Below are 135,500 nucleotides of genomic sequence, written 5' to 3'. Positions count from 1 at the left end.
ACAATAAAATTGGTACAGTAAATTTCCTTAGGTAAATTTGAAACGGTAACTTTCTAATGATAAATTTCAAATATACTAATTTATGAAAAATTATAACTGTTACAATCTAATGGTAAAACTGTTACAGTAAAATTGGTAAAATTATTTTCCAACTGTAAATTTTTAATAGAACTTTATAATAGTAAATTTGTAACAGTAACTTTCTAATGGTAAAAAAATGTCATATCCACAACATAATAATATAAACTATCTTATCCTCAAAAAATCTCATGATTTGTGAAAATCTCATCCTCAAAAAATTTGGACCTCAATTTTAGATTTCATTGGTCTATATAAACAAACCTAAGCATATACCATTCCAATGTACCTTCTTACTTCATTCATTATTTTCTCTTTCTTGTATAACCTTAAGAAAAATGGCCTCTAGAGCTGGTCCTTCTCATCATCATTCTTCTAGCTCTTCTGATAATGAAGACAATGATGCTATTAATCGAAGAAATCGTTTTCTTCAATTCTACCAACAAGATCAAGATTTTTTGGCTATCGCGGTTAATGGCATCCAAGAAAATCTTGCTGCAACGGTTGTTATCTATAATAATGTCATTTAACCAGAAAGGCCCCATCTAGGGTCTATTGCAGGACGCAAGTATCGTAACCGTAATATAGCCGTGGACAATATAATGCTCGTCTAAAGGCTGATTACTTTGATCCGAATCCCACACATGATGAAGGCATTTTCAACAGTCGCAACTAACCAAATGAGTAGTTAGCTATTCTTGAGGATTAGGAGTCGCCTAAAGCAACATAGTGACGTTTGGAAGAAAAAATATGACGCAGATGGTAAAGTTGGATTGTCGTCTCAGGGAAAAATGTTGTGTGCGTTGCAAACGGTAGCTTATGGAACCCCAGCTGATTTTCTGGATTAGTATTTCCGTATTGCTAAATCAATCATACTCTCATATGTAAAATTGTTCTGCCAACATATAGTGGAAGCATTTGGTACCTGATCTCTATACTTTGTGGCAATAAGATTGATTCTCGTTTCCGTTTGGTGTAGATTCAAGTCCTTACTCACGTCTTCGTGTGTCTAATTCGAGAAAGGATTTGAACCAACCTAAATACTAGGACAGCGTATAACTTTATTGTGCTCTAAGTAGGGAACTAGTAAGTAAGATTCAATTTTAGATTACTAACTAGGTTTAGTTATGTCATGTAAATCCTAACGAACGTTTAAACAAGCGGAATACAAAAGACAGTAAAATCTAAGATGTTTCCTAAGATATTCAAAGAGAAAGAAGGGTGGAGAATCATGCTGCTCATGCAAGGTCATATTATCTTATCTTAGTATCGGATTACCACCATCTCTAATAAGCTGTTTTTGGTTCATTATCAAACCCGAACTGGCTTGAGCGTCGATCCCTAGCGAAATGGACTCATCTCTAAGTCCATTTCCCTAGCTTAAGAAGTGGAACTGGGGTTTCATCTCTGAAATCCCATCTCAACTTCTGGACTCATAAAACTAAATCCTGTCAAATCTAGAAACAAGAAGCTAAATAAGACCAAAGACCCGGTAGCCAGCATAGAAAGGAGGGAGACGCCGAAGTCTTCCTCCACTTCCAGGCCTCAAGTTTGGCCGGACACTACCATTTTGGGATAGTGTGTTAGATAGATGTGTCCTTAAGTCTAGGCAATGAATCCTACTACTAAGCAATCTATACGAATCCTCACATGAGCATCATTAACCCTCCACCATGTAGGGTTTTAACTCATGATCCTAGGATTTTATTAAAACTACAAGAAGGATAAGTAAAAATGAGAGAAAAGAGAGAAACAAGAAGCTAACAACCTGTTTTTAACTAAGGGGGAAGAGTTTATTCAAAAACTAGCAAGTGTTTCCACCATTAACATATTACAAGTTTTTTTTCTTAAACCAAAAACTAAAAAACTAAAAATTAAAGACTAAGTATTAAAATGGAACAAGAGTCAAGGGAGTTAATGTAGTGCATCCCCCCTTGTTTTTTTTTTCTTCTCCATTTTAGAGAAATCTCATTTCCTCCCACGTGAAACAAAATATCACATTTACTTCCTTCTTACCCACACAATCCAAAAACTTGACACCTTGCTTCCTTTTGATTATTAGCACCTAATCTCATTAATTACATGCAAGGTGTCACTTTGGCACCAATTATTTGCACTTTTGTCTTGACTTGCATGATGACTCATCAAATCTTGCGGGCCCACAAAGTGGGTCCATGTGCTGTATCTAGTGGCGGTCCGGTCTTTTGGTAATTTTGCAACTTCCTGCCAATGCGTAGAGTTCACCGCACTGATCGTCTGAGCAGCTCACTTGTCGCATTCGGAGTCCTGGTTCAAGAGATATGACCTTCAACAGTTGGATGCTTCTGTGCACGTAATCCCGTTTCTGACTAGATTCTGTATTGTTTGAGTCTTTGGGCTTTAGTCCGGATTTGTTGGGCTTCACATGGGCTTTATCGGAAGGCTTATGTATACTCCCTATTATGTGCTTAAATGCTGGCTTTACCATAATTTTTTCATTAGTTGCTCCAACCTGCAAAACACACGAAGATGCGATTATTTCATGATTATTAAGCACACAATTGACCGAAATGTTACGTCTCTATGGGGTTTTATAATATAGTTTTGGGTGCTTATCACACCACTCCCAAACAGGATTTTGTTTGTCCTCAAACAAAGAAGAGACATTAAAACAGATAAGTGGCCAAAACTGTACATTCTAAACTAAGTCTCGTTTCGCAGAGTGCGGTTGCATTGACCGTATGCAACAAGGTCTTAAACCACTAGGAATTCCCTAGTGGACGAGTTATAGCTTCGTGAGAGTTTTCCAGAGAAGATACTCACAAACTTCATTTATACTATAACGACTCAATAACAAAAGCTTGTTTCCTAAATTAATCTCAGATATCTATACATCTCCTTAGCGGGGAACGAGGATTAATTCTTTTGAAACTCAAGTTAATATGCATACAATAATTAAAACATCTACATATGAACATGCATACAGTAATCTTTACATTGAAATGCACTAGCAGGGCCGTTTCTAGATCCTTTGGAGAGTGTACCTAAATGGGTTCTCACAGGTATGTGTCGAAACACAAATTCACTCAAAATTTTATCCACTCAGGTTTTGTTAACTCCAGTGTGCAGTGGGCACATATTTCCTCACATACTCGATAACCGTTAAAGGAGCCGAGGTTGATCAATCACATCTATTACTTATTATCACATCATCCTACTCCTAATTGAGCTAGAGGTCTTTATTAGGTATTATGGGGCTTAGGTGGTAGTGTAGAAGAAAATGAAAATAGATAATAAAAAATGATAAATATGAGAGAATAGGGTCTTCAAGATATTTACACTCGAGAAATCCTTGTTTTCTTTTTCTGCTTCTACCTGAGTTTTCCTACCTTGCTCTTAAGCCCTTGTACTTATTTCCATTTTTATTTTTATTTTATTTTTATTATTTTTTTTTCAAGGCTTAAGAAACATTATTTTATTTATTTATTTATTTTTCTGAAGCAAGTAACTAACTTTTTTTTGGAACAAGTCTTTCTCTTATTTTTCTACATTTTATCCTATTTCTCATACTCATCACTTAGGTAAGTTCTTTTATTTGGGGTTAATAGATGGGTAAGGAACTTTTGGTGAAAGTGAAAGGGTTGATGAAACGTTCAGTGGAGTGACTAGCGGTAAAATTTGTAACAGGTAAGAATTTTTAGCTATGTAGATCCAAAGAAGGCCTAAATTCTCGCCTAGGGTTCGAATCATGATCAAGTAAGTAGACGTGTGATTTTCTCTATTCATAAAAACTACTCCTCTGTGCCATTTCTCACAAATCACTCATATCAAGGCTTTTGGTTAGATTCTCATAGGATTGATAGTTTAAGTAGATTAACCGTGGGTTCCAGAAACTTACTGCTATGTATAATCAATGATACTCAGTGCATGAATACTCATGAAAAGATGTAAAAACTATTACGTACGTATTATCTTAAGTTTCTTAAAAACGAATCCTAATTCGAATGCTAACATGAGACTTCTAGACAATTTTCATCATTGAAAAGGAAACAAGACTTTGTCACTAACTACCTTTACTAACAAGAAAATAGAAACTATATACAACTTACATGTTGCCTAATTTTTGCCACAGGATTACATCACTCCCAAACAGAGTGATACTTAGTCTTCGAAATAAAAATAGATAAAGAAAGGAATTACCTGAGTCTATGAGCAAAATTAGGGCTGTATTGCTTGAACAGAAAGTTGTGGTAACATAATATATTACACAGAAATAAACAACGAAAAACAATAGCACACTATATACAACTATATACAGTTAGATACATGTACAATTCCCTACTCAAGTTTACCATCCGGGATATGGTGATGGTCTGGCGTTTTCTTTAGTGAAATGCATTTCCTTAGCATCATGCCAAAATATAATGTATTCCCAAATGGTGGCCCATTCTTGTTCACCGGATTCGTTCAAATGTTTCAACATTTTATCATTGTTTGGATAACAATGAACATGCCTCAAGTATCGTGCAGGACGTTTCCATTGCCTAAATCTTAATGAACGAATTATCTTGTTTGCTGGGAACATAGAATCTACCTTGACCCAGTCATGAAAAGTAGCTGAAAACTGTAAAGTAGCCACGTTGCGAATAGCAACGTGAGAGTCCAATCGGAAAGAAATCAAGTATGTCGCCCACGCTTAATGGATAAAGATGGTTCTGAAGAAAAAAAATCCAATAAAGTTTGATTAGATGGATGACAGAGTATGGAAGAAGATAGACTCTTCCTATAATCAAATTTAAAATACATGTTACAATTTGATTATTAGATACAACAACGTGAATTCTGATAATTCTAGTAGGTCTAGTTTATAAAAGAGGATAGAAAGATAACAACAATATTAATTAAAGGAGCACACGACGAAACACTTAATAATAATAATTTTATTTTATTTATTTTGGGGAAAACTTAACGCCCTTTTTTTTTTTTTTGAACCTCATGGATCAGGATGATGATGAGGATGGTGATAGGAATGTAGATCGTGGACAACACTGTTCAGTTCATCAAGTTATTGGCTAAGCTAGAGTTGAAGGACCCCCTAGTTGCCAGATAGCGTAGTTTGATTCTCTATTAGAAGAGTGTGATTTTCCAATGACTGAGAGTGAGTTTCCAAGATTGCCTCCTGGTCAACATCATGCATGCATTGTTTGACGTTCTTGGAATTCTATAAAGCTTTTGATGATGATTTCCTGACGTGAGTGTAGTTCCCTCATGCCTTCATGAAGAAATTGAATGCCTTCCATGGGATTAAAAATGTTTTGCAAGGCATTTGCATTAAAGAAATGTTCAGAGTTTGAGCTTTGGTCGTCCTGTTCATCTGTCGGAGTATCTGGAGTCCAAAACCCAATGGAGTAGTCTGTGTGAAGTATAGTAATGGCTACTCTTTGAAGAGGTATCTCCGGAGCAATTATTGGATAACCCCAACGTGTTATGATTTTCGTAACCAAAGTAGGCAGAGGTGCTAACCTTTTTGTTTTCCTGGTGATCGCGTTCCATAGGTGTTGGATTATTCAAAAATCATCTCTTTGATTCTGCAGAATCTAGAGTAGGTGAAGTTGAGGTTTTGTCACTTCAGATTGGTATGATGTACCTACCATATTGTGTCCCAACCAGTGGAGCACAACTCGTTGATTCTGTTTCAAAGAGCTTTGCAGAACAATGTGATGTCTATTTTCGACTTCGCCATGAGATACTGTGGCACGTAGTAAAGTTTTGACGGAATCAAATGTTGACTCTGGAAGATGGAACTTCTGTGTATTCATTGGAATTTGAAATATGTTGGAGATAATTTCCCTAGTTAATTCAAATCGTTGTCCATAGGCATTGAAATAGAATTTTCCATTTTCAGGTTTGCTAAATTGGTAGAACATTAAAACCAATTCTCTGGAATAATCAGCGGCTGAATGATATAGAAGAGGCATCCATCCTCGACGTACAATTTTTGTGTCAAAATAAGGAGAAAATCTGCCATCATCAAAAAGTTTCAGGTAGTCTTTTTCGGGCACTATCTTTCTTGGCTGATCCCTTTGAAAACGTAAGTGATGGAAGGATAGTGTAGAAACCATGAAATGAAAATGGCTGAAACGAAGTGATTTATAGCCAATATAGGATCTGGTACAAATCAAGATACCAAGTGCAGCTAGATCTAGACTTAATTTGTGAAAACATCAGTGAAACGTGTTGTGTTGGTACACCTTATTATGTACATCAACTATGGGTATCCATAGTATGTCTTTTCATGTCAGATATCCAAAAACAATTAATGAGGTATTAAAATAATAGAAAATACGGAGGAAAGTTTCACAGGGCAGTTAGACCTACACGTAGTTTTAAAATTAATGATCATACCTCAATAATGGAAACTGGATATGATTATCTAGCTGCGTGCGCAACAATTGTTTAGGTTGAATTATCTTCGTGATATGTTGATTTTTCTTCTTTGTTATGGATTTTATAATTTTTTTATGTTTATGATCAGGTGAAAATACAATTAATACACATATTTATTAAATATGTGACTTCTCCATTTAATATGTAACCCGTACAAATGGTTGAGAATTATTTAACACACCATAGTAATATATAAAATGACAAAGTGAAAGAGATATGTAGGTTACATAGATTTAAATATGCTGGAGGATGTCATGCATGATTAACAGTATCACCACGATAAATACTGTTATCAAGACCACTATAAATGCCCCATCATGTTGTTGCTCTTTTTCCAATCGTTCGATCGGATCCATTGTGTTGAATGAAAAGATAATATGTGAAGATTAAGCTTTGGAGAGTGAGAGAATGGGGTGAGTGAAGGGTGATGAGGAGTGTCAGAATTTATAGGCGAAAATCTGACCGTTTGTGGATTTCTGACCGTTGGGCCTAGTGAATCAAAGTGATGGGGTCAGTATTTAAATCAGTCTGTTGGGCCTATAGAGTGGGCCCAATGCATAAAGGAACAAACTAATGATTTATATTAGGAAGACAATAATCTAATAACATAAATAATTTCTCATTTAATTCATCTTGAGATACAAAATTATGAGAAATCATATGATATACCATTTTACATTACTAGAAAAATAAAAATGCACTGCATAAGGGAAATAAATGACAGAGGCATTTTAGACTAAGAGAAACAAGTTGCTACTGTGAGTCCTCAGGGTTAGCTGATGAAGAACCAAGTTCCGACGACGACGAGTACTGCGAACTCCTGAGGGAGCTGACTGGTCCTATCTATTGCCTAAGGACTGAATTATCCTGTCCTGAAATTGTTGCTGATTAGCTAGCATCATGCGCTGAAAACGGCCCTGGCGATTACGCATCTCCTGCTAAAATTCACTCATGGAAGTATACATCTCTTCCTGGCGAAGAAACATGATGCGCATACCAGTATTCATTACTCTTAAGGCTTCCATGGGGGTGCTGATTCGGTACATGGTATCTTCATTAAAACAGTTGGGCAGTGAAGGAGGAGGAGGAGGCACATTATCACGCTCAATATCATCTCACAATTAATACCCGTACTGAACACAATTAATTTAGATTAACTCACAAATTAAAATAACTAAGTACTTAATTTAATAAATAACATGTAATTAATTCTCATTACCTCAAGCACTTTCCATATCGCCGACATAGTTTTAGTCCCAGGTTCAATGCCATAGCGACATACTTTGTCCAAAGATCGAATTAGGTATGCATATGTAGTGATAAAATATAAAATTACACTTTTACTCTACTTACGCTAAAGAGGCTAGGAAGAAGTAAACTATAATTTATACCTTTTAATCAAAGTTCTACTATCAATTATCATGCAATAAAACTAGAGTAAGAATTCATTCCACTCCTAGTTGCTTAGAAAATAACTAATTCACTTAATGATTAACAATCAATAGCATGAGAGTAATGATTCTAATATGGTGAAAACTAATATTGAATATATTCTAAATTAAACTATGACAATTAAACAATAAGATGTGAATATGAAAAAGGAATTAGGGAGATTTGAAATCCACCTTGATTAATCCCTAACATGCTAATATGGAGTTTGTTGCACCCCTAATTATTATGTTTTCACACAAGGTTCAACATAAAAGTTAGGTTTTTTTATCCCTAATTATTCATGGCATCTCTAACCAACTAATAATTAACATGAGAGGAAGTTGAAACTCATTCTCTTGGTAAATGAACTACCCTCTAGACTTGAAGGTCTTAAACACAACTATTCTATACTAACACATCAAGCCTTCATCAAAGCTTCAATCAAACACCTCTAATGGAGGTTTAGATATGGATCATTAGACTATCATGGAATAAATAATAATAATAATAATAAGACATAATTAAAAGAATACTTGTATTTAAAATAACTTGAAGTATATTAATGGTGGCTATACTAATAAAACATAAACTAGGTTTAGACTGAAGAGAAGAGATAGGAGTGTTCTAAATTATTCTAACTAATGGGGGTGAGAGAGAGTTAGAATTTTGCCTTAGTCTTCTTTATATAGGAGAGGGCTAGGTTTACAATTTCATGCATGGGCTTTGGAGCTATGTTTTGGGCCACTAAATCAAGCCCAAAACCTAATTACTTAAATCTAAAAAGGGTTTATCTGCTGGAAATTACTTCAACAGACTTTAATCTACTTTTACTACTTTTATTAGAACAAGGCCTAGACCATTAGAAATTTCTTTCCGAGCCGGTCGTTTTGACATATAATAGGCCCAATTCCGAGGTCTGAACCCAAAGATATGGCTTACAGAAGTTCTGTTGACTTTTATGCTCTATTTCTGCCCACGTTGACTTTGACTTTTCAACTTTGACTGGGCTTTAAAAAAGTTTTTTCTCCTTGAAACTTGGGCTTTAACCATAGAACTTCTTAGCAACCAACATTTGCTCCTTTCTCTTACAAAAGTGACATATTTCTTCACATATTTGACTCCAAAACCTGAAATACACAAAAGTACGTAAACAATACTAACTCTTATTTATTATAAACATAATTGGTCTAAATGTAATATTATTAAGGGGTTAAAACTACAGTTTTGGGCTCTTATCACACCACCCCCAAACAACATTTTGCTTGTCCTCAAGTAAAGATGAGAAATTAAAATAAGTGACCAAAAATAGAGTTCTAACTAATCTCGTTTCGTCGAGTGGGATTGCATTGACCATATGCAATAAGGCCTTAAACCACTAGGAATTCCCTAGTAGACGAGTTATAGCCTCGTGAGAGTTTTACAGAGAAGATACTCACAAACTTCATTTATACTACAACGACTAAGAAATAAAATTAATGTTTTCTTATTTATTATCAAATATCTATACATCTCACTAGCAATGAATAAAGAATAATCAATTCAAAACCTAAGCTAATATGTGCATAATAATCAATCATCTACGGATAAACAAATATATAATGAACTATGCTATGAAATGCAATAACATATCCATTTATGAAATTTTGCAATAGCGTCTTTAAGTAGGTTCTCACAAATATGTCAAGACAAAAATACTCTGATTTTTCCACTCAAGTTTCACTCATTCCAGTGTGCAGTGGGCACACTTTTCCTCACAATCTCAATGACGTACATGGGAGCCAAGGTCGATCAAATACATCTGCCACTTACTATCACACTAACCTATTCCTAATTGAGCTAGATGTCTTTATTAGGTGTTGCGGGGATTAGGTGATGGTTTAAAAAGGAAGGAAATGGATATTTAAAAGGACAAGTCTGAGATAATAGGATCTTCAAAATATGTAACTAGAGAAAACCTTGTTCTTACTTTGTTTCTACACTTTGTTTCCATCCTTAGCCATTTTTTTTCTTTTTCTTTTGGCTTTTGACTCCTTTGATTCTGTTTTTTGGAGTTCTAACTTTTTATTTTATTTATTTATTTATTTTCTTTTCTTTGGACGGAAACTTTCTTTTCTTTTCTTATTTGAAGTAACTAACAAATTCTTGGTTTTCCACAGGTCTTTCTATTTTCTTTTTTCCATTTAATCCTACTTCTCAGACTCATTCAAAAATGGGTAGGCTGATTTTATTTTTATTTTGTTTTTATAAAAAGGTAAAGAATTTGTGGTTTATGAAAATGCTAAAGAAAGGCTCAGAGGGGTGACTAGCAGAAAATAATTTTATATAGGTTTGAATTTCTGGCTATATCGAACCAAAAAGGGCCTAAATTCTCGCTTAGGATATGGTATAGTGATCAAGCAAGTGGACGTGTGATTTCTCTATTCGGAATTTACTTCTTCCTTGTGTCATTACTCAGATATTTCACTCATATAAGGCTTTTAGGCTATATTCTCACAGGGTTTGTAGAATATGTATACTAGCCTAGATTTCAGAAACTTACTGCCAATATAAACATAGATGCTCATGCAATATATTTATGGAAAGATGCAATGACTATTACCTATTTATTAACCTAAGTTTCTAAAAACTATTCTAATTTAAGAGCTACTATCATCACAGAAAAAGAAACAATACCAATATTCCTAAGTGCATAGTATAAATATTTTTTATTATTTTTTTATTTTTTACTAGAATATATATATATAATAATAATAATAATAATAATAATAGGTGCCTTAAATTCTGCTTGTTTCTATGCCACCCTCAAACAAAAACATGCTTTGTCCTCAAAATATAGAAATAAGAATGATAGAAAATACCATGGAAACGCATGAAAATTTTAGAGCACCTGCAAAACAAATTTAGAACATACTAATATAGGTAAAGAAAAACAGGCGAAACTCCTATATATGAGTTCCACCCGTTATGGGAATAACAAAAAATTAAATTGCTTGGGACATAAGCAAACACTAACTAAAAATAAAACTTACCTTATATCTAGCACTAAGCGTTGTCCTCCCCTTCTATAAAGAAGTGAGGTCTTTTGCGTCCTGCCAAGCCATGATAATCTGGCAGGCCTCACGCCATTTATCATCTACATTTTCTAACATGTTAAGCGCCACTTGGTCGGATGGGGTGTAAGGTGCAACCCAATGAGGTTGTAGCTGCCACCCCCGCCAAATCATAGCACGGAAAGAGCGTATAATGCAATTGGTGGGTCACATAATGTCAACCCCAACCCAATATGTGAAATGGGTACAAAACTCAGGAAAGAAACATAGCATTATGCGGCAAACCAAGACAGGCATAAGAATGTACTTATGCTTCAAACTATGGGCTCGTGCTAAACAAGACACTAAGGTCTGGGGAAGGTCATAGAGCATACGTCCCTTATCTAGAGCAAGGAAGACGTCACAAGCAGCGTTATTCATAGAAGAGAAACTCCATTCCCCTAAGATATTCAGCATGATAAATAACATAATAGTGCCTATATTATGTTAAGGGACAAGCTACCAAGGGCTACGTTATATTGCCATTGGTCCTCTACACGAAAAATCCCCGCCCTATAGGTCTCATGGAAATACTCATAGTTGTAAATGTACATATTATCAGCCATATAGCCCCATGAGTTTTCGGTAGCAGGCATAGAAAGTCCAATAGCAAAGGCTAACAAAAACTTGCTTAAATCCATTGTTTCATCATCAATGGTGACAGAGAACACTTGTTCCCCATCTGGTCGATAAAAGAACCTACAATTATCATAGAAATAAGTAGTAAGTGCAGGAGAATAAAATTCATCAACACTTACCATTAGAGGTTGCCATCCTGACTGCACAATCAAGTTGCGGAACCAGTACCCATAGGTGTCACTCTCGAGCAATTCTTCAAAGGACTGCTCTGGTATGATTTGATGAGATTTCATAGCAAAGAAACACACTACTGAACTCCTGGAAGTGACTGTAGGAAACCCAAGAAAAAAGAACTGAATGTATGTTGAAAGTATGGGCGCGGGCGTGCTAAGAATGGCTTATGTAAAAGGGCGGGAGCGCTCTCTTCTAACAAAAGGAAAATCTACGATACTAGAATTACAGCGTGGGCACACTCTGTGTTAATGCAATATAAGGGCGTGGGCGCTCTCAGCAAGACTTGTGATATGAATTTGAGAGGTGCAGAGTGAAGTACATGGTGTGCCATGTATTTATAGAGCATTAGTTTCTTAAACAAAGGTCCTCAAGGTTCCCAACTTGATAAGGAAAGAGATGTAATAAGAAAAGGGTTTCTAAAACCAAAATAGAAACAGCCGATAGCAGACTCAGCACCAATTCGATATGGTTTTAAGCATGAAATCAAAATAGCAAACTTAATGCTTCTAACCCGTGAGGTTGCACCAAACAACAGTAGCTAATTCTAGCTACACCATATTAGCAGGATGCTCATATAAACTATATTCCTTAAACATTGCAATATTAATTTCAAAAACATGTGGATATGATAAAATACAATGCTAAGCAAATAATGTCACCCCCAAACAAGTCAGAAGGGTGGGATTCATGAAAAATAGATAGCATGCTCGGACAAAAATTAAAACAACTTAAAATTCAAATAACAACCAACTTACATAATCCAATATTAACTATTTAATTAACAATTGGGAATAATAATTCTACTAAAACAAGGAAATTTTCTTTAAAATAGTACAAAGGAACTAGCCACGAGATGAGGAAGGGCCAAAGCCATCCGTCCTACGTCGACGACGCTCACGCCTTTCGGAGTCAGCAGAGGAAGAACCATCATGAGGTGGCAGGCGTCATAGAACTTCTTCTTGAAATGTGCGCTATTGTTCCATTAAAATATCCATGGCTACCCAACGCTCATTATGAGTCTGAGCGAGAGTCTCCATGTTAGCCTGGAGATCCTGGTGACTATCACTGATCAACTGAATTTTTTTTTAAGCTTATCTTGGTTACATATAATGGTACCTTGCCTAGTCTGGATAGTCTCACAGAGGTCACTAAGAGAACATTGGCCTGTACGAATTGTCTCATACTGGTTGTGGAGAATTCGCAGGTCATGATGAAGTAATGAGAAACGAGCTATATCCGTAGTAGCCTTTTCCAAAGCTTCTGTATCAAAACAAACTGCATCTTCCTCCTCTTCCTCCTTCGATTCCATCTCAATCATGCAGCTCCTCCCCAATCATAACCACAAATATCGTCTATAATAATAAGACTTGCCAAATACCCCAAACGCACCGTGCTATTGCTTTTTAGACACAAAATATGACCAATAGCATACAACATAAAAGCTCGTAAAAACATATCCCTTTCCACCTTTTCATTGGAATAGGCATAACGCGTATATTGCTCCAAATGAACCAACTTGATTGGATGTCATTTTCATTCAACAATGTAAGATATTCTTCAGCCAACTCAAATGACTCAAAGCTCTTATCATAAGTCAGCGGTTTCTCAACTCCAATACGCAAACCAGTCAACATAGCGAAATCAAGTGGCGTGATTCCTAACTCCCCACACGGTAAGTGAAATGTATGGGTAGAATCCCATCATCTCTCCACAATGGCCTCTGTTAAAGCATGGTCGGCCTGCTCATCATCTATTCGTGAAAAAATGTCAAACCCAATGTCATTAATGAATTGCCTAAATTCAACCATGTCTATTAATTTGATCAACTTCAACACAGGAGTCCAAGTCCCTTTGAGACCATTTTTTGCAAACTGTCCCACCATTTCGAAGACGATAAGATATATGTGTCTCTTCATTTGGAACAACACGTTCATACGACGTGGGATCATCTGATGTAATATTAAGCTTTGTATCCTCTGAACTAGAAGATATTTGTTTCACGGCCTTTTTTCTATTCCTTGAACTCCAAAGTACACACCCAAATCCGGCCATTTTACTGGAGATTAACTCGAATTAAATAATGTACATGAAGATATAATTTAACAATAATTCCACTAAACTAACGTGTTTCATGAATCAAATACGAAACAAACTACACTAAGCTAACCTTATTAAACAAAGTTCTCATACACAATACCACTTGCAAAAATAATTCTCATACACAAACGATACACAATACCACTTGAAAAATAATTCTCATACACATACAAGACCACATGAAAAGACAAAGTGCACAACCATAAATGAAGCAACGCCAAATACAATTCCTAAAACCCATATTGCTACATCCTATCCAAAATTTCTCCCTATCATTTATTTCATTCATAAACACTAGTATCAAGTAACAAGGTACAAGGTACAAAGTTTCAAGGCAAATGCAACTAGTAGAAATAGAATTTGACACACGTGAAAATGTCTACAGGTACAAGTACTTTCGCTCAACATGAAAGTCAGATTGCTAAATATGAGTGCACTAAGCTTAATTGAGAGTGAAATATCACTTGAAAAGAAAAGGCGTGTGCATTCCACACAATTGCCAACAACCAACATTATCTACTCCCATAAAAAAAAAATATGTTGCTTTTTTCAACCACTTTTCATTTTGCAGACCTCAAGTCAATCCCACTCATGCATTATGGTTTCTAGTAAGGTCTAATGATACACAAATTATTATTGAAAGGGGAGGAAGACTTACCCAATGAGAAAATCTATCGAAATCCAAGCGGCATTGTTTTCACTTTTCAGTCTTCTTAATTTCTTTTACTTGTTATTGATTTTTTTCTTTTATAAGCTGTATCGAGTTTAGATGAGCGCAAGAGAGTTTTTGAATTGGAAGGTTTTTGGGGCGAAATTGGTTAAGGAAGAAAGTGGGTTCTGTTGAAGAGGGCACAGGGGCAGTTTCATCTTTTGCGAAATTTGGGTTTCTATTCTACACAATTTGAAGAGGCGCCGAATGGTTTAATTTTTTTTTTGTTTTCATTCCGTGCTGGTCAAAGTGGCATTGAAAAAATGTGGGTTTCAAACCGCGCCAGTTCAAGTGGTGTAGGTTTGTTTAGACCATTGATTTAACAAAACCTCTCTATCCGTATAACACTGTTTTTTGGAGGGATAGAGATGCAAAGTGAAGAGTCATTAGACTCGGCCTAATGGAATGTTTTTTTATGTTATGCAACTTGTTTTATTTTATGATTGTCAATTAATTTGGAAAACTTTGTTTTAATTACGCAAAAATACGGTAAAATTAAATTAAATTGAGTAAAATGATACATCCGTAATAAAATAGAAGTAGTGGGGGTAGTGTAGTAATTCGTTGATCTCATAATTAGCATGTGGTTTGGTGGGGACACTTCACAAACCACGCCACTTCAAATAGCGCCGTATGAAATTGTAGTTTACATTCCATGCCGCTTCAAGTGACGCCATTTGGGCTTTTACAAACCACTCCATTTTAACTCGCATGGAATGCACTCTTCATTCCTCAATAATACTCTATATATAGAGAGTTAGATATGGATAGGGGGAGAAAACCACTGCAACTCCCACCGATTTTGAGGGAATGCGGAGCCATTGCACCAAGCCTAAGAGCATTCCCAATGCAAGTCACTATAAGGGGAAATCGAGAGTTTTCACCTTTGTGGACCATAAAACACTTGCCCAATGCAAGGGTGACAATGATGGTGACTTATAACTAAGTCACAACGAGGGTAGCAGTTGCTACCAAGATTGTCACTGAGTTATGAGCTTTGGACGAAACCTTTTATTCCGTTTCGTGTGTTATATATATATATATTATTTTTTTTTTCGGGACATAATGATTTCATTCCATCCAGCGTGTTTTTTCGACTTTTTTTTTTTTTTTTTTTTTTTTTTTTTTTTTTCAGGTTGTTTCATTCCATCCGGTCGTTTTTTCGATTTTTACATTCAGGCATAATCAAACATTTCATCCGAGGTTTAAAGTCACTTCTGCATTGGACAACATTTTCATGTTTTTCACCACAAATGTAGTAAAGAAGGGAAATAGTCCTACGTGGAGGTGAAAAAAAGTGAGTTTCATTGGGCATTTCCAATGCAAAGTTACTTTGGATGTCACATTGCCAAAGTCACCCTCATTTGCCAAAAAGAGTTTCACAATGCAAGGGTGATTATTATGGATGTCACTCTTTACTATGTAACTTTTGTAACTTTGAGGGAAGCAAGTCCTGCCATGATAGTTTAGTAACATAGTTGTGAAGTCTAGACCGTCTTGCATGTTTTTAATGATTTAAAGTGGATATTTCGCATATAATCGATATTTTTAGGACGGAATGTTAGATTTCGGCTCAATTGTTTTTTTTTTGTACTTATCGTCGATCTTCGCGTGTTTTAGTCATTTATCGTGTTTTCAACATTTTTTCTTTTGGGAGGGGATCTTAGATTCCATATGGTTTTTATAGTCACTTATGCATTGGACAACCCATGATAGCTTTACCAGAAGAGTGTAACTTTGAGGGTAAATAGTCCTATGTAGAGATAACAAAAAGGTACTTGCATTGGGAATGCTCTAAGAGCAAATCCAATAAGGTGCTATATGGGGCTGCCAAAGGCACCCCAAACACCAAAATGTCATTCCAATGGGGATACTAGAAGGCTCATAAATTTGATTGGTGTGATAAACCCAGCCAAATTTGTAGTCTTGTCTAGCAGCTGCCAAAATAAGTTGTCGGGGATAGACGACATACTTTTTGCCGTCTGCTAGTTATTTCAATACATACTGTAGAAACTGTCCCCCGTTTTAATTTAATGGACAAACAATAGAGAAACTCTGCCGTCAGTACCTGCAAGACGCAAAAATTGAAGGCATTTGTTCTTCTTTTCATATACAAATCTATTCACAACTCCATACAAACTCCACAATCCATTCATCCAACTCCACAATACAATCCATTCAACCAAAGTCCAAAATACATTTATTAAACAAACATAATAGATTCATATATAATTCATACAAACATCAATCATAACATAGAAACATAGAAATGTTTTTAAACTAACTTCGGCTCGAGCTCTCTCCGTGATTCTTGCAAGATCATTTTTACAAATTCTGCTTCTAAGTCAGCGGCTCTGTACTGTGACTTTTTCTTCTCTTCTCACTCGGGCACCAAATAATGATAGTACTCATTGGTTATAGTCACAAACGAGTCACGCATCCCATGCACCATTAGTTGTGACTCGGCATATCACGCCTTAAGTGTAGCCTACAAAAAAATTCAATTACTTTAAGAAAAATCATCACTATAAACCAAATATAATTCAAGTTTCAAAATAAAACAAATACTAACCTCATCTAGAGTGTCAAAATCTAGGACAAGGTTCAGAAGATAGTTTTGATTAACGTGAGGTATAGGTATGATGATATGCATTCTCTGAGAATTAACCATGCCATAGATCCATGGGTTATCCGGATTAGAAGGAGGTGGAGCGAAAGCCTCGTAAGGACCTTGAGATAAAGAGTAGGGCTCAACAGGCCAAGTGCGGGATACACAAATCCCTTCTAATAGCCTTATATCCCACAAAATCCATATTAGTAGGCAATATAAGACCCCTTGAGACGCAATCCCAGTAACTTTCTTAGTCATTATTCAAATCTAAATAGAGTGAAGCATGTGGCCACAAGTCATTATTTCTAAGGTAGAACCTCCACTGACTAGATCTTCCCAATGGGCTCATATTCTTCAGAGGAGGGTATGGGATGAAAGGTGTCTAATCAGCTCCCAAATGTGCATTTCTTATGCTTAACAAAAAGACAACTTATAGCTTTTATTGTCTTTTTTAGGTTAAGGAGTATTTCATACCACTTATCATAAAAGCTGCGTCTTAGCACCAAAAGGAGCATTAATCACACTTATTATGAGGATCAAAAGCTGCTATGGAAAAATGCTGAAAAGGTCAAAGTCAACGGTTAAAGTCAAAAGTCAAAGCCCTCAATTCAGAAAACCAAAGATGGAGGCCCTTATCTCAAATTATGACATTCTCCTAAAACATACCTTGGTCAAGAAGAAACCAAAATGCAAAAGTGACGTGTGAGGTGTCTAATTTATAATGGAGAAGGGAAAATCTGTAAAAGGCAAAAGTAGGGATATATAACTGATAAGAGCCCAAAACTGTAGTTTTAACCCTTTAACAATATTGCTGTTAGACCAATTATGTGATTAATAATATAGGTTTATCACTAATTACATGTTTTTGAGTATTTCAGGCTTTGGAGTTGAATAAATGTAAATTCATTACTAATTAGGCGCTAAAAGGAGCTAAAGGGATTGCTATGAAAGTTCTATGAAGAAAGGCCAAGTTTCATAGAGAAAAGGCCCTTAAAAAGCCCAAGTCAAAGTTGTTAAGTGAAAGTCAAACCTGATTAGAAAGCTGAAGAAAAGTCAACAGAACTTCAAAAGGCCATATCTTTGGACTCAGACCTCAGATTTGGACCCATTTTATATCAAAATGACAGGCTCGGAAAGCTCTTTCCAATAGTTCAGACCTTGACTCAATCAGAGTAGTATAAGTTGGGGACAACTTGTGATATAGTAACACGACCAGAATGGGAAGTCTTGGATTCAACAAATTTGGTTTTGGGCTCGATTTTTTGGCCCAAAACATGACTTCTCAACCCATGCACGAATTTGGGGATCTACCTCTTCTATATCAAGAGACAAAAGCTTAGCTCTTAAGCTATCTAGATCTAAACCTAGTTCTAGTTCGTAAAATTTAGTTTTGTAATATATAAGTAGTTTTAATTGATTAAATTAGTTTATATAGATTAATCTAGTTAGTTGTCAATTTTATTAGTTGTGAGAACAAATTTTGAATTTTAGAATAAATTTACTTAGTTATATTTCAATTTTTAAATTCGAATTCAATCTTTCATTCATAGATTTAGTTGTTTTAAATTGATAATTAGTATTCATAATCTTAGTTCTAAATTAGTTTAAATTTCAATTGTAATTCATGTTTGAATCTTAGACTATTGTTAATTTAGATTAAGAAAGTTTAATTAGTTATTCAATAATGACTTCTCCTACAGTCATACCAGAGGGTTATTCCAGGATCGTTTGCAGCTATTCCAGAGGGTAGTTTTGAGATGACATCTCCTACAGTCATACCAGAACAGTCTTTCGAAGATTTGTTCCAAAGCACCACCTATGGTGCTAAGTTTCGCGAGGTGATCATATACACATAGGTTGGGAACCGCTAATGGTAAGACCTGATGAACATTATTCTCCAGCACTTACATCTTATTTTTATGATAATTGCATGTTCTTTGATAGACCGGAGTGTTCTCCATCAACATTGAGGATGAACCAATAGAAATTACCAGGTTCTTGCTAGCATTTGTTCTTGGACTTGCTATGCCCACTGAAATATAAGACCCATGGGGCTATTGGGTAGATAATATGTATGTCTACACCTATGAGTTTTTGCATGAGGCTTATAGGGCAGGAATTTTCCGTATCGAGGACCAAGGGGAATACAACGTCACCCTTGGTAGCCTGTCCATAAACATGGGCACTGTTATATTTTGGATCATGCTAAACATATTAGGGGAATGGCATTTTTCCTCTGTGAATGACGCCACTTGCAGCGTCTTCCTTGCTTTAGCCATGTGACGTATGTTTTATGACCTTCCCCGAACCTTAGTTTCTAGTTTAGCGTGAGCCCATAGCATGAGGCATAAGTACCTTCTTATGCCTGTTTTAGTTTACCGTATTATGCTATGTTTCTTCCCTATTTTTTGTACCCGTTTAACGGATTGGATTGGGGTCGACATTGTGAGACCCACCAATTGTATTAATCGATCTTTCCATGCAATGACTTGGCAAGGGTGGAGTATACAACCTCATCAGGTTGCACCTTACACCTCATCCGTCCAAGTGGCGCTTAACAGGTTAGCATTCGTAGATGATAAATGGCGTCAAGCCTGGCAAATTATCATGGCATGGCAGGACGCGAAGGAACCTCAATTCTTTATAGAAGGAAAGGATGAGGAGGACAATTAAGTGAGAGATAAGGTAAGTTTTAGATTCAGTTAGTGTCTACTTATGTCCAAAACAATTTATTTCTTATTAACCCCATAATGGGTGGAACTCTTATAGAGTTGCATCAGTTTTATTTGCTATATTAGTATGTTATAACCTTGTTTTGCAGATGTTCTAGAATTTCACGCGTTTCCATGGTATTTTTCTAACTTTTTTATTTAAATACTTTGAAGACAAATCATGCTTCTTGTTTGGGGGTGGGCATAGAAACACGTGTAATTAAGGCATTTGTTAGAATATAGATATGTATAACATGCACTTGTTTTCTAGTAAAAATTTGAAATTTTTTTAAAAATATATAAAAAGTTATGTTATACACTTAGGAATATTGGTATTGTTTTCTTTCTCTATGCTCTTAATAATCTAGAAGTCTCACGTAGCTTTTGCATTAGAATAGTTTTAAAAACTTAGGTTAATATATAGGTAATAATCTTTGCATCTATCTATAAATATATTACATGAGTATCTATGATTGTTTGGTAGTAAGTTTTTGAAATCTAGGCTAGAGTACTTATTCTACAAATCCTAAAAAGCGAGAATATAGCCTAAAAATTCAAACTTATATGAGTGAAACATTTGAGAAATGACACAAAACAAAATAGAAATAAAATCCGGACCCATTCTTTGAAATCACAATAGTCCACTTAGAAAAGAGATCAAATCTTTGTACCATATCCTAAAGCGATCCAATTTAGGCCCTAAAAGAAAATTTGGATCGATATAGGATGGAAATTCAAACCTTATGAAATTATTTTATGAAGACTCTATTATCTCAGACTTGTCCTTTTTGAATATCCATTTCCTTCCTTCTTAAACCATCTCCTAATCCCATGAGACCTTTTTAGCCTTTTTAAACCACAATTCCTTTAGCCTTTTGAGAAAGCGGACTAAACCATGATTGATTATTATGCATTATTAGCATAGGTTTCGACTTTTACCCATTTAAAAACAAAATAAAAATAAAAAAGGAAGAAATAGTTTTATTCTTTGAATGAGATGAAGAAATAGAGATGAAGAATAGAAAAGAGAAAGACCTTTGAAATCAAGAATTTGTTAGTTTCACATATTTGCTTGAAGACAAATAAGAAAATAAAACCCTTTAACTATATTGTTTTCATCCAAATTTTTAAAAAAAATAAAAGAAAATAAAGAGTTAGAACTCCAAAAATAGAATTGAAGGAGTCAAAAACTATAGAATTAGTTTTAATTGATTAAATTAGTTTATATAGATTAATCTAGTTAGTTGTCAATTTTATTAGTTGTGAGAACAAGTTTTGAATTTTAGAATAAATTACTTAGTTATATTTCAATATTTAAATTCGAATTCAATCTTTCATTCATAGATTTAGTTGTTTTAAATTGATAATTAGTATTCATAATCTTAGTTCTAAATTAGTTTAAATTTCAATTGTAATCCATATTTGAATCTTAGACTATTATTAATTTAGATTAAGAAAGTTTAATTAGTTATTCAATAATGACTTCTTTTTACTGTTCTTGTGTTAGAAATGATAGTCTAATAAATTCTAGCTAAACCTCCATTAGAGGGGTTTGATGAAGCATGGATGAAGACTTGATGTGTTAGTTAGAATTATTGTATTTAAGAGTTCACTCTAGTAGGTTAGTTGATTCGCCATGAGAATGGGTTGAACTTCCTCACATACTAATTATTAGTTGGCAGAGATTGCCATGAATAATTAGGGATCGCAATTAATCTTAATTGGTAATGATTGCAATAATCTATACTAGCATATTAGGAATTTATTTAAATCAAATCAAATCCCCCTAATCTCTTCTCCATATTCTTCTCTATATTTTATTCAATTCATATTTAATTGCTTAGTTAAATTAGTATAAGATAAATTCATATATTTAGTTTCATAGTATAAATTTACCTCTATAAATATTACTCTCACCATTGTTCCCTTGTGTTGATTAATTGATTTCTTTATGTCTTGGTAGTTTAGGAGTGGAACGATTCCGTACTCTATATATTGCATAAATCTATATGTGAGAGTAGAAAATAAATAATTGATACCGTAAGAATAAGGTTAGAGTAATCTAATTGAGTTTTTACGGGTTATCAATAATCCAAAAGTAAGGGAGAGAAAAACCATCCATTGTCTTAGGATCCAAACCATTTGGTTTGTTTAATTTCGTGTCTAGTTTTTCAATTCATGTTTTTACTTTATTGTTGTTTTATTTCCTTTCAATCAAAACTTGTTATTTACTTGTTCTTATTTCAATCTTCAATCTTGTCTTGTTGTTCTTATTTCAAGTTTTAATTAATCTTTCTTTCAATGTTTTCAAGTCATTTAAATACAAACAATTAAACTTTCAAGTTTTCATTAACTTAAAACCATTCTAATCCATACAAGAGTCTATATTTCTTCTTCACATCTCCCACACTCAAACTCTAAACAATTTAGGATGAATCTCACTTCTAAAACAAACTCTTTTGAAGTTACCACCACTATCTAAAGCTTCAAATGGTGCCGCTGTCATGGATTGAAGGAGTGAGAGTGATTGGTTGAGAATCTAAAAAAGGGGCATCATTCTCATCTCTCTATTTCTATTTTTTTCAATTTTTTGCCATTTTATTTATTGTTTTTCAGTACTGATCTACTTTCTTAAAAATCAGGTTGTGGGACAACAAAACTAGAAAGGAGTTGAAGACACAGCCAAAGAACGATCGAAGTTCACCGGCGCCATCGGGCGACCGCCCGATCACCTCCAGAGAAGTGTGTCCAGTTTTTTTGCAGCTCAGTTGGTTTTTGATGAATAGTTGTACTCTGAGCCCAGATTTTGTAATAGAGTAGGAGAAGTCAGTGGAACTTGTTTGTAATAGTTAGAGATAAAAAGAAAAATGAAAAAAAAAATAGGAAAAATTGGTTTTTGATTGATTCCTTATGATGAACATGGGTTAAACTTGGTTTAAGTTATATACTTACCAAGAGATTATAGTTTTAATTGCCTTGGGAAGTTCAAGTGTGTGAGGCAAGTTGTGGATCATAGCTTACACACTATGAATCAACTTGGTAATCAACACTCTAAGTCCATTTGACTCTAGTTAATCTAGGTTATTAATCTAAAACTAGTTAATCTATTAGATTAGTATAATATTAGTCTAGTTTTAAGTTTGGGCCCTTGAAGGTAAAGTTGTATAAATTATCAAAAACCCAACTTGTAAGCTTTTTAAGTGGGCTTTTATTGTAACTTAAAACAGGGTAAAGCTTGAAAGGTTGGGCCTGATTCTCATATCACGCGCCAACTGATGTCGCATTCTCCTCAAGCAACGTGTAAACACAACTTGAGAGGTAAATTCTAAACTTTCTCGAAACCCAAGTAAGAGGATACCTTATGTGTTCAAGCATGCTTACGTGATTGTTTGAAATTTACTATCCGTATTGCAATTTACATTCGCGCATAAGGATGAATCTGAGCCACATAACAACCATTGGGAAGTCATTACCTAATATAGGTAAATTAGATGTTGCTTGATTCTTGAAAGTCGTAGACAAAAAAAAATGAATTAAAATCAATAAACTAGAGCCCAAAGTAGTCACGCTCCTCCATAAAAAGACAAAAATATAGCCACGAGGATTTAGAGTAATCAGTTACTAGATTACGGTGGACCAACTACCTTCCTCACTCCCCTCCCCTAGATTTATCGTGAGTGAGATTCTTAGTAGCACACCACTTGGTGAAGTAACTGCCTACTCTTCTGAGACGTGTAGTAGAGCCATCCTAGTCACGCGCCCGATTGTTCCTCTGAACATGGCATAATAAAATATAGACCAAAAGCAAATATTTTCAAAAATCCAAAAAAATAAATTTCTACTATTTCTGCATCATCATTGATGGAGCATTCATGTCTTATCAATATGGATCACAACCATCATGGAATTACAATGCAAACCCAGAACCTTGTTCTTTTTACGGTAGTCATTATCACTGGTTATCCCATTGTCCATCATATACCGAATTCAAGTTTACTATGAGAAATCCTTACGATTATGAACCTCAATTTTCAAACTTTCCTAGTACCCCATACACTCAAGAGTTTTCTAATCATGTCGACAATTCATAGAGTTCCACCATAAATAGTCAACAACCATTCATATATCCACCTGGTCAGTCGGAGTACGGTTTCACCCAAAACCCATTACCATTTACATCACCATCCATATCAAATTCATATCTCACTCCACCATCCATCACAAACCAACTCTACCAGGAAATGGCAAAGCAAACAATTCTAATTCAGTAAATACCAACTACCTTATGTTTTCTCCAATCCGATTCAAATTATGCCACATCTGAGCCTAATATTCTTCCCACCAATCTAGGACCCAACCAAGAAGAGAAACAAGGTGTTACTATAACAAAACCAATTGCTAAAGCCCATCCTGATACTCATGACCAATTAAAAACCCATCATCCTCCACCTGACTATTGTGAGAATTCCAAATCTTATGATGATGACTATATGCCTAAAGTCATAGTTTCTCTCACATATCTTAATACATCATCACCCATAAATGAGAAAACTCCGATAGAAGAAACTCAAGAGCATGTATTGGACTCAACACATTTGGAAAATGGCATTAAGAAATTTTATGAAGATTTGAAAATTAAGTGCTTGGAAAAGAGGGAGTAAAATCTATGGTGGAAAGTGAATTTTAATTTAGTTTGGCCATTAAAGATTTATCGATGGAACAAATTTGTGCATCCTTACTATTGCAGATATGAACCACAATCTTATGGAAACACCAAAACTAGATGAAGAATTCTCTGAGTCCTCGAGATCATGTGAAGAACTACCACCCAACCATTACCATCCCATTTTAACACCTCTTGAAATCCAACCTCCATTCATAAAAAATCCACCAATTTCTGAGGACAGCACCACGAAACCATTTCAAAGGAACCTCAAATTCGCACTTAAGCCAATTGCCTTTGAGATGATTCATAATTTTATAAACCTTCCTAGTAAAGTGACTTTGCCCAATATACAAATACAAGAGTCCATCATTTCAGTAGTTGAGAAACCTGGTATGTCTTATTCCCCATCAATTGAGCCTCATGAAGGACATATACTACCAACCTCTCACTCTTTTGGACAATTCAAACATGACGGGTTATTGCATAAGTTCTATGATGGGTTACACAAACATTCTCTTATCATTTTGCATCTTACACTTGAAACACATCATTTCATTCTGTTTGGGGGTGTATGCTTTTATATGTTTTTCTATAAAGATCCCTAACTGTTTAGATTATTAGTATATAGTTAACAACATATCATTTATTTTATGCATAGTCTTGGGGAATCTGACTTAAAACGACCCCGCATGTATATCCTTGAATATCTGACTATAAAATATTCATAACATGTTTTTTTTATGCATTCCATAGGAGTGCATCCTTAAGGTGACCGGACCTCTCCACTTGGAGGGTGTGGTTGTAAGTGCCGGAGTCTTAAGTCCACAGTATATCTTGCGCATTTGATAGAAAATTAGTCGGCCTACATTAATAAACTAATCTAACCCTAGTTAAACTGCAAGCGCACAGCTATCGTTGAAAATAGTTGCGGCAAATGGATCGATCCCACAGGGAATGCCACTTAGAACAATCGAGTATTAAAATTGTACTTAACTAACTCTACTGGATTTTTTATGTATGATTTAATCTAACTATTAACTAAGCAATAAAAATATGGATTAACTATTAATGAAGAAAACACTAAGGCTAGCTTTCGAATCCACCCTAGACCATTGTAGATTATCTTAGTTTCATTAATTTTAAAGTTCTCCTTTTATTACGAGTAGCATCAGGGAAAGGCAATCCCTGCTTACTCGAAGATTTGAACGTGTAATTCTTAAACAATTCTAATAAATCGTATTAATTGAATTTTAGCAAATAGATATAAACCCCTAGCAAAAATTATCTTTTTACAGCATAACTTCTCATAGGTTTAAATAAACTTTAGAACCGATGCTTCGATATCAACAGAAACTTAATCCAACAATTGACTAGTCTAGACATGGATTAAACATGCAGGATATAATCAATGATAGAATTTCTATATAAATCAGAGAATTCAATTAATTATTTACTGTAAAACTTAAGTCAGAGAACAATAACCTAATTAAACATAGAAAAACCTACGCAAGTCTAGGGCTTCATCTAAGCCCTAGCTTGGAATTTAGATAGACAATATAATTTGCAACCCAAAAATACAAGAAAAATAAATCATCGACAAAACCATAATCCCGCTTTGATATTTTCTTCTCCACTTCGTCTGCTCTCGGCTCCCATTTGTGCTCTCCAAAAGATACTCCTCCCTTTGGTTTTTACTGGTATATATAGAGGTTTGGTTAGGGCAGTGTTTGATTTCGAATGGAATTAGAAGTTTCTAATTCGGTCGCGAGAGTTTCGAATTCGATCAATTTGATTGGTGAAGTTTGTTTTCTTCGGCTTCCTGTACGTGATAGATAAGAGAATAGGTGGTGATGATCAGGTGGTAGTATGTTTATGGACTAGATGGTAGATGGTGTATGAGAAACTTCGGTTTGATTTGATCACTGGAATTAAAGGGGAACTTGTTCGTGGGAAAGATGGAGACTAAAGGACTTATTTGGTGGTGCAGGTTCTAAACTTATTTAGGTGGATTAGATAGATTGAGGGCTTGGGTGTTAATTATTGGGCCGGTCTATCTTGGCGCACATGGGCTGGTCTCTTTATCATTTCAACAAAAGCTAAAAGCTTTAGTAACTTTAGTCAGGTGGCTACTTAAGCCCATGAGCCCAAAACCTTATTTCTTTTATTTCCTCTTTTGATTAGTTTGGCCCAACATCAACTAGCCCAATCAAAACATCCAGGAATCCAAATGAAAATAATAACCCAGTCCACAAATAATCTTTCGAGTACTTCCAGTGAACAACCAACCAATATACGAACTCAAGCACTAACATCCCAAATCATGATAATTTCGATGCATTTAACTTTTATTCAAGTTATTCCAATTCCTGCAAAAATCACCAAAAATACACTAACTAGATCAAATAAATTAAATAAATGGACTAACTAATATAAAAAATGGGCGTAAATATATAGCATTTACGTGCTTATCAGCATTCCACGTTTGCACTTTTACTCGTCCTTTGAGTAGTGTACCCCTATGGAGCAAGTATACAATTTTTATTTTCTTTATTTTACACTATTTTTTAGAATAGCTTTTCTATTCCTGTCATTTACAATTCCTGTCTTTATTTTCATTTCCCTGTTTTCTATTTTTATATAAGCATTTTTCTTTCAATCTTACTTGGACGCTGAGTAGTTGAAGAATATTTTTTGGTAGTGGTGAGAAGGGTGTTGAAGTTCATCTTAGACACTTTTTTTATAGGAAGGTTTGTGATGGATAAAACACTAATGTTGTGACCTACTTCTTCTCCTCCTCTACTATTCTATTTATAATGACCCTCCTCCTTCTTGGGCCCTCCAGCTGTCCCCTCATCTTACGGCCTCTGGACTGCCAAGTGTTGAGTTCTCGTGCGACGTTAGGGTTTCACCCTTCCCCTGCTAGGCACGTGCCCAGATGGTTCTATTCCATGTCAGCTAGCCTTTCGCGCCGCGGTTCTCCCCTATCTGTCCTCGGTACTCGGCCTCCATACTTGGCTTCTCTGCCCACTGCCTCAGGTAGCCTGCCCGTCATCCCACGCCCTGTCCTCTTCCCGGCTCCCTCATCCGCCAGACCCGCGGCCATCATAAACTGTGTCGCTACAATGCCCCCTCTCGAGTTCGCGGACCTCCCGAATGTTCGTGGACTCGAGAACCCAAATAATCTGCCCTTTTCCGTAAATTTGGCTGCACGCCTTTCTATTGTTGACGCACGTGTCCCCCGCGTGTTTGGTTTGCGTCGCCTCGGTTCTTGCCCCTCCACGTGTCACCTTCCCTCTTGTTCAACTGGCGGCCTCTTGATTTTCGCTCCTAGTTCTTTCCCCTTTTACCCCTCCACGCTTCCACTTCTACTTATTCCTTCTTTCCTTCTCATTCCTTTCTCACCCTTCACCTTCTTCATTATCAGTCGCCATTTTTACACCTTCCTATTTTCTTCTCAGCTACTGTCGCTCCTGTTTACAGTCACCCTCATCCCTCTTCTAGTTTTCCTCCCGCTCCTCCATTCTACACACCTCGCCCTCTCCAACGTTCGCCTTTGCTGCTGGATTGACGCACCAGGTTGGTAATCTTCTCTCCTTACTTTTCACATTTGACTTGTAAACTGTTCATATTCCTTAGCTCCCTCCCATGTCGGATTCTCACTCCGACGGTCCGACTTCCTCGCGGTCGTACGCGGAGGAGTCTTCTCCTCCGCCTGATCCCACCGGGGCCCCCTCCACCACTGGGCGGCCTTTCAAGCTTCCACCGCCTCCCCCACGCTCCCGTCGACCTAATTTGGAAGCGATTAGGGTTGGCTATGGCATCCCAAACGACATCCTCCTCGAGCACGTGCCCGACGTGACTCATTTCCCTCATCTGGTTCCCCCCAAACCGGGATGCCTTGTGGTCACAGTCGGCCAAATTGTATCTGGGCTGCGTCTGCCACTGTCCCGACTAGACGTAGACGTATGCAACCATTTCAACATTCCCCCTTGCCAGGGTATCGGCAATTTTTGGCGTATCATGTATGCCGCGAACTATTATAACCTCCACCACGAGCCCCGAATAGTCCTTCGCGACATAATTTCTCATTATTATATACGCAAAAGTACCAAAGATGTGAGTGTGGGGTACCATTCTTTCTGTGTCCGCCTCGGTAAACAGTCCTTCATTCTCAAACTCACCACCTCGGACAAAACTTGGCATCACTACCCCCTGTATGTTTCTGGTAATTTCGTGTCCGCGGAGGTTCCACCTGAAGTGACTCTCAACCATCTCACCTTCCTGCCTCGGGGTGAGTTCACTTTACTGCCTCTCTTTCTTATGTTGACTTATCTTTGCGGGACTCACTCCTTGTCTATATTTTTCTCACAATGCGGGTTGGAAGTCCGACTCCAAATCCGGTTTTACGTCGGCTAAGTCTGCAATCTTGAGCAACTCCATGATTTGGGCTCTTCTCAAGCTGAAGTCCTCGGCGCCGATCCCTCTCCACGGAACCCCCTTACTAACGACCGCTTCCTTGCACACCTTGGGTAAATATTCAGCTCCCTTTTATCGTCCTCCTCCTCCTCTAAAGAACGAAAGCCTCGTCCTTCTCCATCCTCACTATCCGCCTCCCATCCCCAATCGCAAAACCACCGCCCAGCGGCTTCACTCGTAAAACCTCAAGTCCGGGGCCGGGCTCGGGCTCTAGAAGCGATAGTCAAAAGTCCACCGCGACACCTTTCTTCCGGCCCGTCAATATACATCTCCTTCTTTTTTTCGTTCCCTTCTGCCGACGATCAATATATTCCCCCAATTCCCCTCCGGCCGACTCATCACCTTCCCCTATGGGCGTCTCCAAGATCAAAGCGTTTCGGAAAATTCGATGGCGTGACTGAAGTCCCTCCTTCCCACACTGTCCCGGCCTCTACTGTTCCCCGCGTGTCCGCGGATCCCTCCTCTGAAGAGCCCCCCCACAAGCGCCGCAAGTCCTCTCCCTCTGCAAGCCTTTCTGCGGCCCCTCCGTCTCCTCCTCATCTGCAGCGGCCCGGAAAAGAAACCGCTCGCTCTCTCCCTGGGTCCGCGGCACCACCAACTTTCCGCCCCCACTTCAGGTGCGTGGCCGCTTGGTCAATGTAGAGGATTCTGCTCTAGAAAACCCGGCCGTGGCCTCAGCAATGTTCTATGGCTCCCATCTTCCTCGTGACTGGCCTTTATCTGACTCACGGGACTTTTCGAGCGACATCGCACTTCCTTGTATCTTGCGGTGGGAGAAGGTCATCTCTTTCACCCCCTTTTCACTTTCTGTTTTGACCCTTATCCTGCTCTTCCCTTGCTAGGTGAGCTGGACATGGCCTATATGATCCAAACCTCTTCTCTTCCTTGGACTCTGTGGAATCCTTGGAAGGAGGTCGGCGACCTGATGGATTACGGGCCACCGTGGCCTCCTCAAAGCGGAGCTGTCGGCGGCGGACATGGCCAAACTCCGGTGAGGATGAACCGAGGACCGCCAAAAGCTTCTCCGGGCCTTCATGGGCCGGGGTGAGCGACCGCCCTAAACAAACAGCGAGACGCCGCGCCCTCCGCCAAAGAAGGAAGCTACAGCCGCTCTTCTTCTCCAACACACTCAGGACATGGAGCAGCTGCGGGTAAGCTTCAAGGCTCAAGCTGACAAGCGGGTGGCCAAGAAGATTGCCGAGGAGCATGTGCGTTTACTCAAAGAAGGCCGACTCCTTCCCGAAAAGCCCCCCTCTCCCATGCCGGAAGATCCATCCACCGCGGTATCCATTGCCGCAGAGCCGCTGGTTTCGGAGTCGGTTGATGTTGCTCTCCTCAATCCGCTGCTTGAAGGCTCTGTTTGCGAGGCCGCCTCCCCGGGCCCCAACTCGAGTGATCGTGACCAAGCTCCCCTTGCCGAAGATCTGGTGCAGGATTTAGACTAGCCCCCCGTCGGCTGTCTGCTATTGTTTAGCCATTTTGTAATTTACTTTTCCAACAAAGTGTGCCCCTAATATTATTGGTTCTTTCCCTTTCATTTGTATGTTGGCGTGGTAGACACTGTTTCACTTTTTCTGACTACATGTATAATCTCTCAGTTTTAATTGTTGCTTTGTCTGGCATGCTACTGTTCGTCATTTCTTGCCTCTATTTCTACTCATCTCGTCCTTATCTACGCTGGGGCCTTCTCTCTTCTTGCCCCCATGTGTGATTCCGCCTCTCGGCTTAGGAACTTCTCTTTTCCCTTTGGAGTCACTTTCGTTGACTTTAGGTTCCATCGGGGCAGCTCGACTGCCGTGAGTCCGATTGAACCGTTCGACCCATGGAAGGCTCATCCCAACCGCCTCTAGTTAGAGTGGCCTCGCTTTCCGTTGGGCCTCTCTCTTTTGCCCCCGGTGTAAGTCGTCGCCTTTCTTCATGGGCGGCTCCCCGACCAGCGGCTCTATCTTGGAGATGGACCTCTCGTCCTCGGCGTCTCTTGCCCTCACCTATGTTTCGTCCGGTATTTGCGGTTCGTGGAGAGCGGTGAAATTTGTTTCCCCAAAGTGCCATTATATTATATATTTTACAAATAGCTCCGGTGTATCATTCTGGATTTTCATTACATTCAAACATGAAACTTTTTTAGCATTCTCACATTCCATGGCTTTTCCAGCACCTTTCCTCCTCCATTGTTCTTAGCTTGTATGCGGCGGCTCCTCCCACATCGACCATTTGTATAGGGCCCCCCGGTTCCCTCCCCCACTTTCCATCATTCTCTCTCTTGGTACTTTCTGCGTCACTTTCGTCGCGCGAACCCCGAACTGCCTCGGCTTGACTCTCTTGTTATACCGTCTCTGCAGGCTGCGGTGGTATTCCTCTAGTCTGATCCGCGCCTCGTCTCTTCTCTCTTCTGCTAAGATCATATCCGTTGCCAGTATGCCCTCGTTCAGCCCCGTCTCCACCGCCCTTGTCCTCGTCGTGGCTGCGACCATTTCCGTGGGAATCACGGCCTCTACCCCCGTAAGCCAAAGCGAGGGAGTTTCCCTTGTTGATGTCCTAGGCGTGGTCCTGTAAGCCCACAGAACATGACTGAGTTCATCTGCCCATACTCCTTTCTTATCCTCTAGCTTCCTCTTGAGATTGTTCATAATGGCCTTGTTGGAAGATTCTGCCTGCCCATTGCCTTCAGGATTGTATGGGGCCGAGAACCCTCTAACCTTGTATGCTTGCTTGTAAGAACGCCTTCACCTTGGACCCGGTGAACTGGGTTCCATTGTCTGCTATGATAATATATGGCAACCCAAATCTACAGATGATGTTCTCCCACACAAACTTGATCACGTGAGTCTCCTTAACTTGTTGCAGGGCCACTGCCTCAATCCATTTGGTAAAATAATGCGTGGCCGCCAACATGAATCTCCTTTTGCCTGTAGCCATGGGCAGCGGACCCACTATATCCATTGCCCACATTGCGAAAGGCCACGGACTTGACACACTGTGTAATGGTTCCGCTGGTGCAAAGATCATCTGAGCGAACTTCTAGCACTTCTCGCATCGTTTAGCATAGTCCACGGCGTCCCTTTTCATATCGCGCCAAAAGTAGCCCCTGTAATATCGATCGTGTTGTTGTTGTCTCACCCGGAAAGTGACTCCCACATTCTCCTCATGCAACTCCGCTAACACTTTAAGGGCTAATCTCGGCCGACACTTTAACAAAGGCCCACTGAAATTCGCCCGATATAGCTCCCCTACATGAGCCGCGTATCTCCGAGATGTCTGTTCCGGTCTCCTTTTCTCCCCTTTATCTTCCACCACGTCCCCGACAAAAACTCTTGATGGAGTGCGATCCATCCCCGCCGTCCTCCTACATGACATACCTCCACCCTCTTTCCTCCTCCCCTCCTCCGTGCTAGGCTTCTCCAATCGCTTTACCTTTATCATTCTTTCTTCCGATTCGGGATTTGCGGCCGCCACGTAGGCTAGGAATGTCGGCATGTCTGTTTTCACGCGACCCAAATGTATGAATCTAACCTTCGCGAACTGGCAGCCCTCTTTTGCAGCACTTCCAGATATTTTGCCATGCGTGGGCACCGCGCCACGAACCCTCCGTTAGCCTGACACACCACTAGATTTGAGTCGGAATAAACTGTCAACTCTTTCACCCCTACCTCTTCTGCCATTCTCATGCCCGCTATTACTGCCTCGTATTCTGCTTCGTTATTTGATGCCGCGAACCCCAACTTCATAGTTAACTCAATTCTGTTGTTTTCCGGCGTGACCAGCACTGCCCCTATCCCGCTGCAATTGTCTGTGGCTGACCCGTCGGCAAAGACTCTCCATCCATTCCTTCGATCCCAGGGGTCCAACCAATCCTGTTCCGTGATCCTTTCCGGCCCCATGACCATCTCGTTTCCCCATGTGGGGTCCTCCGCTGGAAACTCTGCTAAGAATTCTGCCACCGCTGCGCTTTTTTTATTACGATCGATCATCGTATCTCGTAAGAACTTAACATCACCGCCCCGTTTCAGCATCCTTCCCGACTTCTCAGCTTTCAATGCTTGCTTTAGCGGCAAATTGGTCACCACCACTACAGAGTGCGCCTCAAAGTACGGTTTCAACTTCAGGGCCGAGAACACCAAAGCCAAAGCATATTTCTATTACGCTATATCGGTCTCGGCTTCCACAGGTGTTTTTACTTTGGAAGTATCTGGGCTTTCCAATTTACCCACAATTCGACTAGTACCGAAGCTAATGGCATATTCCGTGACCCCCAAATATAGGTACAACTTCTCTCCCTAATTTACGATAGCATAGGGGCCTTTGCCTAAGTAATCCTTCACTCTTGGGCGCCTTTTCGCTCCGGGGTCCATTCAAAATCCAAATTCCTCGGCAGCGGTATAATGGCCTACACTTATCGGCGACTTGAGATGAATCTATTCAAAGCCGCGACCCTTCACGCAAGTCTCTCGCACCTCCTTGACATCCCGAAACGGCGGCATCTCCACTAGGGCCCTTATTTGTCGCGGGTTGGCTTCTATTCCCCGGTGAGTAACTATGTATCGGGGAACTTTCCCGTAGTGGCGCCCGAGCGTTACATTTCTCTGGATTAAGTTTTAAATTGTACAACCGCGCGTATTCTAAATGTCTCTTTCAAACCCTCCGGATGTTCTTCCTCCGACATGCTCTTTTCTACCATGTCGTCTATGTAAATCTCAATCCCCTTCGGGATCTTGCTTTCAACATTTTCTCCCCCCTAATCCGCTGAAAGGTGGCCCCGGCGTTCTTCAATCAAAACGGCATTCTTGTGTAACGATGCGTCCCGCTTCCACCACGAAAAGTGTTTTTCCTGATCGGCCCGTTACATGGCCACCTGGTTATATCCCATTGACGCGTCCATGAAAGAAAACACTTTAAACCCTGCAGTTCTATCCACCAGCTCGTCTACTCTCGGCATGGGGTAGCTATCTTTGGGGCACTCTGAATTCACGTCCGTGAAGTCGACGCACATCCGCACCTTGCCATTCTTCTTAGGTACCGCTACCACATTTGACAACAATACCCGATTCGGTAAAGGACACCTCTCGTATTATCCCTGCCCCCTTCAACCTCGCGACCTCTTCGCGAATCCCTTCGGCGTACCTTGGTCTAATCCCTCGCATCTTCTGTCTTACTGGTTTAGCGTCCCCCCTCATATGTAACTTATGACATGCGAACTCCGGGTCCAATCCGGTGACTTCCTCGATCATCCAGGCAAATACATCTCGGTTAGCGGATAAAACGATTACTAATTTGCTCTTCCATTCCTCGGGACAGACCGGACCCCACTGATGTGAACTTCTCTTCACCGTTCTCCCCAAGTTTACTACCTCTATCTCATCAAGGTCTTCGGTCCTGCTTCTTAACTCTGCCGATCCACTCCCGGCGGAACCTTTAATGTAATTGCTATGCACGCCTCTTCTGGGACGGCGTCTCTTCCTCGACCCACGGATCAATCTCTTCACCGTACTCTCGGTGGCTATTTTTTGCCGACACGATCCCCGCGGACCTCGTATATCCGGTCGGGTAGGGAACCGAATCACTTGGTAGTAAGTGGAACCGCTTTCATCTCGTGAATCCATCTCCTCCCGGGATGGCGTTATCTTTAGCAGTCGGCATCCACCACCTTAAACACGGAAAACACCGTAACCGGTCCATGATCCATGGGGCGGAAGCTCCCCAAGGGTTCCGTCATGCTCCCGTTGAACCCATACAAATTTGTTGGCGAGGGTCTCCGGTTTGCTTCCTTTCTATGTTCATTTCTTCCATTGCCCTCTAAATAGTAAATCCACAAAGACTTGCCGCCAATCCACCAACACTCTCTTTTACTATGTAATTTCCCATAGTCACCGTGATCACCAACGCTGGCGTCCTCGTCGCGGGGAGTCGATGGCTTTCGGAGGTCAGCGTCGGGAGAACGTGATGCTCTTCCTTCCCTTTCGCGACCCCATAATCTGTCGCGACCCTGCCTGTCTCATGCACTTCTTTGTATGCTTGCCGCCTTATCCTGTCGCGGTGTGCATTATGGCTCAATATCTCTCCAATTTGAAGATCACATTGATCGTTCCTAGTATCCTCCCCAGGTAGCGCTGCTCCCCTTTGTCCCTTCCGCTACAAACTCCTTCAATAATCCCCTTTGTTATCATCCTCTGAATTAGGCACCTTAACGCATAACACCGTCTCCCTGATTGTGTATTTGATGATAAAGCCAATAAAGTCTGCCTTGTACCTCCACCGGCTTGGTTCGCGGACCCTCATACCCCGCGGGGGTTCTGGATCAACGGTAGTATTTAAACCAGGCGGCTTATTCAATGGCACTTGCTTTCTTCCTCGCGGTAAGGCTTTTTGTCTCGACCTTCCCTTCTAACCTCTTTTCGGTCCCCTCAGGGGGCGCTGCGATGAAACTTTCGATACCCGCCCCCTTTATCAGAGGGTTCATATTGCCGACGCCCCTCCGTTTTATCCAACGATAACACCGCCTTTCCCGGCCTTCTCACCTCCTTCTGCATGGTGTCCTCATACCTAATGTACTTTTCCACCCTCGGATACAAGTCCTGTAGAGTTGCTATCTCATTCTTTGCTACCGATTCATGTACTCTAGTTCCCGGGCGCAACCCTCTCTCGAAAGCTATCACCGCCGTCCTTTCATCTAGATTTTCCACTTTCAAAGTCTCCGCCTTGAATCTGCACAAGAAATCTCTCACTGATTCCGCCGACCTCTGCCTTACGTTGAACAAGGCCGCGATGTCCACCACCGCGCTTCTTTTGATGTATGAAGTGATCAATGAACGCTGCTCCAACTCCCCGAAAGTTATTAATACTCTTGAAGGTAACTTTGTAATACCAATCGGATGCTCCCCTTTCAAGCTTGCTAACATCATACATCTTAGTCCGTCATACCGCGACTCTTGCCACAACGGCATCTGCTTTGCGGAAATGGTGAATGTGGTCCGCTGGGTCTCCTGTTCCATCATACCTCTCAAACCTTGGCTGATTGAACCTCTTCGGCACTTCCGACTTCCATATCAAATCTGCCAGTGGGTTGCGATTCAACCCCGCCACCACCTGACTCGCCGCGCCTCCTGCTCCCTTGGTCTGTCCCAAGCTAGCCTTCAGATCGTTGGCTATCATTTCCCTGACTTGTTCCTTAGTAAGCCCCACCCCCGTTTGTTCTTCCGCATCCGTTCCCCCTTCCTCCTCTTTCTCTGCTCTAGACACCTCCCTTTCCGACTCCTCTATAGTTTCTCTCTCCCTTCTCAACCCCTCATTTTCCTCCCTCAACCTCGATATTTCCTCATGCAACAACCTTGTTTCCTCTGCTCCAGACATTATTGTCTCTTCCCTGTCCCGCTCCTCCCCTTCGCTTCTTGTTGACTCCACGTCCCTCTCGGTGACTGTCGTCTTCTTTGGTCGCCCCACTCTTCTTTTTGTTGCCATTTCACTATTTTTTCTTTACTCTCTCTTTCTTTTCTCTCCCCACAGACGGCACCAAATGTTGTGACCTACTTCTTCTCCTCCTCTACTATTCTATTTATAATGACCCTCCTCCTTCTTGGGCCTCCAAATTGTCCCCTCATCTTACGGCCTCTGGACTGCCAAGTGTTGAGTTCTCGTCGCGGCGTTAGGGTTTCACCCTTCCCTTCCTGCTAGGCAGTGTGCCGGATGGTTCTATTCCATGTCGTTGCCTTTCAAGTTCTCCCTATCTGTCCTCGGTACTTTCATACTTGGCTTCTCTGCGCCCACTGCCTCGGTAGCCTGCCCGTCATCCCATGCCACCTCTTCCCCCGGCTCCCTCATCCGCCCGGACCAAATCATAAAACCTTTCGCTACAACTAACTTTTGTAACTCTTTTCTCCTATTTGGCTTTTTAAAATTACTCTCAATCTTAACTTGTATTGAAATGATTTAGAACTTGTATTGAAATTATTAGAAAACTTGTATTGAATTTATTAAGAACTTTGGTTTATACTAATGCTTAAATAACATGAAAATGGAAAATAAGGAAATAACAATTTAATTGAAAAATATTTAACCTACTCCTAATAACCAAAGATTTGATCTAGGGTAATGGTTTCTCTCTACAACTTTGGTTTATATAGGACACCTTTTACAATTATACCATTCCTTCTAGAAACAAACTTATAGGCCTTTGACCTAAGCCCACATATTATAAGTCTTGAAATTGGTTTTTGGTCCCTGGGTCAGTAGCTTTTAGTCTTGAGTCTTTGACTTTGACTTTGGCTTTCTGGCAACCTTGCTCCGAAGCTGGAATATTCCCAAGCAGCGTAAATAGCCATCCCTTTTGTGCTAAACTGCACATATTAGGAACATTCGTCCTAAATGGCATGTATCCTGCAAACGGTAACAAAAGCTATAAGTTGAATGTTCATTAAACACATGAAGGGCATATATGAAGCATTGTAAAGGCAATAAAATGCACATTCAGGGACTGATCAACTACCCCCAAATAGCATTTTGCTTGTCCTCAAGCAAAAGATGAGAGAAAAAACTAAGCTCACAAATGTGTGATTTATTATACTAATCTCGTTTGCAGAATGCGATTGTATTGACCATATGCAACAAGGCCTTAAACCAGTAGGAATTCCCTAGTGAACTAGCTTAAGCCTTGTGAGAGTTTTCCAGAGAAGGTATTCACAAACTTCCTCTATTTAGTACAAAGAGTATTGTTTCCTTATTTATTCTCAAAGGTTTATACATCTCATAAGCGGGGGAATAAAGAAAAGCTCCTTTGAACTCAGAATAATATATATATACAGTAGTTTAATCATCTAAAGATAAACGTGCAAAACATGAGCGGTGAAATGTAAAAGCAGAGTCGTTTCCGAAACCTTTGGAGAGCCTCCTTAAGTTAGGTCCTCACAGGGGTGTGTTGCAACCACAACTCTCTGATAGATTCTCTTGAAGTTTCGTTTTCTCAAGTGCAGAGGGCACTTATATTTCTCACATACTCGAATGAGGTCCAAAGAAACCGGGGTCGATTGATCACAATATCCACTTACTATCACACCATTCTATTCCTAGTTGAGCTAGAGGTTTTTTATTAGGAATTATGTGGCTAAAATAGTGGTTTAGAAATAAAGGGAAGGGAAAACAAACTCTGATAAGTTGAGAAATTGGGTCTTCAGGATATTTGTAACTAGAGAAAAATCTCGTTTTGTTTTTTGCTTCCGAATTGTGATTCATTTTTTTAGCCCTTTGGCTTTGTGACTCCATATGATTTCAAATTTTAGGAGTTCTAACTTTGCTTTTGTTTCTTTTGAAATCGACTCCTTTTGATTTTGAACTTTTGGGAGATTTTGATCTTTGAATTTTTTCTTTCTTTTCTTTTTCTTTTCTCTTTTGAAGTTTCTAACTATTCTGTTTTTGTACAATACCTTCTCTTCTCTTTTTACATATCATCCAATTCTCAACTCGTCAGCTAGGTAAGCTTTTTATTGTGTGTGGTAACAGTTCAGGGATTGATGGCGAAGAAATAAAAAAAGCTTTTAGAATTTAGTGAAGGCTCAAAGGGGGTAACTAGAGAAAAAATTATCTTTTTGGGTTTTTAATGTTTATTTGGCTATATCGATCTAAAAAGGACCTAAATTCTCTCCTAGGATATGACATGGTGATCAAGCAAGTGGACGTATTATCTCTCTATCTGGACATCCTTGTGTCATCACTCAGTAATCATTCAGATGAGGCTTTTGGCTAGATTCTCACAGGATATGGAACTTAACTGTTAACCTGGTCTTGGAAACTCATTGCTATATACAATCAAATGCTGATGTATGCCATTCATGAAAAGGTGCAGAAACTATTGTATGTATAAAATAAAGAAACTATTAAACAGAAAAAATATTTTTGGTCTTTTCAAAATATTTTAAGAAATAAAGAAATATATAAAATCTATCTAATAAATAAATGCTTAGTTTTTGCAAAATGTTATTATACCACCCCCAAACATAAATATGCTTTGTCCTCAAAGTATGAAAAAAAAAAAGGAAAGAGATTACCATAGCAACATGAGTAGAAACGGTAGGAACCTGTACTCTGTTCTTCGTTATGAAAATATATCACCCCCAAACAATTTTGGAGCATGGGTTGATAGAAATAGAATGAGAAATACATGGTTTATCTAAAAGGTAAAAAACGTCATTATTCTAACATGAAATTTTTTCCTTTTTTGAATTTTATCTGTAAAACATGCATAGTGTAGAAAATAAGAAAAAATTGGGCATGATGTATTTGTATGTCCTTCTGCTCATATACCACAAATCCTCATACATTCCACAAAGCACAGATAAACATAACAAATAAAACTATGAAAAACTAAAAGTGCATAAAGTAACAACAAATACTACAATGATAATAAAATACAGATAACTATGCGGACACTAGGGGGTTGCCTAGTCAGATTCTGCGCGTGGGATAACTAACGACGTCAAGATGAACTCAAGCTACTCCTGTACGCGTGTTTCTCTCTCGTCGGGCTCTCACAGGTGGAGAAACCTGTGGAACTAACTCATCGCAGCTCCTGAAGCATCTGGAGAGTGCTGTCATGAAAGGTGCACTGCTCCTGTTGAATAATAGTCAACTACTAATGTAGTAAGCGCTGACCCTCATGCATGAATTGCAAAGCATCCAAGGGATGCGTGAACTGAGACAGAGCTCCTAGAGCAAAGTCGTCTACTGGAGCTGGAGGTGGAGTGTCGTCATCGTCGAGACCGTGCTCGATCTCTTGTATAGCCTCTGGGGACCAGTCGTGCTAAACGCAATGAAAGTAGACAGGAGTGAATGTGATAGACTTGACTACCACAAAGTCAGTCAGAACTACTGCTCCCTAACTAAACATGAGCCTAGTTACAAGGGTAGGAAGGGGAGCAGTACTCCGTTTACACTCAGAAAGTTGGTCCCACAAGAAAGAAGCAATATAGAACCTGTTGTTCCGGTTCTGTAAAATCCAAAGAATGTGAAGGATTGACTTACTAATATTTGAAGATTTCATCATCCCCACAAGATTGTGTGCAATCCACGTTGCCACTACCAACTGGTTCTTTCTCAAAGAAGTCTACCTCGCGCAGGTGGAACCATTGACGTACTCGCCCTCTAGCAACGTCGCATGCATCAAATCGAACATTGTGCCATGAAACTATTGACTCTCGGGTACCTCGTGTCGCACTTCAATACCCAAAATTGTTCCAACTGCCTGCTTATAGAGCACTTGAGAGCGACCCCCAAACGATACGGTAACCAAACCTTCATTATCGCGAGCTAAGCCGCGATAAAAAGCTTGAACAAGAGAAGGGAAGTAATGGGCGGTGGGTTCTAGCAAGAGTGGCCTCCAACCTCTTCTAAGGATTTGTGCTCTGAAGAAAACATTAAAAATCCCCAAATCAAAAAGATTAGAAAAATCCATCTCGGGAACAATCTTTCGATTGGCAGCCATTGGAGGATGTTTTGGTTAAATTGATGGTGGGTATGAGGTGGGGTGAAGGTGGGCGAATTGCAGCTGAAACTGTTTTGGATTTGGTGCAGGTGGAGCCGCGTCGAGGGTTTTGGCAGGCGCGGGCGCGAGTCGCCTATGAGGGTGCGAGCTAGGGTTTTTTGGTGGAGAAAATGTATATCGGGCGGTCGCGTGGTTAGGTTATAAACCCACGTACAACCATCCGTTGTTGGATTTTAAGGTTTTTGAATTTTTGGCCCAAGCCCATATGAAATGTGGAAATGATGAAAAGGTATTGTCCCGTCTCGTAATGCATAAAATGCAAATCCCTGCTTCGTTGTCGGTCCGATTCAGATAAACGAACTGCTGAAACGATCAGCGCGAATAATCCTATCCAACAATATATCACATGCTTCGATCCAATGTTGTATGACACACAAAATGATAGATGAATGCCTTGAAGCGTGAAGATGACATAAGCTGTATACATGAATGAGCTCTGAAAAGAATAGAGTATGCCAACTTCAAAACAAAGCACACGAATAGTGGAATGAATCAAAAAGAGTGTTACGAGAGCAAAGGGAATGGATGGTGGAAAGAATATACAAACTTGAAATTAAAGACTAATTAATTTTTTTGGATTTTTGAAAAATTGTAAAAAAAAATGCGGGTCATTTTAAGTCAGCTCCCCAAGACTTGAGTCAATCCCAACCAGAAGGTTTGATGACTCTATGAAGTTGAGCTCTGTGCTTTGGTGTAAGGCACATGCAGACTGTATATACTTAACCTTTGCTTATCGGCTGAAGCCCAAGGCAGTCTGGTGTTTGACATCTCAAGAACTTTGAAGTTTTTTTATTCAAAATGAGTCCTTTAACGTCAGATTCTCGAGACAATAATAGAGAGGTGCATGACAGAATTAACAAATAATGGTTTCACTATGGGTTACACCATTTGGTTAATTCTAGAAGTCGACTCCTCATCGAGTTTTTTTTTTTTAAGTTCTGGTTTTTCTTAAAAGATATCTCTAACAAGATAAAGGGTTTTTGCAAGAAGATAAAATCATACGTTAATCCAGTATCATTTTGGTTACTCTTGGACGTAAGTTTTTAATTTTCATATCCTCAAGTTTTTGAAAACTGTGTAGAGATATATATAAAGGATTCTTACAAAAGCAGTAATAAAAGCATACCATAACAGATTGTCTTAGGCAACTTTCATGTCGGTCCAAGGGAACCCAATCCAGGCGGACAGAGCTTCAGTTATACGAGTTGGGGGATTTACTGCACAAGACATGGAATGTCCTGACCCGTGCGAATAGTGTGGTGATATAGCCGACCCTTAATAAGCAAAATTGATCTCAACCCGCCCCTAGATTACGATTTTCTAGGGGTTGGTCCGTGTAGAATCCATTGTCCATTTTGAAACAAAAACACATGACTAGTGTTGTATCGAGAATCCTCTATTATAAAAACTGGAAAAACCATGAACTTTTATAAAAACAACAAGGAAAAACTATTCTAACAAAAAGAGTGTAAAATAAAGAAAAAGAAATTGTATACTTGCTCGCTCCATAGAGGTACACTACTCCAAACTACGAGTAAAAGTGCTAACAAGGAATATATAAGTATACATGGACTCAAGGTTCAAACACTTACAACCACACACTCCAAGTGGAGTGGTTCGGTTACCTTTTCTTATGTACTCCAAATAAACAAATGTAAAAGAATGAAAGGATTGGAAATACATCACAGAACAGAAAATTTAAGTGCTTGTAGCTTCCAAGACTGAGTTCGCTTGTTTAGAATTAGGAACTGCTTGTCCAGGGAACACACCTTTCTGGGCTTTCTCTTGAGTGAGGTGGCTCAGAGATTGTTGTATGGACACCAAGATTTGAGATTGTTGGTGCATCAAGGATAGCATCATCTAGGATGTTTTGTCTAATGGGACATTAGTAGGTTGGGCAACTGGTACTAAGTCTTTTTGGTTGTTAATTGGTGGATTTTGGTAGTTCTGGTTAAAGTTGGATGGAACCATTGCTCTATTCTGATTGTTGTAGGTACCATGTCCTTGTCTGAACTGGTTGAATGTATTTTGTGGTTTAACATGATTTGTGAACCCTGGAGGTGGTTGGTTTTGTGGATTAGTATTCCATTGAAAATTTGGGTGTTGCTTCCATGGTGCATTTGGTATATTGAAAGCCCATACTTCTTCTGGTTGAAGTGATGTTATGTTGTTGAGCAAGGGATAGTGGGTAGATACGTGATTTAGATCAAAATAGAAAGTGCATGGTGCTATATCTATGTTCATGACTGGTTGGGGAGTATGGTTTTTTTGTTTGGTTGCAAGGGCATCTATCGATTAAGGTTTTCTCTCTGGATCGGATTTTACCTCAAATATACCAATGGCTTTAGAAGTACTAGGCTGGGATATTCTGGAATTGTTTGTGTCACCCTAATGAGTACTCTTTTCACCTTGGTTTTCTAGAGAGGTTAGAGCTTCTGTAGCACCTTTATCTAAAAAGTTTTCATTACTCATGATATCCAGTGTGACTTTGTGTTCTTGGAAAAGACCTTTGAAGAAACATTGGACAAAAGTAGATTTTTCGAGTTTATGGTGAGGACATGAATGGATCAGATCAGAGAATACTCGGACTTTGTCTCACTCGGACTCTGTCTGAAGAACTGTATCTTGCTTACTATTTCCTTTGGTGGAAAGTACTTCTTCATGAAGGAGAACACTACCTTTTCCCATGTGTTGAACGAATCGGGCTTCTGCGATAGAAGCCATGCGTAGCTCTTGTCAGCTAGAGTGAAGGGAAACACTCTCAGTTTAACTTGAACATCAGAAATACCCGGATGATTGAACGTTAGGTGGGAGGTCCATCTTGTAATGGTGTGTAGAAACTAGAGAGAGGCTCTTCAGCTTGAACTACTTCATCCGCCATTCTAATAGTTGGGGGTTGAAAAATAGGAGAATGTCGAGACTGACGTGCTCTCCTACATGGGTAAGTTTTAAACACGCTAAGCTTTGTATAGCCTGAGCGTATTCTCATGCACGATTGTGAGACTACTTTAGAATCTATTTACATGCACACACAAATGTGTTGGATGCTCAAATAGCGAAATTCGTTTGTAGCTTTGATGTTTTTGAAAAGTTTGCATGCAATGTCTATAGTTTAGATACTATGCCCTATTTGAATGTAATAGCGGGCGCGAAACTGGGTTTTGGGAACTACACGCGTCGAAGGAGAAGATCACTACTTCACCAGATGGTGTGCCACCAAGAATCTCACCCATGGTATTTCTGAGGGAGGGGAGTGAGGAAGGTGGTTGGTCCACTGGAATCTGGTAGTTTACTACTCTCTTTGTTCGTGCTAGATGTTTGTCCTGATGGACATGACTAAATTGACTCTGGTTGGTTGATTTTATCTTTTTAATTTGGTCTATGTAACTAACATTTCACGCAACGTCCGTTCTAAAGTGGGTCTTAATCCCACTTTTTGTTCTTTTATGGCTCGAGTTTAGCCTTGCATTAAATGTAAAGACGAGACTGAAATGTAAATCACACAATCATCCAAGCATGCTTATTAACACACAAATATCCACTTACACTTTGTAGCGAGGAGGTTTAGAAATTACCTTCCAAGGTGTACACGACCCTTGGGGTGAAGGCAACGTGGTGGTGTTTGGTGTCTTGCATGTCAACCCACCATTCGAGCTTTTTCTTACGGTTACAAGTTTAATCTAACTAAGACCCACAAGTCGGGTCGAAATGCTGGCAAAGCCAATAAATTACAATTGATTGCCTTCGTGGGCCTAAAACAACTTTGCCTTCGTGGGCATAAACTATAAAAGCTGTAAACACGACAATTAACTACGTTTAACTTAATTAACTAATGACTTAATTAAACAAAATACATAAAAGTTTGGAAAGTATTCGTCAATAAAACTTCAACCCCCAAGTTGGGTTGTGATGTGCGCGTGTGGTACTACTTTTTCGTGCCACACACATCCAACCAGTCCAAGTTGGTTGAATCCCCAACTCTTGATAAGTAAACTTAAACCAAAAGACTAAACTTCCAAAGCTTAAACTATTTTGTGTTTAACCTAATTAATTTTTTTGTGTTTTGTTTTGAATTACTTATATGATATTATCTTAATCTAAACATGTATAGACAACAATTAATGAAAACTAAACCTAAACATGCTACTAAACTAAAATTTTAATTTTTAATCATGTTGATGTCTTACTAATTCATTTTAATTAATAAAAACTTTTAATTTTTAAAATGCATTTTTAATTGAATTTTTGGTTTTTGAAAACTCAAAAACTTGTAAATCTATCTACTTTTTATCTACTAACAGTAAAATTAAAAAAACTATGAAATATTAAAGTGGACTTACATATAAAGATTCTGAGACAACAGAATCTTCATCTGGAAAAATCGAGGCACGGCGCGGGTCCAAGGAGGCGTGGTCGCATGTCATTCGCGTCCAATGGGAAACAGTTTGCGCGCGTGTCTCACGCGGACGCGAGAAAACGGTTCGCGGGCGCAAGTGTGGTAGGCGCATGTCCTTTTTCTCCATTTTCACTCTGTTTTCTACAGCAAGTTCCAGTGGGTCTCCTCGTGCTATCGAGCTCCGTTTGCACAGAAAAGTACTGGAAACACACATAAAAGAAACATCAGTAACGAAAATTATATAAAAAAACTAAAAAGAATTGAAATGGAGATTGAGAAGAAAGGTTCAATGGTTGATGCTTTTCTCCATCTTCCTCTTCCTATAAGAATCCATGACGGCGGCGCCATTTTAAGAATATTTTTTGGTAGTAGTGAGAAGGGTGTTGAAGTTTATCTTAGACTCTTTGTTTAGAGGAAGGTTTGTGATAGATAAAACACTAACTTTTTTAACTCTTCTATCCTATTTGGCTTTTTGGAATTACTCTCAATCTTAACTTGTATTGAAATGATTTAGAACTTGTATTGAAATTATTAGAAAACTTGTATTGAATTGATTAAGAACTTTAGTTTACACTAAAGCTTAAAGAACATGAAAATGGAAAATAAGGAAATAACAATTTAATTTAAAAACATTTAACCTACTCCTAATGACCAAATATTAGATTTAGGGTAATGGTTTCTCTACAACTTTGGTTTATATAGGACACCTTTTACAATTATACCATTCCTTCTAGAAACAAACTTATAGGCCCTTGACCTAAGCCCACATATTAGAAGTCTTGAAATTGGCTTTTGGTCCCTGGGTCAATAGCTTTCAGTCTTGAGTCCTTGAGTCTTTGACTTTGATAGTTGACAGTTGATAGTTGACAGTTGACTTTTAACTTTGGCATTCCAACAACCTTGCTCCGAAGCTGGAATATTCCCAAGCAGCAAAAATAGCCATCCTTTTTGTGCTAAACTACACGTATTATGAATATGTGTTCTAAATGGCCTGTATCCTACAAACAGTAGCAAAAGCTATAAGTTGATTGTTCATTAAGCACAAGATCGAAGGGCATATATATGAAGCATTGTAAAGGTAATAAAACGCACATTTGGGGACTGATAAGTAGTCTTTCTTCTATAAAGAAGAGATGTGAAACAAAACAAAGGGCGATGGGGATTGAGTGAAGGTGTCTTACGATTGTCTCTCATGGTTGTTTAGCATGTCTCGTCTTCCATAGGCATGCCATACCGTGGGATGGTTAGCAGCTGGAGCCCTTGATTTCAAAAACTTTTTCCTTCTATGGGTGATTTCTAATTGTTTTGAGCTTCGTCTTTCTCGCTAGTTGGAATGGCTTTAACTAGGGCTAACTAGAGAGTAGGAGAGTAGAGACTAGATTATCTAGAAATAGAGCTAGTCCTCTTCACTAGATTTGCCTACTTGTAAAACAAGAGGTGGAAGATCTAGGGAGGCCAAACCATGGGATGGTTCACAATTAGAATCGCAATTAATTAATTTCAAGCATCTTCTATTAAGAGGATCATTTTCGTCATAGTGATTTTTCTTAGTAGTTTTATAGCTTATATTTTCCTGTCATAGTAACTTAAGAACATAAAAACCAAAAAGTCAAAAACAAATTTTTCTTTCTTTCTTTAATAAAATTGTTGTTTTCACCGTGCTTATAATAGATGACTCTCGATACATCAATAGTTAAGTGATTTTTCAAACGGACAATGTATTTTACACAGACCAACCCTAGAACAACGCAATTTAAGGGCGGTTTGAGATCAGCTTTGCTTACTAAGGGACACCTATATCACCGAGCTATTTGCCCGAGTTAGGACATTCTATGTCTTGCGCAGTAAATCCCACAACTCGTGTAGCTGAACCTCTGTCTGTCTAGATTGGGTTCACACAAAGTCAACACGAAAGTTGCCTATGATTATCTGTTATGATTTGTTTTCAAGTAGCACCATCTAGAATCACAACTTAAAAATGAAAGTTATACGCCCAATCTTTCCATAGTTTTCAAAACATCTTTCCATAGTTTTCTTAAAACATCTTTCCATAGTTTTCAAAACTAGAGGATATAAAAATGAAAGTTATACGCCCGTAGTAACAAAAATGATACCGGATTAATGTATAATTTTATCTTCTTGGCAAAATCTCTATATGGATAGAGATATATTTTGAATGAGAAAACCAACTACAAAATAAATAAATAAAAAAGAGACGAGGTGTCTCCAAACGAGAATTAAACAAATAGAGTAACCCAAAGTGATACTATTCTCTGTTTAATTCTATCTTTTGCCTCCATCTCTTTATTTTGTCTCAAGAATCTGACGTTAAAAGACTCATAAAATTTCAAATTTTCAAAATTTTCATTTCTTAAAAATCTTTCCCCTCTCATTTAAATATTTTCCCCTTCTAAATCTCTCTCGTTTCTGAAGAACTTTTCAAAAATGTCTTCTATAACAAACAAAAACCGTCCACCTAGAAAGACTAGATGGATCAATTTCAATGATCATGTGCAAGCACTTCCTAGATAACTGCAGTTTAAGATATGGACACATATACTGAAAATCATTCCTAGTTTAGGTAAGAGTTCATACGCACATAAGAGACGAGTTATGAGAGAAGGCTGGTGCTTAAATTGTCAAACACCAACTTGCCCCGGTCTTCAACCTCATAATAATTATGTTTATAAAGTCTATATGTGTTATCCCCCAGTACATTACGCTCGGTCTAAGAGAGTAATCCAGCCATCTGGTTGGGATTGACTCGAGTTTTGAAAAACTTCCAAGTCTTGGGGATCTTACTTAAAACAATCCGCCTTTTTAAAATTTCAGTCAAACTTATTCAAAACCCAAAAAAATTAATTAAAATTTTCCTTCTATTATATGTACATATTTCCTTACAGTTCCTGTACAGTTTTTTCCATCATCTGTTTTTCATCCACCATTAGATGTGAGTGTACCCTATACCGTTACATTGCATTTTCTATGATGGTCGTTTCGGTACCTCACGGGTCAAGATCGGACGAGTAACGAAGCACGGATCGGCTCTTGAAATTGGCAAGGCACTGAGGACAAGATTGGAATTTCCTGATTTCATTTGGGCTTGGGCCAAAATTTCAATTTCTTTAAAGAGGCACGTGCCAACAAACTATTTAGCCCACACAACCGCCCACTATTCCTTCTTCTTCCTCACGAAAATCCCCAACCCTAGCCACCCAATTCAACTCGCGCCCACCCCCCTTCTAACTCGCGACCGCCCCTCTACCAGTGCTGGTCACCAAGATCATGCAGCACTGGGGATTCGAAGCCACAGACGCTCTAGTGGAGGTCAAGGACACTACCGCAGGTCCTATCTATGCCTACTGCGTCTAGAAGTTATGGCTTCCACCTGCCGCCAAAGCCGCTGAGCAAGCACACCCAACCCAGAAGGTGGATTACTTCGCTGAAGATGCCACTCGACAGTTCAGTCAGCCCATGGACAGAATTCACTTCCTCCATGGAGGCCAGAGGATTCTGCATTCATATCTCCACCAGCTCAGGGAAACTCAGGGTAACATCATAGCAGAACTGCAGACCATCAGAGAGGAGCAGCAGTCCTTCCAGCAGGAGCAGCGATGTTTTCAACACAGTGTCACTAGAGCACTGTAGAGCATCAAAGACGCGCTCCCGCATAGTGACATGCCAAGTCCCGACGTCAGCAGGGTGAAGGATCTTTTAAATGTCGAGACGAGTCACACACGAATTCTGACTAGGATTCCTAGTGTCCGTATAGTTGGATTTAATTATTTTTCTGTTTCTTTCTTACGTGTATGATGTAGTATAAGTTTACTTATATGCTTAATATTATTTGCTTGTTTTGTTTTTCTTGTGGAATTTAGTATATAAGTAGAAGGTAAAACAGATACATCATGCCAAAAGTTTCCATTTTTCTTTCATGTATTTCATATATGTTTTCAAAAATACAAAAACCAAAAAAGATTTTATAGTAGAATAGAATATCCCTAGTATAATAAACCATATATTTCTCGTTCTATATCAAACAACCCACGCCCCAAACGTATTTGGGGGTAGCATATTTTCATCATGAATAACAGAATACAGGTGTATTACCGTTTTTGCTCATGTTTCTATGGTAATCTCTTTCCTTATCTCTTTATACTTTGAGGACAAAGCCTAGTTCTATTTGGGGGTGGTATAGTAACATTTTGCAAAAACTATGCATTTTCTATATAGTAGATATAATAGTATATTTCTTTCTTTCTAAAAAAAATTTCTAAAAAGACCAAAAATATTTTTTCGTTTAGTATGAAAAAGTCTTGTTTACTTTTTCTATGATGAATAAAAAGTTTAGAAGTCTCATTATAGCAATAGAGTAAGGACTTGTTCTTCGTACTTAGACTAATATACGTATAATAGTTTCTACATCTTTTCATGAATGATATGAATCAGCATTTGTCGTGAGTTTCTGAAGCCAAGGTTAGAACAATTAAGTTCCATATCTTGTGAGAATCTAGCCAAAAGCCTCATCTGAATTATTATTGAGTGATAACACAAAGGATCTCTGGATAGAAAGACCACACGTCCACTTGCTTGATCATCATGTCATATCCTAAGAGAGAATTTAGGCCCTTTTTGGATTGATACAGCCAAATAAACGTTAAAAACCCAAAAAGATAGTTTTCCTCTAGTTACCCCTCTTGAGCCTTCACCCTTTCTAAAAGCCTTTTTATTCTTCACCAAAAATTCATAACCAGTTACAACACACAATAAAAAGCTTACCCAACTGATAAGTTGAGAACTGGATGGATATCAGAAAAAAGAGAAGAGAAGACCTTATACAAAAACAGAACAGTTATTTTCTTCAAAAAAAAAAAAAAAAGAAAGACCCATCAAAAACCAAAACTCCAAAAAAATCAAAATAGTAAAAAAAATCGAATCTCCCAAAAGTTCAAAATCAAAAGGAGACAATATCAAAAACAAAAAGAAACAAAAGAAAAGTTAGAACTCCCAAAAATTCAAAATCATATGGAGTCACAAAGCCAAAGGGCTAAAAGAATGTATCACAATTCGGAAGCAAAAGAACAAAACGAGGTTCTTCTATGGCTACAAGTATTTTGAAGACCCAGTTTCTTAACTTATCAGATTTTGTTTTTCCCTTCCTTTTTCTTTCTAAACCGTCACCCTAGCCCCATAACTCCTAATAAAATACCCCTAGCTCGATTAGGAATAGGATGGTGTGATAGTAAGTGGCAAGCGTAATAAATTGACCTCGGTTTCTTTGGACGTCATTTGAGTATGTGAGGAATATAAGTGTCTGCTGCACTTGAGAGAACGAACCTTGAGTGAATCTATCAGAGAGTTGGGTTTCTTCTCTCATCCTTGTTTGAGGACAACCAAGATGCTATTTGGGGGTGGTGATCAGCTCCTAAATGTACATTTTATTACCCGTATATTGCTTTATTCCAACCTTTCTTACGCTTAACGAAAAGATAACTCATAGCTTTTATTGTCTTTTTCAGGTTAAGGAGTATTTCGAACCACTTATCATAAAAGCTGCGTCTTAGCACTAAAAGGAGCCTTAATCACGCTTATTATGAGGACCAGAAACTGCTATGAAAAAGTGCTAAAAAAGGTCAAAGTCAATGGTTAAAGTCAAAAGTCAAAGCCCTCAATTCAGAATACCAAAGATGGAAGCCCTTATCTCAAATTATGACATTCTCCTAAAACCTACCTTGGTCAAGAAGAAACTAAAAAACAAAAGTGAAGTGTGAGGTGTCTAATTTATAATGGAGAAGGGCTAATCTGTAAAAGGCAAAAGTAGGGCTATATAACCCAAAAGTAAAGGAGAGAGAAACCATCCATTGTCTTAGGATCCAAACCATTTGGTTTGTTTAATTTCTTGTCTAGTTTGTCAATTCATGTTTTTACTTTATTGTTGTTTTATTTCCTTTCAATCAAAACTTGTTATTTACTTGTTCTTATTTCAATCTTCAATCTTGTCTTGTTGTTCTTATTTTAAGTTTTAATCAATCTTTCTTTCAATGTTTTCGACTCATTTCAATACAAACAATTAAAGCTTTCAAGTTTTCATTAGCTTAAACCATTCTAATCCATACAAGAGTCTACCTTTCTTCTTCACATCTCCCACACTCAAACTCTAAACAATTTAGGATGAATTGAACCTCTCTTCTAAAACAAACTCTTTTGAAGTTACCACCATTATCTAAAGCTTCAGTGTGCCAATGATTTTGTGTCAACACCTATCGCCCAGGTACCATAGGATGATACCTCCAAACTCAAAGATGACTTGACGCATTGTAAGATCATATGAACGGCGTACACAGTAAATCACTTCACGTATCCACTTATCCTCTGCAGTATTGGCAGTTAATGACAAAATTCTAGCAAAATATGTATTTTAGCATGAAAACATTGTATGGAATAGTGCTTGAACTTGGAAGTCTTCTCTCTCAGCTCATTTGAAGTTCAAAAAGGCCAGAATAAAGCTCGTGGACTCAACACCAATCATTTTTGGGTCAAACCAGGACAACTATGCTGAAAAATCATAAAACTTCAAACGCTCGTATCTTGTGATTCTGGACTCCAAATTCGACAAGTGAACTATCTAAATGATTAGTGCAGTGAGTTCTAAGCAAAAACATGAAGATGTAAAAATCAACCTTGTCCCACATGGACCCACCACTAGTCGAAGTCCATGGTCCCATCACATTTTGGCTTCTCAATTATTAGCTCCATGTGGAGTCAAAGACAATTTGCACAAAACATGGAGCATTTTAAGAAAAGAAGGAATAAAAAATTGGAAGTGGAGAGAGCATTCACTTTTATTCTTTAGGGAATGGATAGAGCACTCATGTTTTGCACTCATTTTTCCATTTCATTGTATTTATAGTTAGTTTTCATATGTAAGATATTATTTTGACTTTTTAGAATTTCTTGTAAGTTGTTAATGGAGTCCTCTCCATAGAGAATAAAGAAATACTCATTCTTCTTCTTTTCTTTTAGTTTTTAGCCTTTAATTTATAGGATCATGAGCTAAAACCCTCCTTTGTGGAGGGTTGATGAAGCTTTTGTGAGGATCAGAGTTAGTTCTAGGATTTACAGTTTATTGCTCAGTACGTTTAAGTCCGTAATTGCATTCTACTGTAATATGGTAGCACCCATTCAAATTAAGAGTCTATATCTTCAGACAAAGTAGCGTGCATGGCTAAATTAGTAGCGTGCGCGACTCGATCTTAGCCAAATCAAAATTTCAGTGAACACCAAATGCATTAATGAAGTAGTAGTATTAGGTACGTAGGCTTCAAAGATTATTTGATTGAGGTTCACCATAAATTGTTTAGAACTTAGATTAGATGGGAGTTGTGAAGAAAAAATTAAGGTAGTACTCTTAGCTTTTAGGACTTGTTTTTGTTGACTAAACTTGTATTGAAAGAAAACTCAAAGGAAACAAATTGATTGATGAAAGAAAACTTGAAATGAACTTGTTTGATTAAATGATAGAAACATAAACTTGAAAGAAATAACTTGATTGAATGATTGAAACATAAACTTGAAATAAAAAGGTTTGAATTGAAGAACAAAAAGTAAAACAACTTGAATGTAAATGATTTGAAAAATAAATCATACACTACTCCTACATGACACTAGAATAAGTCTAGGTGTATTCTCTCCTCTTACTTTTTGGTTCTTATACCCCTACTTTTACAGATGTCTAATTTGCCCTCTCCCTCTACAATCAAGACACCTCACCATGGTTGCTTTATGTTTTTCCTTTTTGTTTTATGTTTTTGTTTTTTCATATCTTCTTGATCAAGCTAGGTTTTGAGCAAGTCTTCTTTTGTATCAAGGTCATCCATCTCTAGTCTTCTGAGTTAAGGACGTGACTTCCAGTTCTCTGGTTTTGAGTCATTGACCTTTGACCTTTGACTTTGACTTTGACTTTTCAGCACTTTTTCAGCGTAGCTTCGAGTCTTCATAATAAGCGTAAATAAAGCTCCTTTTGGTGCTAAGATGCAGCTTTTATGATAAGTGGTCTCAAATACTTTGTAACCTAAAAAGGGCAATAAAAGCTATGAGTTGTCTTTTAATTATGCGTAAGAAGAGCTGTAATGCAGTAATGTAAGGATAATTAATAAAACGCACATTTGGGAGCTGATCAATTAACATGTTAGGAGTTGAATGGATATGAAATATCACTTTGATTCCTCATGCTAACAGGGTGTTCTCATAGATGAGTTCATCGTGTTAGGGATCAAGCTAGAATCTGTCTTCGAGCTTGTCTATGAACTTGTCTAAACATGAACCCATGAAGGATTTAAAATAGTAGTTGATGAAGTCTCTCTCTCTAAATCTCTAGTTCTCTTTCTCTCTCTCTCTCTCTCTCTCTCTCTCTCTCTCTCTCTCTCTCTCTCTCTCTCTCTCTCTCTCTCTCTCTCTCTCTCTCTTCTTTAGTAATTAAACAAATTTAATCTTGTAGTAACTAGGAAACTAGTTAATAGTGATTCCAGTCGTATAAACTGCCAAAAATTGTTCTCACCAAAAGGATTCCCAAGATAATAATTCAGCACTATTATTCTAAGATGCTCAAGTGTTTAGGTATGGGTACGAATCTTTGCTTAAATTATACGTCAACATGATTTTGTGAGCAAGGTATTGATTTAAGTGTAAGTTTTGTGTTGTACTTGAATCACATCATTCTTAGCACAAAATAACATTTATCAAGCACTATGGGCCCTGGGTTTAATAGTGATGGACCTAGGCCCTAAAATGACATGTCAACAAAGGGCGTTGTCACTCATTGTGGGAGTGGTCTAGCTTCCTCTAAGCCTCAAGGCATTAGTGGATAGGAATTTAATTAGCACAAGAACAAAATTTATAGTGAACTAAACCAATGATATGGAACTGGATCCCAGTGAGTTCAAAAAATTATAAAGAATAAAATAGGTGGGGTGGGGTGGGGGAGTGTTGCTGATCTAAGGGGTGAGTTCTCCGTGAAGTCGGCTTTTGAGGAAATAAGGGCTAAGAGGGAGAAGAAAAACTGGCATTCCCATATTTGTAATTCTCATGTACCAGTAAAGATGGCAGCCACTGCATGGAAACTTATCACAAATGTCGTTGATGTTAATGTTAATGATGTCCAGAGGAAAGGGGTTCACGTAGCATCAAGGTGCTATGTTTGTCGTAAACGTGAAGAAAGCCTAAGTCACTTGTTGTGGCACTAAGTGCATGCTTAGGCAGTTTGGAAGTGGGTGACTAATACATTTGGGTTTAGACTTCAATGCGTTCTTCGTTCACTGAAAGCATTGGTGCTGCTAAGTCCAAGAGCCCGATGATTAAACAACTATGGGATATCGTTGTTACGACTACTATGGTCACACTTTAGCACCATCATAATTTGATATATATTATGAAGACAAGACAATGAACTTCAATCTGTGTTCAAGGAAGATAAAGAGAATGGTCAGGGCTGCTGCTATATTGCTCACTGGTCACTCCTTTCATAGAGTAGCAGATTTGAAGACCATGAGAGCTTAGAATCTGCTGGTACTCTTACCAAAAGCACCTCGAATCAAACCATGCTGGTGGACTCCACCTGGAGCAAGTACAATTAAGATAAATTGTGACGGATCGGCTATTGGGAATCCTGGTCTAGTTGGGGGTCTACATTCAGAGATGCTTCAGGAGACTTCCTTCTTGTAATGTGGAGGGAAATAGGTGTTAATACAAACTATATGGCAAAACTATAGGTTAAACTAAAGCAAGGATTGAAAATTGCAATGAGTATAGCTAATAAGGGAAATGCCTATCTACAAGTAAGCTTGTTGCCTTTAATTGGTATTATTATTTTTAAGGTTAGTTAGGGATACCCCCCATTATTAGTTGCAATTAGTGAATCCATACCCCCACCCACCCAATGAAGAAGCATGGGGTATTCGCGTGTGATGAAGTTCAACAAAGAGTAACTCTAGAGGACAAATCGGGGGAAAAAGTAACTCGAGAGGACACTTTTTTTTTAATCACTCACAAGGACTGGGTAGATAAAATGTCAAGTATACCCTTGACGCGAAATAAAAAAACGGTTCGTGTAGATGAAATGTCAAGTATACCCCTGATATGAAATAATAAATGGCCCGGCCCAACCAAAATGACCCGTTGAATATAGTATGAACAATCACTATTTATACCTCAACATAATATATGATTAGTAAAAACACCTATTGAAGTATGAACAATCATTGTTTATACCTCAACATGAGTTATGAACAATCATTGTTCATACCTATTTGAGGTATGAACAATCAATGTTCATACCGCAGCATAATGTATGATCAATAAGAACATTTATTGGAGTATGAACAATCATTGTGATTGTTCATACCTATTTGGGGTATGAACAATCAATGTTCATGTGGACAATTATTGTTCATACCTCAACATAATGTATGACCAATAAGAACACTTATTGGAGTATGAACAATTATTGTTCATACCTATTTGGAGTATGAACAATCACTGTTCATACATCAACATGAGCTATGAACAATCATTGTTCATACCAATAGGTATGTTCATACCTCAACATAATGTATGATCAATAAGAACACTTATTGGAGTATGAACAATCATTGTTCATACCTATTTGGGGTATGAACAATCATTGTCCATACATCAACATGAGTTATGAACAATCATTATTGTTCATACCTATTTGGGGTATGAACAACCATTGTTCATACATCAACATGAGCTATGAACAATCATTGTTCATACCTATTTAGGGTATGAACAATCAATGTTCATACCTAAACATAATGTATGATCAATAAGAACACTTATTGGAGTATGAACAATCATTGTTCATAGGTATGAACAATAATTGTTCATATATGAAAAATAATTATTGCTCATACTTATTTGGGGTATGAACAATCAATGTTCATACTTCAATATAATATATGATCAATAATAACACTTATTGGAGTATGAACAATTATTGTTGATATCTATTTGGGGTATGAATAATTAATGTTCATACCTTAACATAATGTATGATCAGTAAGAACACCTATTGGAGTATGAACAATCATTATTTATACATCAACATGAGTTATGAATAATCATTGTTCATACATCAATATATTGTATAAGGTACATTCACCTATTTGGATATGAAAAATCATTGTTCATATACCAGCAGAAGGTATAAACACTCATTGTTCATATATAGTAAAATGACAGAAAGGGTAAAATTGGAAAATATTTATTTTAAATCTGGGACATTTGTCCTTGAGGGTTATTTTCACGCAAAAATTTGTTTTCAGTGTTATTTTCACCCGAAATTTGTCCTTGTAAGTTATTATAAAAAAAACTCTGTCCTCTAGAATTGTTTTGAATCGAAATTGGGCCTTGGGACCAATTTCTTGGAAGTTTAATGCATTTAGATTGTTTGTTATGGAAAAGTTTTCTTTAATTGGGATCCCCTGGCAATTAAGATTCTTAGGTGGCGACTCCTTCACTGCTAATGCAGTTCAGATAAACAAAGTGAAGATAACTTTTAGAACAGCCTTAAAGGACAATGTTGTCGTGCATAGTTTCAGATTTGTGGTCTAGAAATTCATTGTAGATACCATCTTTACTTGTCTAATATTTTGTTTTAGTCTACCTTTTCATCAATAGCCATGTTGTGAAGCCCACCGTTATTGTGATCGCAGTGAGTCCTCCAACTAGAAGCCACAGACCTGTTCTCATGTATAAGTTTTTGCAAATTTCATAAAAATGATGTACTAAAAATTTAGGAACGTTGGAGTTTGACAATTGAGTGAATTGACATATAGATTTAGGAAAGGAAGATTGCCTTTGTTAATTTTCTTCGTTTTACTACGGCCTTTTACCTCTGCAATGATAAACTTCTGATTCTTCTTATTTTCAAGAATGAATTACATGTTGTATTTATATACAATGATCAAAACAAAATAACAAACTTCTAACTGAATTCTAACTGCCTAACAACCTTGACTCAGATAACTAACTCTGACTTTGTTTGTTATAGACAAACTTCTAGAACATGTTTGTTATAAAGAAACTTCTAGACCATACTTATATATCTAATATTCCCCCTCAAGCTAAAGTATCCTTTGGTAAGACTGAAAGCTTGCTTTGTAAATATAAATGACGATGTCTGGAAAGGCCTTTTGTCATGATGTCTGCTAATTGATCCTGTGTAGAGACATACTTGACTTCAAGAGATTTACTTGTGACCAAATCTTTGACAAAGTGATAATCTACTTTTATATGCTTGGTTCTGGCATGGAAGATAGGGTTTGAAGCAAGTGCTATGGCACTTATATTGTCACACCACAGTATTGGACATTGATATAATGGTATATGAAGATCTCTGAATAGATGTTTTAACCAACTTAATTTTGCAACTGTGTGTGCTAAAGACCTGTATTCAGATTCAGTTGAATATCTTGCCACTGTGTTATGTTTCTTAGCAGACCATAGAAAACAACAAATCCACTTGTTGATTTTCTGTCTAAAGGGGAGCCAGCCCAGTCTGCATCAGAGTATGCAGTAATACTTGAAGGACCTTTTGTGATGACTAAACCTGTACTTATAGTTCCCTTTAAATATCTCAGTATTCTTTTTGCTACATCAAGGTGAGGTGTTCTTGGAGCATGAAGATATTGACAAACTTGATTGACAGAGAAGGAAATATCTGGTCTTGTCCATACTAGATATTGCAATCCACCAACCAGTGATCTATAAGCTGTGTTATCAAGTAGTTCTTCTCCATAAGTAGAATCAAGTTTTTCTGATGATGACGCAGGTGTAGAGACTGGTTTGGCACCCTCCATATTGTGCTTCTTCAGTAGATCCATGATATATTTAGTCTGAGAAACAATCATTTTGTCCTTTGTTCTGAAGATTTCCAAGCCTAGAAAATAACTTAAATTTCCCAGATATTTCATTGTAAACTTTTCTGATAAAGCATTTATTACCTTCTGACAATGTGTTGAAGAAGTTCCTGTGATGATTATATCATCTACATACACTAAGATATATGTAATGATTCCTTGTAGTTGTTGTACAAAGAGTGAGTTATCTGCTCTTGAAAGTTCAAATCACATAGATAATAGGGCATCCATTAAAGAAGAGTACCAGATTCGTGGCGCCTACTTCAGTCCATAGAGTGACTTCTGAAGTTTACAAACAAAGTTTGGTCTATCCTTGTCTATGAAACCTGGTGGTTATGCCATATACACCTCCTCTTTAAGTGTTTTATGCAAGAATGCATTACTGACATCAAGTTGCTTGATGCTCCAATCATTATGCACTGCAATTGTTAAGATTAATCTTAGAGTAGCAGCTTTAGCAACTGGACTGAAAGGCTCTGTGTAGTTCACCCCTTCTTGTTGACTGTAACCTTTAGCCACAAGTCTTGCCTTGAATTTGTCAATGTCACCATTAGCCTTTTGTTTAAGTTGGAATAACCATTTGTTTCCTACAATTGCTTGATTAGTATAAGGTACTAAAATCCAAGTATTTGTCTTATGTAGAGCATTGAACTCCTCTTGCATTGCTTTCCTCCAGTTTTCATCTTTAACAGCTTGAGTGAAACATGTAGGAACCTCTGGTAATGGTGTTGCTGTTGTGTTGACTGAATAACATGCCGTATGGATGTTTGGTAGCACAACATGAGACAATAATCTTCTTTTTCACAACTCCACATTTTCCTCTTGTGTTCATGACATGAGAGTTAAGATTGTTATCTTGAAGATTTTGAATAACTGGTTGTTCAATGATAGATTGATGATGTGAGGGGTTTGAAGTTGTGATAGAAGGAGTATTTGAATTGGATGAGATATCAGTTGACACATCAGGAGTGATTGAGTTATGATGTGATGGAGTTTTAGATGATGAGATTGAGGTAGTAGTGTTATGAGGACTTGTATAAAGAGAAGTAGAAGTGTGTTGAGTGATATGTGTTGGTAAATGTTCTGAAGAAGTAGGATGTGAAAGAGTAGTGTTTGGATTTAAAGATGAGTGAAAGATGTCAAAAGGAAGATTAACAAAATTTGACTCTGAAGATGCAGGTTTTGATGAAATAATTTTTGAAATGGTTTTGAAAGGGAAGTTAGTTTCATTAAAAACAACATTTCTAGACACATACACTCTTCCAGTACAGGGGTCAAAACATCTATAACCTTTGTAGTTTAGACTATAATCAATGATGATACATTCCTTACTTCTAGCTTGAAACTTATTTGTGGTATATGGTTTTAACCGGGGGTAGCAAGCACAACCATAAGATTTGAGATAGGTGTAGTTTGGTGGTTTTTTAAATAGTTTTTCATAAGGAGACATGAAGTGGTGTTGTTTAGAGGGAAGTTTGTTGATAAGAAAGATGGCAGTTTGAAAGACATCAAGACAATATGCATAGGGTATAGAACTTTGACAAAATAAAGTTCTACCAAGGTCTGTTATATGTCTATGTTTTCTTTCTGCTACTCCATTTTGTTGTGGAGTGTAGGGACAAGAAAATTGGTGAATAATACCAGATTCAAGTAAAAAAGTTTCAAAGGAGTCACTGACAAATTCTCCTCCAGCATCACTTCTAAATATTTTGATTTTTCTATCCAACAAGTTTTCTATTTGAGATTTATAATGTTTGAACACAGTATAAAAGTCAGGCTTGAGATAAAGTGGAAAAATCCAACAATAACTTGTATAGTCATCAACAATACTTGCATAATACTTGAATCTAGAAATAGAAACAAAGGGTGAAGGTCCCCACAAATTTGCATGAAGAAGTTGTAGAGGACCACTCGTTTTTTAACTAGAAAGTTTAAAAGGCAACCTACTACTCTTGCCAAATTGGCAGTTATTGCAAAAAGTGTCATGTGACTCTTTATTCAAAGGAAGGTTGAACTGGTAAAGTACTTTGCTGAAGATAGAAGAAACTGGATGACCTAGCCTTTGGTGCCAAATCACAGGTACTGCTCTCTCACCAATGAAGGCTGATGGTGATGGATGAGTGCTAGTGAGAGTGATAGGATAGAGGCCATGTTTATGAGGTCCCTGAAAAAGGATCCTCTGTGTTTTGTTGTCCTTTACAATAAAATGAGATGATGTAAAAGTTAGAGAACAGTCATTGTCTTTTGTAAACTTATGAACTGACAACAAGTTTTGTGAAATTTTTGGGACATGTAAAACATCTTTAAGTAGGAAATTTAAATTTGACTGAGGAGGTTTAAGAAGCATATTACCAGTATTGGCAATATTCAGTGCTTGGCCATCTCCTACATTCACTTGATCAGATCCATGATATGCATGTGGGAAGCTCAGATTTTCATAGTCTGCAGTCATATGATTTGTTGCTCCACTGTCAACATACCAGTGTGTATTAGACCTTGATGTTGAAGCTTCACTTCTGTTTGCAACCATAGCTTTCAAAGTCCTTGGTGGAATCTTTCCCTGATAGGTAAAATTCATCCTATCATAACAGTCTATTACATAGCATCCAGTTTTCCCACAAATCTGACAAATTGACCTATTGCCATTATTAAACCCGTGACCACTTTGTGATCCATTAGCTAGTCCAGAATTTACACCTTTGCTATTGTCATTTCCATTTCTAGAGTTCTGTTGATGATAATTTCCTTGATATCCATTGCTTCTACCTCCATATCTTCCACGGGCATTTCCTCTTCCTCTGTATCCTTGAGTAGAACCACCTCTACTAGTACTTCCTTGATGACCAGAGTAATTATTTTGATTCCAAGTTCCATAGTTATTTCCTCTTCCAACTGCAAATGCATGTCTAACATTTTCAGTTTGAACCAAGGTAGTGTGTTGCTCATGAAGCATTATTTCTTCACTTAGAAGCAGTCCATGTAATTCATCGAGAGTGACATCCTCTTTTCTTGTTCGGATTGATGTACAAAAGGCTTTGTACTCAGCAGGTAATCTAGTAAATATGGTTATTAATAAATCTCTATCATCAACAATAACCCCAGTAGCAGAAAGTTGATCTATAACTTCTTTAACTTGATATAGAAAATCAGCCATGTTCTGATTTCCTTTCTTCAATGATTGTAGCCTGAGTTTCAGCTGATGAATGTGAGATCTTGAGACAAACGAGAACCTCTTTTCAAGTGTTTCCCACAAATCTTTAGAGGTTTTAGCACTAACCACATACGCAAGCAACTCTTCAGAAATGGTTGCATTCATCCAAATGAGTAAGTTTGGATCCTTCTTGATCCAATCACTATACTCAGGATTGATAGTTTCTGCTCCATTTTCATCAACAACAAACTTCACTGGATATGGTGTATTCCCATCAATGAACCCTAACAGCTCATAACTTCGAAGAATTGGTAAGAATAATGACTTCCAAAGCACATAATTGTCTTTGGTAAGTTTGATAGTGACAAGATTTCCAATGTTACTGAATGAATAGGTAGTTATCTTGTTTTCGATAATGAATTTGATATAAAATCGATACTAAATGAGTTTTGATTGAATTTGAAATCAAATGCTTGATTTCATCAAATATTTGCGACTATTAATATGAATTTGACGAAACTTATCTTTGAATCGAAGATTGAATCACTTGATAGAAACAGAATGAAGAATAACCGAAGATTCTTGAATACTCATTGAAGAAGAAGCTTGCTTCACCATTAATGGAGCTTTATGCAGAAGAAGAAGACTCGTTATTTTGAGTTTTAAGGATTAGGATCTTTTCTTGTCTTTAGACATAACGCTCCGATACCATGATAAACTTCTGATTCTTCTTATTTTCAAGAATGAATTACATGTCGTATTTATATACAATGATCAAAACAGAATAACAAACTTCTAACTGAATTCTAACTGCCTAATAACCTTGACTCAGATAACTAACTCTGACTTTGTTTGTTACAGACAAACTTCTAGAACATGTTTGTTACAGAGAAATTTCTAGACTATACTTATATATCTAATATGCAAAAGTAAATTTAAACCATTAATGTCAAAGTATAAGTATCTCAAGTCCAGTGATTGACAACATAAACCTATATACCCATTTTACTCTCTTCCAGAATGCAAGTGAAAACATATAGTATAAATGGACGATTCTCATACTACTTACGTATACCAGTGCTTTGATCTCCAAGACATCCGAAAAGTGTAGCAATCCAATTCTCGTCTTGAATCATATTACTTGTTAATGATACTAGTACTGCAAATCGACAAACATTTGTTTCACTCTTCAGTGATTTCTTGCTATTGACTAATGATGTTCCAAGTTCCAACTACTTCCACCTTTTAATACAATTGTTACACACTTCATCTGATTCTCCTTGTCCCAAAACTTTGCAGTCTTCTTTTAAACTTTTCAGCTCACCTCCCAATTTATCCAAAACATCAGTGACAGAAAAGTCAGAATAGCCACCTCCTCCAGTGGTAAGTCTCTCATATCAGTGATATTTTTCTCATACTTAATGAAAGCAAATAGTTCCTCTGCTCAGTGGCATCAAAGTATTTTAGTCCAGTATGATTTTCCCTCTGACTCAACACAGAAAGGTATCCATCAAATCTTTCTTCGTAGCACTTACTTGGTAGAAAATCACCCCAATCTCCGCTGTCAGATGAGTTTTTAGGAAAAGGAGAGATGCTATAATAGTCCTTACAATCAACCACGAAATGCTTACAAACTGAGACACCGGCCATAGTGACAAAGACTAAGATAAAGACTAAAGGTGTTGCTAGTCTTGGGTACTTGGTCCCATACAAATCGGGATAAAGGAAGAGTATGTTATCCATAGAAAACAAAGAAATAAGTCACTTGAAGAAGAGCAAGATTAGCCTGGCTGATAATTAAGTTGTGTTATTCTTCTACAACATTCATGTCCGAAGCCAAATACAGCTAGCTGGGTGATCATTTATTGCCTAGAACAGATTGTTTTTCAAGAGGAGGAACTGCAAATCTGCGAGACTGCGACAAAGGGGGGCTCGTTAAATTTCTTGTTTTTTATCATGTGTATAGGATTGTTGCGGGTTGGATGTGCTCCTACAAACTAAGTACATAACAAGTTCTAGTGTCAACTAAACTATTATGAAGCATTTTCCTTTTGAAGGGTAGTAGTTGGAAATGATATTCTGGTTTGCATTCAATCATTCATCGTCCAAAAAGCATAGAAAAAGAATAAAGATTTTATTCAGATTGCTGTGTTATGGGGGAGCCGCCAGAGTGTACAATGTCAGGAGATATTTGTTGGAAACTTGAATGAAATTGTGTCCTCATGGGTTCGAACCCATGACCTTATGTCTCTACTACTCTCAAATGTTGGGGGATTTAGTCCCACATTGGTTACTAAACTTATGTCTCTTAAGTTTATATTACATTGTGTCCTTATGGAGGGATGGTGTAGATAGATAAAAGAAGGTGCTCACACGCACACAAGGCAACCTTGGTTTGTGGGGGCTCTTAGGAGGTGAGAGCTTTAGAAAACCTTAGTGCCACCCACATTGTGTAGATGCGAGTATTAGGCTTGTTTTTGTACCCACGCTGTGTAGGTGCGAGTATTAGGTTTGTTTTTGTAGAAAAATCAAAATCTCTTTTGGACTTTCCAAAAACAAAAACTGTTTCCAAAAAATCTTTCCTTAATTGTTGGTTGATTGAGTCAAACCAAATCACGTTTTTTTTTTGCATTCAAACTAGCTAGTAGAGTTGTGCGTTACTGGAGTGATTCTGGTGTTCAGGCGTAGTAGCTTCTATAACTTAAGAGTTTCCTATTTTATCAAAAAAAATATATAGCTTCTCAAAATCTTTCTCTTCCAAAACATGTCTGGACTACTGAGAGTTTCTGCAAAGTTTGTCATTTGCTAGTGACGGACTCCTTCGTTGTTGTATCTTGGGAGGCATGCGCTTGAGGCTGGAAGCTATCATACCGGCAATGTTTTTTGTCTTAAGGAAATTGTGCTGAGCATAATCCTTAGTGATAAGTTTCTAATTACAATCTTATTTTTGTTTTGCTTACTGGATTACTAGAATCGTACAACGAAAAAACGCGGTATTTTATTTAAATATCATGTTAGTGGTGATGCTAAGAGAGTTTAAACATGATTGTAATAGGAAAACCAAGAAAGATATTGGAGTATAGTGGAGGCTAGAATAATAGGGTTAGAGCATTATTTCTCTACACCTTAGTTCATATATTTATACTTGACTTACTTGGATGTCAAGCTACTCAAAACAGCAACTACTAATTACGTATCCACACTTATAGAAACGTGGGATACTTTACATACTTCAACATCTAGTATTGCATTTGTGCTCTTTTGTTTTTTAGACTGCTGAAAATAGAGAAACCCAGTGGTAAGTCATCTGTCAAACCTGAGATTTTTTATGGCAGAAATTTCAAGCGATGGAAAATGAAAATGCGATTTTATCTAACTACTCTGAAAATGGTTGAATGGATTCCGACTGAGAAACCCATTTCCATATGAAAATGACGAAGAACCTGGTCGTTCTAGTGGTGTGGAAAGATGGGAAAAGAAGGATTATTTATGTAGAAATTACAGTCTTTCTCTTGAATTATATGATGTTTATGATGTGTGTACGACTGCTACAGAATTGTGGAATTTACTTTATAAAAAGTATGTTACTAAATATGCAGATTCGAAAAGGTTTCTTGTGGGAAAGTTTCTGGAATTCAAGATGGAAGATGGAAAATCTGTTGTTTCTCAAGTGGAGGAGCTGCAAATCATTATTCTTGAAATTTTGTAGGGAGGTTATAAAATCTGTAAAGGTTCCCAGGTTGCTTCCATCATTGAGAAACTCCCTTTTTCGTGGAAGGAGTACAAAAACAACCTTAAACATAATAAAAAAAAGATGGCCTTAAAATATCTGATTGTCAACCTTTGGATCGAGGAAGATAACAGGAAGGCTAGGCTGAAATCAATGTGGAGACTTCAAAAATGAAGGCTAAGGCTAACCTAGTTGAAGGTAACGTAGGTAGTTCTTCTAAGTTTAAATCATCTAAAAACCAAGCCAAAAAGAAACCATATGTGAACAAAAATAAATAGTCCCAACCTCATTTTAAATAGAAACCTTACAATCCTGAAGTTCATTGCTATGTGTGCGAATCACGAGGTCATATAGCCCCGAACTGTAAATTCAAAAAAGGTCCAAATGATGGGAAGAAAGATAAGGCACAAACAAATGTAGTTTAGGATGGTAACTTTTCTGCTGTGGTTACTAAGGTTAACTTTGTGAGTAACATGACTGACTGGTGGGTAGACACTGGGGCTACCAAACACATCTGTGGCACTAAAAGTGCATTTGCGTCATTCACTCCTCTAGAAAAAGGAGAAAGTATGTGCATGGGTAACTCATTTGCTTCAAGAGTTGAAGGTAAAGGGACTGTTAATTTGAAGTTCACTTTTTGGAAATGTTTTTAATTTGAAGGATGTTCTTTATGTTCCTGATATTAGGAAAAATCTGGTTTCTAGTTCCCTTTTAAGTAAGAAGGGTTTCAAACTTGTCTTTGAGTCAGACAAATTTGTTTTGACTAAGGAGGGAACCTTTGTGGGTAAAGGTTATTTAGATAAAGGCTTATTCAAGCTCAATGTAACTGATTTTGAATTTAATAAAACATCTTCTTCTTCTTATATGGTTGAGTCCTTTGATAAGTGGTATAGTCGACTTGGACATGTTAATAATGTTTCGATTAAAAAATGGATGCATCTAGGTAACATTACTAAGACTACTATTTCTGAAAACAAGAGATGTGAAGTATGTGTAGAATCTAAATATGCTAGGAAACCTTTTAAAAATGTAAAAAGAAACACTAATTTGTTGGCATTGATTCACACTGACTTATGTTTCAAGTTTCTGCCATGTTTATCTTCTTAAGAGTAAGGATGATAGCTTAGCTAGATTTATTTCCTTTAAAACTGAAGTTGAGAGCCAGTTAGATAAGAAAATAAAAACAGTTAGGTCTGATAGGGGAGGTGAATATTCTAGTCCTTTCAATAAATTTTGTGAAGATAATGGTATAGTACATGAGACCACCGCCCCTTAAGCTCCCCAATCCAATGGGATAGCAAAGAGGAAAAATAGGACTCTCAAAGATATGATCAATTCCATAATCAATAGCTTTGGGGCTTCTATGAACCTATGGGAGGAGACTTTGCTAAGAGCTTGTTATATTTTGAATAAGATACCTTTTAAAGACACAGATAAAACTTCATATGAGATGTGGAAAAATAGGACATCGTCTTATAAATACTTTAAAGTGTGGAGGTGTTTGGCTAAGGTGTCTATACCAACACCCAAGAGGACTAAACTTGGCTCTAAAAATGTAGATTGTGTCTTTATTGGGTATGCACAGAAAAACAACGCCTACAAGTTTTTAGTATTCACATCTAAAAATCAATTTATTGATGATAATACCATTATTGAGTCTAGGGCTGCTGTTTTTTTTTAGGATAAATTCCCATTTAATTTACTGAGAGGTGTGGAGGGACTCCAAGTTCTTCAAGACATGCTCCTAGAGTTCGAGAAGATTCTTCTGCTGAAGATGAAATTGAACTCAGGAGGAGCAAGAGACCTAGGACTAACACCTCTTTTGGACCTGATTTCTTTACTTTCTTGGTAGTGGATGATCCACATACCTTTTCAGAGGCTATGTCATCTTCTGATGCTGTCTTTTGGAAGGAGGCCATTCTAAGTGAATATGCATGAGTCCATTACAACCAATAACACTTGGGAGCTAGTTGACTTGCCCCTTGGTTGTAACACAATTGGATATAAATGGTTATTTAGAAAGAAACTTAAGGTAGACGGATCTATTGATAAATATAAAGTGAGACTAGTAGCAAAAGACTATAAACATATACAGAGAGAAGGGTTTGATTTCTTTGATACTTACTCTCCTGTGACAAGGATTGCATCTATTAGAATGTTAATAGCCTTTGCTTCTACTCATAATCTCGTAATTCACCAAATGGATGTTAAAATGACATTTCTAAATGGTGAATTACAAGAGGAGATATATAAGGATCAGCCAGAAGGTTTTGTATTAAAAGGCCTTGAGAGAAAAGTTTATAGACTAAAGAAATCTCTTTACGGTCTCAAACAAGCTCCAAAATAATGGCATGAGAAATTTGACAGTGTCATAATCTCTAATGGCTTTAGTATTAATGAAGCAGATAAATGCATTTATTGTAAATTTGAGAAACATTCTGGTGTAATTATCTGTTTATATGTGGATGACATGTTGATCATCGGAACCAACTTAGAGATCATCAATAAGACTAAATACTTTTTGAGTAAGCATTTTGACATGAAAGATTTGGGTATTGCCGATGTCATTCTTGGCATTAAGATTATGTATAATTCTGATGGAATTACTTTGACTCAATCTCATTATGTGGAGAAAATGCTTAAGAGATTTAATCAATTTGAATGTGTACCTGCCAGAATATCATATGATCCTAGTATACATTTGACAAAAAATATTGGATCAAGTGTCTCTCCTTTAGAGTTTTCTAGGGTTATAGGCAATCTCATGTATCTTATGAATTGTACTAGACCAAACATAGCTTACGCTGTAAGCAAACTGTATTAACCTACAATCTCCACTCTCAACTAGTATCACTATATGCCTCTTTTTCTCTCTTTGTCTTCCCCTCTCTCTTCCTTTTCTTTTTTCCTTCTCTTTTTCCTCCATCTACTGTTCTTTTTATATCCTCTCTCCCTCTCTCCCTGTCCGTCGATCCTCTCCCCTATCCTCTGGTCGCGATCTTCCCACCTATCCCTTTAGGGTTCACGTCCCCCCCTCTTCTAATGCTCTCTCTCCCACCTTTCTTATCTTGCCTCCATTCTCCTTCATTAATCTCCTTCAGGTCATTCCTCTGACCTCATCTTAGGGTTCCCTCGCCTCAATTGCCGTCATCGTGCCCCTACTTTCTCACCTCGCCCTGGGCCCTCCATCTGTCCCTTCATCTAGCGGCTTCCCTTCAGCCGTACCCCGGACACGTTTGCTTCTAGGGTTACGCGCCTATGTTCTGCTGTCCCCCCATGTTGTTTGATTCCACTGCACCCGCCCCTACTTTTTGACTTGGTCCACGGCTCTATTATGGGTCACTACAAATGCCCCTTCTTGACTTCGCGTCCATACATTGGGCACGAGGTCGAGAACTCTTCCTCTTCTCTCTCCTCTTTTACTATTCCCTGTCTTTCTTAGTCAGCGTGTGATGTGAGAGGCACTCATCACGCGCGCTCTTTCTGACGGCCCCTGGGTTCCTGTGCATCTACGTGTCGCTATTTGGTGGCACCCCTTCTGACGCTCCATTTTCTTCGCCGGCTGAAGTTACTCTTTTACCCCCAACCTATTTAAACCCCATTCCCCTTCTTCTTCCCTCACTTTCTTTCATCTGGTCTTGCTCTTCTCTTCTTATTCTCCATCTTCACACTCCTTCAAATATTCTCCAGCGCACAAGTTCCCCCAGTGGTGGTCTTCCCTGCATCATCCTCTCTACCCGGTTGTAAGACCCCTATTTTTATATTTACATTATTTGCGTAGCTATATTTAATATTTTCTGTATTTGACTGTATTTTTTCTGGTCAACGTGCTAGCATGTGAAATACCAAATAGTTAGGGAGGAAATACTAAATAGAATTTCGAATAATGTTAATATAGGAAACTAGCATTTGAATTTTGAATATGGATAGGGTATCTTTCATTTTTGGAAAGCTTTAATTAAAAAGGAAACAAGGTATTAACCTAAGTAACATATATATAATCCTTTTTAATAGAAATAATATTTCCATAGTTAGGATATAAGAATAATCAGTAATTTGGAAGTTAAGGAGAATATAGGGTGTCTCCGGAGAAACTTGTTTTTCTGGAGAAACCTCACACAACACACACAAGCCAACAGCGGAGAAGAACACGGATTTCGCGAGCTAGCTGGGATTGGATCTTTCATTATTTTCGTCGATATTTTCTGTTGCTGTTAACACATACTGTGAGTAGTTTATCTTTTTCGGTTTTCCGTATATAGACACAGTAACTGGACTTTAAAAACCATGTTTTGTTCATCCTTCATTGTCTGCTCTTTTTCTCTGCAAAGATTATTCTTATTGTGAGTGGTTATTCTTGATTGTTTCCGATCTAGACACGCATTACGCACCACATTTTCGGATTCTTGAACCACCGCTTCTATTACTTTTCATGCCGTTTTTGTTCTTCCATGTTAGATACTCAAGAGTTGTTAGTACTACCTACACCATTAGGTGGTGGTGAAGGGAGGCGAGCCCCTAACCTCCTCCTCCTCCTAAAAACGCCATTTCGCCATTCTTGAAGTTATTCTTGAAAGTAATTTTGATTGTTTTGTTTTTATTTCGTGCTTGAACTGTTTTGGTGTATTGAGGGTTGTTGGAATGAGGTATGGTGGTGGTAGAGAGTTTGTTGGGGTTCGAAAACTCCCAAGAACAGTGATGGTGGTCGGATCTAACAAATTTTGGAGGGTTGTAAAAACTGAAAATTGGTGGTTGAGTGGTGAAGTAAAGTCGCGTGGTTTTTCACCCACTCCATTTTCGCTTAGATCGAATTGGGTGGTGTGTGAAGTTTTTGGGGGTGGCTGGAAGGAGCGGCTGTTGCTGTGGAAGGGATGACCGTGAGAGCGATCCAGTGCTCCAGGTCGCTGTGTAGTTTTTGGACTTAGGACTAATTAGTTGGGCCGGTTGACCAGGTTTGGGTGGGCTGGTCCATAGAATGTTAAGTGGACCGGATAGTATTTTCCCTGTTCTAAGATCTGTTGAGTCTAGATAAGTTCAAGTTGGGCCAAGTCAGTTATGGGCCGGGTTAAACCGGGTCAGTTTAGCTAGTCGCTTAGGACCAGGGTTTGAACTCTTTTTAAATATGGGTTTGGGTGAGGACCGGTGGAAGGACCACCGTTAGGACCGTTGGACTGTTGGGTTGATCATTGACCTTGACTTTTTCCAAAATGTTATAGATGGAATTTATGGACCCATCCGATGATAGGATGTGGGTGACTCTTTGTATAAACTTGTTTGTCAAGATCTAATATAGATTTGACGTTGATCTTGTGTTAATATTGACACGCGTGAAGATAGAGAAATTTTAAGATGCATAGATATATACAATGGAATAAATTACGAAAACTAAAATCCTAGAACCCACTACCACAACTCATGTGATTTGCCTTGTGTGGGCGATGTGATATGATTGACCCATGTGTTGGGTGTATATATAAGATGTGATTGACCCATGTGTTGGGCAATCGTTAGCGAATAATGGCTTGATTATTCCGCTCGCAAAATAGAACGATGATGCGCAATATTTTATGCCGAATAGGGGCATTACTTACATAATTGCTTCCGTGTGAGGATTTACGGTGTCGCGCATCCCCGCCGGTAGTTACGCATCGGAGTGGTTCATTATGTAAGGAGAGGCATGTGGATGTACATGTTCGGCGTTGGGTAGCGATTGTGGTAGCCAGGAAAACTAGGTAAAACATAGAGACGACGTGTTACTAGGGACACTTGATAAATGTTACTGATATGTTACTTTTTCCCTTCGGTGTGGTTAGCAAGTTAAGTTTCCATTTATGCTATGATTATCACAAATTGCTTTGCAGGAGAGTGGGTTAAACTAATTATTCTTACAGAGAGGACCCACTCTGCGATAGAGCATGCATAACGGTAAGTATTAGGATGCCATAAGTTATTTACTCATAGTTAGAAGCTAAGGTGCCTTTATGAAGGAACTAACTACCTTAAGCTAAGGCGCCTCGATGGAGGAACTACCTGCCCTGTAAAGAATAAAATTTTATGTATATCTATATGGTTTTCTAAGGCTACTCATACCAACATTATTTATAATGTTGACCCGATTTGCATGTTTGCTAATCGGGTGTGTTCTTATATGAACATAGTCGATCAGCCTGGACAGGGTTAGCTGATGTTCGAGAAGGTGGCGGGCTGCTCGGGATCGATGTTAGCATTTATTTTCAATAAGATGTTGTTTCATTTTTTCCTCAGAGATGTAGTGGAAATTTGTTGGGGACATATGTTTAATTTATTTTTCCGTATTATTATTAAGTGAAGAAGTTGTAACTTAATTCTGATCACAAGTATTCATAATGATAAGTGGATTGTTTTGAGTATTTTATTATATTTGTTTTCCGCATGTGTTATTATTCATTAAGGGTTATGATATAGTTTGGGTTTTGAGGTTGTTGTCACATCTCGGATATCGAGGAGTCGGATATCATTTATATTATCTGATTTATCGAAATTCGGGGTGTGACACCGGTTGTCTCCGACGCTTTTCCTGACTTCCTCTCTCGCTGATAGGTACGCTTTCTCCTCTTTTCCTCCTTTTGTTGAACAGTCCTCCGTTTTTTCTTGTGAACACCATTGATCCTTTTGCGTCTGCTCATCTTCTTTCGATGTCGGGATGTGAATCCGGGCGCTCTACCTCTTCCCCGCTTCGGGACACGCCTCACCCACTCCCTTCGCTTCTACCGTTCCGGGTCGTCCTACTACCTTCTGCCGCCTCCCCCCCTGATCCCGTAGACCTAATTTAAGAGCCCCCAGAGCAACTTACGGTATCCCATCCGACGTCAGATTTGGAACACGTGCCTTCTGTCACCCACTATCCCCACCTGGTTCCCGCGCCGGGTTCCTCGTCATTATTGTAGGTCAAATAGTTGCGGGTCTACGGCTTCCGCTTCAACTCATGGACGTGGAAGTCTGCAACCACTTCAACATTCCCCGCCAAGGTATAGGTAATTTCGGGCGAATAATGCATGCCGCTAATTCCTACAACAAATCCCACGATCCCAAGATTTCCAAAAGACATCTATTCCCATTATTATCTCAAAACTAGCACCAAAGACGCCAAGATAGATATCAGGGCGTTAAGCTAAAAAAATCTTTCCTTCCGCTTACCACTTCCAAAAGTCCGCACCACTATCCGCCTCCAACTACTTGTCCGTGGACATTCCCTCTTCCCTGACTCATAACCATCTCGCCTTCCGCCTTCGTGGTGAGTACTGGTCTTTTCTCCGTTATTCTCAAGTGTTTTCTCTCCCGTTTACTAACTTGCCTCTGTTTTTACCTACAGGTTGGCGGCCAGACTCCAAGTCCCGCATTTACGACGGCGTCTCCTGCCCGATCTTTGAACATATCCTCAGCCTAGGATCTGCTCAAGCCACACTGCTAGGCATCCATCCCACTACCGCGACTCCATTGTTGCCCATTCCCGCTCTCAACACCTTCAACGGTTTGTCAAGTCCTTTTTTTCCCTCCACCTCCCAAGGAACGAAAGCCCCGCGCTTCCCCTCCTTCAAAGAAGAGATTTCGTCCACGGGACCCTCAACAATCCCTACCTCAGTCTTCCTCTCCTTCCTCTGCCCCCCGTCCCTCCTACCGAGCTATCTCCCAGTGGGACGACCAGTTCACCTCACCCAACTCCCCCGCTGAGAACATGGACGTTCACAAACAGAAGCTCTTCGACAAGTGACTCGGGATGAGGAGGTCGTGAGATCCCTCCACCGAGGTGCAGGTGCCCCACCGCAGCCACCTTCAAAGAGGTCGCGGACATCCTGCTCCGCAGTGCCCGACATCCCTTCCACGCTCGACCCTGCATCCGGGGAAGCAGCCTCCATCCCCTCCATCCACCACTCTCCCCCTCCCTCCTCTCCCACTCGTCGGCTTGGTAAAGAGCCCGTGGTTGCACCCGCTTCCTCCGATGCCCCGGCACCCCCTCCTGCTGTTGCCGAAGAGTTTCGTCCCGTATTCAAGGTGCGCAACCGTCGGGTAAATCTCGATGATTCTGCTCTGGACAATGCCGCGGTGGCATCCTCACTATTCTACAACTCCCATCTGCCCCGAGGCATTGCCTATGCAGATGGAGGTACCTTCGACTCGCACCGCACCTCGTTGTACACAAATTGGGAAAGGGTGAGTCTCTCTATCTTTTTTTTTTTTTTTTTTTTTAACCTCTCCCTTGCGTCTTAGGTCAACCTGGACATCTCTTACATGATCCGCGGCCTTCTCAGGGCCCGAAACAAGCTGGCTGCCTTGGAGAGGGAGTTGGATGGTCCCCTGGGCTTGAGGGCGACCAACGCCGCTCTTCAATCGGATTTGGCGGCTGCCTCCCTAGCCAAACTCCGCGCCCAAGACGAACTCCGGACCGCTGAAGATTCTCACCAACAGTATATGGATCAAGTCAACAACCGTCTGAGTCAACAAAGGGAATCCCTCCTAAATCATCACCAGCAAAACCTGACCTCTCTATCCCAGCAGCATCAGGATAAACTGGAAGCCCTCAAACAACAACATGAGGAGACCCTAGCCGCGGAGTCCCAAAAGAACCTGTCTGACATGAACATTCTCCGCGACCGTTTCAAGCCTCTGGCCGACAAGAGGGTGGCCAAGAAACTACAAGAAGCCATGGACCGTCTCACTCAAGAAGGCCGCCTTCTCCCAGAAAAGCTTGACACTCCCGCTCCTGGCTATATTGAGGCTCTAGCAGATCTCCCCCTAGCCGTCGATACCCCTCCAGCCCCGACCGAGACTACGGATTGCCACTCCATGGGGAATGCCGCTACCCTCCCCACTGAGACTCCTGAAGTTATAGTTACCGTCCCCCAGATGCCTTAGAAATTTTTGTGTTGTAACATGCCCTTTTTGCTTACCTGTCTTTACCCTTGGTTGTATTTACTCTTTTCCACTCTTTATGTTATTGTAATATTGCCTTGAACTCTGTCTGTTATTTTACCGTCTCTTTATCAATTGATGCTACTTCCTAGTTCAACTCTCCATCTTTTTCTTTCTCTATTATTTTGTTTCTTTTCTTCGTCCTATCCTTCTCCTAAACCACCGATGGGTTCTCTCGATAGCTGCCCTCTCTTCCTGCGCTGGGTACTGGCCGAGGCTACTCGCTGCAACCCGTGCATCTCCGACCCGAGGCGGGTTCATCCAACTCCTCGGGCTGACTCGAGGAGGGCTCACCCCACTCCGCGGGCTCTCTCAGACTTTCGCCTGATGGGTCTATCTCGTTGCCCCCAGTTTCTCTAGCATCACTGATCCGGGGAAGGCTCACCCCACTCCGCGGACCCCCCAGACTTTCGTCTAATGGGGCTCTTTCGTTGCCCCATGCATCTCTCGCTCCTCTGATCCGAGGAGGGCTCACCCCACTCCGCGGTCTCTCTCATACTTCTGCCCGATGGGGCTCTCTCGTCGCCCCCTGTCTCTCTAGCTTCTCTGACTCGAGGAGGGCTCACCCCACTCCCCAGACTCTCTCAGACTTCCACCTGATGGGGCTTTCTCGTTGCCCCATGTATCTCTAACATCACTGATCCGGGAAGGCTCACCCCACTCCGCTAACACTTTCAGACTTTCGTCTAATGGGGCTCCCTCCTTGCCCCATGTATTTCTAGCTTCACTGACCCGTGGAGGGCTCACCCTACTCCCCGAGCTCCCTCGGGCTTTCGCCTGATGGGGCTATCTCATTGCCCCATGTATCTCTAGCATCCCTGATCCGGGGAGGGCTCACCCCACTACGCGGACCCCCCAGACTTTCGTCTAATGGGGCTCTTTAGTTGCCCCATACATCTCTGGCTCCTCTGATCCGAGGAGGGCTCACCACACTCTGCAGTCTCTCTCCTGCTTCCGCTTGATGGGGCTCTCTCGTTGCCCCATGTATCTCTAGCATCACTAATCCGGGGAGGGCTCGCCCCACTCCGCGGACACTTTCAGACTTTCGTCTAATGGGGCTCCCTTGTTGCCCCATGTCTCTCTAGCTTCTCTGACCCGAGGAGGGCTCACCCCACTCCCCAGGTTCTCTCAGACTTCCGCCTGATGGGGCTCTCTCATTGCCCCATGTATCTCTAGCATCACTGATCCGGGGAGGGCTCACCCCACTCCGCGGACACTTTCAGACTTTCGTCTAATAGGGCTCCCTCGTTGCCCCATGTATCTCTAGCTTCTCTGACCTGAGGAGGGCTCACCCCACTCCCCAGGTTCTCTCAGACTTCCACCTGATGGGGCTCTCTCGTTGCCCCATGTATCTCTAGCATCACTGATCCGGGGAGGGCTCACCCCACTCCGTGGACCCTTTCAGACTTTCGTCTAATGGGGCGTTTTCAAAATACATATAGTCTCTATACCATTCTTTATCCTGAAATACACGAGGTATTTTCTCTATTCCTATATGGCTTACATTACTTTCTACGATATCACAGACAACAAACTTCACTACATTCACAAAAGTGCTGCGGTTTTATATTTTTACATTCAGCGGGGCTCCTCCACTCCGGACCCCTTTACATTGCCCAAGACGTGCTTACATTCAATTATAAAATTTTTTCAACAGTCTTTACGCCCACGGTCTCTATCCGCTTCCCTCCATGGTTCCGCAACTTGTAGGTTCCGCCCCTCCAAAATCCACCACCACGGTGTAATGCGGCCCCCTGTGTTGGACCCAACTTCCCGTCCTTCTCCTCTTTTTGTACTTTCGGCGTCACCCGCCCAGCAGCACTCCCCCCAACCTTGAAGTGTCGTGGGCGACCGCCGGGTTGTATCTTGTCTCTGCAGCCTTCGGTGATATTCCTCTAGCCGAATACGTGCGGCGTCTCTTTTCTCCTCTAACAAGTTCAAGTCTCCAGCCAATATACGCCAATTAGACCCATCTTCCACCGCCCTTGTTCGACCCGTGGCCGCGATCATCTCTGAAGGGATTATAGCTTCAACTCCGTACGCCATGGCGAATGGCGTCTCCTTGGTACTTGTCCTCGGGGTGGTTCTATATGCCCACAGCACATGATTTAGCTCATCGGCCCAGGCGCCCTTTTTATCCTCTAACCTCCTTTTCAAGTTGTTCATAATCGTTTTATTGGACGACTCTGCCTGTCCGTTGCCCTCGGGGTTGTAAGGAGCCGAGAAACCCTACCTCACCCGATACGTCTGTAAAAATGCTGCCACCTTTGCTCCCGTGAACTGAGTCCCATTGTCGGCGATTATAGCATATGGTACCCCAAACCTACATATGATATTCTCCCATAGGAACTTAATCACTTGCGCCTCTTTGATCTGCTGTAATGGAACGGCCTCAATCCACTTTGTAAAGTAGTCTGTTGCTACCAGTATGTATCTTCTCCCGCAGCTTGCCACGGGCAGCGGTCCTACTATATCCATTGCCCACATGGAAAACGTTCATGGGCTTGACACGTTATGCAGGGGTTCGGCAGGTGTGAATATCCGCTGTGAGAATCTCTGGCATTTGAGGCATCTCTGTGCGAAGTCTACTGCATCCTTTTTCATATAAGGCCAAAAGTATCCCTGTGTCAACAACCGGTGTGCAGTAGTTCTTTCCGCATAATGGCTCCCACAGTCGCCTTCGTGCAACTCCGCTAATACCTCCTTAGCTACTCGAGACCCCAAGCATTTCAACAAGGGCCCACTGAAGTTTTTTCGGTATACCTCTCCTTCCACCAAGACGTATCTTCGAGCTGTCTGCTCCAACCTTCTCCTTTCTTTCTTGTCTGTCACCACCCTCCCCCGCAAAAAATCCCTGATGGGATCTGTCCAACACTCTTCTTCCTCGGTTACCTGACACGCCTCCGCCCCTTTTTCCGTACTAGGTCGGTCCAGTCTCCCTACCCTTATCGTCCTTTCTTCTGACCCCGGCATTGCCGCCGCCACATATGCCAGTGCATCGACATGTCTATTCTCCCCCCGACCAAAGTGTACAAACTGGATCTTTGCGAACCTTTTAGCCTTTTCCCGCACCACTTCCAGATACTTTGCCATCCTCGGACATCGAGCTACAAAGCCTCCGTTAACCTGGCACACCACGAGGTTCGAATCCAAATATACTATCAGCTCTCGGACTCCCACCTCCTCAGCCATCCCCAAACCTGCTATCACTGCCTCATACTCTGCTTCATTGCTTGACGCCACAAATCCCAATTTTGTCGTCAACTCTATCCTATTATTATCAGGTGTAACAAGCACCACCCCTATGTCGCTACTTTCATCTGTGGTTGACCCATCCGCGAATATCCTCCATCCATTCCTTTTATCCCAGGGGTCCATCATACCAAGTTCCCCGTCCTTCTCTGGTTCCATAATCATTTCTTCCCCCCAATTAGGATCCACAGCCGGGAATTCCGCTAGGAATTCCACCACTGCCTGCGCTTTCTCCGCGGTCCTCGTCTGCAATCAGATCATCGCGTGCGACCGAGCATCACCGCCCATTTCAACATTCTCCCCGAACTCTCTGTCCTTAATGCATGCTTAAGGGGTAGGTTGGTAACCACTACGACTGAATGGGCCTTGAAGTAGGGCTTCAACTTCAGAGTCGAAAAGATTAGGGCCAAGGCATATCTCTCAATTCTACTATATCTCGTCTCTGCGTCTAGCAGTGTTTTGCTCTGAAAATATACCGGACTCTCCACTCGATCTACCAGACGGATCAGCACCGAGCTCACCGCATACTCAGAGGCCCCTAGATACAGGTACAACTTCTCCCCTTCCTCCGACAGCGATAACAAGGGCACTCTGCTCAAATACCCCTTCAATACTTGGAATGCCTCTTCGCACTCCTCAGTCCATGCGAAGTCCGGCGTGATTTCGCGTGAATAGCCTATATAGCTGGCCGATGCGCATTTGTCGGATGACTTGGATATGAACCTGTTCAATGCCGCCACCCTTCCTGCTAGCCGCTGTACCTCTTTTACATTCCGCGGGGATGGCATTTCTATCAAAGCCCTTATCTGTTCAGGATTAGCCTCTATGCCGCGGTGAGTCACAATGTAGCCCAAGAATTTGCCAGTAGTTACTCCGAATGTGCATTTCTCTAGATTCAATTTCAAATTATACTTCCGCAATATATCGAAAGTCTCCCGCAAGCCCTCCAAATGCTCTTCCTCCGACATGCTCTTTTCCACCATATCATCTATGTACAGCTCAATCCCCTTCCGAATCTTGCTTTCGAACATTTTCTCACCCAGTCTTTGGAACGTGGCTCCCGCATTCTTCAGACCAAACGGCATCCTGTTATAGCAATAGGTGCCACCTTCTACCACAAATGCGGTTTTCTCCTTATCCGGCCCATACATCGCCACCTGGTTATACCCCATTGATGCGTCCATGAACGAGAATACTTTATACCCCGCCGTCCTGTCTACCAACTCATCTACCCGCGGCATGGGGTAGTTGTCTTTCGAGCACTCCCTATTCACATCCATGAAGTCAACACACATACGCACTTTGCCATTCTTTTTAGGCACCGCGACCACATTGGATAGCCACTCGGTGAATTCTGTTTCTCGATGATGATGCTGCTCCCTTCAAATTTTAACACCTCTTCGCGAATACTCTCTGCGTACTTCGGTCTGATACTCCGTAACTTCTGCCTGACTGGCCTAGCATTTTCATTCATGTGCAACCTATGGCACGCAAATTCTGGGTCTAACCCTGTGACGTCCTCAATCGTCCATGCAAACACATCCTTATTTTCCGACAAGAATCGTATCAACCTATCTTTCCATTCCTCCGTTAGACTGGAACCTACCAAGATGAGTCTCTCTTCCTCTCCTTCTCCTATATTCACCACTTCAATTGTATCTAAAGTCTTTGACCCCTCCGCCGGTTCCCCCTTCCCTTCCGTGGAGCCGATCTGTAATTGCTATGCCCGTCTCTTCCTCGGGTGGGGGCCTTCGTCCTCTGTCTTATGCACCAACCGCTTCACTGTTCCCCTATGACTGTTTTTGGCTGTCACCTGGTCTCCGCGGACTTCGAATGTACCCGAAGGAGTTGGAAATCATATCACTTGATAATATGTAGACGGTACAGCCTTCATCTCGTGAATCCACCTTCTACCCAAGATTGCGTTATATTGGGAGGCGGAATCCACCACCATGAACCGCGCGAACACCGTAACCGGGCCCGCGGTCACCGGCAACAAGAGTTCCCCCACGGGCTCCATCATGCTTCCATTGAATCCATATAATTTGGTGCGGGGAGGCCTCAACTGTCCCGGATCCATCCCCATCTCTTCCAGAGCTCCTTTAAACAACAGATCTACCGCGCTTCCACAATCTACCAACACCCTCTTCACCAGATAATTTTCCATCGCCACCGTGATTACTAATGCGTCCTCGTGAGGGGAGTCCACCGCTTGCAAATCCGACCTACTCAAGACAATCATATCTTGATCTTCGGTGGATCCCAATCTTGGTCGCAGAACTGAGACCCTACTACTGATTTGTTGGATGCTCGCGGTCCTCCTCACCCTATCTCTATGTGCATTATGACTTAATATCTCCCCACTAAAAATCACATGTATAGTTCCCAGCAGCTGATCCTGTCGCTACATGCGATCATCATTTCGTGCTTCTTTCACAAATTCCTTCATCTTGCCCTTATCCACCAATCTCTGCACCATCCACTTCAAAACATAACGGTCATCCGTCTCATGGTTTCGCATCTGGTGATATTCGCAGAACGACTTATCTGGCAGCTCCATTGGTGTATTCCGCGGTCCCTCATATCCCTGCAGGTTTTTAATAAGTGGCAATATCTCCCCCAGCAATCTGTTTAGCGGCATCACTTCTATCTCCCGGTACGGCTTCTTCTCTCTGTTCTCCCGCCGAATTCTGTCTCGTGCTCTTTCCACCCTTGGGTTGTTCCCGGTACCGCCGCTTCCCCTTCTCTTCTGCGATCCTCCCTTTGCGGTGCTCCCTATCCTTGTCCAAAGATAGAACGCTTTTCCCGCTCTCTTGGACTCCCTCGGCAGTGTGTCCTCATACCTGATGTATTTTTCCACCCGTGGATACAATTCGTGCAACGTGGCAATCTCATTCTTGGCGACAGACTGATGTACTCCCATCCCCAGCTTGCATTCAAAGGCGATGACCGCGGTTCTTTCATCCAAGTTCTCTACCTTCAGGGTTTCGGCTTTGAACCGGCACAGATATTCTCTCACTGTCTCTGCTGATTTTTGCCTCACATTAAACAGGGTCGCGATGTCAACCAATCTCTTCTTCTAGTGTATGAAGTGCCCTACGAAAGCCTGCTCCAACTCCTGGAAATTCTCTATACTCTCCGCTGGCAGCCGGTAGTACCAGTCCGATGCCCCTCCTTTCAAACTTGTTGGGAACATCATGCACCGCAGTCCATCATACCTTGGTTCTTGCCATAGTGGCATCTATTGCCTGAAATGGTGGATATGATCCGCCGGATCTTCGGTTCCATCGTATCTCTCAAATCGGGGCTGGTTAAAGCGCTTTGGGACCTCCGCCCCGGATACCGCTCATCAATGGGTTCGCGATTTAACCCTGCCACCACATAAACGGCTCCTCCCGGCTTTTTTCTCTTTCTGCTGGTTTGCTTCTCTGTCCCTATCTATCAGATCTTGTACTTGTTCAATCGTCAAGCCTGCCACCGGATTTTCCACCAAATCGAGCTCCTCTTCTTCCTCCTCCGAGTCACCGTTCGCTTCCTCGTCCAGTCCTTCCTCGTGTGTTTCTTTCTCTCTCCTCAACCCATCGTTCTCCTCCCTTAGCCTCCCGATCTCCTCCCTCATGAGCCGCGTCTCTTATGTTTCTAAGTCGGCTCCCCTGCCTTCTTCTTCCTCTATCCCCGCTTCCGGTGTCCTTTCTCGCATTGGTACTCTCTTTGGCCTGCCGGTTTGCTTCTTTGGTGCCATCTTTGCTCGGCCCTCTGCTCATGTCCCCACAGACGGCGCCAAATGTATTAACCTACAATCTCCACTCTCAACTAGTATCACTATATGCCTCTTTTTCTCTCTCTATCTTCCCCTCTCTCTTCCTTTTCTTTTTTCCTTCTCTTTTTCCTCCATCTACTATTCTTTTTATATCCTCTCTCCCTCTCTCCCTGTCCATCAATCCTCTCCCCTATCCTCTGGTCGCGATCTTCCCACTTGTCCCCTTAGGGTTCACGTCCCCCCCTCTTCTTATGCTCTCTCTCCCACCTTTCTTATCTTGCCTCCATTCTCCTTCGTTAATCTCCTTGACGTCATTCCTCTAACCTCATCTTAGGGTTCCCTCGCCTCAATTGCCGTCATCGTGCCCCTACTTTCTCACCTCGCCCTGGGCCCTCCATCTGTCCCTTCATCTAGCGGCTTCCCTTCAGCCGTACCCCAGACACGTCTGCTTCTAGGGTTCCACGCCTATGTTCTGCTGTCCCCCCATGTTGTTTGATTCCACTGCACCCGCCCCTACTTTTTGACTTGGTCCACGGCTCTATTATGGGTCACTACACAAACTAAGTAGATACACCATTAATCCCAGCAATGAGTATTAGGATGCTCTTATCATAGATTCACAGTATTAAGATATTTGAAATATACATCAAATTATGGTGTTCATTATGGCAGATATCCAACTGTGCTTGAGGGATACAATGATGCCAATTGGATTGCTGATTCTCAAGAATCTAAATCCACTAGTGGCTATGTGTTCACTATGGCAGGGGGTGTAGTGTCTTGGAAATCTTTTAAGCAAACTTGCATTGCCCGTTCTACTATGGAATATGAGTTTATAGCTTTAGATAAAACTGGTGAGGAAGCAGAGTGGATCAAGAATTTTTTGATGGATATCCCGCTTTGGCCTAAACCTGTTCCACCTGTCTCTATTCACTGTGATAGCCAAGTTGCTATCTTAAGGGCCAAAAATAGTTCCAATAATGGGAAATCTCGACATATTCGTAGAAGACATAACATTGTGCGATAGTTGTTAAGAGATTGGATCATACCTATTGACTTTGTAAGGTCAAAAGATAATTTAGCTGGTCCTTAAGCTTTAACTAAAGGCCTATCTAGAGAGCCGGTTTTTAGTACATCGAGGGGGATGGGGCTAAAGTCTATTAAATACTAAGCCTATTTATTTAAATCACCGATAACTGACAACCAACCTTTGTGAATGGATGAGATCCCAAGATCGAGGTTCAATGGGGAAACAAGTTATTTGCGTGATTTGTGGGGGTACTACACCTAGAGTGAAAATTTTGTACTCATCCCTATGATGTAGTAGTACCTTCTATATCTTTTCAAGGATGAGTGAATACTCTTAATGTTTTATATAGCTGGTTTTTCCAGTGGGGTGTAATGATACAGTACACTCCTGATAGAGGCACCTATATGAGTGAGGAGGTAAAGCCGCTTCCTATGAGAACTTATAGGCTTGTTCTCTAGAGCATTCATGAAACCTGGGAAGCTCATGGCTATACGAGCACATCTAAGGGAACTCTATGATGATCCATGAAGTTATGTGTGTTACCTGTTGACTAGGCTTACATATATGTTGAACAGTTCAAGACTAAGGTCAGTGGTCAACTAGTAATCCCAACAGACAAACATCGAGCGAAGGTTCAAGTCAAATGACGCCTTCAGCTCATTCATAACTTCTTCATACTCGAGACATTGTTGTTTCTTTTTGTGTTTCTTTATAATTTCACTCATGTGGGGGATTGTTGGAAACTTGAATGAAATTGTGTCCTTATGGGTTTGAACCCATAACCTTATGTCTCTACTACGCTCAAATGGGGGGAAAGCCCCACATTGGTTACTAAACTTAAGCCTCTTAAGTTTATATTACATTGTGTCCTTATGGACGGATAGTGTAGAGAGATATAAGGAGGTGCTCGCGTGCACACAAGGACGCCTTGGTTTGGGGGATCTCATGAGGTGGGAGCTCCAAAAAACTTAGCGCGTGTGCCTACACACTTCGTCGCACACAGGGGGTTGGGCTTCGCGTGGGTGCGAGTACTGGGCTTGTTTTTGCAGGAATATATATATATATATATATATTTATATATAATATATTCTAGTTTCTCAAAATGTTTGGACTAAAACATGTTTCTACTAAGAGTTTGTCATTTTTGTCATTTGTTTGGGCGAGCTTGAGGTCGACAACTATCATACCGGCAACGTTTTTCGTCTTAAGGAAATTGTGCTGAGCACAATCCTCAGTGATAAGTTCCTGATTACAATCTTATTTCTATTTTGCTTACTAGATTACTACAATCTTAAGATGAAAAAACACAATATTTTATTTATCTAGTATTGCTTTTGTGCTCTTTTGTTCTTTATATTGCTGAAAATGGAGAAACCCAGTGGTAAGTCATCTATCAAACCTGAGATTTTTTATGGCAGAAATTTCAAGCAATGGCAGATGATAATGCGGTTTTATCTGTCTACTCTAAAATTGGTTGAATGGATTTCGACTGAGAAACCATTCCATATGAAAATAAAGAAGAACCTGGTAGTTCTGGTGGTGTGGAAAGATGGGAAAAGAAGGATTATTTATGTAGAAATTACAGTCTTTCTCTTGAATTATATGATGTTTATGCTGTGTGTACGACTGCTACAGAATTGTGGAATTTACTTGATAAAACATATGCTACTAAAGATGCAGGTTTGACAAAGTTTTTTGTGGGAAAATTTATGGAATTCAAGATGGAAGATGGGAAATCTGTTGTTTCTTAAGTGGAGGAGCTGCCAAATCATTATTCATGAAATTTTGCAGAAAGGTTATAAAATCTGTAAAGGTTTCCAGGCTGCTTCCATCATTGAGAAACTCCCTTCTTCGTGGAAGGAGTACAAAAACAGCCTTAAACATAAGAAGAAATAGATGGCCTTAGAAGATCTGATCGTCAACTTTCGGATCGAGGAAGATAACAGCAATGTTGAAATCAATCTGGAGAGACTTTAGAAATGAAGGCTAAGGCTAACCAGTTTAGCCTCATATCGATAGCATTACATTATTATATTTACAGGTAGCTACTTGATATGTCCGTGTTTAGCTCTTGGTCAATACTACATTAAATTGCATGTACATAATTGCTGACAGGAATTGCTGAATGCTGCATCCGCCCGGCCGCCCCTGACACAAGCTAAGTGAAAAGATAATGTACTTAAAAAGTTAAAAAGGACAAACCACTTCTTATTTATTCATATAAGGAGCTTGGAACAACACTGATTCTCTCTTTTTCCGCATCCTATAGCACTCACTCAATTTGAAACTTGGTTTATTAGGAATCCAAAGGCAGAAAAAAAGAAACATTGAGCAACTTAAAAAAATATAGATTAGGCGTTTGCTAGAAGGTATCCCTCAATTGCCTTGTAAGTTCCAACTGTGCCTTCTTTTTCCCTGTTGAGTTCTTCAGCTGTGTATTCCACACCATCAACTGTTTCCAGGTCAACTGACACTTTGCACACACTTCCAGTTGCGGATGGTTCAACTTTAACTTTGTATGAAGCTGCTTTCAATTTGGTTCCAAGTTGACCGCCTTCAACCAAACTGTAACTGCAAACAAAGTTGTCTTTGTCCAAGGAGTCGATGCGCTCCTTCACGTAGTTGTAAGGAATAACTGTGTACACAAGCAAACATGGTCAGCACATGTTGGTTAATTAAGTTAAGACTGTATGCAGACATCCCTAAAGGTTTAAATCATAATTAGACTAAAGTGTGTAACTTGTTCTTAAATAACTACTAAGAGACTTATCCTTATGCTGCTTTTAGGTGTGTTTCAACTCCATCATTGAGTATAATCTCTGCAGTTTACAAATATAACTGTGAATCCTTTAAAATCAGTATATGTAGTCGGGGATTATTAATGAAGCGGATTCGTAAAAGGTTTAACGCACCAAAAAACTATCAGGCCTCATGTGTGAATCATCAAATGTTTGATGGTCATAGAGATTTTGGTATAATACAGCCTTGTCATGCCTTACGTAATTGTTTAACACCTAGTTGCTTGGGTTACAAGCAACAATCTCGAGGTTACTATACTCTGACTCAGTAGGGGCTCTTTACAAAACTAATAATTAATGTAACATTTAATATAGAAAAGTTTATAAATAGCTGTAAGATCGAGACGGGTAAATATTCATCAAGTAGCTAGTCACAAATTAGACCTTCAGTGAAGTGGAATTCCTTGAAGCTTCCAACTCCTCCATCTCCTTGAATAGCTGCACTCTTCACAACTTCAGGCATGATTTTGGGAGCTAACTCATGCATGTCAAATACTGAGGCCTTGAATAGCTTGTCAGCAGGAACTGACGATACAATCTCAAAGCTGTAACCAGTGCCACCCATGTTAAAAATATGTGACAGAGAAAGAATGGAAGACGAATAAATTTCGGTTGGAAGATGTTTGAGTGATAAACATCATGAGAGGCAGAGAGATATTTATAGCTGCATTTAGGTACTTCACTGTGAGTGTGAATAGAGTTTATTTGTATTTTTTCAAGTCACAATGACACATTTTCTTTGACTAACAAAACTGTATTTTACATAGACGAAGGGAGTAGGTGTAATAAAACAACTTTGCACACATTGATTTTCCACGTCTCAGGATAATCTCTGTATTGGTGAATATTCGCATATTTTAAATAGATTAATTATAGAATGACATGAAAGTTTTAAGAATATAGTTTTACAAATTTATTATACGACATATTACTTTTGACGAAAGATATACACTGCACCATCATTAGCACCACACTCGAAACTATCTAGTCCCCCCTGCGTGATCGTCACAGTTTAATTTAGATTAGTAACGTATAAGAAAAAAGAAAAATCAAAATTTTGGTGTCATTGGAAAGTTCTTGACATAATTATGTTGGATAATACTGAAAAAAAAAAATAGAGTATACGACAGTGTGGTGTGCAAAAATACATCCTCTAAAATAATTTCTAGTCCGAGGAGGAATTAATAAGAGGGCAAAAATAGCAATGACAAAATTCATTTGACAACATAGATTTTTAACATTGGAAAGTTAGAATCTAATAAACAAATGCAGAAAAATAGCTGAAACTAATTGTTCGATCTAAATCGACTGGCCGTCTAGTTTGACAAGAACAGACTTCTGATAAAGCAAAATATTCATATGGTCCAACTAACACGGACCGTCAGGTGGGGTTCTTTCATATTCTTCAGACTTCACGGCCAAGTCTTTCTGTCTATCGCAATATAACCATAAAAAAATTGTACAAATCAAGTTAATCCAAAAAAAAGAGGAACCCTTAGTTGTAAAAATATGTTCTCTTAGACTGAATTATTGATCTCAAGGTGTCCCTTCCAACGAACTCCCAAGTCAAGAGTCCAAAATGGTTGGCACTCAAAATTCTTAGCACAGAAACAGAAAGCATATAGATGGAATGCAAAATTATTAAAAAATAGTCTGGTTCATGACTTCACTCCCTTCAATGACGTATATGTAGGGTTCGTATGTATGAACTAAAAGGTTGGTGGTGACAAATGGACCGGATGTGGTATAGTACAGGGGAGCAGGTCGCATGGGATCAGGTCCGCGACATCCTAACCGTTTTGGAACCGCTACAAGACGTGATGAGAAAGGGAGCGGTATCCTAACTGCTATAGGACTGCTAGGAGACGTGGAGAGAGAGGGGTGAATCAGGACGTCCAGATAACCACCGCGATACGTGGAGAGAGGGAGAACGATGGATGAAGAAAAGATCGACGAACCAGAAGAAGATGAGGAGAGGATATAAAGGAGAAGGAGAAAAAGAGAGAGGAAAAAGAAAAGAAAAAGGAGGTGAGCTCATAGGTTGTAAGAATAGAGTATACATTTTGGCGCCGTCTGTGGGGAAATAAGAGAAAATGGCTACGGTAGTGAACAGAGGAGTAGGGAGACCTAAGAAAGCAACGGTGAGAGAAAATATCGAAGAAAGAGAGAGCACTGAAGAAGAAAGGGTAGGAGAGGAAGAGGGGGTAGGAGAAGAAGAGGTATCAAACGCGGCAGTGGATGCTACCAGACTTCTTCAGGAGGAGATAGTTAGGCTACGAACGGAGAATGATGAGTTAAGGAAGGGAAGAGAGGTTACGCAGGGTGCAACGGGTCGGGATGATCATCGGAGCAGCGAAGTAGAGGGGGAGAACGAGGAGTATCCGCCACAGGACGTTGAACAAACGGTGGGTATCACCTTGGAGGTAGTACAGGCGATGATTGAGAAGGAGAGAGATGAATCGCACTGCAGAAAAAGCGAACTAGAGCGCTGCGCAGAAGGAGGTTGCAAGCCTCAACAAAAATCCACTGGCAGATTCGGTATGGAATTCAGAAGTGCCCAAGCGATTCTCCCAGCCCAGATTTGAGAGGTATGATGGAAGGGGAGACCCGACGGATCACCTGCACCATTTCAGGCAACAGATGCCGTTATGGCAGGAGAATAAATATGATGGGCTTCGTTGCATGATGTTCCCCGCTAGTCTGAAGGGGGGAGCCTCGGATTAGTATTACAGGTTGGCTTCGAGGAGCATCCAAAGGTTTGAAGAATTGGAGCGCGCGTTTGTTGATCACTTCATACACCAGAAAAGAAGGGTGGTTGACATCGCAGCACTGTTCAACATAAAACAAAGGTCGGTGGAGTCCTTGAGAGAGTTTCTGTGCAGATTCAAAGAGGAGACATTGAGGGTGGAAAATTTGGAGGAACATGCAGCGGTCATAGCCTTCCAGCACGGCTTGAGGGCGGGAACTAGAGTTCATGAGTCGGTTTCCAAAATCGAAATCACTTCTTTACACACTTTGTATCCCAAGGTAGAAAAATACATACGCTACGAAGACATAATGCAGAGAAATGCAAAAGGAACATAGGAGAGCAGGGAAGGCAGTGCAGGCCGTTGACCGCGATGACCGCAAGGGAAAAGGTAGAGTAGAGGAAAGAGAGAAAGGAACGTACAGAGGAGAAAGCCGAAGTCCGGATAGGACGGGAGACCGCGGCCGAAGGGATATCCGAGAGAGGAAGCCGTACAGGGAAATCGAGCAGACCCCGCTAAACCGGCCGCTTGAGGAAATCTTGCCGCTGATTAAGGGACTACAGTACTTTGAGGGTCCGCGGAGTACCCAGTGGAGATAGATGGGAAGCCATTCTGTGCCTACCATAAAGTCAGGAATCACGCCACTAATGAATGCTACGCCTTGAAGTGGTTGGTGGAGAGAATGATTGAAAGAGGGATGCTCAGGGAGTTTGTCGCAGAGGTTCACCAAGCCGAGAGAGTGCTAGTTCCGGCAAGAATTTTAGGTACCATCAATGTCATCTGCAGTGGGGAAACCCTGGGAAGAAATGCACACCGAGAAAAGATAAGAAAGACATCAAGTTTACAACAAGTGAATGAGGTGGTGAGCATACCGCGACTAGTTCGCGGAGTCGTAATGGGTGATGAAAGCATAAGGTTCACCCCGAAAGACTTGGAGTCAGTAATTTCTCCGCATGAGGATGCTCTGGTGATTACTATAGCGATGGGCAATTATCTGGTAAAGAGGGTGTTGATAGACTGCGGCAGTTCAGTTGACTTGTTGTTTAAGGGGGCGGTGGAGGAGATGAATATTGGAAAAGATCAGTTACAAGCCCCCCAAACTAATCTTTATGGGTTCAACGGCAGCATGACAGAGCCCTTGGGTGAATTGATGTTACCGGTTACAGCCGGCCCGACAACGGTATTCACCAGATTTATGGTGGTGGATTCAAGTTCCCAGTATAATGCCATCCTAGGGAGGAAATGGATCCACAAAATGAAGGCCATCCCATCGACATTATACCAAGTGATCCGCTTCCCTACTAATGGGGGAACATATGAAATAAAGGGGGATCAAGTAGCAGCGCAGAGTATCCATCAAGTGACTGTAAAAAGTATGGTCCGCGGTACCAAAGGCGAGGGGTCATCGCACGATACTGGACCTACATAGCAATTACAGAAGGAAGCGGAAATAGAGGGGTATGAGCCTCCACTGGGACCGAAAATGTTGGATGAGTTGGAGGTAGTGAACCTCGGGGTGGGAGAGGAGGAAAAGTTTACTTCGGTTGGAGCGGACTTGCCGGAGGAATGGAAATGTAAGTTGGTACATTTTCTTGCAGACAACACCGATATATTCGCATGGATAATCGAGGATATCATAGGTTTGGATCCGGAGTATGCTTGTCATCACTTGCATATGAATGAAGATGTTAAGCCAGTGCGACAAAAGATGAGAAGTATAAGGCAAAAATACGCTGAAGGGATCCGTGAAGAGGTTATATGGTTGAAGGGGGTAGGGATAATAAGGGAAGTGGAGTTTACAGAGTGGTTATCTAATGTAGTCGCGGTACCGAAAAAGAACGGCAAGGTTAGAATGTGTGTCGACTTCACAGACGTAAACAAAGAATGCCCGAAGGACTGTTACCCGATGCCCCGGGTGGATGAGTTAGTTGATAGAACGGCAGGTTACAAGGTGTTTTCCTTCATGGATGCGTCAATGGGATACAATCAGGTCGCGATGTTCGAGCCAGATCAGGAGAAAACCACCTTTGTGGTGGAGGGTGGTACTTATTGTTACACCAGAATGCCTTTTGGCCTAAAGAACGTGGGTGCTACTTTTCAGCGGTTGGGAGAAAAGATGTTCGAAGGCAAGATTCGAAAGGGGATAGAAATATATATTGATGATATGGTGGAAAAGAGCATGTCGGAAAGGGAGCACTTAGAAGGCATCCAGGAAACTTTTGGCATACTACGGAAGCATAAGCTAAAACTAAATCCCGAGAAATGCTCATTCGGGGTAACTTCAGGAAAGTTTATGGGCTACATAGTCACTCATCGCGGAATTGAAGCAAATCCAGATCAGATCCGATCATTGATTGAGATGCCATCTCCGCAGAATATGAAGGAAGTACAAAGACTGGCTGGGAGAGTCGCCGCACTTAACAAATTCATCTCCAAATCGTCGGACAAGTGCCGGCCTCTATACCGATTGCTGCGAAAAACTCCTGATTTCCATTGGACCGCGGAGTGCGAAACAGCCTTTCAAGAGTTGAAAAGATACCTTGGGCAGGCACCCTTGCTGTCACGGCCGGAACAGGGAGAGAAATTGCATTTGTATCTGGGGGTTAGTGAGTACGCGATAAGTTCAGTTCTTGTGAGGGTGATCGACAAGATAAAAAAGCCAGTGTACTTTCAAAGCAAAACCTTACTAGAGGCAGAGACCTGGTATAGCAGGATTGAGAAGTTTGCTTTGGCGTTGATATTTTCAGCCCTTAAATTGAAACCGTACTTCGAAGCTCATTCTGTGGTAGTGGTAACAAATTTGCCTCTGAGACAAGCGTTGAAAGCCGAGAAGTCAGGTAGGATGCTTAAGTGGGCGGTATTACTCAGTTCTTATGAGATTACCTACCAAGTCAGAACAGCATAAAAGGCACAAGCCATGGCAGAGTTTCTGGCCGAATTTCCTGTAGAGGATCCCACTTGGGGAGATGAAATGGTAATGGAATTTGAAGGGGAGGTCAGCCGCGATCCGTTGGATCCGTGGGATATGCGTAATGGGTGGAGAGTTTTCACGGATGGCTCTGCTACGGACACAGGAAATGGCATAGGGGTCGTGTTAGTGACTCCTGAGAACAATCGCCTTGAGTTATCCATGAAACTGGGGTTCCCAGCCTCAAATAATGAGTCTGAATATGAAGCCATGATAGCTGGGTTAGACTTGGCGAGAGATCTAGGGGTGAAGGAGTTGTCTGTTTTCTCATATTCCAACTTGGTAGTGAGTCAGGTGAATGGAGGGTTTGCAGCTCACTGTCCCCGGATGGCAAGATACCTTGAGGTCCTACAGCGAAGGGCAAGTAAGTTCGACAAAATACAGTTTGCACATCTGGGCCGCGGAGAGAATAGACACGCCGATGCTTTGGCTTATGTGGCTGCAGTTTTGCCTGGATCAGAGGGTCGATCTATTGAAGTAAGGGTGTTAAGCAAGCCAAGTACATCAGATGAAGATGGTATTTGGCTCGCTACCGAAGGGGATCAGAGTTGGATAGAACCAATAAAGGCTTTCTTGAGGGGAGTAGAGGTGGAGAATAAACAAGACAGTGAAGGATGGAACAGTTGAGTCAGCGGTACACATTACTGGATGATGACCTATACCGGAGAAACTTCAGTGGCCCATTGCTAAAATGTATAGGTCCGCGGCAAGCTCATGAAGTTCTTGCTGAGGTTCACGAAGGAGATTGTGGGAGTCATTCCGCGGGGCGAACTACAACTCATAGATTGATAGCACAAGGGTATTTTTGGCCCCATATAAAAAGAGACGCCACCGAGTACGCCAAGAAATATGAGAAATGTCAACGATTTGCTTCATTCATACATTCACCAGCTGAGCCATTGCATAATGTGTTCAGCCCATGGCCGTTCGCCATGTGGGGACTGGATATTGTAGGACCTCTACCCCTGGCGAGTGGAAAAAGGAGATTTATGTTAGCCGCTACTGACTATTTTACCAAATGGGTGGAAGGCGTAGCTTTGCAACAAGTTAAAGAAGAGAACGTAAAAAAGTTTTTGTGGGAGAATATAATATGCAGGTTCGGGCTGCCGTATACTGTCATCGCAGACAACGGAACTCAGTTTACAGGGAAAAAAGTGCGAGAGTTTCTTCAAGCATTTAAGGTCAAGCAAGGGTTTTCTGCCCCATACAACCCTGAAGGAAATGGACAAACAGAAGCATCTAACAAAATAATAATGGACAATCTAAAGCGAAAGTTGGAAGAGAGAAAGGGTGCATGGGCAGACGAGTTAAGTCATGTGCTATGGGCATATCGGACCACACCAAGAACTTCCACTAATGAATCGCTGTTCGCAATGGCGTACGGAGTAGAGGCCGTCATCCCAGTGGAAATGATAAAATCCACGACCAGAACGCAGGCTGTGGAAAGTGGACTGAATGAGAAAATATTGGTCGCGGACTTGAATCTTGTTGAAAAGAGAAGAGAGATAGCCCGTATTCAGTTGGAGGAATACCATCGAACTCTACAGAGACAATATGATAAACGAGTGAAGCCACGGATTTTCCAGGTGGGGGACTATGTCTGCGACGAGTTACTCCTGCCACCAAGAAAGAAAACGACGGGAAGCTAGGGCCAAACTGGGAAGGTCCATATGTCATCAGTAAGAAGGGTACCTCTGGAACTTATGGATTAGAGACTACGACTGGAGAGAAGATAGATAGGTCGTGGAACATCAGAATGTTGAAAAAGTTCCATGTCTAGGATCTTTGTTCAGTCTTTTCATATTTGATAACGCACTCTTTGTATTGTTTATTATTATGACTATGAAATAAACATGCACTTCTTCCAACCGGATTAGCAGCAGATAATAGAAATCAAACAGGGACGAGTGCCCCATCAAGCTTCACCGCTGCACAAAGAGAGCGCGGGGGGGAAGAGCCCTTCGTGGACTGTATGTCCGAATCAAACTGGGCGCAACCCTGACTAGCTTCACAGCTATACAAAGGGAGCGCAGGGGGGACGAGCCCTTCGCGGACTGTATGTCCGAATCAAACTGGGGGCAACCCCGACTAGCTTCACAACTATACAAAGGGAGCGCTGGGGACGAGCCCTTCGCGGGATCAGATGTCCGAAGTCAAACTAGGGGCAACCCCGACTAGCTTCACAGCTATACAAAGGGAGCGCGGGGGGGACGAGCCCTTCGCGGATCAGATATCCAAATCAAACCGGGGCAACCCTGACTAGCTTCACAGCTATACAAAGGGAGCTGGGGACGAGCCGCTTCGCGGATCAGATGTCCGAATCAAACCGGGCAACCCCCCGACTAGCTTCACAGCTATACAAAGAAGCGCGGGGGGACGAGACCTCCGCGGACTGTATGTCCGAATCAAACTGGGGGCAACCTTGACTAGCTTCACAGTTATACAAAGGGAGCGCGGGGGGGAAGAGCCCTTCGCGGACTATATGTCCAAGTAAAACAGGGGGCAACCCTGACTAGCTTCACAGCTATACAAAGAGAGCGCGGGGGGAAGAGCCCTTTGCGGAATGTATATCCGAATCAAACTAGGGGCAACCCTGACTAGCTTCACAGCTATACAAAGAGAGCGCGGGGGGAAGGAGACCTTCGCGGACTGTTTGTCCGAATATAACTAGAGGCAACCCGACCTAGCTTCACAACTAATTAAAGTCAGAGGACCGTAAGACAGAGTTAATTTGAGAAACAAATCAAGATAGCCCCATTGAATGGTTAGGAAGGAATATCAGGGAAGAGTTTTGATTAAATGGCTACAATAGTGATTTGATAGGAGTGAATGCTCAAATAATAATAGACAGTTAATAACATACAAAGGGAAAAGTAAACAACAGTATTTGCCAATTGCAAAACAAAAGCATTGGTTCGGAGAAATACATGTTCAAACACAAGCACAAGCAAAAGCATTTGTTCACAAAATGTTACAGATCAGAATAATTAACTCCAAAGAAAGAAAGCCAGCATAGTTTACTACTGGGGGACTGTATTCACTTCTTCCTGAGTGAGGTTGGCTTCATCACAAACAGCGGTGCTATTCTCTTCGCCCACTTCTCCAGGGGAGGTCTCGGCGCTAGCAGTCAATATAGGCACCTCCGTGGTAGTCGTCTCAACAGTTTCAACGTTCGGGGACGATGGAACCAGCGGTGGAGTATCTGAGACAGGAGGTGGTGGGGGAAGAAGGCGGCCAGCCGCGGATAGATGGTCCAGTTGCTGCTGCAGTTCCCGAGCTATCTTCTTGGCAGCTAACCCACGAAATCGCTCCGCGGCTTCCTTCAAAGCCTTGTCCAAAGCAGCTTGGGAGGCAAGTTCCTCTGCCTCTTTCAGGCTTTCCAACTTAGAAGATACCCCCACCACGTAATCCCGATGCTTGTCCTCGGCAACCTGGAGCTCCTTTTGTGCTTTAAGTGCCGCGGTCCGTGAGTCGTCCCTTTCCTTCTCCAACTTGGAGCACTTTGATTTCAAGCCATCAATCTCTTGCTTCGCAGCATCCAGGTTCTCCACAGTACTGGTTAAGCCGCGCAGCACATAGCCAATATCCAGGCTCAGCTGAAGAGAAATATTTGGAATCAAAGATAGTGAAACAGATAATGGGAAAATACAATGATAACACACACCTTTTCCCAACCAGTATAGATGGAAGTCCTATGGGAAGCAACAGTGCCACAGTCTCCATAGGCTTGATCCCGAGGGAGATGGGAGCTGAAGAACAAAGATGCTGCGACAGCTGGATTTTCCAGAGCTGAGTCGCGAGTGTTGACATCGCGGTCTCTGGCCTTGAATTTAGGATGTCATACTTCAGTTGGGCCGGATGTCAAGGGACCCGCTAGACTGGGATCCTGCCTGGGACGGCGAGGGGGAGCACTAGACCGCGAAGTATCAACGCGGGTACCAGTTGGGGGATGAGAAGTAGTCTTGGCCCTTTTCGCAGGAGGACTCTTCTCGGCAACTTCAACAGGCGCATCGCCATCAGAATCGCTGTCCCAAAGTTTGAATTTATTCACATCTATATCGGGGGCAAAAGTTGGGGAAGGATTGCAGGCAAAGTCGTCTTCCCACTCAGCCACACGGGAGTATGAGGGAACAGTAGTAGAAGGGACCTTAGAGGCAGCGGCACGTTGAGCGACAGCTCGTGAATGAGAAATTTTGGTGGTATACTTGAATGATCGGTGAAGGGGACGTTTTCTTTTTTGAGGAGGGGACGGTTTTGACTTTCTTTCTTTGGGGGGGGCAGTAGAGTGGGCCTTGGTATCTGCCGATGTCTTTCAGAGAAGGGTCAAGTAAGAGAGGATTGGCTTTTACGGGATCTATGCCGAGAATTTCATTAATCGGCACTCCCAAAGGTCGCTGAAGGGATTGGAAGATCTCTGAAGTAACGCCGGTGTATATCTGTGACCGCGAGTCGGGTCTCCAACCTAGATCAACAAAAATAGAGGCAAGTTACAAACAAATTGAACAAAAAACACTATGACTCAAAATGGTTTGCTTACCACTGGGAAGGAAATGGAGATGCCTCAAAGAAACTTCCGAAAGGAGGTCCACGGACAAAAAACTCCCCGACACATACAATGGATAATGGTGCCACACTTTGTCAGAAGTGGCAATGTGAAGAATAAAAGACTTCTTCTGCGGACGAGTGTAGAAGGATTGGTATCCCACGCCCCCAAGTTTAGTGCTTTTCTTTACATAAAAGTGGGCAAGAATATCGCGGAGCTGGATTTTGGGGGAATGGGTCTCGTAATAGTTGGCGGCGTATATAACACGCCAGAAGTTACCTATGCCTTGACATGGCGGAATGTTGAAGTGGTTACACACTTCGACGTCAAGAAGAGTTAATGGAAAACGCAAACCTGCCGCTATCTGTCCTACAGTGGCGACAAGATATCCAGGTCGCGGAGTTACCAAGTGAGGAAAGTGTGTGACGCCGGACACGTGTTCTAAAATCACGTCACTGGGTATGCCATAAGCGGCTTTAACGGCATCTAAGTTGGGTCTGCGGTAGTACGACGACGGGGGAGGAAGAGAAGAGGTCCTCCCAGAAGTAGAGGGAACAGCGGCTGGACTGTGGGATTCAGAAGCGGGGGATTCCGATCTGTCCGCGGAGGGTGTACTAGATCTGGGGGTGGGCGATCCAGAACGATCGGATTGGGTGGCGGAGGTAGCCGCCGATTCCGATCCAGACATAATGGGAGCAACGCAAGGAATGGACTTTCACTCAAAGGGAAAAATCACAATTCAAGATAGGAAGAAAGTGATGAAACAGCACCCAAAGATACGAAAACAAATAACGAGAGGAAAAGAAAATGAAGAGCAAAGGAAAAAAAGAACAAACCTGCGATAGGAGGAAGCCAAAGCAATAGAAGAGATGGAGAGCACGAGCGGAGCCGGAGATAACTGCCGGAGGGAAGAACAGGGGAGAGAAAGCAGAAAGGGTTGAAGAGAGAGAAGTGGAAGAAGTAAGTGAGGGTTTGGGGGTTTTGTGAAAAATAGAAAGTTTGAGTGGGATTTGAAGGGGCAGGGGCAAAAGGGGAATTTACTGAGAAAGAAAGAACCACAGAAGTTGAGACACGTGGATTCTCGAAAATCGAAGAGGCAGCAGGTTTGGAGGCGCATGCGCCGTATTTCCACATGGCAATAAAAAGGGAGCAGGTGGAAGTGTGGAACACGTGCTGAGAAAGGTAAAATATGGGACAGAATAAAATAATAAGGGGTGAGTGGTGACAAAGAAAAAGAACTGGATATACGACGGGAAAGAGAGGAGGAAAGTTAGTTCTTGGCCCCATTTCTGTCCGCGGACCATCAATGGGACCGAGAGAGGGCATCTGTAGGGGTCGTATGTATGACCTAAAAGGTTGGTGGTGACAAATGGACCGGATGTGGTATAGTATAGGGGAGCAGGTCTCATGGGATCAGGTCCGCGACATCCTAACCGTTTTGGAACCGCTGCAAGACGTGATGAGAAAGGGAGCGGTATCCTAACTGCTATAAGACTGCTAGGAGACGTGGAGAGAGGGGTGAATCAGGACGTCCATATAACCGCCGCGATACGTGGAGAGAGGGAGAACGATGGATGAAGAAAAGATCGACGAACCAGAAGAAGATGAGAGGATATAAAGGAGAAGGAGAAAAAGAGAGAGGAAAAAGAAAAGAAAAAGGAGGTGAGCTCATAGGTTATAAGAATAGAGTATACAGTATAAAAGACAACAAAGAAGTTTCAAAGAATAGAAACTGATTTCTAATTTTTTTCATACATATCACAGTGGAGAAATGATTTCTTATACATAAATATTATCAATTCTTTGTGTGCCCATGTGGCATTAGTGTTGGACTGTTGGTGGTTAGTCCCAACCTATTCCACTGAATTCAAAATTGTGACATGATGCAAAAATAGGTATTTTAGAATACCACGTCATTATTTTGCTTACCATTAGGTAAATGGGTTCGGGGAGGCAGAAAATCAAATTTTTTTAATAATCAAGTTGTTTCACACTTTCATCTGTTTGGGCAGTCCAATTCTTAAGTCAAAGAATCCCGCCCTTAAAAGATAGATTGAAGAGTTAGCAATACGAGCATAACGGTGCATTTTGTATCTCAACCTATTAAGGTCCGAAGTAAGGCACTATCAAATAACAAAAACAAAAACAAAAAGATCTGCCTCCAAACTCCGAAGTGAAAAGGCAAAAGAATACTATTTGATAGCTATCACGTCCAAAAGGACCCAACCTACACTAATTTTGGGGTCTCAAATAAAATCAGTACAATTTACAAGATAATGGGTACAGAATGGGCTTCTGATGACGATGATCAAATATCCAGTATAAAACCACACTTCTCAAGGAGAATGCAGTACAGTGAGATAGTAAGGATGTCCTGGACTTGTTCCAGAAGTCTGTCTTACTTGATCTCTGACCAACCCGATGGCATTGGCCGGGAGTAGAAGGTTCCAGTAGAGATTATAGCTTGACAGATTGTACGTCCCTGGTGAGAACAACGAAATCTGGAGAGGAACCTTGGTCTTGGACATTGGTTCAACTTCAACCTTGGTAGAACTGGATGCAGACCAAACAAAAGGAGTACTACAATCTAGAGAAGATGGCTTTCCGGATAGGATACCCAGGACATCAGATGGCTTTCCGGATAGGGTACCCAGGACATCAGATGTGACTTTAATGTCATTCACCAGAGACACGTCATGCCATCCTCCTTGGTTTGCAGAAGAGGCATGAGATTGAACTTTTGCAGCTGTGTTGCTCAATTGGCCAGTGAACGATGTAGAATCCAGTGTATTGATTCGAACTGATGCAGTGTAGTCTGATGAATTGTTAATTGTCATGTGAAGTTCAACTTCACAGAAAGAACTAGAGAAGTCATGATGTAGCACCCTAGGCCCATCCATAAGCCACCACACAGGGCTTGTGCTTGCAGTACTACAGAACATGTCAGAAAAAACAAAAATCAGAAGGGATAATAACCCAAGTTACATTGACACGGATGTGTGTCCGTGTCCATGTCCGACACGGATAATGACACAGCGAAATATCAAAAGTTGAGGTATATCACATACAATATGTGTCCGTGTCCGACACGGATTATTTTTGAAATACGGTGTGTCCATGTAACATAGATTATAACTAATAATTAGGAGTAAAAAGATAAACCCTCTACAAGCTTATGGGTCTTGCCTGCAGTGACACGCGTGGTAACAAAACAGTCTTGCAGGTGCTGAGGACTCCCCCAAATGTTCTTGTGGTTGAGCGATCAGGATGAAGTCCACATCACTTGGATGCCCCTGGTCCATAAGACAAAAAAAAATCAGACAAGAGAGCTTTTCCTTTTTTGGGGATGCTCAGACGATAAAAGCTTTTATTTGCATATTTTATAATCTCTTAGATTCATGTCTATAATCCCAAACAGGAGTGCATTACCCCTGGTTTTCTTGGTATACTAAATTTGCTACAAAGGTTTCATTTTAAGAAAAAAAATGATGAACTTGCATTTAACTAGTGCAACCAACATGTCATGATAGAGAAATCACAAACCTCGATTGACTTCTCCTGGTGCGATCTTTCATAGTTGTGGAAATCCGCCAGAGGTGTGCTAGATATATCAAACAAAATGTCCTTACCTCCCTCAGAACCCAAACTTACATCACTTCCTCTTAGAGTACTAGGAGAAGATGATGTGCCATCATAAGTTGATTTACCACAGTCCTGAAGAATTACATAATTCAGTGAATTTGAAAAGTTCTGTGTCACTAACAGGTGAAAGAACTCAGAACTGATCTGTATACTAATTCAACTTTGCATCAGGGAATCTACTCTGCCTAATTAATTCTGTTCAAATCCTTAAAAATTAATCTTTTCCACAAAAAACAATGAGTACAAGAAATGACAGAGAAGCTGCTAATACACACCTTAAGGTTAAAGAAACGTGATAGTGCTTGACCAGCAGTCAATAATTCGGAGGGAGAAGCGGAACCGTTGGGTGGCAGTGACGACATTTCCCATTTGCAACCAACAGACGACAACTGATGAAGCCGGAAACTCTCTGAACTAGATTTATTCACAATATCAACTCGTACAAGGAACTCTTTTAACCTTGAAGGACACCGGCTAATTTGGATTGATACGTCCAATGAAGGTAGTACCTGTAATGGGAAAAATAAAAGACAACTTCAACGGTGTTTTGACACTCAGCTGATCCAGTAACAAGGTTGGTAGGGTCGTAGGGAAGAAAACAGAAAATACAGAAACTCTCACCCTAATATATTTATCACATATTATCATATGAAAGACCTCAAATTTCATTCGCATTGCTACCTATTAGATTCATGTCTATAATTCCCCAGTGAGTCACTGAGGGTGAAATATTATTGAGTTTACCCTGGTAAACAAAATTCCTCATTGCGGTAATGTACAGCCAAATACCAAGATGTTTTTGCAAAAATATCACCAGATTATAACCGACAAAAATCAGTATCAATGCTTTTCTATCGAAGACAATGTGGTTAGCTCCACTTAAATTGGCGAGCAAACCTACTATTCTCTAATCAGTTGCACATGGAATAGTTAAACAACTTAATTAACTAAATGACCAACGGAATAGATGATGGGCCATGGAGGATATTTCTTGCTTAGACTCGCCCTAGAAATGCACCTCGAACTCAAGGCAATTGTTAGAACTTTCTCAGCCATGTGGAGACGATATAACAATTTAACTAAGTATATGTACTTGGTTCATATATGTATATATATATCCTTTGCTATCACGTACACTATTCATTGTCCCCAATCCCCAATATCTATCCCCATCATTTCGACCTTCATATCCCCCCTCCCCAATACATTCAACTCCTCCAAATGGAAATTGTTGTCCTCATTGAATGGAAATGTTTTTGTCCCATTTACTCTTACACCATTTTTTAAGACATCTTTTGCGCCATTTTGTTAATGATGCATACTATTATTCAAGGCAACCCCCAAGCTCGTACCTGCCCTTTCAACCCTCTCAGAGGGTTTGAGGGCTGGGTTATTATAATTAAATCATTTTACTAATAAATGTGACGAGAGAGTTTGAGAAAGGATGGTGCTCATGGGTTTTGCTTTAGTTGTCAGGTTTGGGTTTAGATATATGGACTTATATGTAAATCGATTGTGTCAAATAAAGGGTTTGATTATATTCTCCATTTTTCTCCCTACGTTTTCACATCAACAAAATTGTTGCCCTCTATCTAAAACCTCATCTTATTAGCCAATGACTATAATATATCATGATTCTTAAACACTGGAGCTTCCAACTCAGAACCAATAGGTGATGAGTGGAGAGGGCTAATAACTTTTATACTAAACCACAAAACTTTAAACAACCCATTTGGGACTACACTAAATATATGCCCCCAGCGTGTGACATTACTTTGAACCTAACACCTAGACAACACACTTGGGGGCACAGAATAAATGGGTCTTTTGTGGCCAAACACAATAGCTAGCTTTGATACCATCTCAAACATTGGAGCATGAAACTCAAAACCAATTGGTGACGAGTGGAGAGGCCCATGAACTTTTATACTATACTACAAGGATTTAAACATCTCATGTGGGACTATGCTAAACATCTCAAGAAGCAGGTGCCCACTAGCAAAGTCGGTAAAACCTTTGGGTGATGATACCAGAGGTCGGGCTCGAACCACGCCAGCATCAAAGAGTTACTGATCTCATTTAAAACAGGCTTGCCAATCAAAAAAAAAAACATCTCAAGAAAGATATTTCGGACAACTTTGGCAAAAAGTAAGATTTGACAAACCTCTCCATACCAACTGATACATACCAATACTTTTGAAACCATTGACTTTGGAGATATCCCATATTTTGGTCTGGGACCATACTGTGTTACATGTCTACAAGGCTATAGACATGCTGCCTTTGGGCTCCAGGTGTAAACCTCGATCAGTTTTTTTAAACACTGCCCTTTAGTACCAGTTTTATTTGTTGTGTTCCTTAAGAATTTATGTCTAGACTGCATAGATTTCTTATGCATTCTAGGTTACAATTAAGAGAAAGGCTGATAGATAATAGAAATGTGTGCTTAAACAATGCCCTCAATGGTTCTTATGTTACATGGACACGCCATATTTCAAAAATAATCTGTGTCAAATACGTATTTCATGTGTCCGTGTCGGATACACACAGACACACTGTGTGTGATACACCCTATTTTTTTTATATCTCGCCGTGTCAGACACTCTGTATCCGTGTCGATGTAACTTAGCTTCGTATCCATTTATTATGTCACAACCTCAGTTGGCTAAATTTAGGGTGTGTTTGTTAAATTTTAACTCATGGAAAGGAAAGGAAATAAAATGGGTGGTCCACTATGGAATGGAATGGAAAGGAAATAATTTTAAATGGTATGTGTTTAGTAAACTGGGGAAAGGAAAGTAAAAACTGGGGAAAGGAATAATCATGTTTGTTTGCAAAAGCTATAGAAAGGAATAATTGTATTGTTGAGTGGAGTGTATTAGTAGTAAGTCCTTATCTATCTATTTCCTTTCCTTTCCTTTCCACAAAATTTTCAGGGGTTAGCTAAAGACACAAAACCTTTTCCATTTGTTTCCATATGGAAAAGCCCATTTCCTTTCCATGGATAAACAAACACCTTAAAAACTATGGAAAATGTAGACCACTCTTATTTTCCTTTCCTTTCCATAGTGTTTCCATCATAACAAACACACCCTTAGAGTCGACGAATGTGTTTACATAAAGGCTGGCTTGCTCTGAGAATTCTTAGTGGGAATTGTGTCCTCTGTAGAATAACAAGGGTTACAAGGTTGTCAAACCCAAAGTCGACATAGCGGTATAAAGAAATGAATAAAGTTACTAAACTATGGTCATCGTTGTTTTGCATCCAAGATATTTCGACTTAGTAGCTGAAGAACTCCAAGAAAAATGTTTTCATGCATCAGATATATTTTCTACAAACATTTAATAACTGTAATTTTTTTCTTTTATAAGAAAAAATGTTTTATTTCTACATTCTCTCATGGAATTTCCTCAAATTGATTCCATCAAATGGTGAAACAAAATAGACAGTCCAAATCGAATGACATATGGTCCTGAGCCAGCAAAGTTCCATTCCAAACATAGACATGAAACATGTTGAACAGTTTATAACAGGAAATAAACATGACAAGCAATAGAAATAAGAATGTACATGATTACATGGACCCTGCTCACTCGTAAAGGACTGTACAAGAACCAATGTGCTCCAAGGTGTATGGCTGTTTTGCTATTCTCCACCATCAAAATCATTCCATCGTAGCTGCAAATACAACCAAATATTTGCAGTTGGAAACTACAGCAAGCTTTTGACTGTGTTTGCAGCACAATGGTAGAAATTTTGGTGGTGGGACCACCAAACAAGACAACCATAGCCTTGGATCTCCTTAGTTCTAGTAAAGTGAAGGAGCAATTTCTGCTCCCATTTGCAGTTTAACCAACAGACCAACAGTGTTATTGCTCAGAGGCAGAGAAATTAGGAAAACACAAAAAACTACTAATTTCAACTAGTGGAAATAAAAGCTGCACAGACAGATATCCCAACCTACTTCAACTGTAATTCTAAACATACCTCTAGATTGTAATGGATACGAAGTGTGCGATATCTCATGTCACTTGATAAATTGTCCATTTCATAGTAAACTGAAATTAACAAGGGAATCCTTCCAGAAGTGGCAGCATGCAGCCAAAGGGGCCATGAGAAGGTTGCTTCCCCTTGAATGGTAACATCCTGCAGGTGAATCACATAATGAATTATCAAATACAGTTAGGGTTGAGAATAAAAAATGTGGACATTGTATCATATCATCTATCCTACACTCACCTCTGGAAATGAGAATTCCCCAGACAGTTGAGAAGCATTAGCACGGACATTGCTGCGTTCACAGCTTGTCTGTTTTTCTAGACAAGATGGAAACTCTGCCTTTATATCTTCAAACCTCCCTGGATACAGATATCTGGGATCATTGATCTTCATTTTCAAGTTCTGCAAAACAAGATAAGAATATTCAAACACATTCAGCATGCAAAAGATAAGATAAGGTATCACAAACACTGACTTGCTTCAGTTATGTTACATGGACACGCCATATTTCAAAAATAATCCATGTAGGATACATATCCACGTGTCCGTATCGGACACGTCACTGACACATATTACATATTGTATGTGATATACCTCAATATTTGATATTTGCTGTGTCAGACACTTCGTATACGTGTAGCATACAGACACAGATCCATGTCAATGTAACTTAGCTTCAGATATAGGACATCGTGCAATGCAGCAAAACTTCTGAGCATATCTTAAATACTTTAAGGCTGAAGGCATAAAATTCAACTTTCAATAACAAAATACGATCTTATATATCATTTACCTTTACAGGAAATTTAGATTGGTTTCTCAACTCTAAAACCAGGCGCCGTAACTCCCCAGCATATGCTCTTTCCGGTAAATGATGGATGGAACCTTCCAGCTTGGGTAAGCTCTGGCATCAAAGAAATGAAAGATTTGTGTCAAATTTAGATTAGTAACAGAATATTCTGATTTGAATTCAACTTGAAGAAGCATCAGAACATAGAATATGCACCTCAATAACTGTAAACTTCAGGGTACTGCTTGGAGATTTCGCAGATCTCCTTTTCCCTTTAACTCTTTTCTTTAATACATTGCTATCAAAATTATGATAAGTAACTACAGATCCTGACAATTTCCATCTCACACCAATTATATTTAAAACACCCTCCACCTGAGGAGTGACCGTTAGTTGTACCTGAAACATGAAAATCATCCAGCTCAGCAAAACTTCAGAATTAAAGATGAACATAAAGGTGAAGAAAAAAAAATGTGGACTTGGCAATTATGTAAAAAAATAAAACAATCTATGCTACTCCAATTGAAAATATAAGTAAGAAAAATATCCTTAAAATGGAAATAACTATAATGTTTTGAGATCCAAATAGCAAGAAGCTACTTGACGTCTCGACCTAACTCAAACTCCCCCACTCCCCAAATTACAATAGCTCCCTCACCTCACAAAGCTTACACCTCTAAACAATGGAGTAGCACATGCTCAATCGAAGAGAACCTTCTCACTTCCGCAACCAACTTATGCACCTCCTTTTCGTACAACTCAAAGATCCTTGTGTTTCTTTCTTTCCATGGTGTCCATGCAATAGTATTTGGCAAATGGCAAGTGATCTGCTAACCATGCAGCTTTGTTAAATAGTGAACCCAAACTAATATTCTTCCCCAAAGTCTCCTTAATATTAGAAGATGGTACCAAAGTAACGTTAAAAGATGAGAAGAATGTTGTTCAAACCCCAAAACAGAAGAGATCAAGCTGGCCCGGACACCCAGTTAGCAAAAAAAAATAATAATAATAATTAAAGAGAAGGTGACCTTCCTCCACAACCCTGCAAAGTGACCACACATTATCAATACATTATCAATATGCATACCTAGGATGTCCATCTTACCTGGAAAATAAATAAATAAATAAAAATAAAAAAGACCAAACACTTTGGTCACACCCTTTAAACCTGGACCGACCAAACCCGACCAAACAATTTAGCCCTAGTAGAACTGTAGAAAGGAGAAATATTATTATGCTTAGATGCAATTACATACGAACTTACTTTCCTTAAATAATGAGAGAACAAATACTCTAACTGCTACCTACTCAATGTGGAACTAAACCACATACTGTAAACATTATTAGTACTCATATCTCTCAACACTCTCCCTCAAGCCGAAACATACAGACTCTGTATATTTCAGGCTTGCAATTACAATGCTAAACCCAACAAAGTGCGTCAAGACTCCCCCTTTAGCTAATACAAAGATAACAAATAGATAATGTCTCCATCTCCAAGCTCTAGCCGCAAGCACATCCATAAACGAACACCTCCTAAGAACAACAATGGCTCCATGCACGTAGACCTTGGAAGCTCCAAAAAACCAAAAAAGACTCCAAGCATGTATGTAAGCCATGACAGCTTCACAAACAAATGCTCCTCAACTAGAGGTAGCTCGAGAAACAAGGCAATGCACAATGGAAAAGCTTTACCAAAACGTCAAGATAAATAATGGTCGAGCTGCATCTAATCCACACCATCATATAGCTCCGAAGGGGTGAAGTATACAATCAATCTGATATTAAGCGAGGGGAACCATCACAATGGGAGAGATGATGAACCAACTAACAATGACACTGCTTCTAGCCTTCAAAATTAGACAAATAATCCAACTTCCATAATGTAGTTGTCTCTGTCTCTCTATTGATACTTATTACACTCACCCTTAAATCCAAAATCAAACATAATAATTAACTCCCTATAGACATCTTTTGTAGCTAAGGGTGGAATTCGAGCTAATCAAGCCGAGCTTCACTATGCTCAAGCTTGGCTCATTTATTAAGTGAGCTTTGAAATAAGTTTAAGTTTGGCAACGAGTCCAAGCCAAGCCCGAGTAGCTCGGTTATTTTACACTGCAAAGATGTTATTTGCGCTTATCGAGCCGAGCTTCATCAAGCTCATTTGTTACACGAGCTATAATATAGGCTCAAGCTTGGCTCATTTAACTATATGAACGAGCTCGAGCTCGAGCCGAGCCCCAACCGCTCGGCTCAAATTCCACCCTTAAACTTGTAGCAGATAGCAAGTGGTAACATCAAAAGAAAATTGATGACATCAGCAAATAAAATACCTCAACAACAGGTAGCAAAAGTCAGTGAAAACACCATAATACTCGGCACCATAAAAGGGAATCAAACCCTGAAAAGCTGAACTATCATTAACAGCAACATATATAAGCTCCTCAATGAGGGCTAAACAAAAACGGGTGCGACAGCATAAAAGGGAGTCAAACCCTCAAAAGCTGAACCATCGATCAATGGAATTGCTTACCAACAAAGCAATAAATCATCTGGGATTCTTCTCAAATGGTACTAAAAAGCTTCCCACACTACCAACTGTGATCTCCAAGTTTCAAGAAACAACCACAACGAACCACAAACACTAGCACCCAAAGACACACATATAGCTTCAGAATCTCAGACACACTTGCCTCGGTCACAAAATAGGCCACTAGTATCATGTACTATGGCAAAACACAACAAGGCCGATAGCATCACGTACTATGGTACAAAAGTGTTCCTCAACTCAAGAAACTACATATGGTGCATAGAGAACAAGGTGCAGATGAGGTTGATAGAAGATATCTGACATGGCAGTAGCTACAACTTACTGAAGAAGAAGAACCAATCAATCACAAGTACGCAATCACTTCAAATCAATATTGTCAATGCAACGGGGAAGTACAACAAAAATCAATTAGATGCCAAAAGATAGGTGAGCATCAATAATCACCAAACTGACTTGCACAGTCCAATAGCGCACACAGGTATGTGTCAACAAATCTGCAACTCACATGTAAACAAAGCTCAATCAAAGAAACACAAGAATCAAAACAGCCAAACTCAGCACAAATCATTTGTTTTTTTTTTCTTCTTCTTATACACCTGTGTGCTGCTGTCCACTAATCCTGAGACTTTTAGAGTCCCATGCATGCTGTCCACTTTGAGTCTCAAGTCATAAACCCAAATAAGTAGAAAGTAACACATTGCACAGTATGCATACTCACAAGTAAATTGGATCTCACATTCTCACCTGATGCATAAAACAAGCCAATAGGAAGTGTGCTACACATGGGTGCACAACAAATAAAACCATTAAATGCTGTATCACATACTAGGAATCTCGAGATTGATGCACTACCAACAAATATTCATCTCTTTGGCATAACTCCTTTGACCTCAAAAGAGGACTTATCAAGCTATTAGCACCAAAACTTAACTGGAAAAGAAACTTGCAGAAACCATTAAACTGCAGAAAGTCTACTAAAACCTCGTGAACCAACCCATTCTCCAGATCACCAAAATCGCAAGCGCTCCACATGACAAGTACTTCCATGTACAACGAGTTGTAAAACCCAAGTTTAATCATGAATAGACAAAGAAAACCATTTATATGTAAAACATAGGGCGCAGTATTTACACCCCATTTTATGGGATTGGCACCCTCCTTCAATATGGGTTTACACCCCATTTTATGGGATTGGCACCCTCCTTCTTCAATATGGGTTTACACCCCATTATGCAAGGAAACGAGGTGTCGAGAATTTTCACATTTAACGGCAATGAAATACCGTGAGAAAAAAGAGAAAAGCATCGACGGCAGTGAGTGCCATGAAAACAAAGAAACCACAACATGGCCTTGCCACAAATGTTTCTGACCCAAAAAAAAAAAGAAAAAATCATTAATAGAACTTCAGTAAAAAACAACAAAAGAGAGAACTTCAGTAGTTCAGTAACACTTCAAAGTTTTGACGTCTGAGACACCATCCAATTCTCTACTTGAAAACTTCTTCTTATACTATATTTTTACCTCTACGTTTAATTTCTATTTTTTTTTTTAAAAACCAATCATTGAATTACTTGTTTTCGATATTAGTCAAATTTAGCTACGTTATCGATAAAAAAATCAATATGAGAAACTCACCCAATCAATGGTTTTCTCATTTAGTGAGCTCAATTCCGTTGCTCTACTATTTTCTTCTTCTTCTTTTTTTGTAGATCTATGGGAAGACAATGGATATGGAGAGATTTGGGTTTTGTGGGTTTGGGCTATAAGATTTTTTTATATTTATATTTTGGTTAAACAAAAAGAAAAATAGATGACCAAAATGATATAAACACCCACGGCAATGGGGTACCGTGATATCGTATGTCCCACGGTAACACACTGACATGTGCATATGAATACTGTGGCAACGGGCTGCTGTGAGAATGGAGTAATTGTGTGAACTGGCTGCCGTGAGAATTGAGGGGTGTACAACATCTTACATAATTAGTAGAGGGGTGTAAAACCACTTGTATGATTAGTGGAGGGGTGCCAATACTAGAGAATTCACTAAAAGGATGCCAATCCCATTACTTGGGGTGTAAATACCGCCGCCCTAAAACATTCAGACCATCTACATCGTCATTAGTAACAACAAGAAGAGCAAAATAAGAACCGCAACGAAAAGAACAAAGACAACTAGAATACCACCAAATCTTTACTAAAGAAGCAGGTGCTGGAAAACTTTACCCAAAAACAATACCACAAAAAATAGAAGAGAGGAAAAGACTAGTGAAACTGACCATAATTTTTTTCGCCAGAATGCCACCAGCTGGTGACCAGAAAACGTGAAACCTAAGTCTGAACCCTTGGCTCCAATACCAAGTAGAATTGTAGAAAGGGGAAATATTATTATGTTTACATGCAATTACATACAGACTCACTCTCCTTAATATTTAAGGAGAGAACACATACTCTGACTGCTACCTACTCAATGTGGGACTAAACCACAGTGTAAACATTATGAGGCTCATATCTCTCAACACCACTACACCCTTAAAAGGGTTAAAAAATCCAAAACCAAACCCCCAAACCCGGTTAGAAATGGTAAAAAAAGACTGAATGAAACGTAAACCCAAACCAAAGCCAGAATTCTAACAAAGCATCCAAACCCAATGGCTCTATTTTCAACAACTCTTTTTTTGTTAAAATTACATATTTGCCCTTTACATATGATTGTTGCACTCTCAACAACTATATTTAAAGGATTGATACATCATCATTTTGACTTTCAACAACTCTTTTTTTTTCTTAAGGTTACATATTTGCCCCTAAATTATGACGGTGAAAATGACTTTTTGGTATATCAAAAATCTATAAAATACATTGAAATATCTACACTTCAGATTAACAAATTTACAATTTAACAACAATTTCCCTAAGCTCTCCAGATCTCATCATTTCTCTACAATTCCACAAGTTGCAAGTTCTAATTCAAGGATTAAGAGTGAAGATAAAAATTAACAAGTGATTTAAATCTACTTCCAGAATTTTTCCAAAAGTTGATTCGGGTAGCATTTCCTTCACAATTTAAATTTTCATTATATAATTATATGCACTCATTTTACTCCCCACAAACCCCGCTCTCTTATTATTAAGTATTTATATTAATCATGTGTCTCTGTAGTAGTTAGATTAGTTTCATTATTAGCTTCGTAGTTTTTTATTTTTATTTATATGTATATTTTTTAGAAAAACAATGGACAGTGTTGTTGTTCCCATAGACTTGGAATATGAAACTGTTTCAAAATTTGTCCCCTAGTGGGAAAATTCTGACAAACCGCTTTTAATTCCATAACTCCAAGTTTATTCTTAACTTCCACCTTAGTAAAGTGTTCCCAAATATTTGACCTTAGCCTCTTAGAGCATTAATATTTCCCACTAGAACAAATTCCGAATCAGTTTCATATCCCAAGTTTATGGAAACAACATCACTATCTATTGTTTTTCTAAAAGATATACATATATAAATAAAAAATAAAAAAACTACAAAGCAAATAACGTAACTAATCTAACTAATGTAGAAACACATAATTAATACAAATATTTTATAATAAGAGAGGGAGTTTTGTGGAGAGAGAAATGAGTGCATAATTACATAAAAAGTCATTTTCACCCTCATAATATGAGAGTTGTTAGGAGTACAACAATCATAATTTAGGGGCAAGTATGTACCTGATGAAAAAGAGTCACTAAAAGTCAAAAGGACATATCAATCCTTCAAATATAGTTGTTGGGAGTGCAACAATCATATATTTAAGGAGCAAATATATAACTTAAACAAGAAAAGAGTTGTTGAAAATACAGGTAAATATAGCCATTGGGTTTAGATGTTTAGTTAGAAATTCTAGTGTGGGTTTGGGTTTGGGATCAGGTTTCCATCGGTCTTTTTTACCCTCTCAAATGGGGTTTGGGGTGGAGGGGTTTCAGTTTAAGTTCTCTTTTGGTTTTGTTAATCTTTCTAACGGGTTTAGGGCTAAATTGTTGGGTCGATCCAGGTTCAGAGAGTGACCTAACCCTATGTATTTTGGTTTTGGTTCGGGATCGGATTTTGTTAGGTCCGGGCATGGTTCGGTGTGGGGCTTTTTCAGGTTTCAGGTGAGATGGACATCCCTACCCCATCTGTTCAAGTTATTAATAGTTTATATCTTACCCAAATAAGGACCCCAACTAAAGGAGGAAACTCTAAAGAGTTCATCCAAATCAACTTATATGGAAATTAGTGATCTTTTTGTTCTCCTCAAGCCAAAACTTGGTGAAAATCACTGCGAAGACATCCCTGTCATCCCATACCTATAGTCTTGAATCTACTTCAAAATTTCTACCTATTTGGTAAATTGAATGCAAGAGATTTTCGTATCTTTAGAATTCCCAATCATTGGAGATTGGTCCCCTCCTAAATATTACATTCCATTCCGCACTAGTCTCTCGCACACTAGTCCGAAACGAGTGCCTCATTGTTAGTAGCAAAGAAGTAAATTCCACCAAATAATTCAATACTTGAGATTTCCCCGACTAATATGTCATCCCAAAAAGATATGGACTTTCCAGGAAGAGAAGTTGTCCCTTTGGCAAAATCATCCCACCCACTAGTGATGCCCCTCCAAAGAGTGATAGCAAAGGGATTTCTAGGATTCTCAATCAGCCGTTTCCCTCGCCCTCCGCATACTTGTCCACCACCACATTTCTCAACGAATGTTCCTACTTTCCAAAGCCACTTACCCAACAAGGCTAAGTTTGTAAGCAAAACATGTTTACAACCCAAACCATCCTCTTCTTTAGAAAGGCACACTCCAACCCTCTTCATGTTATGAAAGATTGGCTCTCTCATAAATAATAATTTCGAGGACAAATTTTGTTTTCCTCCCCCAGAAGTTTCCCCAGTATGTAATATGAGGCTTTGAGGACTTGGCTACTATAAAAATCACAGTTAAGTACCATACTTAAGGCCCTTGATTTCCCAATGTACCTATAAGAACAATTACAGTTAGTGGTCGTGTTTAACTCATGACAAACTAGATAGATGTGTAAGGCTCTAAATGGGGTTTCCATTGCTAACAAGTATCTTGATCTATGATGCATGGATACTGCAATTTACTTATAGCACCGGTGTCCACCACATGATACACTTCGGATACTGCTGAAACGAATCATCGCATATCATCACATAGCTATGAATAATAAGAGGGGTGGGAGAGCACACAAACAAAGATAGAATAGACGAAAAAAGAAAGATGAAGAGGAACTCGTACCTACTTTGTTGCTAATCAATAGTCACACCACCACTTCATGTTCAAGACATATTAAAATAAATAAATAAAAAATGTTTATATTCCCGTATACATACCAGTTTATATTCCCGTATCAAAAATGCCATATCCTACCCCATACCCCTGTCGCCATATCGGTATCGGTACTCATATCCATGCATCATAGATCTCAATGGTAAACATATCATGTACACTGAAATTTGTATTCAAAGTCTAATCAAAACATAGGATCACATGGAACTTTTTTTGTTCCTATATTTCTATATATAAATATGTGTGAGAGAAGGCCGAAACCATCTAGGTCGCACTCTCTTTTCTCCATTTTCTCTCAATAATATAATTTTACTGTGTATATTCATAAATGAATGAGTTTTGAGTCTTAAATAGGAATGGATGAGAACCTCTCCAGCTTCCTTCTCCACCTTAGCAAAGAATTCACCTATTAGGAGCTATATGAGGACTCATGTGGACAAGCCACTATCCTTTAACTTCATCTTGGCCATTGATGTGTTGAGAGATATATTTGTTTGAGCTTGAAACTTTTTTGTACTGTAACAAATTAACAACATATACAAGGACGAGCAATTTACCACAGTTTTCTTCAATCCATCAAGCGAAAAATCAACTTCCGACGGTACAAGTGAAGAAGAGCTGCAAGCTTTCATCTCCCTGCAATTATTAAGATACATTACTCTAGTAGCAGGACCACAGTCCGTATGTTGTACAAAGGACGGACAGATCAGATTTGTATTCCACAATCACATCAGAGAAAAAAATAGAGAAAACTTGAAAAAAAAATGACATCACACGATCAAACATGAGCTTTTAATATCTTCCAATAAGCTTGCCTCAAAAATCTGAAATATAGACTGAATCACAGATCTCTGTGATCAAGAATAGCTATTCCCCTGAGAAGATGGACCATGGGACTTCATTTTCTTATATTAAATTAATTTATCTACAGGGTTGAACTAAATACCAAATGCTTTTCAACTTTTCCATCTCCAAGTTGTGAAATCCAGTGGCTGATAAATGTCCATCCATATCATTGACATTTTGTCCATGTATCTCTGTCATAAGGTTAGACTAATACCATTTGAATATGTAGAAAGGAGCAAATCAAGATGAAAAACTGCACGCAGAAACGACTACTTACCAGATTCCACTAAATCAGCTTTCACTGATAGCTGGCATATGAGAGAAACTTCAGAAAGTGAAATAGAGATCTTGAGAGGATTCTTAAATTCAAGGTCCACTTTTATTGCCTCTGCAGATGAATACATGATATAAATATAACAAACGAGAGGCTGCACCCCCAATATTCTAGCGTAAAGAAAAAAACAAAAGGGTGTTTCTAATAACTTCGACATACACTAGCAATAAAGCGACTTCAAAGAACCCGAGGTAAAGCAGGATAACAAAATTACAATGGAGTTTGATGAGCTATCTAAATGGTTAGCAATCCCTATTGCAAACTTATTGATACTATCTATTGCGTACTTCTGGGCTCCAGCTTCATGGCCGACACAAAAGGTGCTGGATATGGGATAAAAATGGAATTTTTTCGGTTAAAATTTTCTACAAACAATTCACAAAACAACTAGTAGATATTTCTTCAACCAATGTCCTCATAATAGGATCTAATACAATACATCCTGGGTGGTTTTTTTTTTTTGCTCGGTAAAGGTGTATATATTAAAATTAAAATAAAAAAGGATGAGATATCCTTATGCGTACAAACAAGAACGGTGAAAAGAACCGAAGGGGAAAGAAACCAGAGAAAAAGAAACACAACGAAAAACCTCTATGGGAGTCCTCATAGCATAATGGACTCCCATCTACAGACTCAAAAGGTATCATCCGGAACTCATCATAAATGCACAGCCAGAAGCAAACTAGCGCCTTGATGGTCAACACCACCTTCTCCCTAGGCAAAGACACCCCCTCAAAAATGCGGTTATTTCTCTCTAGCCATAGACCCCATAAGATAGCAAAAGGTAGCATATTTCATACGCGTCTCCCTTTACGAGAATAGATATCCAAGTGCCAAGATGCTAGTAAAGCCTTCACCGACTTAGGGCATACCCACGAAACACCTGATTCTGAGACAAAGAAACTCCAAATACTCCAAGAAAAAGGACATCTAAGAAGGATATGACTTACCGACTCACCAGCCCTCAAACATAGAGGGCAGAAATTAATAAGCATCTCTTTAATACGCCTTTTCCTAAGATTATCCACAGTCAGAATCTTGCCTAGAGATGCACACCATACAAAGAAAGCAACTTTCAAAGGGACTTTAGAATACCATATAATATGACTTAGGAAATCATGCAACACTCTCATACCTGGACATTGAAGCGGTAAATGAAGGATGGGATAAAAAGATCTACAAGAAAAATTCCCTTCTTGTCGATGAGCCACAGTCTTTTATCTCTATCCGGTTTTCACATTAGGAATGAGTTCCAACTTCCCTATAAGTGCAGCCACACTAGCAATGTCCCTGTCACAGAGAGCCCCATATATCCCAAGGTTCCAAGCAATCGAACCATTATCTTCCCGCATAAACCAGCGAATTGGTTTATTCTTTGAGTCAGATAGAGCATATAGCCGAGGTAACGTCATCATCAGAGTTCTCTCCTCCAACCAAACATCCTCCCAAAAACGGATACTATCCCCACTGCCTAGGCTGTAGCCAATGTTCTTGAGAAAAAACTTCCTGACCTTCTGAATCCCTTTCCATATTCCGCATCCATAAGCAGTATGAACATGCCCGCTCTCCCAACCCCCATTTCTTTCCCCAAACCGAGACACAATAACTCTCCTCCAGAGACTCTCTCTATCCTCCCCAAACCTCCAGAGCCACTTACCAAGAAGCGCTTGATTAAACTGCCGTAGACTTCTGATACCCAGTCCTCCATCATCTTTTGGCTTGCAAACCCTGTCCCATCGCACGAGGTGAAATCTGTGTCTATCAACGTTGTCATCCCACAAAAAATCTCTCATGACTGATTCAAATTTGTTGACAACAGTGGATGGCATATAGAATAGACATATAGTATACCGGAAGACTCGAAAAGATGCTTTTGATAAGGATGACCCGATCACCCGTGGACAATCTCCTGCTAAACCACTCTATAACCCCGTCCCAGATGGATACAGATCTGTAAGAAGCCCCAAGAGGTAAGCCCAAATATCTGGATGGGAGATAACCCGTGTTACACCCCACGGAGGAAGCCTTCAGGTCCTCCTTTCCCGTTGCTCCAAAAATGGTGTTTTTCCCCATATTAACTTTGAGACCCGACACCGCCTCAAAACAACACAGAATGCCCCGAAGATACCTCAACTGCTCTAAGCTATGCCCCGTAAACACCACGGTATCATCCACGAACTGGAGGTGCGATATCAAAACCTGATTCCTGCCCACCCTGAATCCTTCCAACACCCCTAGACAATTTACTCTATCCACCATCCTGCCAAACACCTCAACCACCATGATAAAGAGAAAAGGGGATAAAGGATCCCCTTGTCTTATACCTCTGGAGCTTCTTAAAAAAACCCGTTGGTGTTCCATTTATGAGAATGGAAAAAGATGCGAAAGAAACACATCTCCGAATCCATCCCCTCCATCTTGCCCCGAACCCCATCCTCCGCATGATGTAATCAAGAAAGTTCCAATGCACATGGTCATCAGCCTTAGCCAAATCAATCTTACATACCATCCCCGGCCTATCCCTCTTCCTTCGATCGTCTATGGCCTCGTTAGCAATCAAAACTCCATCCAGAATCTGACGTCCAAAGACAAAAGCCCCCTTGTTCCTAAGCTATGACCTTCGACAACACTTTCTTCAACCTAATGGATAAGACCTTAGAAATGATTTTATACGTACTACCAATGAGGCTAATGGGACGTAAATTAGATGTCTTCCACTCCATGCTTCTTAGGAATCAACTTGATGATCGTGTTGTTAAGACTGTGAGCCAAGAAACTTGTCTCATAGAAGTCCCAAACCATTTCCATGAAGTCCACTCTAACCACTTCCCAAACCGTTCTGAAGAACTCAATCGGAAAACCGTCCGGACCTAGAGATCTATCATTTTTCAAACTCTTCATAGCCTCCCAAACCTCTTTTTCCTCTATAGGAGTCTCAAGCTCGTTCCGTTCTTCTTCAGAAATGCCTACCAAATCCAAATTATCCACCCGAGGTCTATAATTATGTGGCTCTCTATACATATTCGAATAATACTCGACCGCCCTCTCTCTAAGACTATCATCCCCCTCTATAATCAACTTATCTACATAATTCTCCCTGTTCCTAGCTTTCGCACACTGATGGAAGAATTTAGTATTAAATTGCGCCTCCTTTAACCACCTCTCTCCTGACTTGCGTCTCCATGACGTTTCCTCCATTCTGGCCACACTCTCAAAATCTGTCTTGAGGTTTATCCGTTTGTTCCACTCTTCCCCCGAAAGATTGCGGTCCTCCTCTTTCATATCCAAGTCCCTGATGTTTCTCATTAACGATTCTTTTCTTTTTTCCACTCTCCCAAAAACTGTTTTGTTCCATATCTTGATCTTATCCTTGACAAACTTGAGTTTCTTGGCGAAGATAATACTCGATCGGTCTCCTTCCTGATTCTCTATCCACCACCCTTTAAAACTACCCATGAAAGTAGGGTCAGAAAACCACATGAGCTCAAAGCGAAAAGGTAATGGGCTTCTTACCCCTACCTGTTTTACCAAACAAATAGGATGATGATCCGACGTCGTGCTTGGGACCACGAACTGAATTAAGGGTGATAATTTGGCCCTTAGGCCCTCAACCCGGCCCGACCCGGCCCTCAAAAATGCGTGTCAAAACCCCTCAAAAGTTGGCCCCCACAGATTTGAGGGGCGGGCTGGCCCGGTCCTCATGCTTGTTAAGGGCGAGCTAGGGTCTAGGTTATGGAGCATGGGCCCGGCCCTCATTTGGCCCTTCCAAGCCCTCATGTAGCCCTCATACGTTTTCTTGTTATTTTACATTATATTTATGTATTATACTATAATTATCTAAATTGTATAAAAAAAAATATTAAATTAGTTTTCAATAGGGGATAAATTAGAACATAACATAACATATGCACTTTTGTAATTGATTTAATGATAGGTATATAAGTCATACATAAAAACAAATCCAACCTAACAACATAGTTAAGTATGAAAAATGTAGATATTTTTAAGAATATCATTTCTTTCACCATCTCTATCTTTATTTTTATTTTTTTTATTTTTATTTTTATTTTTATTTTCTAAAGACATAAGAATTAGTTTTGTATACTTAGTTAAAATTGATATTCATAATCAAAGTATGATAAAAATAAATAAAAAATCACAAAAAAAAAAGTAAACTAGTAAAGTATAATTAGACCGGGCCCGACCCGGCCCTCAAAAATTAGGGTCGAGGGGCGGGTTAAGGGCTTGAGTTTTCATGCTTGACCCTACTCGACCCGGCCCTCAATACATAATAGGGGCGGGCTGACCCGGCCCTCAATCATGAGGGCTTTTATGGTTTGAGGAACGGGCTAGCCCGGCCCGGCCCTTTTATCACCCCTAAGCTGAATCAAACATGGCCACTTTAACTCCCACTCAACTAAAACCAGAAATTTGTCCGAAGTCATCAAAATAGGGTCCTCCTGCTTATTTGACCACGTGAACTTGCCTCCAGTAAGAGGGATGTCGACAAGCTCACATCTCCTCACCCAATCATCAAAACAGGTCATACTAGGTGTAATGCGGCTACCCCCTTTCTTCTCATGCGAAAATCTAATTACATTAAAATCTCCGCCCACGCACCATGGAAATCCTCTACTGAAAGCAAAAACATCATCCAATTCACCCTAGAAAAGGGCCAGAGACTCCCTATTCGAAAGCCCATAGATTGCAGTAACTAAACAAGATTCAGCTCCCACCAAACTTGCACACAAAAGACACCGAAAAACTGCCAATCAAACTGTCAGAAACCTCCACTTTGTCCTTATCCCAGAGAACACAAATGCCGCCCTTCGGTGGGGCTCCCACCGCCAGAAACTCAACCCACTCTATGTTATTCTTGCCCCAGACCTCCCTGGCATACCTAACAGAAAAGGAGCACCATGCTCGGTCGCTCTTTATTGGTCGGACGGTCTATCCCTTTTTTTTTTATCAACAAAATTTATATTAATTCCCATAAAATTGTTACAAAAGTAACTAAACCTTGTCAAGAAGCTAATTTTAACTGATTACAACCCCACAGCACACCCAATTACATGAAGCTGTGGCTTATAATACTAGAGTATCCCAATTACACATGAAATTTTGAAAACCAAGTTCCCAAAACAAGAAAATTGACACTCCTAGACAAATCATACAAGAGCTCTTTGATGTCCACCAATATCTTATGAACTTCCTTCTCCTTGTTTTCAAAAGCTCTCTGATTACATTGATCAACATTATTGTCTTAGAAAGATTCTCTGCAATCCATTTAGCTTTTGGAGCAAGGTCCTCAATGAAGATGTCATCACCAAGAGCCTCCCTCACATTCCCAATTATTCAAGGATTCAAAAAGTTAATACCTTGAATAGAAGGGATACGGACATTCCCAATTATTGTTCACTGTGCAAGAACACAGGAAAGAAGTTGATCATTTATTCATCTCTCACTCGGTCTAGGCCTACATTTGGGTGGGATTGAGATTTGCGAGTATCGTATGCTTAAACCGCCGAGGTATGAACACTCCAAATATTCTTATGTTGTGAAAGTTGGTGGAGGAAAGTGTGGATCATTTTCTTATTACATGTCTAATTGCTTATGGTGTTTGGAATTTATTCTACCCATCCTTTCACAAGACTTGGACACCACCATCACATCTCTTCTTCTAAAATATTACTTCGTTCTTCAACTAGTACTTGTCTGACCTTTCCAAATCCTCGGAATCGAACACGTCATCGAATTCTTCTCCGGATTTGTATGTTTCCTCTGCCCTTTGCTGCCGTTCCAGATGCACTTCTTCCCTCCTAGTGTCCATCATAGCCTGAATTTTACCCCTACTTTTCCCACCTTTTATCCCCATTGCTTTCCGAATTCGATCAATCGACCTCGACTTGGTCTGACCCTGGTGTCCTCGGTGTTGCTTGGCCCTACATTTTCGTCAGTTATCTCCACCAGGCCATTTTTCTTACGCCCAGTCTTCAAGGCCTTTTCCTTTTCCTGCACCTTAGTTGGGCTTGTACCATCCTTCTTTGATGGGCCTTGTCTTTTGTTTTTTCCGAGGCTGGATCTAGACAGGGCCTGATGTTGGGCCCTTTATCTTCACACAACCCACATCGCACATTGTAGCCCTTTGGCTCACCTACCTTTTGTACCTTCTCCGATACCTTAGTCTTGATGGTCTTCTCCATTTCAGTCCGATCCGACAGACAGGCAGTTTGAATTGTGAATTTCCAAAATTCAATCTGTTTCACTCTGAAACATTAACTCAGTCATTGCTTTCATCTCTTTAAAAGTACTAACCTAGGACTATACCTCTTCCACCAGGTATAGTCCTCCTAGTACCAACTGGCACAGTCTTGTCACCATCTGTTGAATACAGTCCACCATCTGTCCCACCTAGCACGTGGTTCCTTCTCTCACTTTTCCCACCTGCTTCCCTCATTAATACTCCCCCTCCCAAGTTCAAATTCAGACCCTCCAGTAACCTGGTGCCACGTGTATAGCCTGATGCCACGTCATCATCTGCTCCACCAAACCCAAACACAGGGTCTCTGCGCCATATGACAAGGACTTTCATGAGTTGGTGGGGAAAGTTAAGAAGACGCTTTTTGATGGGCAGGCGCTTGTGCTACATTCAAAGGGGGTTGATTTTGTAGAATAATGTGTAGTTGGGATACACTCATATGTTCAGATATTTTTCTATGTTTTGAGGACCTTCTATAAAGCTCGTGTAGCTTCTTGCTGCATTAAAAACCATAGAGAATTTTATCTATTGTAACACTTGTTTTGATTGATATATTCCCAGTGTCAATGGTTTTAAAATTATACCCAAATATTCTATATATGCACACCAACACCAAATGCAACATCCTGATTTAATTTTAGGGGGGATATGTAATTTCAGATGAATTACATGTACAGTTGTAACAGAAATCAAATACAAGCAAAAACAAAAACATACAATATCTCACATACCTCCTGCTACACAAATACTAGAATCCTTATCTTTCCTTCTGGGTTGCGAGTCCAGCCAGTTAGTTCTCATGACGGGTACTGCAGGAACCAAATCCTCCTCCAAGGACTTCCACAGGTTTTCTTTAACATTAACCTGGAATTTCAAATAAGTTAAGGAAAAAATAACAGGGGGGGGCAATATCTGAAGTCAAAAGCAGACATAAGGACATTACATTGATGATATACCACAAAATCAACTTTTTCTTTTTATTCTTTTCCCCGATCCCATTTTTTATTGATAATTTCATATGTACCACCTAAAATGTTCCTATAGGTGGAAGACCAAGAAAATTTCTTCAATTTCAAACCCTATTTTTCCAAACCACCAAGTTATGCACAAAAAGTTATGAAAGTGCAAAACACATAAAAAATGTAACTAATAAAAGTAACAACAATCCACATTTAATGCCATAATGCAAATAGTAGAAACTTTAAAGGAGATAGTAATAATTAGATGTAGGGTGTCTTATTCTCACCATCATCCCTCTATAAACCCCCCCACCCCTTTTTATTCCTTCACAACCGAGGCTCCTCTTTGTTTTCAATGGATTTCCAAGTTGCAAAATGGTCCAGCTGTGAAGGTTGATGGAACCAAATTCTTAACAATGTTCCTCCCTCCGCCTTTAAATATCCATTTGACCTTTAATTCTATGTTTTCTTGATTGGACTTTTTAAATAATCAAACATAACTGTATGAACCAAATGGTCTCAATCCACCGAATTTTTGTGGTAGGATTAAAACAAAATGTATATTTATGAACACTTGTGAAGTTGTGATCCTTCAACTGCGATACATGGAGGGTGTTTTCTTTCGTTAGCTTTTATACCATGATAATTGTCAGATATTGTTCAAATTGGAATAGATTGAGAAGAGCTCAAGCCTAATTTGAGACAAGATACAGATATCGACGAAGATGACTGGTTGTAGAACACCCTAAATGGTTTATTACCAGTGCTAGTATCATGATGTTCAACAATCTACAGTTGATGCAATTGCTATCATTAAGGATAAGAATGGAGAAAGTTTGGTTACAGGTAATGAATATTTGAGTGGTCAGTTTGTCTAATTAGTGAGTTTGATTTCAAGCAGATGGCGGTGAGCTGCTGCTGGTGGGGGACGGTGGAGGGAGATAGGGTATAGTAGGTAATACATTTTTTTGGAGTGAGCTTATACAGGTAAGAGGGGAGAATATTAGCACCCTCAATGTATTGACTAGAATCACATCTGCAAACATATCTTGAAATGTAAAGCACAACCAACAGATGCTATTACATTTACGTAGTAGAAGGCATGCTTATGCCTTGAAACAAAAAGAATATGCCTCAAATATATGGTTACTGAACCGCATCCACTCACACTTCAGAAACAATGAGATTCGTAATAAGAAATATTTTAAGAAATCAATAACTATAATAACATTAAAATAGATTTGATACAGGCACAGGGGGACTAGAAACTGGAAATAGAAAAGCAACTCATAGGAGGAAACACTATACAGGACCAACAAATAAGACCGGCCACAATTTTTGAAAAAGGTAATAATAGTAATTATAATGAAACAATTTTTTGAGGGGTATTGTGGATGGATGGAAAGAGTTTGTCATCACCTCTACACCCGGTACCGGAGAATCCATTTCCTTTTGGGGAAGACATTTGGGTAGGAGAAGTATCATTGAAGGAGAAATTTAATGATATCTGTGTGTTACGTCGGATTACATGGAAAGAGGGGAACAAAGAGTTGAGTGGAATGTGACTTTAAAAGGAGATTTAAATGATTGGGGAATTGAATTCTATGAGTCATTTTTTACTAACATTTATAAAGGGGGAGAAGTTTGGAGAGGTGGATAGAAAGAATTGCTTGTTGGACAACAAAGAGGAGTTCTCAGTGCAGTCGTTCTATTATGAGTTGGCTATAGATATATTTTGCACAACCTAGAAGACGGATAGATAATTCATAACTTTCTTTACAAAAAGATATGAATGGACTCGATTCCATTTAAAGTGGTTTTCTTTTGTTGACTTGCTTTCTTGAGGAGAATTAAAACCATTGACATCTTAAATAAAAGAGGTATGGAACTATACAATGTTCCCCCACTTTGCAAAGTGAGTGAGGACAGTGTGGATCATCTCCTTCTTACTTGTGCCTTTTCGAAGGATATTTGGGACATGTTTCTCATCATTATTTAAACCTTAGAGGACACCTTCTAACATCAAGGAAGTGCTAAGTAGTAAACTCATACTACCACCGCCTTCTAACAAAGTGATGTTGGATGAGATGGTCCATTTTTAGGAGATTTGCATTAGTAGAATTAGGATGTTGATTTAGCAATTTCTTTTACCGAGTTTAATTATATTTAGAAACCCAAATGCAAATCTCCTAAAAATGGACCTTCTCATCTACATCACAAAGCATTATCGATTACAGAACACTTCCATAGAGTTTTTGTTTGGAACTTGTGGAAGGAGAGGAACTCAAGGATATTTGAGTAACTCGAAAAAGACATTCACAAGGTAGCGGAAGGGATCAAAGAGGAGTTACATAATTGGGCATGAGCTAACCCATGTTTCAAAAGGGTGACCTACCAAGACATTATTTGTAATTGGGACCATTGTAATATAAAAGGGATTGTAACCGGGTAGAGGAGATCTTCTTGGGCATTGAGTAGCTCCTTGCCACTCCAACCTATTATTTGAAACACTATAATTTTATGATATTGATGAATTGAATTTTACCGGCTAGGAAAAAAAAACCTTCAATAGCAGATAGCCAAATTATTAGAAAACAGTTAATGCTTTAAGAATATCAGATAAGGAAACTTACAGCAGATAATGATGCATAGGTCCGATGATCTTCAAAAATGACTTTCAATGAGGGCATACTGAGAATAGGTAACTGAAGTCTGAACACCTCAAACGTTTTCCCCAATTGCTAAAGTAAGCACAAAAGAATGAGTTGTGATTATGTAGAAGTGAATAGTTAACATTTTTATCTCATTATCCAAACGAAAAACACTTAGGGATCTACAAAAGACTTCAAGTCAATGTCGTTGTTTACCTGAACAATTTGGAGAAAGTCCCTAAGGAATAACTCCTGTGTCACAATGGACTGGTGACCACAAACCAGGACTTGTAACATATGTTTGATTGCCAAATCATGCATCCCGAGAACCGCATACCACCTGGTTTAGGTGAGGGGATCAATCATGAAATAAACACTGAAGGAGAATAGGTTAAACAAAGTGAAACTATGACCAGGAAAACTCACTTTCCAATATGATAATGAACATGATCATTGATATATTTCCATGCATTCCCTTTGTAAACTGAAAGAGAGCTTCTATATGCTCGAATAGCATGTTTTCTCTGAATGAAGAACAGAATTAAAACTTCTTTCCAGGCAAAAATCAAATTTAAATTTCTACTGAGAAGTACCTGGTCAGATATGTAGTAACGGCTACCCGATAAAACAAGATGAAATCCATATTTGTGTAACAAGGGCGGATTGGACAACAAATAGCAGTAAGATGCCTGCTCAAGCATTACAGCAGCATGTAGAGAAGGTTCCTGAGAGGGGAAAAAATAACAATAAAAAATCTTAGTGGTAAAAACATATCATGCCTGGCTTTGCATTCAATAAAACAGCTGTGAAGGGTGACCTCATTGGAAATGCGAGAGTAAACACCAGCAGCCTCTTTATACTGATCCCTGGCCTTGAGCATTTCTGTCCACCAAAGACCACACCTTGTAGCATTTCGCTGACCAGAGGACCCAAGTTTCTGAAGAAAACCAACATTAACATGTAAAACTGGAACCGTGTACCACCCGGGGAAAATTGACTACAACCAAAATGAGCAAAAGAAAGTACGGAGACAAAAAAAACTGAAAGATAGGGGCGAAAGAGAGAGAGTTGAACTACACCATAATAACTACACACTGGCATACCCTATCTCTGTGCCATAGGTCTCCGATAATACACTTTTGTTTATATCATTGGGAAGGGTTCCAGGAACAAATATAAATTTGACACTTCAACAAACTCTTGATCGTTAGTGCACTTGCAAACTTTATCTTGGGCTAATAATTTGTAGATACAATCTCCAAACTATTCTCAACATTTCCACCAAATATCTATTTATTTTGAAAATTCTAAACATGCCAAACATACTGTCCAATTACTCTTGAAATGGTCGGTCCAGAATACATCTATTTTCTTACTACATTTGATAATGGCAGAAGTTTTGGATTTGGAATAATTTTCATGAAAAATGTTTAGATTGATTAGGAGATTCTATATACCAAATATTAGCATCATTCAAAACTTTTAAGTGCAAAAACAATCATGAGTTTGTTTAAATGCCTAATTTATACATGCCCTCAGAATCCTTCCTAATATATATTTTTGGTCGGTTAAAGTATATGTATTTAATGGTAATATGAAAAGTTTAAGGATAAAGTATTCTAAATACATCAAGAGAAAAAAGTATGAGAAAAACAATCAACATCAAAAGTAACGGGGAATATCAAGAGTCCACATGAGAGTGCCCCAAAAGAGACTCCCGTCTAAACACAAAACTACCAAATGGAATATCCCTCCACTCCTCCCCAATCAAAGCCCAGTAAGCCAATAAACCTTTGATCGAAATGACTATCTGCTCCACAATTAGACTTTATCTCAAATTGGCTTTTATTCCGCTCTAGCAGTCCAGCCACAGACCCCACATAATTGCAAAAGGTACTAAGTTCCATAGTTTGCACTTCCTTCCAAGAATGTACCCTCAAACCGCAAAGATACTAAGAGATTTTTTACCGACCAGGGAGCAACCCAATTAACCCCAAATTGATGGACAAAGTAGCATTAGACCTCCCAAAAGAAATCACAGGGAATGGTAAGGTGATTGACTGACTCCCCATTACACAGCAAAGTAAATAACAATTGACAAGGATTTTTTTTTCCTTTTACGGAGGTTGTCTATGGTCAGGATTTTTATTTAAGGTTGCACGCCACATAAAAAAAGAGACTGTGATTGAACTTTCGACCTTCAAATCAAATTAGAAGGAAAGCTAATAATCGGACAAGCACGCTGGGTGTGGGAAGGTGTGAACACATGGCAAGATAGAAAGATTTGAAAGAGAAGTCGGTCTCACAGGAGGGACAAATTTCAACCTTACCAAAAGAAAAACAACACCGGCAATATCCAATATCCCTATCTGCTATGCCGAAATCCCAATCGAGTAACCTATATTTAAACGCATGAAATCACAAATGTGGTGATTCTTGAAACAGAAATGGCAGAGTCTCGGCTCTCAGGAAAATCAAGAACAAAGATCTTTCCTCCAACAACTTATCCTCCCAAAATCTAGTCAACCTAAACTAAAATTAGGCTCTCTCAAAAGCCTCAAGAACCCTACGAATTCCTTTCCAGACCCTACAGCCAAGGTGCCGCACACAAGGGCCACAATCCCACCCCGAGTTTATCTCCCAAATCTATACTTAATGACCCTCCTCCAAAGTCTACCATGCTCATCTCCAAACCTCCAAAGTCATCTACCTACGAGGGCAAGTTTAATCTCACGCATTCTCATCATACCCAAACCACCATCCCTTTAGGTGAACAAACTAACTTCCAGTTAGAAATACAACCTAACTAGCAAAAGCCTAAGATTCACAAAGGCTCTACAGGTAGAATATTACAACCTAACCAGCAAGAGCCTAAGATTCACCTTCACAATTCATCACAAAAATCTATGCAACACAATAGGATGGTTCTAAAGAAAAAGTTGAAAAGTTTGAGGTGTATATGGAACGAATTAGAGAGGATTGAGTTTTCCTCGAATTGTACATAAGAGGTTGATATTTAGTGGGATGGCAATGCCATGTAACGCATAAACATAGCATGTGAAAGGGAAAGACAAACATGGAGAAAAAGTGATGTGCATGTGAAAGGGAATAAAGGAACAGAAGTGGCCGACTGAGGATTTTTGTACTTATTAGATATTAGGATTTCTTTCACAAACATCAAACTTCTGATCTGAAAGTCTTCCTGCCCATTTATATTTGTCGAAGGCTCGTGACGAACACTTTCAAATGAGATTATTGATGGACATCAAACTGCAAAAATAGGAAAACAAAAAATGGCTTCTGGTTGTCAAACCCATAATTCATGAGTGGCACAGCAATAGGTATGTCAGGAACATATGTGCCAAAGGTTAGCTGCAATTCGCCGAAGGGGTGGCCCTCCGAGGTGCGCCGTCACGCCTTTATGCTAGAGCAGACTTTTACCTGTGTACCCACTAAATTAAGTGGCTTTGGCAACTAAAACTAAGGTGATTAGTGCGAAGCTAGAAAACCTACTTATAAAATCTTCAAGTATTTCATATTCAGGCATTCATACCAATTGAAAGATAATGCAGGATGATCACCGGGAATGAACATAATCGAAGAACAGTATTCAATTAGTCAACCGCAATTCTGAGTAAAGGCATTGTGTTGTTGCAAGGCAGCACTAAAAGAAGCTTTTGAAGTGCAAGTGTGCAACATATAAAAACTTTCTCATAAGAGCTAAATCTTACACTTATCTTTTTTTTTGGCCGATAAAACAACAACTTTATTAATAAAATAAAATTGGAATTATTGCATGAGAGAGACTCACAAGACAAACAAACGACGATTTGGCCAAAAACTCATTCACTTTCCCAGGCCATTTTCTTCTATTAGGAGCCATATCTAACCTTTAACTATTAAGCAAATCCAACAAAGACACCATCTCTTGACAAAAAGTGAATAGTTTCATACATAACATATCAACAAATAGTTTCATTGAAAATGTTTGTGGAACTTACCAACCTAAGAGCTAGATTTATCAATCAGATACACATCAAAAGATCCTTTCTTTTCAAAGTGCTCATGTTTAAACTTGAGACGAAAAACTCAGGTAAGTGCGTAACTCATAAGTAAAAATTAATTTTATTGATAAAAAGCACAGCCATTACATCAATACCCAACCCAAGAAACACCCAAAGACCTGAACCTAAACTTTTACAGTATGCAACCTCTTCCCATATACTCCAGCCCAAATGCCGAATAGAGCTACAATAATAAAGTCTAATTAAGCTATCAGTTTTTCCTTTTTCATTGAATCACAATAATCCACTCTAGACAAAATACCCATATTTGTTGTCTCAATAGCAATGTGCAAGCTAACCCTGTCACACTATCATAGACGTTCCAATGTTCCTTTTAACATGCAATCCACTGTTTGTAAGGCTTGAGATTGTCTTCTTAAAGGACCACATTCTACATCGCATGCTCCTAAAAAAAGGCCTATGAATCCTAGTAGGTTTAAAGTCCTAAGAGATCAGATGTATTCCATCTAAATTCTAAGCCAATTTACAACAGCCTGTGGCTTTACAAATTAATTAACGATTCCACATTTATGGACCTAGCAACAAGAATACCTACCAAGTACGTACTGAAAGCATTTTCCATGCAATATTCTGCATCTTTTCTTGATTGATCCAGCATAAAGAAGGAAAGTCCCATCATTTCCTGCATGATAGCACATAACAACCACAAAAATAAGAAAGCTTAGTAGTTCAAAAGAAAATAACGGGAAGAAAAAAAAAATAAACGGTATTATAAGATCCCAACATTGAAAGAGCATATCATATGGAGAGAGGGGGGTCTACAGGAATCTACATGAATACTAAAACATCCCAACTAGTTTCCCACCTCTTAGCCCACTCATCATATATCATCCCACCTCCTTCTTAGCAAGGTACTAAGGCCCTGTTTGGTAACACGGATAGTGGACCCTCTTCATGGGTTAGGGTACATTATAAGTGTTTTTCTGTTTGGTCCATCTCCAATCTGTATAGCCTGCTTAGTTGTTGGTTGGCAAAACCACAAAAGCGGGTATAATGGTATCCGTGTGAGAGCATCGGATTACGTTCTCCTGCTTAACTCAAAAGGAAAAACAGAATTCTCAAAGGAAAATAGAAAAATAAGGTCATCTTCTCCATGCCGTTACCAGCTTCTCCTCCCCAAGACCCCCCACCCCATCTATTCTTTCGACAAAATCAATATCACATTCAATACTCACCCCACAAGTAATCCATTCTTCTCTTCAAGTATTTTCGAATAGGTTGAAATCAATCAATCAAAATTTGTAATTAATTTTAAGTTGGGTTTTTTGTTTGTGGGTTTGTGATTTAAGATTGAGTTTGTTGTTTTTGTTGTCTACATTGTGATAAAAGGATTTATTGTGCCAATCAATTTGAAACATGAGGCACTGATTTTGGTTTTGTAAAGATTGTCCTTCCAAAACTTTGTTTTTTTTATCCATACATTTATCCCATGTAGTCTCTAATCCCATACAAACACTGGACAAGGTATAGAGAAGACAACGAAAGTGAGACCAAACAGCTTCCATTCCAACTTTGTGTTGTTTATACATCTACTGTGTTGGATCACCTAAACCAGGTTGGCTACTAAAAATTTCTCTACTGCCAAACAGAGCCTAAGGAAACATTGCAACCCGAGATGATTATATAGTGTTTTTCTTGGTCATATAGACATTAAGAAAGAAGAAAACCGACGTTAAAGAGAAGCTTATAGCAATTATTTCTAACAAGTTCCATTGGAATACATCCTTAAAATAGAATGCATCCCAGACAAAAAAAAGTGAGCTAACCTGTACACCTGCGTATCGTTTCCAGGCTTTATCAAGCTTGTAATCTGTAGAAAGTAGCCTATAGTTTGACAAGGCTAGTTCATAATCTCGCAACATAAAGGCATAGTCACCCAGTACTCTTATTTGTGACTCAATGGAGCTGAAGGTATACCTTCAACAGAAAACCAAGAAAAAAAAAATCAAAATATAAGATAAATATATTATCTTATGTTGCGAGATAATAATTCAAATGAAAGACAGATAAAGATATAGATATCCTAAATCTTACATAGGTCCAGTGGGAGCATCTGGTGTATCGTCTTTTCCTTTCCTCCACCACAAATTTTTTATTTGGTTCCTAAATCCCTTCCTTGTTGCAGAAACCTAAAAAAAAAATCTGAGATTTAATAATGGAGAAGAACCAGAAACAAAGAAGGGTGGACTTTAAAAAATGTACAGCAACATTTATATATATAATTCGATTAAAATGATGAGGAAAACAATACCTGCTGATTAAGCACGCGTATTTTTTGCTCCATGTGAGGAATGATGTGTTTGGAAGATAGATCTTGCATGAGGTCTTTTATCTATTGCCAATTTTCCCAGAACTAATGTTTCTGTCAGAATTTCTCAAAGTATGTGTACCAAAAAACTTGAAGGAGCACAAGTACTCTGTAGCTAGGGTAGAAAAGAAAAATACCTCACTAAGGTCATCAAAATTAAGGAAACAACCAAGATCTTGACCAAGTTGAGCATCAGATTTCTGCCACAAAAGGCTATGTCAGTGCAGTTCTGCAGCTAAAAAGAATGGTTTTTAGTTAGTGGGGGTGGATTAGTAAGCGTCCTAACAGTCAACTTACATATATCGCCCATGGATTATCTTGTCGGTCTCCAGACTCATTTTGAGCTGAGTTGATGCATATCATTCTGCATTCACTTGAGCCAAAGGTACTTCTCATGTCTGATATTATATTTGTTGCCCTACAGAAGGTGGTTGTAAAGTGATAAAATCAGACAATATTCGAACACTTACATTTTCTCAAAAAAAATATATAAAAGTAGATTTCAAAAATTTGGATATTGACTTGCACCCAATCGCACCCCTCCCAACCAAAGAATAAATTAAATAAAGAATTACTAGTGTGGCTCGGGAAAGAGTACTCAAAGGGTTGGAAGCCTTACAAGTGAGTTCAGCTTGGTGTGAAGGGGAGAACAAGATTCACGTATCGGAAGGTTCTTCTGGGGCAGTAATCCCCTACACATTGATTAATATGGTGCCAACGTGGGTTGGTTCTTTTCTTCTTATTTTTCTTTCAATGATACATTCATCATTGCTTCATTTTTTTAGGTTGTCTATATTTTTTTTGCTTAATAGCAGCTTTTTTATAAATCAATTACTCCACCAAAAAAGGAGGAAAAATTGTTGCATTAGATGGCATACATATCCTTTTTGCTTTATTCTTTCTCTTTAATCACAAGATTTAATTAACATGGAAGGATGGTGTGGTGGCCCACCATCCCTGGATCCACAGCTCCTATGTTATTTTGCTAACTTATGACGGACAATCAAACAAACACAAGGGATACATGTTGTTTAAGTTGCTTTGTTAGGTTCACTCAAACAAAGCACTTACAAAATTTATAATCAACAAAGGCTGATGGGCCATTCTGGGCAACCTTCTCAGGCCTGCAGGAGCCTTTTTCAAAGGGCACAGAGCAGGGGGGAGTGGATCTTTAAGCATGCGTGTTACTTTCCTTGAGGTACACACGAGAGATTGCCACTTCTATACATTTTGCCAATACATGCATGCATATATATACTGCTAATACATATGAAAATCCATCTACTGTCATAACTTCCATTCACACAAGTCTATTTGGCTACCAAACATTTACAAAAGCTACAATAATAGTACTAGCAATTTATAATAACCATATAGGAAGTCACCGTTATAGCTATAACAAAAGCATCTTTGGTCATTAACAACCAATGCTTCTTCACTCCTATAGTCCTATATAATGGAGAAAACAACTCTAAAAGAATATAACATACTTTTCTGAAGTGCCATCTTGGTTATCATGAACTAGCAAGTAATGCTTCAAGATCTTTGGATCCATTGCACCGTCGTTAAGGAGAGAGGGAAACTGATTGGTATTAAAAAGGTCAACAAACTTATTGATTGGCTCATTATCCTTTGAAGAGACAACCAAAAGACCTGTAAATCAATTAAAACTATGAGTTACATAAAGGCCACACTCACTGTCATATCAACGAAAAAAATCAGTAGAGCTCAAGGAGAACTAACCAACCACAAGTCAAAAACTACAGTATCAATTACAGTAGTCAAATAAGAAAAAGAAAAATTATTGCCAAAAAGTTCCAAAGCTTACACGCCACAGGATGGTCAAAAGCTTCGTGCTCTGAAAAAGATGAGGCATGTATGAGCTCTTTATTGAAGACTTGAAACCGTGAAGACTGAGATTCAGATTGAGCCGCTGCACAGAAAACCTATCAATAAAAGTCTGTACCATGTAATCCACTAGTCAAGCACAGCTGCAGATTATCGATCCAGGCAGAGCACCATACTAAAACTGAGATAAATGGGTACTCCAATGTTGGATCGCAAGACAGTCTTTTTCCTCTTATATTGTGTAGTATTTTAAAAGCATTAGTTTAAAAAATGGAAAAAGCCCATGCACAAGCTGCCCTATTACAAAAATGATACTGTGCCCACTCTCACAAGGTTGGATTTTCTTGATAGAGATCAACATTACTGTAGGCACAAGGTCTGACATGAAGCAGAAAAGGTGCCTAGTCCAAGAGGGATGATGGTTTCGTTAGGTAATTTGGTCCCATATTGGTCAGGGAGCGTTCGAGATCCTGGGCAATATTAATAGCTTGTGCCAGTAAGAGTTTCCAAGTCCTTTCCCACACCCTACCGAGGGTCGTTATGTTAGGAAAGTATCGTGCTGGTGACACCAAACACTTCCTTGGTGACTAGTCGAGCATTGCTTTCAAAGATAACAAATACATAGCAGACAATGGGTGCTTAGTCAGATCAGGAACCCATATGCTGTAACTAAAAGGAAACTCAATTGAGTGAATTCGAACAGTATAAAACGTACTCTGAAGTAAATTTTCAAGCTGAGGTGGGTCAGAGCTAAAATCTGTCAGATCATTATCACTTGCACGAGTAACTACCTGTTTCAAATGCTCTTCTGCAGCCTGTTGTACAAATAAAAATATTTAACTTAACAGCTTATATTGCTGCAGTGTTGGTACAGAACTACGAGAAGCATATATATAACAAAACAAAGTACCTCAGTATTAGGGTGCCGAATATCAGAAGCGTAATGCAATCTCAACTTAAACTGATGCAATCTATAAGGTTGATCACTAGCTGTTCTTACAGGCACTAAAAAAAACAAATATTACATAAATGCCCATACACAAAATAGATTATTAAATATAAAAATAAAATTATGTACCGTCAATGTTATCGAAATTGCAAAAGGGTTGAACCAATTGAACGAAACTAAGACCATTTGTTTGACAAGATTGTTCAACAAGTGGTGTCGTGATGACCATTACGACTGGTGTTATTTCTTCTATTAACATTTTTCCTAGATATGATGAACTCGTTGCTGCATCCATTTTTTTTTTTTTTTTTTATGAGTTGTGGTGATGAGAATGATTCAATTAAGATCTGGGCCGTTGGTTTTTGTTTGTTTGACTGGAATTAATTTTGACTTTTGGGAATCATGATGATTTGTGTTTTTGAGGAGAGAGAGATTGAATGGAATAGGAAAAAGCTAGCAGCAGCTTTTGTTCTTGGATCTGGCACGTGATATTTAAGTTCAGCTTGTGGCTGGAACCGACTCGTGTGCGTTTATGCCTATACGTATTTTCTTTCACTAGAAAATTAGTTTAGAGGAGTTAGTTATAAATATTTAGTAATCCTAAGACTCCTCTTAAATTTGTTTAGAATTTAATACCCCAATTTGACCAGAATATGGACCTAACCACCTGTTATCCAACTTTACCAGAAATAGACGAAAATATCCTCACTTGGAAACAAATATAACCGACTATCTACCCAGTAACATAGTGGGATACAAAACAAAAAAATAAATTTCACACAAAAAATTCACTTATACCTGCCTTCACATTTAAAAATGCATATAATGAAAAGATGACATCTAGGGTGCATTAGAGTGTATGAATGCGCAGGAATGAGAGCCCTTGGACAATACTTCTTTGCTGCAATACACTAGTACTTGTGTCTATATATAGTGGCCCAGATCTTTATCTGAAAGTACACCCCTCACAAGACACTAGCTTTTCGGTAATGAAAAAACTAAAAATATTATGCCTCCAATATTTTGTGGAGGCATTTGACACTAGTCGTTAAGTCTAAACTCCAAACCACTAGACACTAAACCCAAAATCTTTATAAACTAGACCCTAAGCCTAAACCCTAAACCTTAAGACACTAAACCCTAACCCCTATAAACTAGACCCTAAACCTAAAGCCTAAACCTTAAGACACTAAACTCTAATCCCTATATCCTAAATTTATAAACATTAAACTCTAAACCAACCCGTTTCATTTAATAGTAGTTAATCAAACCCACAAAATAAATAATCAAATGCATTTTGTATCTGCATTTTAAAATGCGTGGTGTGTAAGCATTTTAAAATGTATAATTTATAATGTGGTGCATCTGTATTTTAAAATATATAATTTATAACATGGTGCATCTGCATTTTGAAATGTATAAGTTTATAACGTCCACATTCAGATGAAAACCGATAGTGTCAAATTTAACTTTTGGAGCAATACACAGTACTTTTTGCTAAATTCTATTCAAACCCAAAATCTACTCTTTTTGTTCTAGTAGTTATCTTATCTAAAAATAGTTATCTTATTCAATCTTTATTCTGGTAGTTATCTTATCTACAAGTAGTTATTTTGGAAGGGTGAAAAAGAGAATAATTTATATTAAAAAATAACATGTGGCACCTGGTCTCGAGTCAAAAGCTTATATTCTAAAGATTTTCTATAAAAAAACAATTATGGCGAATAAAAACAATATAGGGATATTAAAACCCAACAAAATTATGGATAGGGCTTTAGAGTTGTTTTTTTTTAAATGAGACTCTCTAGCCCAATTTATTGTTTCTTTCACTACGTTATCCAGCTTACATCTTGATTGAAGATAGTCTCAATTAACAGGCTTAACGAGCCCTTAAACCTCACCTAGTCCATCTATATTCCAAAACAAAATTTATTATGCTCTCACTGATTGGCTAAATTTTTGTGGAGAGAGAGAGAGTAGCCAATACAAGTGTAAATTAAGGGTGATAATATATTCACCATAAATCTCTATAAGCTCAGTAGCTCACCCCTAAATAAACAAATTTCCCATTATGTCCTCTCTTGCCACTTTCATTTATTCTCTTTTGGTATTTCCCATGACTGACAACACCAGCATTCCTCGCCGCCTTTGATACGCAATGACCTTAAACAACTTATTATAGCAGTATTTCTACCTATGGAGGCTCATAGCCCAATGCAAAGGGTTAAGATAACTAGGCCCAAGAAAAGTCTACGGGCCTAGGGAGTATACCACGTGGTGGACCTAAGGAGTACACCATGTGACGGACCTATAGAGTACACCACGTGGAAGAACAACGATGGAAAGATAGGTGGAGAGATCAAGGGCTGAGGAGAGACCGCGGAGTAGAGATATAAAAGGGAAAGATGAAAAGAAAAAGAAGGGAAAAAAAGATAAAGGTCACAAAAGTTTAGGTCATAACAATTGGCGCCGTCTGTGGGGATCGATCAAACCCACGACCGTGTGGTTAAAAGCCACGCGCTCTACCACTGAGCTAAGAAGGTTGGTGCCGTCTATGGAGACCGAACCACGACCACGTGGGAGATGGGGAAGCTTTGGATTTTGCATTGGGGGCAAAAGGTTTGCGGTACAGGGTCAAGTTCGCAGACTAGGTGAACTACGTCCAAGGTCATCTATGAAAATATGGTGAAAAATTGTCAGTGAAAGAACATAGAAACGAAATATTGGAAGCAAGAGCCTCTGAACTACATAAGCAGGTGAAATACACAACAGGTACTCATATTAGAAGAACTAATCCTTTCAGAATGCTACCAACTTCAATGAGAATAAGCATATAGTAGGATATGGAGCCGCATGACTAATATGCTTGCAAGCAATGTGAACCCACTCCTTGTAATCCCTGCCAGCATGGCATCATGTACACTATAACTTTGATATTGTTAGGGTACATATCAAATTTCTAGTTTTATTGATAATTGTTGTTGTCACAACATTGATGACACTAAACTTCTCTAACTTAAAGTAAACCTTGGGAGCTCCTTGCTCATGCTTCTACCAACATATCGATCTGGTGAGACTTTTGACTCCATTGGAAAAGTATACTAAAACACTGTCATTCTATACACATTCCTGCTCAAGAGTATTATCAACTTTCTCAATTAATACCATGTCAGCCAGAAATACTATGAAGCTGGAGTCGAAGGAGAGCCACTTTCGGTTTGGGGTTTTTTGGCAAGACCCTGTAAGACCTGGGTGAAGCGGGAGATAGAAGAAGAAAGGTAGACTCTTGAATCTTAGAATGGTTCTAAGCTAATGAACTTGAAAGCTTTGATTGTAGATTAAAATGACTTAAAAACATGAAATTAAGATTGATAAAAATATTGAAATGAAGATTGATTAAAACATTGAAATGAAACAAGCAAACAAGAACAAGATGAAGATTGAAACAAATAACAAATAACAAGTTGATTGAAATAAAGGAAATGAAATAACAAGAAATTAAAAACAAGACAAAAACAAACCAAATGGTTTGGATCCTAAGATAATAGATGAGTTCTCTCTCCTTCGCTTTTTGCTTGTATACCCCTACTTTTGCCATTTACAGATTTGCCCTCATCCATTCTAAACTAGACAATTTATCCCTTTCACTTTTGCTTTTGCTTTTGCTTTATGGGTGCCTTCTTGACCAAGATAGGGTTAGGGATAAGTTTTCATAATTTAAAATAAGGGCCTCCATCTTTGGTCTTCTGAATTGAGTCCTTTGACCGGTTGACTTGACTTTTTCAGCAATTTTCCATAGCAGCTACTAGTCTTCATAATAAGCGTGATTAATGTTTCGTTTGATGCTAAGACGCTAGCTTTTATGATAAGTAGTCTGAAATACTCCTTAACCTGAAAAATGTAATAAAAGCTATGAGTTGTCTTTTCATTAAGCGTAAGAGAGACTGTAATGCAGCAATATACGGGTAATAAAATGCACATGTGGGAGCTGATCACTGGGCCACTTGGATTTCACTATCAAACGAATCAGAGTTAAAGTCAAG

The 135,500-nt window shown here is 39.7% G+C and overlaps 5 protein-coding genes, 1 long non-coding RNA gene and 1 other non-coding gene across 8 annotated transcripts; 3 read left to right on the top strand and 4 right to left on the bottom strand.

Annotated features, from left to right (window-relative positions):
- The first annotated feature begins 68,894 nt into the window (after nt 1–68,894).
- On the top strand, nt 68,895–71,242 carry LOC147498050 (uncharacterized). The gene is made up of 2 exons (XR_015194192.1): nt 68,895–69,075; nt 71,008–71,242. It is a non-coding gene; the product is annotated as an uncharacterized LOC147498050 (long non-coding RNA).
- A 5,052-nt stretch (nt 71,243–76,294) lies between these two features.
- LOC147498049 (uncharacterized) lies at nt 76,295–77,209 on the bottom strand. Its single transcript, XM_086563112.1, has one exon. The coding sequence runs from the start codon at nt 77,207–77,209 to the stop codon at nt 76,295–76,297; it is 915 nt and encodes a 304-aa protein (XP_086419238.1).
- A 6,818-nt stretch (nt 77,210–84,027) lies between these two features.
- On the bottom strand, nt 84,028–85,374 carry LOC147498048 (major strawberry allergen Fra a 1-3-like). The gene is made up of 2 exons (XM_086560239.1): nt 85,023–85,374; nt 84,028–84,475 (listed from the first exon to the last, which is right to left on the bottom strand). Exons 1-2 carry the CDS (start codon nt 85,201–85,203, stop codon nt 84,192–84,194), a joined length of 465 nt encoding a protein of 154 aa, XP_086416365.1. The 5' UTR covers nt 85,204–85,374; the 3' UTR covers nt 84,028–84,191.
- A 2,693-nt stretch (nt 85,375–88,067) lies between these two features.
- Nucleotides 88,068–88,814, top strand: LOC147498047 (uncharacterized). Its single transcript, XM_086563111.1, has one exon. The coding sequence runs from the start codon at nt 88,068–88,070 to the stop codon at nt 88,812–88,814; it is 747 nt and encodes a 248-aa protein (XP_086419237.1).
- A 1,488-nt stretch (nt 88,815–90,302) lies between these two features.
- Nucleotides 90,303–90,980, top strand: LOC147498046 (uncharacterized). Its single transcript, XM_086563110.1, has one exon. The coding sequence runs from the start codon at nt 90,303–90,305 to the stop codon at nt 90,978–90,980; it is 678 nt and encodes a 225-aa protein (XP_086419236.1).
- Nucleotides 90,981–96,964: 5,984 nt separating this feature from the next.
- LOC147498045 (Tetratricopeptide repeat (TPR)-like superfamily protein) lies at nt 96,965–131,890 on the bottom strand. 2 transcript variants are annotated; one of them, XM_086560237.1, is made up of 28 exons: nt 131,587–131,890; nt 131,419–131,513; nt 131,224–131,323; nt 130,489–130,593; nt 130,151–130,313; nt 128,958–129,078; nt 128,798–128,860; nt 128,604–128,684; nt 128,387–128,481; nt 128,119–128,269; nt 126,888–126,974; nt 123,085–123,204; nt 122,861–122,992; nt 122,694–122,791; nt 122,484–122,607; nt 122,250–122,357; nt 119,389–119,521; nt 112,342–112,452; nt 112,165–112,255; nt 111,776–111,854; nt 103,545–103,727; nt 103,332–103,442; nt 102,779–102,940; nt 102,527–102,685; nt 98,814–99,047; nt 98,440–98,610; nt 98,083–98,189; nt 96,965–97,827 (listed from the first exon to the last, which is right to left on the bottom strand). In XM_086560237.1, the coding sequence occupies exons 1-28, from the start codon at nt 131,750–131,752 to the stop codon at nt 97,233–97,235; spliced, it is 3,945 nt and encodes a 1,314-aa protein (XP_086416363.1). In that variant the 5' UTR covers nt 131,753–131,890; the 3' UTR covers nt 96,965–97,232. The 2 variants fall into 2 exon arrangements, with proteins under 2 accessions (XP_086416363.1, XP_086416364.1); XM_086560238.1 differs by having other exon boundaries at nt 131,419–131,498; nt 131,587–131,877.
- Nucleotides 131,891–133,924: 2,034 nt separating this feature from the next.
- TRNAK-UUU (transfer RNA lysine (anticodon UUU)) lies at nt 133,925–134,000 on the bottom strand. Its single transcript has one exon. It is a non-coding gene; the product is annotated as a tRNA-Lys (tRNA).
- Between the last annotated feature and the right edge of the window lie 1,500 nt (nt 134,001–135,500).

The sequence above is a fragment of the Coptis chinensis genome, chromosome 5 (assembly GCF_015680905.1).
Source record: "Coptis chinensis isolate HL-2020 chromosome 5, ASM1568090v1, whole genome shotgun sequence".
NCBI lineage: Eukaryota > Viridiplantae > Streptophyta > Magnoliopsida > Ranunculales > Ranunculaceae > Coptis > Coptis chinensis.
The sequence above is the reverse complement of the archived record's forward strand: the minus strand, read 5'-3'. Positions and strand labels throughout refer to the sequence as shown.

What these genes read in the sequence shown, in the direction of transcription:
- LOC147498048 (XM_086560239.1), bottom strand. Translation starts at nt 85,203, where the DNA reads ATGGGTGGCACTGGTTACAGCTTTGAGATTGTATCGTCAGTTCCTGCT. An exon ending in GGAATTCCACTTCACTGAAG is followed by an intron (nt 84,476 to 85,022) that starts GTCTAATTTGTG and finishes TTGTGTACACAG; the next exon opens with TTATTCCTTACAACTACGTG.
- LOC147498047 (XM_086563111.1), top strand. Translation starts at nt 88,068, where the DNA reads ATGATTGAAAGAGGGATGCTCAGGGAGTTTGTCGCAGAGGTTCACCAA.
- LOC147498046 (XM_086563110.1), top strand. Translation starts at nt 90,303, where the DNA reads ATGGCAGAGTTTCTGGCCGAATTTCCTGTAGAGGATCCCACTTGGGGA.
- LOC147498049 (XM_086563112.1), bottom strand. Translation starts at nt 77,209, where the DNA reads ATGGAACCAGAGAAGGACGGGGAACTTGGTATGATGGACCCCTGGGAT.
- LOC147498045 (XM_086560237.1), bottom strand. Translation starts at nt 131,752, where the DNA reads ATGGATGCAGCAACGAGTTCATCATATCTAGGAAAAATGTTAATAGAA. An exon ending in AGCTGATTTAGTGGAATCTG is followed by an intron (nt 112,256 to 112,341) that starts GTAAGTAGTCGT and finishes ACCTTATGACAG; the next exon opens with AGATACATGGACAAAATGTC. An exon ending in GGGAATTCTCATTTCCAGAG is followed by an intron (nt 102,686 to 102,778) that starts GTGAGTGTAGGA and finishes ATTCACCTGCAG; the next exon opens with GATGTTACCATTCAAGGGGA.